The sequence below is a fragment of the Lotus japonicus genome, chromosome 6 (genome assembly GCF_012489685.1).
Source record: "Lotus japonicus ecotype B-129 chromosome 6, LjGifu_v1.2".
In the NCBI taxonomy this organism is placed as follows: domain Eukaryota; kingdom Viridiplantae; phylum Streptophyta; class Magnoliopsida; order Fabales; family Fabaceae; genus Lotus; species Lotus japonicus.
Genome location: NC_080046.1, coordinates 8,083,410 through 8,224,884, shown reverse-complemented (window position 1 = coordinate 8,224,884; position 141,475 = coordinate 8,083,410). Strand labels below are relative to the sequence as shown.

Below are 141,475 nucleotides of genomic sequence, written 5' to 3'. Positions count from 1 at the left end.
ACGTACCTAAGCAATGTAAAGATGGCATCTACATATTCCACTTCCTCAAAACCAGGCGCTCCATCTTTACAACCTTTACCAAAGTACCTTGTGTTAAACACCAGTTTCCTCATCACGTTACTGCAATAATGCCTTGCTGCGGTCCTCACATTCACATAGCCATGATCATCATGGTTCAAGTTTTTGCTTTTATTGAAGACATAAAACACAAGGTTATCAGCTTCTTCATTTCTTTTGTCTTGAAGCCATTGATGCTTGAGGGGGGAGAACAACTCATTGACGAAGATTTTCTTCATTTTCTTCCATTGTTCGCCAAAGGGAGTAACAGCTGTGGTCAAATAACCACTACTTATGGCTTCAGTAGCCATGGTTTTTGGTCTTGATGCAAAAGTAGCATCATGTTTTCTCAAGAACTCACGAGCAATGGCAGGGGAAGTAACAGGGATTACATGGACATTTCCAAGGCGGATACATGCTATTTCAGTGTTCATTTCTTCCATCATCTTATGTATCCACTGAGGTGCAGGCTTGTTTGCAAGCATTTCAGGGAGATTACCAACTATAGGCCATGGTTTGGGACCTGGGGGGAGGTTGTGTAATTTCGTGGGTATCTCAATAAATTGAGATCTTAAACAAGCTTTGATAATCGTAAAGATAAAAATTATAATAGATAAAGAAGATTGAAGGTATGAGCAGAAATAATCAGGAATGTAACCCATGGCTTCGAAAAGGATTAATTTCAAACTAAATCTACATGATAACAATGGGCAGATATTATGGTTTGATTTGATACTATGGTCGTATGTTACATGACTACTTATATTAGCAGATATTTTTCACTGAGACCCTCAAGTTTGGAGATTTTAGAAGATTAACAGCATGGAGTGCAAACGAATTTTTAAGAATTTTCTAATTAAAGTCAGGTTAGAAATAAGTGAATGGTTGCGTGTTACAAAAGGTCATGAATTACTAGCATTAAGGGGAATTTGTATTGTTTAAGGGTCATTATCAGAATTTTCTAATTAAAGGGAGGTTAGAAATAAGTGAATGGTTGCGTGTTACAAAAGGTCATGAATTATACTAGCATTAAGGGGAATTGGTATTGTTTAAGGGTCATTATGAGAAATTACTAGCATTAAGGGGAATTTGTATTGTTTAAGGGTCACGATGAGAATTTTCTAATTAAAGGGAGGTTAGAAATAAGTGAATGGTTGCGTACGTGTTACAAAAGGTCATGAATTACTAGCATTAAGGGGAATTTGTATTGTTTAAGGGTCATTATGTTTTGGCCTAAGGGATCCGGATCCTCTCCAGCAGCTTCGTCTCCAGCCTTCCTCCAGCAATTATATCAACCGTTGATTTCCATAAAGTAAATCCAACGGTCCAAATAATATCTCATCACTTATCCTTCAACTTTACAGCCATAGTCGACCCACCCGTTCATCCCCTTTTCCTCCTTCCTTCATCAACTTTAGCCATTGTTGAGCAATCAACCTCCAACAGGACTCACATGGTCTAGTTGCCGGTAACGACACCGACATCAGTTCCGTTGGGGCTTTTTGATTCTTCTCAACGGCTGAGCTTCGTCTCCTCCACCACACCATATAGTCTAAGGAATTTGATTAAGCCTCTTGGGTTTTGAAAAGTGTATAAACATAAGAAAAATCTATTCTTGCATATCATTGCACAACAAATATGGGTGGGAGGGGGGTAGCTCACTTGGTTGAGCTAAGGGTAGAAATAGGTGTTGGAGATGGAGGTTCAGGGTTCGAACCTTGAGGATGAACATTTGTAATTACTAACAACTAACCATTAACATTTGCCTATAAAAACAAACTGCACAACAAATATGATTAATAATCCAATTTCTAAAAAAAAATTCACAACCCATTTAGACTCTTTCTTCTGAGCATTTCCAGATGTGATTAAACAAGTTAAGAAAATCACTATTGGGACATTGTTGGTGGCTTGAGTGTTAATAACACATTGAGTTCAAATTTTTTGGGATATATGTTCTGTGTGGGTTGATTGTTGGTGGTGGAACGCCAGACTTTCCAATAGAAAATGTTGTTTAAATGAGGGAAGGATTTGAATTAATTCTGAAAAATTGATGAGTCGAAATTTGCAATGTCGGAGGAACAAATGGTGGCACCGCACCCTCAATTTGAACCAAGCATTAATCTATATCTATATACTATTAAAAAGAAAATAGTTATCCAAAACAATTTTACACATGACATTCTAAGAATCAATTTCATCTCACCCCCTCTCTGGCTGACAAGCGTCACAGCCAGAGAGACTCACACAAATTAATTATCCTAAGTGATTTCCCTATAATTTTGTTTATTTATCCTCCATTAAATGAAAAAATTATGAATAAAGTTAATAGCATTTATTTTGTGTTTCGAAATTAATTTTTAATTTCCTTCAACTTCCTTACATAAACAACTGAACTATATTAATTTGTAGTCAACTTATAAAAGATCTAATAAATGCTAAATTGGAATAAAAGTTGTATTCGTTTTCTATTAAAAACCTCATTTAAAACAATTAATTACATTTTAATGCATGAATTATTTCGTTTTTCCAGTCAATTATTGCTATAATCATTTTTTTTAAAACCTCATGTAAAATAATTAAGTAAATTTTAATGCATTGATTATTTATTTTAGGAAATTAATATTCGAAATTAATTCATTAATTCCTTCAATTTTCTTATATAAATTAATTAATGATGTGAATATGTGCAAATATGTTTTGAAATAATTTCCTTTTTTAAAATGAAAAAAAAACGTTTTAAAAATTAATTACTTATTAAATTCAAAAGCTATCTATTTAAGGAAATTACTATTCGAAATTAATTTTTAATTTCCTTACATAAACAACTTAACTATAATAATTTGTAGTTTTTTTTTTTGAGAACAAACAGTATAGTTATTATTGATAAAATATAAGCATATGGGAACATCCCTCCCATAGTAGGCGAAACAAACAAAAAGAGCTACCAAGCACCAGCAAAAAACCATAAGGACAGCCTCATCAAAACCTCTCAAGGGAAAACCCAGTGGGAAAAAACCCAAGAGAGGAAAAAGAGTACTAGACCAAGGGCCTGCTGCAAGAAGAAATCGTAGCCCATAAACAGTATAAATAGGTTTCACCACTCACAACCAGCGTAAATCACAATGCATAGGGTAATTAATACATGAAAGCTGGTAAAGAAAAGAAAAAACTCCTTACAAAATTAAAGGGATTCTCTAAAGTACAAAAGATCGGAAGAAAAATCAGCGCCTCTTTTGGCTAATCTGTCAGCTTCGGCATTAGCTTCTCTGAAAATATGATTTACTTTCAAACATTTCACTTCCACCAACCAGACATCAATTTGGTTTAGAACATTACTAAGTTTCCAAGGTCTGGTATTCCTATTGTTCACCCAACCTACAGCAAGAGAGGAGTCGCTTTCAATAATTAAAAATCTGATTTGTCTCACAGAACATAAATGGAGAACTTCATGGATAGCCCAAACTTCTGCTTCAAATGCAAAACCCTCCCCCAGATTTTTTGAAAAGAAACCCAGAATTTCATTCTCACTATTTCGCAAGATGCCCCCAATCCCACAACGACCCGGGGATCCTCTAGCTGATCCGTCCACATTAGCCTTAATTAGAAAAAAAAAATGAATAATGCGAAAAAAAATAATTACGAAAAAGGGGTGAAAAAAATGGAATTTACAGGAATGGTGAGTTTTTGGCCACCGTGGCAAGGAGGTGAGATCCGCTCCACCTAACGCGAATCACAAAGGTACCATTCGCCCCACGTGAAACGCATGCATGGCATTTCTTTCCGTCAGAGATTCCCTTCATTCCCAAGGAGGAATCTGAATCATGTCTGAATCATGACATGCGCGTCAGCCTAGGCGTTTGTTTGATGCGTTTGGGAACAAGCGAAGTCAATGCACATCAATCATGGCTGCCACGCGACAGGGGGACAGGGAGACAAGGACATGGAATCGCGTGGACCCAGGCGTATGCATCATACGCGTTGACTGAGGCGCATGCCTCATAACATTTCTGGCGGTTTAACCCCTTATAAAAGGACCGCCAGAAGTAAATTCGCCCCAACCCTTTCATTTCACTCTCCTTCTTCTCCAAACCTACCTTATTTCACTTCATTTTTTCTCCAAACCTTCATAAATTCACTTGACTTAGTTTCTGTAAAATTTCAATGGCAGAAGAATTGGCGATCAATCCTGGGCCCACAAATACTAGTTTGTTGTATCTTACTGAGAAAGGATCACACATTTCAGATAAAGTCTGGAATGGGCAAACAAATAAAATTCTCAAAGTTCGATGATCACGTGATTCACGAGTTGTGCAAGAGAGACTCATACGCAGCGTTCCCAACGCAATCAGAGGTCACCTTGAAGCTGCAGGTTTTTACCACTGTGCGCTAGTCTCAGATGTTTATCCAGACCCTCCCTTGATTTCAGCGTTCATTGAAAGGTGGCGTCTCGAGACGCACACTTTCCACCTCCCGTTCGGAGAATGCACCATAACTCTTCAAGATATTGCAATTCAGTTGGGCTTGAAGATTGATGGTGACGTTGTCACAGGTCCCACCTCTTGCAATTGGCCAGTCATTGTTGAAGAATGTTTAGGAAAGAGACCCCCAGCAGATGCTATTAGAGGAGGTGCGTTGAAAATGAAGTGGATAAATGAGAATTTTAACAATGTGGGAGACTTCATTGACAATCCTCAGGATTTGGCATGTTATGCACGTGCATACATCATGCGCATGCTTGGAGGTTTTCTCTTACCTGACCATAGCGGGTCGCATGTTCCTCTGAGATATCTTCCTCTTTTGAGGAATTTTCATGAAGCTGGAAAATATAATTGGGGTTCTGCAGTACTTGCCCATCTATATAAGGAAATGTGTAATGCAAGCAAAATCTCACGTGTGGAGAGCGGTGGTTGTGTACAACTCATCCAGTTCTAGGTCTGGACGAGATTTCCTGACGTTGGCCCCCTCAAAGAACTCCACGTTATCAAAGAAGGTTGCCCTCTTGGAGCCAGGTATGCAACTAATTGTTACTTCAAATTTGAATAGTTGATCATCCTACAGATTTCAAGCTTCTCTAACATATATCAACCGAACTTTTTTTTATTATATAGGTGGAAAGAAGATGCGGAATGGACAAAGTATCAGTTGCCGTATTGGAGGCATTACCTTGACACACTTAAAACTGAACAAGTGAGTACCTGCCATTAAAGATATATGACTGCGATATTATATTTGTCCAAGTCTAAACTCTTTCTTCTTGTGGATGTAGTTTGTGTGGATGCCTTATCCACATAGTGTTTTGCAGCAACTACCTCCAATATGTCGGGACAATATGCAATTGTGGAGATGTATAGCTCCCATGATATCATTTTTTATTGTTGAATGGCATCAGCCTGATCGGGTGATGCAACAATTTGGATCTCAGCAACATGTTCCTAACAAACCTCTCCAAGACAATAAGGTGCATGACATGTCACTGTCAGGGAAACATGATTGGGATTGGGTTGATAAGTTGACACCTTTTATTGTAGCTTGGGAAAACAAACAACAACAATTGGTTGAAGGCCCTAGATTAATACGGCTTGCAGAAGGCAGTGATCAATACATGAGGTGGTATTCACAACACTCTCGTCGCTGGCTTACACGTAAAGGAGCAGCATTGGGTCAATTGGTAATCTATTGAATTTATGCTAATCTATTTAATATAATTTATGCTTAATGCTTAAGCCCAACATTTTATTTTGTTCTAATTGTAGGCTGCGAATATCCATCACATCTGGTATGGGCTGCCGCTGATCGGACAAGGGAGGTACACAATTGATAACCTTCAGAAGCGGGCCATGCACTGTCTCGCGTTATGCGAGGAGATGGGGCGGATCACTATTCCCCCGCTAAAAGCGCCGCCAATGGAGCCTGTTCAGATCCCTGAGGTAGCACAAAATTTTCACCCAAAGCTCGGAAGGAAAGAAGGACAGGATTTCTCCCGGCGGGAAAAACATAAAGAAAAAGCTAAATCAATTGTAATTGATGTACCCCAACAGCTGCCTTCCGGGCAATTTTGGTTGGCTCCCACCCATACTGGTGATTCCTACACATCGTACCACTATAGTGGTGATGGGTCTTCGTACCAGGGACATGGTAATGCTTCAGGATTTCAGCAACAGGAGGCATCATTCGCATTTCAGCAACCTTACCAACATGAGCAACATTACAGTGGTAGTGGGTCCCGTGAGTTTGAACAGTATTACCAACCTGCGCCAGTTCCAGAGTCACAGCCTTACCACGGTTCAGCGCCGCAGGTTCAACAAGATGGATCCCAGCTTGACACATGGTTCACCCCAGATGGCCAGTCTATACCCTCCTCATGGGGAACCCCACCTAGCCCCCAGCGTGGATGGGGGGCATTACATGATTTGCTAGGTGCTTCACCGGAGATGCAGCATGCTCATCCACCGGATTCTGAGATTCGTGCTACACAGGCCGCCTTTGACTTCGATCTGAACCAGGCATCCCTCACAGGCTACCATGCGAGCGGTTATGATCCTTCCATGAACCCAGATCACAGTTGATGTGTGTTTTATTTTTATTTCCAATTAAGCTTAATGTTTATTTGACATGTTTGTAAAATGTTTGTTGTTTGAAGGTTGTATGGCATCATCGTTTAATTATGTTGTTTCCAATTAAAAAAATGTGTTCCCCTTTAAATCAATAACTCATAATGATGTTTCATTCTTAGACAACTTTATTATACATCATGGGTCCTACAGTCAAAGATAAGAAATCAACAACAACAACAGTGTAAAATAGTTCATCTCTGGAGTGAATTATTTCGCCGGCTTGGCTGTGACTCTGTCAGGTCCATCTCATTTCTGATGCGAGTTGACCGCGGACGACCTCTAGCACGCACCATGGTGGGGTCTGGAACAAGTCGAGGGCCATCACCTGCTGGAGGAATGTTCAATTCATTTCCAAGGGCCCACCACTAAGCTTTATAAGCATCCCTTACAGTCTCCAACTTATACACAGGGTCAACAAAATCATAATAGTTAATGGACTGTCGAGCGCATGCCGCGATCACGTGATCACATGGATACTTGAAGGCTTGGAAACGTCCATACTCGCATGTCCACTCGTCTAGCCGAACACTCCACCTATAACCATTACGATGCGTATGCTGGTTGAATCCTTCCTCGACCTCAAACCTTGTTCGCTCCACGTTATACGTGCGCACCATATGAGCACTTGCCTTTTCATGATTTTTGGCTAATGCGACCATGACCTTGTGGCAGTATACCTTGCGGGCCTGCAGTTGATCACTTGCAGCAATGCCTCTTTGAACAAAGTAATCTACAAGACGGGCATATGTGCATTTGACAAGTGCAGTGATCGGCATGTTCCTAGCGCCCTTGAACACTTTATTAACAGATTCTGCAAGGTTGGTTGTCATGTGGCCGAATCTACCACCATCGATGTCACAGGCGAGGCTCCATTTCTCCCTACTGATTCCATCAATCCATGCTTGGATAGCTGGGCTAGTCTGTCGAAACTTGGCCAACCTCCGTTCAAAAAGGTACAAACATGGCTCGTAACCTGCACAAGTGACAAATGTCAATATTTCTTTTTATAAAAAAAAAAACTCCTATAATTGGGTTCAAACAAATACCCATCATAACCAGCTCTTGTTTAAGCTTTGCGTTCTTAAACCTATGGTTGAAGTTGCTAGCAATGTGGCGGATGCAATACACATGATGCACATTTGGAGGCTGCCACCCATTTCTCGCATCCCTTACCGCGGCCTTGATGCCTGCATGTCTGTCTGATATCAAACATATACCTTGTTTCTGAGTAACATGTTGCCTTATCAGACGCAAAAACCAACCCCATGAACTCGTACTTTCACTCTCCACTATTGCAAAAGCTATCGGTAAAATGTTAGAGTTTCCGTCCTGAGTGGTGGCAATCAATAACGTTCCTTTATACTTTCCATACATAAAAGTGCCATCTATCTAGATCATCGGCTTACAATAGTTGAAAGCTTCACAACACTGTTTGAAAGTCCAGAACACTCGACGGAATTTGTGCACACTACCATCAACAAAACCATCCGCACCGATATAAGCATCTGTGTAAATATAGTAGTAGGATCCTGGGGAAAATGAACTCATATAACCAAGCAATCTTGGGAGCTCTGCGTAAGATTCTTCCCAATTGCCAAACACCTTCGCAAGTGCCCTTTGCTTCGCTAACCATGCTTTCATGTATGACACTTGATAGTTAAGTTCCCCGCTGATTCTCTCCTGTATGGCTGCAATGGGGACATATGGTCGACCACCTACCATGCCTGTAACATATTAACGATATTATAAGTTAATATTCCTTTTAAGAGTAAGGAAATCATATACATGACAACAATCATACCCAGTATGTAAGAGCATATGACATCGGAAGTCATCTTGGTGTGGTCCTGCGATCTCATCGGATTGACGCACGTATGAGGGCCGACCCACCTAGATATAACCCACTTATCGATATTTTTGTCCATGAGTGCTCTCATCCTCCAAAGGCATCCATCCAAATGATTGGGACAATTGGCAGTAAAATAAATTGGTTTGGATTCGAGTATCTTATAGGTTTGATGGCGTTTGAAACAATAATGCTTAAGGCCCATCTTGGCATCTTCCTTGCTCTCAAAACGTAAACCAACATACAAATCATCACCTAACTCCCACGATCCACCCTCATTGGTACCAGGAAAAAAATCTGTCTCCTAATCTGGATGATCCCAATTGATATATGAGTAGTGTGGAGCAGAATCCCAAAATGGTGTGGTGTTTGGGATAGCTGGACATAAAAAAAAATTTAGTACATGCACAATTAAATTATTCAGTAATTTATAGGATAAGTTGGTTGAACATACCTTGCACTTGAGAATTAACAGGGAGATCATGTGTCCTATGCTGTCCACCCTCTTGGTCTGAGTCCGATGAGTCTCCATCGGAATCTTGAAGCCTTCTTTCATCTTCGCTTCCCTCTGGTTCTAAATATATGATGTCAGGATTGTCAATTAGGTAATGGTGGAGATCATCATCATCATCCAAATTAACTGTGGGACCCAAATGAACATTCTCTGGTTCAGCTTCATGGATCTCCACTTGTGTGACGCCCTCGTCAGTTAATGTCGGATGAGTGGTTGTAGGATTTGTTGAAACAGGTATTGATGAACTTCCTGCCTCATCAATTTGAACATAAAGCTCCAACATGGTCACCACTGACCGGTGGCCACACTGCTGAGTAAATATATCCATCATGATCCCCACATCATCAGTATCCACTATCACGAGACCTGTATACTGAACTGGATCAGATGAGGACAAATACCTAAAGCCCACAGAGGAAATAACTTGGTTACATCCAAGCTTCAACTTCTCATGAATTAACTTTTTCAAGTTGTTGAATGTGATGTTGCGTTTCAAACGCATCATCTTCTTCGAGCCTTCAAATGTCATACCTTCACTGCCCTCATAATATCTACCATTGTAATACACACAAGCAATTACTTGGTTCATCTTTAGAAATTCAAAATGAGCTCAACAATATTTTTTTCGATTGTAACTTTGTTTTTTTTTAGTGTGAGCATAATGATTTCGCAGTGTGTAATATAGTGTATTTTTATTAAACAATTCGGTTGATTTGAGGCGATTTCATTTTTTAATAATTCGCCCCATATCACACGCATGCCATGCATCATTCCTGTTCCCCCGTGCCGGTCATGTCATTTTTGTCCCCCAAGCAGAGCATTCGCTCAATTTAAAGTGTTGGACAATAAATATGCGTCAGATCACGCGAATCCAATGCACGTGCCACCGCCTCGTCTGGCGCGTAACCGTTGACATGGCTGCTGCATGTCTCCGGTCAGCCATCATGTTTCACCTGACATGACTGTGCCTGCTTTAGGGCGTATGCAATAAATGCCAACAGATTCAGATTCCTCCTTGGGAATGAAGGGAATCTCTGACGGAAAGAAATGTCATGCATGCGTTTCATGTGGGGCGAATGGTACCTTTGTGATTCGCGTTAGGTGGAGCGGATCCCACCTCCTTGCCACGGTGGCCAAAAACACACCATTCCTGTAAATTCCATTTTTTTCACCCCTTTTTCGTAATTTTTTTTTCCGCCTTAATTATACCCACCTCATGAGGAGCCCAGCAAGCCACACGCATCCTTTGATGTTTGGGAGAGAATTTAATGTGAACAAAATTTCTAGCAAGTTGATCAATACTATATGCATTCTGATGTAACAAATCGTAACTCCACCAACCAATGCGCATTAAGTGAGAATCCCATACCTCTAAGCTGCTAAAAATTTTCAGATTGAAGCACGAATTATTTCTTTCGATCCAAATTGACCACAGAAGCGCAAATGGGGACAGCTTCCATAAGATTTCATCAGACATATGTGGGAGATTATCCCATTCCAGAAACAGTTCAGATAAAGAAGATGGCATGACCCAGAGAAAACCCTCACGAGAAATAATCTCACACCATAAGGACCATATTTGAGGGCAATGTAAAAACAAATGAGAGCAAGATTCACAAACCTGGTTGCATATAACACAAAAATTTGCACCATTGAAATCAATCCCTCTGCGCAAAAGGTTGGCCTTTGTTGGAGATTATCCCTATAATAATTTGTAGTTAACTTATAAAAGATCTAATAAATGCTAAATTGGAATAAAAGATGTATTCGTTTTCTTTTTTAAAACCCCATTTAAAACAATTAATTATATTTTAATGCAAAAATTATTTTGTTTTTCCAGTCAATTATTGCTATAGATAGCTTTTAAAAAAAGCACCATGTAAAATAATTAAGTAAATTTTAGTACATTGATTATTTATTTTAGGAAATTAATATTCAAAATTAATTCATTAATTCCTTCAATTTCCTTATATAAATTAACTAATGACGTGAATCTGTGCAAATATATTTTGAAATAATTTCCTTTTTAAAATGAAAAAACGTTTTAAATAATGAATTACTTATTAAATTAATTAGCTATCTATTTAAGGAAATTACTATTCAAAATTAACTATTTATTTCCTTCAAATTCCTTATATAATTTCCTTCAAATTGACGTTTTAAACAATTAATGCACGTGTATAATGTTTAGCATATATCACAAGTCATATGACTTTGGGTAAAATCAAACATCAAATATGACAAATCATATGTCTACAGATAATTTTTAGCCAATTTTCATGCGACTTTTAAATTATTGACATTTTACCAAAATCATAAGGTTGTATGTATCAAATTGTACGAACTATGTACATATACTAATTAATACACTTTGATTTTCACTCGTGCCAAATAGCACTGTTTTTGAATTAAAAATACATATTCTATTTGGGAATGGAATATTCTTTTCACCTTTAGTCAGAATTAACCCTAATTTCAACTATATATACCCCTTAGGTAACATATCTCCTCCATCATTCCATCAATTTTCCAGCACTTGATATATTTGAAATTAACATTTCTAATGATGGCTTCAAGAATAGAAGATCTCGCCAAAATCAATGCATCCAAAGAAACCTGGACAATTGTTGCGAAAGTCAATCGTTTATGGCTAAGTCCGAGCTTATATGGCTCAAAGCTACCCTTTTCAATGGACATGATTCTTATGGATGACAAGGTATAGCACTTTTTTTTATAATCACTCGGTTTTAATGTAATTTTTGGAATGCATTCATAAATCGCTTAGTTTATTTACTTTTTAAATTTCAGGGCTGTAAGATTCATGTTACAGTTAGGAAGACTTTGATCTATCGATTTAAGTCTTTGCTAATAGAAGGACGCGTATATCAGATTTCATTCTTTGGTGTTGGTGAAAGCGGTCGTGGTTTTCGTCCAACCTCGCATCCATTCAAGATCAACTTTGATATTCATACATCTGTACGATTGGTTCCTAACAAGGCTATCAACTTAACTCCGTACTCTTTCGTTCCACTTTGTGATATAATGTATAAGAACGTTGATACGTCATTCCTTATAGGTATAAACCCTTATGTAGCCTTTTGAGTTTTTGAAAAATAGCTATTAATTTTCCTTACATTTTTAATTGTCAAATCGTAATGCATTAAATGTTGGTATAAGGAAAAAATTTCATCTAATTTAAGTATATTTTCATAATTTTAAAAATACTTAGATTAAATATATATGAAGTTTTTGTCAAATTTTGCAAGTTGTGTGATACTCATTGTGATTGATTTTGTTTGGTTGAATGCTCATTTTTTTTTCATATTTTAATTCATTAATACGTGTCTAAATAATGAGATTCATATTCGCCCTGCAACGCACGGGGTAAAAACGCTAGTACTATAGAAAAGAACAACCTTATCATAAACAATCAGGTGAGGTGCCACTCCTAGGTTCACTCTCCTCTCACCCCATCACTAGCTGACAAGTGTCCTGCTCACACGCATTCTGAGAAATTTATTAAACGCAGTAATTTCTCCTTTAATTTGGTTTTGTGGCCCACCATTAATTATATATTACATTATCATTCCTTCCATATTTGAGAAACAATATATCTTGATTTGGAAAAAATATCATTAAATATTTCCATTAATTTATGAAACAGCACAATTATCATTAAGACCTTGAATACCTTGGTTGACCTTGCATAGCCTATATTTAAAATCCTATTAATTTTTCAATAAAATTTTCGGAGTAAAAATAAAAACACAAAAATTTCAAATTCCTTCCATATTTGAGAAGCAATATTTATTTGGAAAATAAGAAATCATGTAATTATCCCATAAATTTCGGAAACGTTTCTCACAAATAATCTGGATAAAAATAAATACATAGAAATTTCAAATTCCTTCCATATTCGAGAAAAAATCTTGATTTGGAAAATAAAAGTATCATTATATATTCCCATTATTTTATGAAACGGAACAATAATCATCAATACCTTGCATACCTATATATGTTGACCTTGCATAGCCTATATTTAAAATTCTATTAATTTTTCAATCAAATATTTTGTATTGAGTCCCCTCATTAATTGAATTTTTCATTGGCACTGGTTGATTAATCTTTGACTAATTTAGTTTTAATATATTGCATATGATTTGGACATTAATGGTTAATTCATTCGAGCGCATACTAAAAGCACCAATTTGGTTAATCAAATTTGGGATGTTTTAAAAAATTAGTAGTCTTAATTTCGTTGACTGCAATATACATTAATTTTTTTGCATACATTTAGCGAACTAATTTCGTTTTTTTACTCACAATTTAACATTAATTTCGTTGCCTAAATTTAATAATAATTTATGTTAGCACTAATTTATTGTCGTTTTTTTAAGGCTTAATCCTCAAATTAGTCCCTGTCTTTGTCTCGCCGTCTGATCTAAGTCTCTCACCGGAAAAATTTGTGCAAAAGGACCTCATCAATGCAAAACGTATGGAGCGAGTCCTCGCCAGAGCCCGGAGCTCCGGCGAGCTTGCTGAGTAGCAAATGAATGCTGATTTGGCTTTATTCACGTCATTTTTATTTAATTTTAAATGATACATATTGAACTAAATTAAAACTATTAATTAAAAAATCCTTAATTTCTAATTTCAGAATTATTAATCCTAAATAAACAAAACAAAAAAGATTCATGAGGATCATCAATATTCTTCCCTTCATGATCTCCAATCCAGAAAAAAATATTCCTCAACCAACACTCTCTTACCCAGTAACCTTTCTGAATCTCACCCCAAACCCAACTTCTTCATGTCTCCAAACCAAACTCCAGGAACAAACCCATAAACCCCATCCGTAGCCAATGAGCCAAAAGCAAGAACCTCAAATCATAATTTCTCTTGATGAAAAGAATCTTGAATTGAACCCTCATAAAAATGAATCAAAATTGAAATTAGATGTGAAACCAAATCTGAATACCAAAAGAACACATTTACAGAACCGAAATCAAAACCATAATTCATTCCAAAGCCAAATTTCATTTCAAAACCATATCTAAATACAAAAAAAAACTTTACAGAACTCAATCTGACCCAGAAATGGGAAAATGTGAAATGGAAACACAGTCACATCTAGGAGAAGAAGAAGAAGAAGGACATCCCATCTAAAAAAATCAATCTTTGCTTGGATATTTTGTGATGCCTCTGTTCTTCCTCACCCTCTTCTCCTTCTCCTTCTCCCATGAACTCGAACTCAGATCCGCACCCAGAATGACCTCTTGAACCCATGTCGACAACAAACAAGCCACAACAACCACCCGAGCCCAAACCGAAGCGAACCAAGTCGTACCAAAACCCAAAACCAGCCAGATCGAGCCAGATTGGTTGTAGATGGTGGTGGCGTTGGGGTTTCAGTTGCAGGTTTTCATGGGGTTTTGGTTGGGGGTGGGGGTTGCAGTTGTTGGTGGGGTTTTCATGGGTCCTTTGATCATGATGAAGAAGAAGAGTAAGAAGATGAAGGAGGAGGAGATGAATTTCTGGAATTGAGAAATTAGGTTTTGAGAAGAAGAAAGGAGGAGAACGGCTGGAGGAGGAAATGAACTTTCATGTTTTCCTTCTACCTAATTATTTGGGAAATTAGGTTAAATGATAATTTTGGGTTTTTAATTAATTTACTTTTCAAATGTGTAATTTTTTATTTTTTTTTAATTCCACGTAGGACTCATTAATACAGTCATCATGCCATTTCATCACTTGTCAGAGCTCCGGGCTCCGGCGAGGACTGGCTCCATACGTTTTGCATTGATGAGGACCTTTTGCACAAATTTTTCTAGTGAGGGACTTAGATCAGACGGCGAGACAAAGACAGGGACTAATTTGAGGATTAAGCCTTTTTTAATCTACCAAATACGGCTGTTTCAAAAGTCAAAAACAATAATCAGCTAAAGATTTGATATAATAGTCTTAATTTTCGTTGACTGATTATTACATGAATTTCGTTGCTTAAATTTGGTTTTAATTTTTGTTATGAATAAAATAGTGTCGTCTGCTTTTTTACAGGAACTTAATTTACCTTCCTTTTTTAATTAATTTACATAAAATATTCTTTTTTAATAGGATTTTGTGAATTTCGTTGACTGATTATTACAAATTTCAAAATTATGACTATAAATTAGCTCAACGTTCTGAATATAAATTAAAATAATCACAATTTCAAATTCCTTCCGTAATTTAAGAAACGAACTTGATTTGGAAAATTAAAAAAAATTAAATAACGTTACAAGAGTTAGGTACGGTAATTAGCTCAACTAAGGCTGTTACAATAATTCTGACTATAAATACAAATAATCACAATTTCAAATTCCTTTCATCTTTGAGAAACAATCTTGATTTAGAAAATAAATAATAATTATATTGGGCCTTACAAAAGATATAAAAGATAATTAGTTGTACGATTGGCTATTACAAAAGTGTAAAAAAATGATTGAATGATTATGTAGTCTCCTTACAAAATTAATTACATAATTAATTTACATCAAATATTTTTCTTCCTTTTTTAACCTGCAGTCATCATTAACCCTAATTTTGACTCATCTATAAATATTTCCTTATGTTATTCTTCACCTTTATCATTCCTTCCATTTACCAGCATCTAATAGCTTTGAAATAACTTTTGTTCTGATGGCAATCGACGATCTCGCAACCATTTTTTAATTTCTTTTTTTTTATGGTTGGTAAATCTCTTATCTTCTCCACTTTTTAAATTTCAGGGGTGTAAGATTCACGTTTCAGTTAGGAAGACTCTTATTTACCGATTCCAGTCTTTGTTAAGTAAAGGACGCATATATCAGATTTCATTCTTCGCATCCATTCAAGATCAACTTTGATAAACATACTTCTGTACGATTGGTTCCTAATAAGGCTATCAACTTAAGCCCTTACTCTTTCGTGCCCCTTTGTGACATAATGTTTAAGGACCTAGATACGTCTTTCCTTATAGGTATATTCCCTTTTGTAGCCTTTTGATTTTTAAAATATAATTCTTAATTTTTCTTAAATGTGTGTTTTTGTTTGAGCATATGTAATTGGAATTCTCACTAGAGCAAGTGGTGAACAAGAGTTTGAGAAAGATGGTAAGAAGCAGAAAATGATAACTATTGAACTTGACCAAGATGAGTACACTCAATGTTCTTTGCTTATTCAAATTTTTTTCCTATAATTTATGTATAAATTCATACATTCCCAATTTTGTGATTAGGGTTCGGGTTGAATGTATTTTTTTTGGAAAATATGTTGGTGAAGTTGTTGGTTATCTTGCATCTGTTTATGCAACCAATGTTGTCGTTGTTGTGCAATGTACCAAGATAAAGCCTTTTAAAGGTATTTAAAAATTTTACCTAGTGACGGGTAATTAAATTTTTTCATTATCCCTTTTTTTTACAGGTAAGACAAGCCTCCAAAATATTTATGGGGCTATAAGGGTTCTTTTTAATCCTCTCATACAAGAAGCTACCTCTCTCCGAGCTCGGTAAATTCTATTCTAATTTTATATCTCTTTCATTGTTTATATTTCTGGATCAAAGTATGAGGCATCTTCTTCTGGTGATCCAACAAATGTTGTCGTTGTTGTGCAATGTGCCAAGATAAAGTCTTTTAAAGGTATTTATAAATTTTACTGTATCAGCTAATTTATAATTTCTCAACAATGATTTCTTTGACACAGAATCTCTTTTTTATAAAAAACATATATACAGAATTAATTTATAATAATTAATACAGTTTCTATGACAAGTGTATACTCACTAAATATAAATAATAGAATAACCCCATAGATTGAAAAAATAATATTCAATTTAATGTAATGCATTTCCTTTTTAAAAATTAGTGAATAAAAAATTGAGATTTAAATTTGAAATGAGTACTAAATATTAATTATTTCACCCAAATTTTGAGGAAAATTTTAAAATCTTATTCGTATTTATGGAAAAAAAAGTATGTTTTAATGAATATCAGAGAATTAATATTCAAGCAGTTTTTAAAAACATTCCAAGTTTAAGTAATCGAATGGTTACATCTATTATGAACTCAAATCAACCAACTATAAATAATCTCCTTTTTTTATTATTTAAAGCTAAATTTTATAAGATCTGATCCACTTTTGATCAACCAATAGATAATGCTAACTTTAATTTTCTTTACAACAAATTCGGAAAAGTCATGTTTTTCCAATCCTATTTTTGGGTTAAAATCCACATTTTAATGGTAAATGAGAGAATGTGTATTCAAATATAATCTAAACACTTAATGTGAAAAGTTTTATTTTGTATAACTACTAAATATAATTCATATAATCACCCCTTGATTAAGAAAATAATATTCAATTTAATGCAATCTGTATCCTTTTTTAAAATTTGTGAATAAAAAATTGAGATTTGAATTTGAAATTTGAAATGAGTACTGAATATTAATTATTCCACCCACATTTTTAGGAAAATTTTAAAACCTTATTCATATATATGAAAAAAAAATTGAATGAATATCAGAGAAGAAATATTCAAACAGTTTTTTAAAACAATCTAAGTTTAAGTAATCAAATGGTTGCGTCTATTATGAGCTTAAATCAATCAACCATAAATAATCTTCCTTTTTTTTCACTAATTGAAGCTAAATTATGCAAGATCTGATCTACTTTTGATCAACCAATAGTAAATGTTAACTTTAATTTTCTTTACAACAAATTAGGAAAAGTCATGTTTTTTAAATCCTATTTTTTGGTTAAAATCCATGTTTTAATGGTAAATGAGGGAATGTATATTCGAATAAAATCTAACCAATTACTGTGAGAAGTTATACTTTGTATGAAAATAATTTGGAAGAACATAAATTTTGTAGATTAAGGAACCTAATTCATTTATTATTTTTAAAATTGTAAAAAATCATTTTGCAATTTGAGTTTGAAATTTAAAATGAGTACTGAATAATTGTAAATTGATCCAAATTTTCACTCAGATTTTAAATTATTTTGCTTAGACACATAATACGTTATTTTTCACCCTAAATCATTTGTCAATTCATTCATAATAATTAATTGAGTTTATTTTATTTTTTAAAATAATAAATATAATTTATAGAATCATCTGCATACATCACTGCACTTCCACTTGACACCCATCGTTAATGAAAAACGGTTGGGAACTACTGATTGGGTCCGTCTATAAAGATCGCATAGTTGGAAAAGTCTTGGGGTTAGAGTTTGAGGGAAGTGATTTTGAAGCTATTCGAGGGTTGGAGAAGGTTTATGAAGAACACTTCAAAACTTGATTTTTTGTTTGTGTCTCTCGGGTGTTGTTGGTTAGTCCTAGGGTGTCCTTGCTTTTGTCTTGGATGGGGGTTTTTCGGCTTTTTGGGGTTTTTGTATGCTTGTCGGGGTGCCTCGCTTTTTATTGGGCTTTTCCTTGCTCCATAAGGGTTTGTCCTTATGGGTGTTTTTTGTGGATAATAATATACAATCCTTTATTTTTCAAAAAAAATAAAGATCGCATAGTTTAATGAGTCAATATTTAATTTAAATTAATGCGTTTCTTTTTTAAAATTGTAAAAATAAATAAATTGTAATTTGAGTTTGAAATTTAAAATTAGTACTAAATAGTAGTAATTAGGGTAAAAAATTCAGTCAGATTTTAAAACATTTTTCTTAAATGAGTATTATATACTTATATTTAGATCACATAGTAAAAAACTTCCACGGGAAAAAAAAATTTACATAAAAAATAATTCATGTAACAATTTTTCATTTAAACTCTTCATTCCCCTTCAACCCTTATGTCTCATAGCTCTTACCACTTTTGCAACTCTCAGAAACAATTTTTCATCTAATTTAAGTATGTTTTTCACAATTTTAAAAATATTTATAATTAAATATATATGAAGTTTTTGTCAAATTTTGCAAGTTGTGTCATACTCATTGTGATTTTTCTTGGTTGAATGCTCATTTTTGGGAGATTGTCGACTCATTATTACATGCCTAAATAATGAGATCAATATTCGCCGTGCAACGCACTGGGTAAAAATGCTAGTGTTAATGATGACTGTATAAAAAGATGTCAAGCAGTTTATTGATCATTTGATTCGAAGGGTTATTGGCGTTGCTATATGGTTTGTTTAACATTTTCAAATTATATTAAGTTTATCTTTGTATTGGTTACTAATTATTACTCTTATATATTTATATATATATATATATATATATATATTCCTTTGTGGTTCTATTTCTCAAATATGTTTGCTTGACTACATGCGTTCATGTTGTTGTCATTGTTATGTTTATTTTATTTCGATTTCAATGTAATGCATTCCTTAAAAATTTGGTTCTTATTACTATTCAAATGTTGACACTGTGAGGTCTATACAACCTCATCAAATTAATATTTTTACTATGGTCTATTCTATTCATGTACATGTTTGAAACATATTTTTGGTTCCAAATCTGTTCTACTTATTAAAAAGAGTCTAAACCAAGTAAAAACATATTTCTACTGATATATCTATACAATAAATTAAATCGTTGTGCAACGCACGGGTAAAAAACACTAGTCCTTCTAGAACGGAATAGATGATGATGAAAGAAGGAAAGGCAAGGTGGGTCCATGATAAATATTATTTGGACCGTTGGATTTACTTTATGGAAATCAATGGATGATATAATTGTTGGAGGGAGGCGTGGCCGGTTCAAGAATCTTGTAGGTGGATCTTACATGACCATGGCGAATGGGTTCGCTTTTTAGATCGACATCGGTGGTCAGGAGGTGTAGCTAGGCGTGGTAGGTGTTGGTTACCGCCGGTGAAGGGGTGGTGAAGTTGAACAACGATGATGGATATCTCCATCATGCTTGTATAATGAGAGGGGAGGGCTGGTTAGAGATGATACAGGGAAGTGGTTATGTGGTTTTTGGTGGCGAGAGGAAGGGGAAACCTGCTGTTGGCAGAAGCTGGAGCGTTGAAAGAGGGTCTCGAGCTGGCCTGGAACAAAGGGTATCAAGTGGTGGTGTGTGAGGTGGATAACTTGAGTTTTCCGGAGGCACTGAAAGTTGATGAAATGTGCAGATTTTGCCCTCTTCTCCAAGATGTCAGATATTGGTGCCAAAGAGAGTGGAAGGTTGAGCTGTCGTGGATCCCCAAGGAATGCAATGTAGCGACATATTGCCTTGCAAAGATGAATGCGAATTATGGTTTATCTGGGATAAATCATCTTGACACTCCAACTCCGGAGGTGGAGGTTTTCTTGATGAAGGACTCATTTGCCGTTAGCTAGTTATTTCTTGTCTGTCTTTTCCTTTGAAGGAAAACAAGGATTAATAATAATGAATTTGGTGAATAATTTTTTTTTTGAAAGTAATGTGGTGAATAATTACTACTGTATACATAACATTACTCTTATTTTATGTCATTAAAATTAATTTGTAATATAATAATAATTATTATTATTATCCTATATTACTAATTAAAGTCTAACTAAGGTAGTATCAATATCAAATATATTAAAGGGAAAAACTTAGATGCAGTACCAACTCTCTAATCAAAATACAACACGTGGCTTTATTTCAATTAATAAAATAAATTCTAAAATTCCACAGTTATCATTCAATGACCCGTAGAGATAGAGGAAATTGATACACTGCATCCAGCGACATTCTGCTATGGAGACGCAAGCAGAAACTTCGTGAGTGGAAATCGTGTAGAAACACCCAACAGTAGTGTCGTGGGTGGAAATTGTGTAGAAATCGTTGTTGCATGTTATGTTCTTTAGCAGTAATTCAGGAAATTGCATCATGGAAAAACGATGGTCATGGTGGAAAGCTTGATTCAGTATCTTGACGATGGTAAAAGTAACTATTTCGCTTTACCGTAGTGGTTCATGGTCGTGGGTGTTGGGAAAAACTATGTTGGAGGTGCAAGATTTGGTAGACATGGATAGAAACTTGAAGGGCAGAGAGGAACCAAGGGTATTACGGAAGATGGTTCCTTATTATGTTGGTGCCCCATGTTTTTTTTACTTAATCAAGCTTTTCACTTTGACCACCGTCTATTTCCCATAAGAATTGCAGAAATTGGGGTTCTTCCTATGCCATAGTTCAACTCACAATCCACATGTTATATTTTAAGAAGAGAACAGTACCAACAACATAGATGCTACTGTATCTAAGTTTTTCCAGCAATGATTACCATATTTATTCTCTTCTCTGGTGCATTCTCACAGTGAGTGAATTTCCTAGGTGGCTCACTCTCCTTGCTTCCCTCCTTTTCCTGATTATGTGTCACCTTCTCCTTCATTCTCATTCTCCGGTCAGATTTCACGGGGCACTCATCCACCAATCACGTTGCCTACTTCGCTGACATGGAAATCTCTTATTTCTCCCTTCCACGATAAGCTTCCCAAAGAGTGCATTTTCCAATTCCTTTTTTTAAATGCTTCACACATACCACAGAAACATGCAAGCTTCCATAATTATTTTTCCCATTCCAATTAATCTCTTCCATCAATGGCCAATCAAATTTCTTCACTTCTACTTCCCTTCTGCAGATTTTGTGTTCCAAGGAAACCTCTGCACAGCTCCCTGAACATGTAAATTTCAAAATCAAAATTTGGTGGCTCTCTAATCTGCCCAACCACTTTATCCAGCTTATTCACATCTACTTTCCTCCTATGAATTATTATCAAAATTTCTTCTTCAACTAGCTTTCTAGGCCTCATCTCCTCCACGACCTCTTCCCTCGCCCAGCTTCCCCCACGCTAATAACTCACCTTCCCCTTTCTTCGACCTCCTTCCTCACCCAGCCCTACCACTCCGAGGAATTCGCGTCTTCCTTCTCTAACCTCCTATGCTCTGAGGAATTCGCGTCTGTTTATAGACGCATTATACCCCAGGTGAGCTCATTTATTTGTCGAGAAATCTGCTTTCTTTCCTATAGATAGGTTCTAATGCCATTGGGTGCTTTTATTGTTCTTTTCTGAGCAACCCATTTGCTGCATTATTCTGCTGTTTAATGTGATAGTTTGATTTTTCAAATAGTTTTGACTGTTACCTCTCGGAACTTTTTGATTCTGCATTTTTTTGGTGTCTTTTGCAAGAATAGAATCCTTATGTATGTGTGTTTACAAATGAATTTTGCTTACTCCATTCCAAGTTTGAAAAAGGTTTGGTTTTCTACTTGGTGTTTCATTGTATAAATACACTCTGCTGAAAGTTGCTTAAGTGCTTCCAATAGGTGCTTTCAAATAAATGTGGCACTGGTAAATGTTCTTTCTTTGGCTGCAATATCTCATGTTACAAATGTTTCTTTCAGTTTTAAATTAATTTTCAGAGTTTGTTACAAGTTTTATATAGGTTCATCAGTATGATAAGCAAGTTAACAATGTGCTATACTGATTGCAAGGTTGGAGAAAAATCTAACTGACGCTGAGTTGGTGTGGATGAGAAGGGAGAGACTATTTGAGGTTCATAGGAAAATGGACCAATTAGAATTTGAACATGACTTGGGTGGCTTGGATGTAAGTAGTTGTTGGTCTCCATCAAAATGCTACAATTACATTTAAATGTGTTTTTCCCCTCATGTGCACTTAAAGTAAAACTTTTTGGACTTACCATGTAATACCCAGCTAGGTAACCAGCCCAATTTAATAAATGTTGTGGCTTTTGATTCAGTTTCGTTTTGAGAGTGAATGTCACAATTTGAGTTTTCTATGTAGTTTTCATCATGCCATTTTGATTACTTTTTGAAGGCCATTTGAGCAGCACATAGGAAATGCTTTTGGAAACTCTAATGGGTGTCATAAATCGGAAAGGACCATTATTTTGTTTTAAAATCTAATTATGGTACCAAAATTCAAGCTTATGGTTCTAGAAGAGTATTTGGTAAAACTGACCAAAATTTATATTTATTAATGGTTCTGGAAGATTTATGGTAAAACTGACAAAGATCTAATAATAGTTTTGGAAGATTTATGGTAAGATTGGAAGATTATGGTCCTTTGTGATGTTAAACAGAAAGGATTAGCATGAGGTTATATGCATACTGGTGTGATAAGGCTAAATGCTTGCTGCTCAAGCAGCTGTAAGTCACATGTTAAGATGTAACATAAGGGTAAATTACTTAGCTACTACTAGGTTAGTTGGGGATTATTACAGTATTTAGTTAGTACTTAGTACTAGGAGGGGATTAGCTATAAATAGAGGGAAATAACATTAGAGGAATGCATTTTGTATCAATGTAATAAACATTAGTTAGTTGACTTCACTACATTCCATTTTGACTAATAAATGACGATGAAAGCCGCTAATGAATTTCTCAGCTCATCTTTCATATATTATCTAGCTCTTTTTTATTTATTTATCTTGAATCACTATTCATGTAACTCATTTTTATCCAGACTTGAATACACCTTCCTCTTGCATAGACATGTTACAGATTGGATTTCAAATAATGGATCAAACATATGAGGAAAATGTTGAAAGCAGAGTTTATGGCAAAAAATTGGACATGTTACTGTTTGGATTGGTAACTGATCAAGGTAATGAGATTTGGATGCTACAGTTCTTTAACTGGAGCAGTTAGCGGTAACAAAATGGGGAAGGTGCAGTGCAATAAGAAGTGATTCTTAGTTTGGAATAGGTTGTTTCCACATAACCTTCAAGTGATTCTTTCGTTACTCTTTTTACTCTTATTTATTTATAACCTTTAGTTTGTTTGATTCAGGTAGAGATTACAGATGAAGGTTTCAAAGCCTGAAATCATCCAGTACTTAAGAGGGAAGAGGTGGTATAAGAAGCCACAACTAATCGGTCTCTTGAAGCTGAACCGTTTGACTAGGTGAAAAATCTATAGAGGTTTGTTTCAGTTGCAAGCGCAAAAGGCCAGAATATGGCATAGAGCATCAAGACATAAATATTGGTATTGAAGTTATATACGTTGCACCAAACATAACATGATTTTAAGAAGAGTTGGTAATGGGGAGTCGGACGATTGACATTATTTAAGAATATGTTAGTTGCATTATTTGAATTATTAGAAGAAAATTTCACTCTTAACATGATTTCAAAGATTTATGTAATTTCGCAAAAAATTTGTTTGATGTAATTAATTTAAAATTTTGATTATTATATTGTTTTTTTTATTCAATTAAAAGAAATATTTTTATCCTAATAAACTTTTATGTACCTTTTTGTGACTCTTGCTCCTTTAAATTATGTCGTATGTGGAATAGAAAATATTAACATAATACATACTATACTTATTTATGTTTTTATTAAGGTTGCCAAAATCCCATGAGTATATGAAAATACTTTCATTTTAAAACTAATAAACAAATGCTTTAAGTATAATTATAATTTGAAGATATAAGGAAAAAAAACTCTCATGAGGAATATTTTAAATGAAAATACTTTCATGCTAAAACTTATAGGAAAATAATTTTTAAAATAATTGCAATACCTTTCTTATAATTTTTAATTAATTTTAGATTAAATTATGAAAAGTTGATAGTGTAATTTTGTTGTATGAGGATTTCAAAATATATAATTTCAGTATTTTTCGTAATTTTTAAACTAATTTTAGGAATAAAACTTTTCAGTGAAATATCTCATACGAGGATTAGAGAAATATACTATATACACAAAAGAATTAAAATTTTATATGGTAGAATTATATATGTCATTCGAGAATAATAATATATTTTTTTAGAGAATGAAATTAGAAAATATAGACTATATTTATTTGTTTTTAAGTTAAGGGTAAAAATCTCATTTGAGATGAACAATTTACATGATAATACTTAAAATTAATAAAATTTATTATAATTTCAGTACATTTTTCATAATTTTTTAATGAGTAAATATATAAATAATTAAAAATTAATAGTGAAAGTATGTTACACGGGAGGAGAAAATCAATCAATACATATATTAAAAGATCACACGGAAAGAAATATTTTACGTAAAAATATTTTCTTGTAAAGATTAATAAGAAAAAATTCAATATAATTTTAGAATTTGTATAGTATCATAATCCAAAAAAGTTAAAAGCGTACAAATATATAAAATTATAAAAATTAGATAGTGAAAATATGTAGTACATTAAAATTTTAAAATGTTTGCTCTAATTATCTAATAAATTTTATTTTAGTTTTTTTTTAATTATGATAGATATTTTCACAACAAATATGTTGCCTGGTCCGGAAAAAACAAATAAAACTATTAGTTTTGTTTCATTTTGTAAGTCGACAACATAAATAGATTCTAATATATGTATTTTTATCTTGGTAAACAAAATTCTTTTGTACTTCACATGTGCATAAATAAGATTTTTACCAATTGATTCATTAATATTTTTAAGGCTTAATTGCACTTTTGCTCCCTGATCTTTCACCTTTGTGCGATTTACCTCCCTCATCTTTAAAATGAGCGAATTCCCTCTCTCTTCTATTAATATGTGCGATTTAGGCCCTTCCGTTAGTTAGTCGTCCAATTACTAACGACGGTTGCTATTTTCACCCTCCCTTTTACAAACCACACCCCCATATCAGAAATAAAAATAAAAATAAAATAAAAAAATGGAGGTAAATCGCACAAAGGTGAAAGATCAGGGGGCAAAAGTGCAATTAAACAAAAAAATAAAAAAATAAATGAAATAAATTAAATACAATTAATAGAAAATAAAAAAAACTGAAAAAAAAAAGAAAAAATAATAAAATAAATGAAATAAGTTAAATACAAATAATAGAAAATGAAAAAACTGAAAAAAATATTTTTATAAAATCAAAGAAAAAACTGAATTTTTTTTATAAAAATCAAAGAAAATAAAATATTTTTTTAATTGAAGATAGAAATTTAAAAATAAAATAAAAGAATAATTATTTTTAATTTAGTGTAGGTGGTGCAAATAGAAACAAATTCTTCTTTTATTTTATTTTTAAATTTCTATCTTCAATTAAAAAAAATATGTTATTTTCTTTGATTTTATAAAAACATTTTTTTCTTTGATTTTTATAAAAAAAAATTCAGTTTTTTCTTTGATTTTATAAAAATATTTTTTCATTGTAACACCCCGATTTCGGTGGCGTCACTTTAGTAACCAACAATAAACTTAATGCGGAAAAACGTGAATATTTTTTTTTTTCGATAATAACTAAGACAAGATTGAATTAAATAAAACCCAAGTGCGAAAAGTAATAAAACTAATGTACAATATATAAACAGCCCCCGTTGTAAGTAGCAACCTCGTCACGAGTAAACCTCCAGTGACGGGTAATAGAAGAGTAGCGCCCGTAGGCAATATGTACAAACCGAATGAAAGGGTGAAGTGTCCGCAACACCATCCCTCAAAACTGAGAATAAGTTGACCCAATGGTCTGAAAATAAGACCTCCTAAGTCCAACCAACTCTCTGTGATTCCCGTAAGGAAACCACACAAAAAGCTATAGGCGGAACTACCCTGTCCCCTAAGTAACAAATGACGCTCAGAGCTACGACTCTACTCCTACACTAATCCTAACTCGAGGAGCTCACACCAGCACTAAACCTACGTGCTAGCATGATCGTCGTCTGAATCAGATTCCAGAACGACTAAGTCTACCAACCCTATCCGTCCTCCCCTCACAACCGAAATGCGCTCCGATGCTGGACTCACAGGCTTAGGGCCCGAACCCTGATCATCAATGATCGCAACGGAGGGTGCACTAGACTCCGCCGAAGGCACTCCCACTGGCTCCTCCTCTGAGAGATCCTCCTCGTCTGAAGACAACGGTGGTGGTGGTGGTCCTCCAAGTCCTGGTCCACAGTGGACGCCCGGTGGCAAGTTGAAGCTGACAGAGCATCTCCTCAACACTCCTGACCTCAGGAGTCCTCCACTATCTACGTGGTCCTCCATGATACGCCCCGAATACGTCGCTCGATGGCTCGCGAGGTCAACCACCCACGACCCGGGGTCGTCCTGATCGATCATCTCGTACCTAATCCTCCCCGAAGGGTGGACCATTGTGAACCAATCCGCAATGGACATCTGACAAAGGCGTTGTCCGCCAAAACACACACAGAAGACGCGAGGGTCAACTCTAAAGAACTATGTAGATAATAAACCCAATAGGTACAAGTAATAGATAGCCACTTAGGCTTATAACTAGAGATAGCATCCTAGGGTTTCATGTTCCATAATGAACGTAAATGACAACAATAACAAATAGCATGTTCCAAATAGGATTAACAATTAACAATCACACTCGACAACTAAATTAGTATGCATGTTGCATGATATGCAATGCAGGTTAACCCAGTCAACCAATATGCATTCCGGAACGGATGGACATCATCGGATCAGTCCTAGCACCAGCCACGGTGGGACCATTTCGGCCCGTGTGCCTCTTACTCCAACAACAACATGTAGTCAGATCAGCATAAAACCCGAAGGCCTGCCATTTCGGTCTGCTACTAAGAGTCACCTAGCAGCGCTCTTACGCGGAAATCCTGGTCTTATAACCAATTTTGGAATCCGCCGTGGTCCGGTATCTCGCCGTGTTTAAACCACTTAATGAGTGCATGCAATGCAGTGATTAGCCAAACAACGTCTCCGACCTCACTCGACACGTCGCCACGTGTTCTAGCTAGATTAATGTCTCTAAAAGCTTACCCTAAGGTAAAGTCGATTCTGCGACAAAAGACACTTCTTCACATCAACATAGTAACTCATGATGATCTCCAAATCATCCGACTCATCTCAATCCGATGGTCACAACTGCTCAACGAGCACAGAGTATCACACTCTCGGAAACTAACGGTTTCCCGGACTTATCCCCAGGATAGCCCAACAACACATAGCTGCTCCAACAGCACAAGAGCATCAACATACTCAACACAGCTGCTCCAACAGCACAAGAACATCGACATACTCAACCCTCCTCAACTTCCTCAACACTTGGATCCGACGACACTTCTCGTTTTCCAAAAACTAAGATTTGCATCCGAAGCTTCCTTCCGAGTTTATCATCATTAATTGAAGATTTAGAGGTTGTTTAATGTCTTATGAGTTTTCTTTTCAAAATAATATCCTTTTAGTCTTATCGCAAAATCTTATAAGTTCTCGGGATCTACTAATCCCCAAATGACTCCAGAGAATGTCTCGATCCGTCAAAACCATAACAAGGCCCGAACTCATTCGTCCTATCAACTTTCTCAAAAACTCTCAAAATAAAATCGGCATGACCTACCCGCTATTCTCACTACTCAGAATCTCAGATCTCATTGCATAAGTATAAATAACTCAGCACAACCAATCAACATGTCATATATCAATATATTAAGCAATAACCACATAGCACTTAGCATATAAGGCATGCACCACACATCCTAAATTACCCAATTAGCACTTAGCATGAAGATTCAATCTCAAAAGCATTCAGTAGATTCATCATCTACATTGTCAGCCGAAGCCTCAGAAAACATTTTCCAATCACACACAATCCAGTGCATAAACAGTAAACAATGTCGAAAGCATCGACCCTAAGTATTAACTAGAGATTCAGTGAGAAGCCCTCACCTGCAGATTCTCCAGGATGAACTTCCAACTCTTCCTCACAATCAAAGTGTTGTTCCTCAGGAAATTCCTCAAAAGTTCCTTTAAAACAAAATCACAGAAATACTATCAGAATCTATCGAAAACTAAGCTATCGATACTTACTAAGGTTACTCGAAATAATCTATACTCTAAGGTACGATAATCTAGCGCGAAAGACAAGTTTTCGGAAAAGGAAATTTTCCTCCTCCCCCTTAATAGGTTCGGCCACTTTTCACAATTAGGAGACTCGATTTTTCTTCGATCAAACTTGGTTCCTATGCTATCATTAGCCGTAACTAAGGGTATTCTGAACTCGGAAAAATTATCGGATCAAAAACTGTCGCAGGGGTATTTTGGTCATGATTTTTAACTTAGGATTTTCAAAACTGAAATCCCAAAAACCAAATTTTGCAGGGACGTCACCAACGACGTTTATGACAACTAATCCTACTAGCACTAAGCTAAGGCGATAGTTTTCAGCCTAAAGGTTGAGGCTTTACTCCAAAAACTCCAAAAATGGGTATTTTAGGCTAAAATTGATTCCGGCGGAATTCCGGCGACATAACGGAAAATCTAACCCGGCAGAAGTGATCTTGGGCACATAAGGAAGAGGTTTAGAATCAGAAATGAAAGATTCGGGATAGTTTTGCAAAAACCCATAAACTATCAGCTCAGAAAAGTCTACAGAAAAGCTATGGAAAAAGCGATCAGAGGTAAGGATTAGCGACTATACCTCGAAACCTTGAAGCAGCAACTAACGGATCAACGATCAAGCAAGTAATGAAGAAAATTCTTCTTCCTTCTTCCTTGGTGAAGCTCGCGGCCTTGAGGAGAGAAAATGGAGGAGTTTTGTGTTTTTTTCTCACTTGTTTGCTATATATAGAAGATGGAAATTCGCGGGAAAATGAAAGTTTCGCGAATCTGATTTTTCCGGCGTCATTCTCCGTGAATTAATAGATATGTTTTGGAAAAAGAATTCCAAAACTATAAAGAGGTCTCCTTGTATTTTTGGCAACTAATGCATAGTCGGTATAAAACTATTTTACCCGATAAGTTGCTTTTTGCGTCGAATGTCGGAATGGAAAACTTCCTTCTGAAGAAAGATTGAGATCATCAAGAGAAATGGGTGTACGCGTGTGGAATATTCATTTGAAGCTCTGAATAGAAAAAGTCCCCATAGTCGGGTGATTTTAGGGTTTTGAAATACCAGGGATTCGGTTTCGGCACACTTCCGATGATTGGAATCGGACGTTCGTAGATCCTAGAGTTTCGCCTCGAAACGATTTTGATATATGGAAAAAGAGAAGTTCTAACATTTCTCTGAAGATTTTTGGAATTAACTTCCATCGTGCCTAAAAGTGAAAATTAGCTACATACTAGGGTTTCTGACCTAGGTTTAAGCGTATAACGATCGTGCTATAACTTTTATCGATTCTAATACAATCCTTAAACTTTTCCTGAACTTTCTCCTTCATAAATTTATTTCATTTAATAAACTTTTGTTCAGGTTTCCCTTCGCATTACATCAACCCTAATCGTGAATAAGAAGTTTATTCACTTAGCATAAGTTTAAAAACTTGGGCCTTACATTCATTTTCTATTAATTGTATTTAACTTATTTCATTTATTTTATTATTTTTCCTTTGATTTTTATAAAAATATTTTTTCAGTTTTTTTTAATTTATAATTTTTTTATTTTCTATTAATTTTATTTAATTTATTTCGTTTATTTTTTATTTTTTTATTTTTATTTCTGATAAGGGGGTGTGGTTAGTAAAAGGGGGGGTGAAAATAGCAACCACCGTTAGCAATTGGACGGCTAACTAACGGAAGGGCCTAAATCACACATATTAATAGAAGAGGGAGGGAATTCGCTCATTTTAAAGATGAGGGAGGTAAATCGCACAAAGGTGAAAGATCAGGGAGCAAAAGTGCAATTAAGCCTATTTTTAAATCTTTATATTATTTAAATTGGTATATGATTAGAAAACACTATGTTTGAGTTTCACAATTTATATTTTTAAAATATCTTGATTCTTATTATAATTGTTTTCATTTTTAGTATTATACCTTTTTCATAAGCAAAGTACTGATTGATGTCTCAAATACAATAACAAATTTCGCCGCACAATAAAAAAAAACTAGTTTTATAATAATATAATCATAATAACAGGGAAGTTCTTACTTCTTAGTTGTTACACTGATTTTCTTTCTTTCCCGTTTTCCTTCTTATTTTGTTCAAAAACTGAAGCTTATCACTGACACAGAGCTTACCAATGACAATGGTTGATAGGATTAGCAAGTTGCCAGATGAAGTTCTCTGTCACATTCTCTCATTTCTTCCCACTGAAGAAGCTGTCACCACCATTCTTCTCTCAAAGAGATGGAGGCCACTCTGGCCTTCACTGTCTACCCTAGACTTCGATGACTTTCGATTTTTCCGCCGTCGTCGAGATCTCCAAGGCAAGGAGAAGCAAAACTCAGACCCTTCCTTTATCAACTTCGTGTATGCTGCTATTCTCTCACGAGATTTGCATCAACCCATCAAAAACTTCAGGCTCATATGGGGTGAAAGTGAAAGTCTAGGTTCCCATGTCAAGGTGTGGTTAAACGCCGCAATACAACAACGCCAAGTTCAGAATATCAAAATCCGCAGTTGCGTCTCCCAAGTGCCTTGCTCTATTCTGAAATGCACAACCCTTGTTGTTCTCAAGTTGAGTTCTGTAGTTTTTGATGATTTTTCAACTGTGGATCTTCCCTCACTCAAAACACTGCATTTGAAGAGTGTTTTGATTGAGAAGCTTCAATCTTTTGTGGAGCTTCTTTATGGGTGTCCAATTCTGGAAAATTTGAAAGCAAGGGATGTATCTTTTTATGACTATGAACTTGAGGGGAGGGTTAAAAGTTTGCCCAAGTTGGTTAGAGCTGAGGTTTTGGTTTTTTTTCAAGGATATTATATTCCTGTCAAAGCTTTTTCAAATGTGCAGTTTCTGCTCTTAGACGAGGTTTGTATATGGAGAAGGAGAGTGTTTTAGTATTTGCTTAGAAAATGTTTCTAATACTTATGATAATTTATCTTTATATCTCGTGCAGTGCGATGCGGATATTCCTGTGTTTCCCAATTTAATTTATTTGGAGCTCTTATTTGGAGGCTCTATTAAATTCAGTTTGGCGCTTGATATGCTCAATCGTTGCTCTAAGCTTCAAACTGTTGTTTTTAACCTTGATGGTCGTGATGATGTTTGGCCATACCCATGTTCTGTTCCTGAATGCTTTTCATCACATCTCACAAAGTGCATTCTTGAAAATTTTGATGCAGTGGAATGTCATATGAGATTTGCAAGGTATGTTATGCAAAACTCAACATCGCTACGTACTCTGACAATTTGCAGTAAGAAGTATCTTAATTATCAGGAAAAGCTTCAAATGATAACAGAATTAGCATCATACCCAAGGAGCTCTGCAATTTGTGAACTTTTATTTGAGTAATTGATGTCCTTGTCACTAGTGCATTTGTTCCTAGCTCTACATTCAATGTATCTGCTGGTTTTGGTGCTTTGGATGGATACAGACTTTATGTATCGTTGTACTCTTCTTGTTATTGTTTTCAAAATTGTCGATCTCATGCACTACAGCTACATCTACTTCTGTAAATGTGACAGAAACTGAAATGAAATAGCTTTTCAAATTTGCGGTGTGGATGTGTATCTGTTAGAACTGGTAATCCTATACTACTGAATTAGGAAGAAAATCACAGAACAATGGAGAGAATCTCCATGAAAACTGAGATGAATTGCATAGAATGGAAGAAAGAGACGATACAGAGGGAGAGAGAAACAAGTTTCTCTCAACAATCTAACTGAATACCAGTATTCAGTTACAAATCCCCAACTAACCAAAAACTAACTCCTAACATGACAGCTTAGCTATTTATAGCTAAGACTTCCTGAAAATACAACTAGTCCTTAGAGACTTTATTATTCCACTTTAGTCCCCAGACTTACTTATTCTGCCTTCTCTGATATACCTGTGTTACAATAGGCTTTCCCCTAATCCTATCAGTATCTTAGCCCATTTATCCTTCATAGAAATCATCTTAGCCCATTTATCCTTCATATAGGAGAAGGACATGAGTTTTTATTCAATATGCATTTAAAGTACTACTTTGAAGTAATTAAAAGCACTTGAGGAACTGAGTTATTTTAGCTTGAAAATTACTGATTGCTTCAGTAAGACTACCCTTTGGTGTATGTGTTTGAAAGCTCTAACTTAATGCATAGGAAGGGGGTAAAGTTGATGTTGATATATGATGAGGCATGTGGTTAAATTTTGCTGAAGATTGTTAGATTTTGTAACCTTGTGACATTTGAAATTTTTTCAAGAATGTGCACACACAGAGGTCCAAATTCAAATTCAAATCTAAATGATAATGAGAGTTTTTAAAAAATCACCTAGGGAAGTAGTCTATTTGGAGATAACATGACGTTGCCCTTCAATATCTTAGGCCAGATGATTTGTCATTGGATTTAATTACTAAACTTATAACCTGGACAGAAATATAATTTCTTGATAACCTCGACAGTAACATAATTTATTGTGTCATTGGACCTGCATCTACCTCCATTTGTTGATAAAACAAGGAGTTGGCTAATATGTACAATGCCAGATGATTCCTATGTCATTTGTAGTTTCCTTCCTCCAATCTCCCTTTCTAACTGATTTCAGATTTCGAAAAAAGAATAGAAGAAAAAGTGTGTTTATATTTAAAATATTGGAAACCCTTACTATAAATAGAGTTATGAATGGTACAAGTATGAATCTAATAATTCCCGTTTTCAAGTCTTCTAAGTGCTGATAGTTCGTTAATTATGTACAAACATGTATTGATCTTTTCTCCTTTTTAAAATTTCATTATGCTTCTTAAAGAATCCCAAATGTACAATAACATAAAAAAAAACATATATATAAAACCTGCTACTGATTTCCTATATGATATATGACATTTAAGTTTGTTTGATATACTGTGGTGTATGGATCCACCCTGAAGGTAAAGCTGCATGCTTCTACAGCAAGTATTCTTAGGAATATAACAATAAGTCAGTATCATGCTAGAAAAAAGCTAACTGCTCACTGATAGGTACACGGGATTAGCTAGTTAGTATTAGATTTTATTATTAGTATCTTTTATCCAGTCAGCATTAGGTTTTATATTTTATTATTATATTTTATTAGGTTTAGCATAATTAGAGAGTGAGTCTATAAATAAGTAAGTTAGAGAGACAATTGGGTATCTTTGTTTTCACTTTGGAATTAGGGTTTAGAGAGCGTTGGGTCTCTCTGGTTCTTGGGAGGGTGTTTGGGATCCTTGTATCTTTCCCCCAATTCCTATTTGGCAATTAGGGTTTTACCATTTAATAATATTAGATTTGGCTGGTTTCTATCATTGGTATCAGAGCACCGATTCAGGTGCCCTGGCCAAGAAAACCCTACAGTAACAACGTATGAAGCAGATGGGTGGTAAAAAGAAAGAGGATTTCAGAGGGAGTTCATTGGCACCGCAGGATAAGGAGGAAATATGCGCACTTTTGAGAGATTGGATGATTGAGAACGCCGAGTTCAGAAAGCAAGAAGAGTTGATTGAAGAACGGTGGACAGAACTCGATGAACGAAGAAAGAAGAAGGAACAAGAAAGAAGTTGATGAAACCCTGATATTTATTCAACAGAAAAATGTACAAGAAACAGATGAGTATTCGAGAGACTCATCACTCTCCTAATTCCCAATTCCCAAATGATCCCAAAGATACCTAAACCCTCTTCACACTCCCTTATTTATAGGCTAAGCCGTAACTAACTAACTAACTCTAAATGCTAACCCTTAACTAACTAACTAACTCCAAGTACTCATCAATACTCCCCCCTAAACATCCACCTTGTCCTCAAGGTGGGGTAAAACACAAGCTTCTTTAAACAAACAAAAAACAAATACTCCAACAGTTGGGCCTGGCCCATTAGAGTAAGGGAATGAACTGGTCTGTAGATGATTGAGAAAGAAAAGTTCCTCTTGGGCCCGTTCCTTCTGTTTAGCATTATGGGCTTTGGCCTTGTGGTCAAACTTTGACCCAATTCTGAAAAATCTAGCTGAGCCAGCCTTGCTCTGCTTCGTGTGAACGCGTGTGCGTGTGAAGACAACGGAAAGACCACACCCAACCAGCGACGACGGAAACGAGCGTCCCCCGCCATAACTGCAAAGTCCGGTGGCTTCGCCGGCGGCCGTGAAACGGTTACCGACTTGCGAATGAGCGAGCGCCCTTTACTCTCCTCCGTGCGAACTAACTCGAGGCCACAGTATCCCACCACCGCTGTCTCAGCCAAATCCGGTGGCTTAGCTGGAGGACGGTTGGCCACCAAGTCCGATCTGCAAGAATCGCCAAGGATGAAGTGTGAGCTGCCACCACTGCGGTCTGGTGGCTTAGTCTCCAGTTGAATGGCAACCATCGAAGAGCAAAGAACAGAGGTCTGAATGAAGACCTCCGTCCAGCAAAAGAACGTGTCCGGCAGTCGATTGGCGGTTACCGCCGTGCAGAGACATGAATCCGGCGGTTTCCGTGGCGGCCGTCTCTCCCAATCGAACCCTAAATCACTGATTTGGGGCAAAACGATTGGTTGCACCTTCTTCCTCCCATGAATGCTGCAAATCTGCCATTTCTCCATTGAAGAACCTTCCTGTAACCGCTTGATTTTGATTTCCCCTTCGGCGTCGATCTTCTCCCCTTTCGCCGTCAACGTGCAATCGATGTAATCAACCACGGTGTCCGGTTGACACCGTGACACCTCCGCTGTTTGCTCCGCCGCCATTGCAAACTCCGAGTCTTTCCGCGACGCTTCCATCTCAGAATTCTCCGGCGAATATGGCTTGATCTCTGATTTCGCCAACAGCACTGAATTGGCCTCAGGTTTGGCTTCCACCACAACAGTTCTTCGTTCTGCCTCCAAGACTTCTTGCTTCCCAGGGATTTCTTCCTCCTCTGAATCTTGGACTGGTTCTGGCATGTACGGTTCCAATTCTGGTTCGAATTTCCTCAACAGAGCCTCCACAAATTCCCACCATGTTGCCTTCTGATTGCGTCTTCTCCAGCAAAACCACCACATGAAAGCTTCACCAGTCAAAGCCTTCTCTGCCCCTGAGAATTTCTCCTCTTCGGATACTCCCTTGGCCTCACAGTGTTGCTCCACCATAATGAGCCATCCGTAGGCCTCTCTTCCATCAAATTCTGGAAACATCTTCACGAATTGATGGCAATCACAGCACCTAGATCGGTGCTCTGATACCAATTGATGAAACCCTGATATTTATTCAACAGAAAAATGTACAAGAAACAGATGAGTATTCGAGAGACTCATCACTCTCCTAATTCCCAATTCCCAAATGATCCCAAAGATACCTAAACCCTCTTCACACTCCCTTATTTATAGGCTAAGCCATAACTAACTAACTAACTCTAAATGCTAACCCTTAACTAACTAACTAACTCCAAGTACTCATCAGAAGTGAATCGGAGGCACCAACCGTGGCAGAGCAAACAGCGGCAGAGGCGTTGCTGGAAGGAACGGGGACCGCAGCGGAAGAAGAAAGAGACGCTATGGTGGCTGAGCAAGCATCTGTAGCAGAGGAAGTCTTGACGTTTGAGGAGAGGCGAAAACCCAATCTTGAAGCCGCGGATGAAGAACAAGTAGCAACAGAGGTGTTGCGAAAAGAATCTGAACCCGATTCAGTTAAGGAATCAGAAGCAATGGATGAAAGAAGAGGTCAGCAACTGAAGGCGATGGAGAAACGCAAGCATCAACCGCCACTGGTGCTGAGTAGAGGAACGCTGAATAGAGGAACGACCAAGGTGCCATCAGCGGCGCACTTCGCACGCGCAGAGATGAAGTTGTTGGGCGAGAGAAATATGGGAGCGCTGCTTGCATCTTGTCTTCCTCTCTCACCTTCTTCAACAGAAAGAAATGCTCCAAACTGTGTACCCAATCATACGCATCATCACCCCCAAAAATTGGAATTTTCCTCACCAATTCCTCTGAAATTCTTGCCATGCTCCTTGCTTCTTCCATAGCGCAGCAAAGAATTGGTGGTTCAGGCACCAGATCGGTGCTCTGATACCAATGTTAGAACCAGATGTTTTATTGATGATAAACCCTAATTCCCAAACTGAGAATCAGGGCAGAGTAAAAGAGAAAGAGTCCACACTCAATCTCAAGAGAGTCCACACCCTCTTCCTAGGCCCCAAAACCCAAAATGAACTAAAAGATACCCCTAGCTCTCTAATGTCTGTTATTTATAGGCTACATGCCTCAATAACATTCTAACTAACTCACTATGTCTAACTAACTAACTAACCCCTAACCTTGAGTTCCTATCACTCACTCTCTTCTATCACCTCCACAAACAAAGTTACATGCTTAGATTAAAGACTAAAGTAGAGCTTTGGTGATTTCTTAAATTATATCTACTTTAGACTTGAAGGTGCAGTTAGTTTGGGTCTCTTTATATAGCAGGGGCTTGAGAAGGTATATCTTCCAATAAGATAACAAACCTCCAATAAACAACTAGGGAATATGCATCTGATGGAAACAATTTTTGTTAATATTTTAGCTCTTTTTGCTCTGCTAAACCAAATTAATAGCCATTCATTGAGCAGAAAGACATGAACCATTGGTTGTGTGAAAGCAGCCGTGTAATCTACTTCATCGCTTTCACCAATCGTATTAAATATTAACTACTGTCTGCCTCTGGTCTAATTGGGAATGGTAAGTTTGTGTTTGTTTTGTAGAATTAGGAGAATTCTAAGTTTTGAGCCTTAAGAGGCTATGAGTTATCTGAAGAAAATAGTATTTGGCGTGTTCGGATTTCATAACATTTACAATTAGCTTCAAGGTTTATTTGCTATTAAGGTTGGAGGGCTGCATACAAATTGCAAGTAATTCGTGTTACGCATTGTGATTGAGAACTGTTGCATGTTTGTTGGATTTCTTTTCTCATCTTGGCTGCTTTTATTGTTGTCACTATCCTGGCTCTATTATTAAAAGTTCATTTTTTTTATTGCATAAGATGTCTTGTTCTATGCTTTTGTGCTCTGGGCTTAAGCAGTCGCGCCATCTACTACTTCTTGGAGGAACCTACAAGAAGACACATTACTTTTTCATAGACTCTAGCAGTAGCATCAATGTGATAAATGCAGATGTTATGAAGCAGCAAAGAAGCTTTCGCTCAACTCTTTGTTTATGCATTGCTGTTCTAACAACACCCCTGTCCCTTCAATGATCTAGCCCTATTTAAGTCTTCTATCTATCTTCCCTAAAATACTTTGTCTGTTATTTATATTATAACTAGTAAATGAAGAATACATAAGAAGATGATAGAACTTAAATGTATCTCTGAGAACCATGACAAAACAATTATTTGACACATCTTGATATTTCTAATGCAACAATTGTGAAATTAATTTGCAATACATGCAGTCAAATAAGTCCCAAACGTTACTATCATCATTAACAGTCCGTCCTTTTCTTTATTTGGTAGTTCTTCTGTGTAATATTGCACATTATTCAAACTTCACCTATATAGTTATTGCCTAGGTAAATTTTAACTTAATTTATAGGTGGTACAATTTTGTGGCTAATCTTGGCTTTGCTATTGCCAAAAGTGGTTCAGCAAGAAACATTTCACTTTTGCACTCATTAAGATTGATGCTAGACACATTGGACGGTGCACTCCAATTAAAGGCATGGAGTAACCGAGCAAGTAGCACCATAGTCATTGTTGTTCCAAGATTCACCCCAGGACAACCACGCCTTCCTGTACTAAAGGAAATGAACTTCAATTCTGGCTCAGACAAAACTACATCAGACCCATCACTTTTTAGATGACGTTCAGGTTTGAACTTGTGGGGCTCACTCCAAACGTTTGGGTTTCTTCCAAGACCACTTCTGCTTAAAATCACATGACTACCCTTTGGGATGAAGTAATTTCCAACCATTGTGTCTTTCATAGAGACATAAGGGACATTGAAAGGTGCTATGGGATGCATGCGAAAAGATTCTCTTGCACAAGCCTTCAGAAATTTGAGTTTAGGGATGTCTGATTCTTGGACCATTCTCTCTTTTCCAACCACATTGTCTAATTCTTCAGTGGCTCTTTGAAGCAACTCAGGTTGGTTTATCATTTCTGCTAGTGCCCATTCAACAGCATTTGATGGATTGTCCACCACTGCCATCATCAATTCCTAAAAATAAAACCAACATTTTCCATATAAATGGCATAGCTAAGAGAATAACAGTAGGAGCTAACTTTTGCACATTGTTTATAATATAAACGGCGCAATGCATTTCTGACGACACCCATGGTTTGTGTTGGTTAAAGTGTTGGTTTCTAACTTCCACAAATTGTAGTTTTTTTTTTCAATATAAATTTGACAGTATATAATGGTCCGCAACCGTCACAAGTTACTTTTTTTTTTTTTTGAAATTACAAGTTACTTAAATTTAAGCCCATTAAACATATATGCTTACGGGCTTGGAGGGCTATGTTCCCCCCTGAGTCATCACCAGACCCATGCCTTGAAGACGAGTAAGAGTGTGACTCAGAGAAAGGAATGTTGTAGGACCAAGGTCCTCACAACAGTTAAGAGGCATCATAACTGTCATGGCACCGGGATCCAAGGACAATAAATAATGTTCATTACCACCATTAAATGCGCTATAACACACATAATGATAGACAAGGAAAGAGCATGTAAGAGGAACTAAGAAGCTAGAATAATGGCATCTTCACTCCGATACTATTCCTAGCCCTAAGCTTGGACTCACACCTCTGAGTTTGGGACCCCCAAAAATTAGGAAGAACAAAGGGTATCCACACTCTTTCATTTTAAATGGATTTCAGAGCAACACTCATATAATAAAGTAAGAGGATTTATCATTATTTTTCTTTTAAAGGTACATTACATGTTAATGTTTAGAAAACCTTTTTGTTGCGCTGGTGTGATGCTCTCTCTCATATTCACTAGTTTAATTCATTAATGTGATGTCACAACAGATACTAATGAATTTTGAAATTAAAATTTTAGTAAAGGTTGTCAAAATCACCACCTTGGGTATTTATTCATCCTAGTTTAGGTTATTTAATAATATTTTAACACGTGTTTTAGAAAAGTCTAACCCATGAGACATGTTAAAATATTATTAAGCCATCTAAGACTGATAATTTCACCCAATACTTAATTTTGGTGATTACACAACCCCATGGATAGCGCAACCCTCCAAATTAGAGAGTGCAAGTGAGAAACTACCCTAATGTTAATTATATGAAGATTAATAAAGATCTTGAAAAAAATTGCAGAACTATGTATAGTCCTGATGCATGCCCAATAGAAATAAAAGGAAAGAAGATATTACTATAATTTGCGCCTTGATTTCCTTCAATGTCAATAATTGGTCACCATTGACATCTTTGAGTGTGATCAGAACATCCAGCATGTCCTCTTTAACAATCTTGGTTCCTTCATTCCACTTTTTGATCCTCTCTTCAATGATGAAATCATGATACTTCTCCATAATCCTCATTGCTTTCTTCACCTTGCTCTTATGGCCATCTAAGCCAAGTCCATTTAGCCATGGTACATAATCAGAAACAGAGAACGCATAAATGTACTTGAGCAACACGAAAGCAGCATCCACATGTTCTGTTTCCTCAAATCCAGGCCCTCCATCTTCCCTACCCATCCCAAAGTACCTTGTGTTAAAAACCATTTTCCTGAACACATTAGCACAATAATGTTGTGAAGCAATTCTAACATTCACAAGGCCATGATCATGATCATGATCATTGTAATTGCTTTTGTTGAAGACATAGAACACAAGGTTAGCAGCTTCTTCATTCCTTTTGTCCTGAAGCCATTGATGCTTCAGGGGAGAAAGCAACTCGTTGGCCAAGATTTTCTTCATTTTCTTCCATTGTTCGCCAAAGGGAGTAACAGCTGTGGTCAAATAACCACTACTTATGGCTTCAGTAGCCATGGTTTTTGGTCTTGATGCAAAAGTAGCATCATGTTTTCTCAAGAACTCACGAGCAATGGCAGGGGAAGTAACAGGGATTACATGGACATTTCCAAGGCGGATACATGCTATTTCAGTGTTCATTTCTTCCATCATCTTATGTATCCACTGAGGTGCAGGCTTGTTTGCAAGCATTTCAGGGAGATTACCAACTATAGGCCATGGTTTGGGACCTGGGGGGAGGTTGTGTTTTGTGGGCTTCTCAATAAAGGGAGATGTTAAGGCTTTGATAATCATGAAGAGAAAAATCATAACAAATAAAGAAGACCAAAGGGATTGAAGGTATGACCAGAAATAATCAGGGGTGTGACACATGGCTTAATTGGAAAAGGATAAGTTTTCAAATTAAAGACAACAAATGTATGAAGTGGTAATGGCTAGTGCTGCTATCAACTATGAAGTTGGAGTACTATTTATAGTTGCTAAATAGGAACGTGCAAGAGCTGATTTGCATGCTAAATATCCTTCACATCTCACTTTAAATGTAGCTTAGATGCTATTATTATGTGAACCTCTAGACATCATTTTTCTTTATAAAAGATAGAAAAAGTTTAATACTCGCTGAATAAGGTTAAAATTGGATTTCTATACTATTTGATGTCGACGTATAATAAGTGTTGCTTTATCATTTATGATGCAAAAATAGACCACTAACTATATCTAGATTATTCAAACACTTAATTTTTCTCTTTACCTCTCACTTTTTTTACAAAAACTGAAGTAATATTTTTGAATAAAAACCTGATGGGAACAACCTTTCCCTCCTAAGAGACAACGTTCAATGAGACTCTTAGCTAAGAGAACCAGAACAAAACAACTAAACAAACCAAATAACAACTACACCATAACAAGAAAACACAAATGTCCAGTGTTCTGCCATATATTTTCCTATAAGATTGGATGCATATTATAAACGTTGTACTTTCAGTGGTTTGCTGCTGAGTTATGGATATTCATAATTGAAGCAATTCATTGGCGGATTTATTTTAATATTATGATTAAGAATAAAGTTTTATTGACACTCTAAATACACTCATACATTCATAGAAATATAGGAAGAGAAAAAGTTTGACTCATTTAAAGTGAGACATGCACTCATTTTGAGACATTTACGTTAGAGAGTAAACTAAATCATCACAATTATTAATAGTGATTACATGTTTTGTAAAGTCAATAAAGAAACTTATCAATGGAAATTGAGAGCATAGTGTAGTCAGACGTTTCCCGCTTAGTGCGAGCACCCGCCACAAGTTATTCCTATTGGCGGTGGATACCTTGCCTCTCACCTAAAAAAATCATCTTTTTAATCAAAAAATTATTTTAAGAGTGTTTTGGATGATTGGCTAAAAAAAAATTAAAAATTGTTATATCAAAACAATTTTTAATATTATAATCAGAAATTATCTTTAAAGGAGAATAATTTTTGTGCACTGTGTAAAGTTTTTTTGCACAGTCAACCAATCAAATGTCTAATATGTGAAAAAATAGTAGTTTTAATTTAATTACTTGATGTGACACATTCTTAAAATCTGATTGGTTGATTATGTAAAAATATTTTTTATTGTCGATACATCATTATTTTTCTCATCTTTAAAATTGTGAAATACAAATTAGTTTATTTTTAAAAAAATCTGGAAGAAAAAAAAAGAGAGTTTTCAGGTAAGTGTTTTTTTCTTGGTCAAATAGGTAAGTGTATTTTGTGGTCGAAAGTTATTTTGGGCCTAGCTATCGACATGATTGGGCTCTCATTAACTGTTCCTGTGATGAAAAATAATCTAGGCCTCATATTTTTTTCTTTTAATTTCTTTAGTAAATTTCAATGTCATTTTTATTTTATAATTTTGGAGAAAAAATCAGTCATTCAATTCATGTTTGTTCTCGTACAATCACCTGGACCACTACTTTGAGCCGTGTGCCACATGATCATCATCGTGCTCTTGCTTTAAACCGATTCCTCTATCATTTATTTTCACGTTTGGTACATATTTTTCTCGTTTTCAATATATTTTTGCAATTGCAGTTTTTTTAAGACAAGTGTTCTCTTTTCGAAGCAATAATGCTCGAGCCGAAAACATCTATATCATGGTGAAATTAACTCTCTCAGCAAAGTCTTTTCCATCCACAAGACTCGAACCTGAGACCTTGCTTAAGAAAAATCAAACATGTACCACTTGAACCAACCACCCGTTGGTTTTTGCAATTGTAGTTTAGTTTGTTACCAAATAAATTTTTTTTATAGGAAAATGTTAGTTGTTAGTAAATTAGTACAAATTATCTTTCCTCAGGGTTCGAACCCTGACCCTTCACCTGCATTACCCTTAGCTCAACCATGTGAGCTACGCACCTCAATCGAATCAAATGTGTGTTTGGGGTAGGAGTAAATAAATTCTTGGGTTTCATTCTCACTCTTCAAGGCATGGAGGTCAACCCTAACAAGTTCCAAGAATTGATGCGCATGAGGATCCCACAACATGTCAAGGATGTTTAGCAGTTTTGCAAAGCTGGCGTAGAATGTTTCCCCACACTAGTAATTGTTGCGACTGCAGAGTCGCAATGAGTGTCATTTTGCGGTGGTTTAACCGTTGTAATTTATGTTTTCTCTTGTAGTGATTAGCGTCAGATTTACATTGGATTCGGGACCAACTTGAATTTGTCCGAAGCTCAATAATTAGTGTTGTTCAATAGTCATCGCAAAGTTGACGTCAGTCAAAAGTCGATGCTAGTACGATGCAACACAATTTCCATTCAAGGGCGACATTAAACAAACAAAGATTGTCACAACTTAGCGTTAGGGAAGCTGATGCTAACTGCTGCGTTGGCCAGACCGACACAAAAGTATCACGTATATAGTGTCGGGTCGGTCGTCTCAAATGATACTTTATTTGACAATGGTAATTCAAACAATGAGTTAGATTCCTTTCGTCATTACTTGAGAGTCTATGAGTTTGTGGCCATGGGGATTTTAGAGAAGTACCTCCCACATCATGTTGCCATGCAATTTGGGATGTATACTAGACGAGCGCGGTTGTTCGTAGTTCACTTTCTTCTTCCAAGCCTTATATGCAGTGCACTGAGTTACTTATATCCATAGTTAAGGCTATTCTGAAATGTCCATTCATGTATCTTTTTGGACAGCCTCTAGTTTTAGATATGTCGGTACAGTAGGGAGACCTTTATACTTGGAATGTCTTAATTCATCCCAAATTGCATGACTTGGGAGGTACTATTGTACTAGCCCAGACTCTCAAGTAATGACCATAGAAGTCTTACTCATCATCTATAGTAGGACTGCCAAATAAACCTAATTGTGGCAAGAATACTTCTAAAAATACAAAACATACAACTTCCCAATCCAAATAAACCAGTCACAGAATAGAAAAAGTTATAGTTTGAACACCTATCATAGGACAAAACACACAACTTTCCTGCATGGACAACATAAGGGTAATGATAATGTTTCATTTATTCAGATGAAACGAGAGGCAAATGTTTAGAATTGCAATAAGGAGAAAAGAAAAATTGCAAGAGCTATGAGCTCAAGTTTTCATCATTGTAACAATATAGCAGAAAGAAGAATCACATCTGGTAGATAAGCAGAGAACAACTTCCCAGTTCCCACCCCATTTTCACTCCACTCCTCATTTTCCAATTCCATTAACTATGCAAGCATACTTGAAACCATTAACTATTACTAGAACACACCTTAGACAGATCAATACATAAGTAACCATAAGATCAATTCAACAGCTGTCTAAGTGAAAAACAGTTTAGGGGGAGAGCCACAAAGCGAATATTGTTTCAAACAAAATTACTCAAAGAACATGCCTTTACCATTGAATGTAGACCATTCAAAACTTTAGAAAAGCATGTAGTCCCAGTATGGAAGTGATAATATTATTAAAGTGGATACACCCTAGTGGAATTGCTGAAAGAGGGAAATGGAGACTGCAATTATCTCAGACTTTTAATATTAAGTAGTCTAAACAACAAATGTTTGTTTCAAGTGATGCATGTCTAATTTCTAGTTCATACATGATTACTTCCCGTGGAAGATGTCTGTGGTTAGACCAAAAATATCAATTAGTCTTTTAAAAAGATACATCAATCTGGTCATCAAAATGCTCCAAGGGTTACATAAATCAAGTGACCCAATCTTTCCAACACCAAAGAGACCCTAAAAAATCTTTCCCAATAACCAATACATAAATCAAGTGACCAATGCCAATATTCATACCAATTTATATCTTCTTAATTCCCAACCGGCCTTGTAATCTTTGGCCACATGTGGCCGTCTTTATTTCCAATGGACCAAACAAAAATCTAACCTTGACCAAAAAATAATAATCTAACCTTTTTTCACCTTAAATATTTCTATCATATAGGCTCATAGCTAATACATAATCTCATCATTGATCCTCAATCAGAACTCAGTGGGTGATAATCAAATGAAGAAGACTCAGCAGGTAAAACCAAGACTAGAAGAATTGTACCAAGGAGTCCCAGATGAGTCTGTTAACCTCACCTTTCAAGACCTTGCCAATGTGAATTCATCACACAAGACAATTGAACCCCTTTCAGAAGATAGTATTATTAGTAACCCCACAACTGTGCCATCACCTTCTCTTTCCCCTTTGTCCTTAACACCTAGTCATGACTTCAAAAAAGGCTTGCAGGTATCCAATCTCAGCCATCATCATCATCATGGTCTTAACCGCCGCGTTGTAGGCCATGGAGGACACGAATATCAGGTTAGGCATGCTGGTAAGGGTGCGCATAGTCCTCAAAGCAGGGCCAGTGAGTATAGCATGGGCTATGATGCCATGAGTGGTGAAAGTTTGGCTTCGGGAAAAGGTGGTGCTGGTCGACGAAGGCGATCGGGGATTCCTCATTCTAAGATGTGCTCTATTTGCTGTAGTTATGTTTATTTTTTCAGGACTAGATGCCTGGTATGTCTTTGCAGCAAGAAAATGATCATTTTTTTTTTCTTTTCTTATGCATTCATATTGACAAGGGTAATGCTATGAGTACATTGCATTATTTCAATCTTTTTATGTAATGTATATAAGAGGGTAATTTAATGAATTAAGTAAAATTTAACTAAGATATAGTTAACAATTCTGTACTTTAGTTAACATTGTTGTGTTTCCATGCAGGTATGTGGCAGGGTTTATTGCAAGCAGTGTGTGGAAAGAGGCATGGGAGAGATGACAGAAGGAAGAAAGTGTATTGAGTGCCTTGGATTGAGATTCAGCCAAAGGTGATAATGATTTCCTAATTCGATGTTTTAGTTGAAAAAGAAGTGACACTATATATATTCCTCATAGGATGTTTAGTTTCATGGTTGAACATTTCAAAATCACTTCTTGTCTCATAAAAACTACCGGAAATAAGTTCTACAAAATCACTTCTCATCTCAACCTGAAAATATACCGTGTATTCATACATGCACTTGAATCAAATATTTGTTTTATAAAGACAAGAATATGTATTTTAATTTGCCTTAACTCATAACCAATTAAAAAGATTATCAACATATATGATGTGATAGTTTATGAAAGGATAAAATTTAGGTACATTTTTTTAGTGTTGTTTTGCGTTGTTAACCAATAAAAAAAAGTAGTTTTCCACTAACTTGATATTTTATTATTTCTGAACTACCATTTTTCAATCCGCGTGTCATATTTTAACTAGTAAACAGTAAAAACTGTAAACATGAAACAACCCCTAAGTTTTCTCCATTATGAAAGTCTCATTAGTGAAATTTGATTATTAACACAGGTACATAGAAAGAGCAGGGATCGTGTGGTGTTGCAGTTGGAGGTATCCAATTACATTGAAGCAAGTTGAGCTCAAGTGGGCTGAGAAAGGACCAAGGAGGAGCGGTGACAGAGGCTATGGTCACCACCATGGGATGGCATCATCAAGACCAAGCACACCTACAACTCCAAGGACTCCTCTTTCTTTTGCTAGCAATGATCCTTCCTTTATCATGTCTGGAACCTATTCTGCTTTCTCTCCTCATCGTCACCTCCCTCTTTGAAAGCAACAATAACTAGCATGTTTGGATCATCTTCTCTTTTACCAGAATCAAGTCTAAAACACAGAAGCTACTCATAAAAGCTTTTTTCCTCAAAATGATTCTGCCTTCAGAATCAATTGCAAAAGGGTTGCCAAACATGCACTTAGTATAACTTCAAATACTAATATATATATCAATGTATCTCATACTAGAGTGTTTTATTAGATACTATTCACAGTTTGTTTTAATTGATTTGATTTTATGTTGCTTCATTCAATTAGTAATAACTTCATTAAGGTATATCATTTCCTCTTCATATCTATGTACCAAAAAAGATTCCTCTTTATATCTGTCACATTTCTAGCCAATGGTATCAACTACAAAGACTGGCATCAAAATAATCGAACTGTCTTGTTTTCATGCATCTCTGATGACTTCTTGTTTTTTCAAAACGACAATTACAAGCTTGTCCAAATTGTATATAGTATATACTTCAAGTTGATATCAATATATGTTAAATATTGAAAGCAGGCTAATCCTGCCGGCCAGTGCCTTCAGCAATAAACAAATGACAATGCTGCTATGCTTTTTCGCTCAAATGACAATGCTGCTATGCAATAAACAATTAGAGCATGTTTCATTTATGTTTGTAAGTGTTAGAATTGATTCTTTGTAGCATCCAGATCTGATGATTTTTCCTACTATAACAACACCGGTCTTTGTGCTTTGTTTTTACGCTCTTCTTGAAAAAACTTCTCAAGTGGTCACTCATCTCATATTGCTCTCAAGCAAGCACGCTTAACTTTGAAGTTTATATGAATTGAGCACCAACAAAGAAAATGCATCTTGTTGTTATGAGTAATACCTATCAAATCTTATAGACTTCCGTTAATTGGTATAACTCAATCTAAACTTAGAATATGAATCTCTTCCTGTTTCTCGTATCCTTCATTCTTCTCTTCTCTCACCATTTAAGCAAAAAATGAAAGAGATTGTGCTTAGTTTAATATTTTTGTGCTCAATGTCATCCCTATATAGCCCCAAAGTGAAATGGATTCATACATAATCTTAACATATGCCTGTATAAGGACAAATAGTAGAGTATCAACAATATTACAAACACCAATGTACATAGGGCAGGACAAAGATTAAGACAAATTACATTTGGGTTTGATCTTAATTGGGAGACCCATGGATGGATATGGCATTGGTTGACGAGTAATGGTTTCCTCAGGGTTTACTTGAGACCATTCACACATCTTTACAAAGTTGTGAATGGTAGTCAATGTCTCAACCCTGGCAAACTCATTTCCTAAGCAATAATGAAGCCCTCCACCAAATGGAAGGTATGAAAAACTTGGGATTGGCTTGGGTGGATTGTCAAACCGAGATGGATCAAATTTGTTTGGATTCTTGAATATTTCATTGTTCATGTGTGTTCCACATGCTGCCCAATATACCTGAACAATAAAACAAATTGATATTCAAGTTAGGCCAAAAAATATGTCACCATTAGTGAATGTTTGGAAATCCTTCTGCAATTGATTTTAAAGTCAGAATCAATTATGGGGAGAAACTTATGTGAGTAGCTTCTGCGTATCAAAATTGATTTCTAAGGAAAAATAAACAAATTCAAACATACTTTTAGTGAAATTTTCTAAGATGGAAAAGTCACCTGCCACCCTTTTGGTATGTCATATCCTTGGAAGCTAGTATCTTTAAGTGCTTGCCTAAAGGTGCCAAACAAAGGAGGGATCATCCTCATCAATTCTTGAGCAACTCTCCAAGTGTATTTCATCTTTTGTATCTCTGCCCATGTTAGCCTGTCTTCTGTTCCTTCCCTTTGCTTTATGATTTCCATTTGTTCTGCATAAAGAAACTTAGCAAAACAGTCATAGAAAGGTCTAATAGCATGTTTGAAAAAAATTCTGCAATTGATTCTAAAGCCAAAATTAATTCTGGTAAGAAGCTTTTATGAGTAACTTATGGGTGTGAGAATTGATTCTAAGAAAAAATGAACTGATCCAAACATACTATAAATCCCTTACTATTCGGGAAATGGGAAACGGCACACAATGTCAGAATCTAAACATTTAGTGTTACCTTCTAAGACTTTTTTGTAAACCTCGGGATCTCTAGATAACTTCCATATCATCAAGCTCATAAGAGTAGCAGAAGTGTCATGGCTTGCAACAAATAAAAGAATGAAATTGTCAGTGATTATGTCATCAGCTAGAGGTTGGTGATTTTCATCCCTTAATGCAAGCAGGCCAGAAAGCATATCATTGGTAGAGCTTAGAGTTCCTTTTGCAAGTTCCTCCCTTCTAATGTTCATAATTTGAAGTGTCCTATCAACAATTCTTGCCCTTGCTCTTTGGCCTCTCCAAAATGAGGTACCTGGCAAATTGATGGGAAGAGAGTGCATTGCTTTAAATGCTATGATAAAATCTTTAAACAAAACCTCCCTAGTTTGCTCATCCTTGATGTCAAACAATATATTGCATGCAATTTCATAGGCCAGCTTTTTCATGAACCTCACAACTCCAGTTGTGGTTTCATTCTCTTTCAATTCTCTCAATAATGCTGTCTTCACCAATTCATCCATCTTTTTGACATAATTCTGGAGGCATTCAGTTTTCATGAATTTCACCAATTCCCCTTTGACTAACCTAAACCTGCATTAAAAAAAAAAAAAACATGGCCTCAAATCAGATGATCTAATCATTCCCTTAATCAACAGAACTTACAAAGGCAACAAATTGATCCATCCAAACACCACCACCTCTACAATTACAATCATTCCAAAATCACTTTTTCAATTGTCCATCCAAAAATGAAACACTAAAATGATTTTGGATAGAACTGAGTTTTAAAGTTTTTTTTTTATAGGCAAATGTTAGTGGTTACTGGTTAGTTGTTAGTAATTACAAATGCTCCTCCTCAGAATTCGAACTCTGGACCTCCATCTCCAACACCTATTTCTACCCTGATATGATTAATGTATGGATAAGTTTACTAAAGTGATTTTTATAGGATGACTTGTGAGAAGAGCTAAAAGCACTTTCATGTTCTTTCAAAAACTTGATCTTTTAACTTTGGCCTCAAGCCCTCAACATGATTTTGTCAGTCTGAAGTGCTTCTAAGAATTTCACTCAAACATGTTCTAATGATGAAAAACCACGTTAGAGAATATTAGAAGTGCTTATGTGGATGAGTAACCTCAAAGTATCAAACCAAAGCAAACATGTACTTAGTCAAGATCAACTATCAAGATTAATTTGACAACTCATCCCAAATACTAGAAGGAAAATAAGAACCACAATTTAAGCTGCATCAGTAATTTACAGTTGAAGGTTATGTACCTTGATCCTGTGAGTTCAACTATGCTTTCCTTTCCAAGTATCTTTTGAATGGTGAAGGGTTTCTTAGCAGACAGAACATCCTCTGGAGAACCAAGGACAAACTTGTTTCCTGCTTGTCCAATGACAAACACTGTAGGGCAACCCATTATGGATGTTTTGAAGACATTGCCATATTTTGATACCCGTTCTTCCAACCAGTCAGAGCCCTTGTCTTGCCTCTGTGCTTTAAGAAAACTAAGTGTCTCACCGATGAGAAGGTACCCTAGAGACCCTTTTGGAACATTTTTGGTTTGACCTTTTGAGAGAAGTTTTGAGAGGAGAAAAGCTAAACTCAAGGTGAATACACATAATAAGACAATGAAAGGTGTTCCCACCGCCACAACCATTTGCTCTTCTCTTTAGTGAATGTTGAGGTTTGACAAATGAGATGAGAGATTTTAGATCATTCAAGGTAGTAGCAAACTCAGGTGACAGAAAGATTCAGATGACAGAAATCATACTTATGGGGACTTAGAGCATCTCCAATGGAGTCCTTATTTTGGGACCTTAAAATAAGATCCGGATCTTATTAGATCCCACCATTGGAGCTATCCTACATGGCATGAGATCTTAGCAATCCGTGCCTTAGCTCAGGTACTCTCAAATGTGGGATCTTAAATAAAATAATATTTTTTTCTCTCTCCTTCAATACCATAATCAAAGTGAAAATTAGGGATGAAAATAAATAATATAAATATATTGAGTACTGTGGGTCCAGACAAAAGTAAAATAAGATCTCAACCACTAGAGTGAAATGTGTATGAAGACCTTATGAGTGTCTTAAATCCTATGTGGCAATTTGGGCCCACAAGAATTGAGTTAAGTCCCAAAATAAGTTCCTACCATTGGAGATGCTCTTAGGAGTTAGGACTTTCTGTGGACGGAGTCTTCGGTGGGACAGTCTGAAAGGGAACCATGGTGGGACGAAAAGACTTTGAAACATGTTATTTTATAATTGGTACGATTAATTCATTTAATAATTTGATTGATCGAGAGATGGGTATTAAAAATAGAGTAAAATAAATTCACCCCTCCCAAGGTTTGTGAGAATAACACTTAACTTAACTCAATTCTTATCTAAAATATACACTTCACCCAATAATAATCTTATAATTACACTTAGCTCAATTCTTCTCTAAAATCTTCACTCCACCCCACCCCATTTAACACCATCCAAAAGATGCTAACGGAATATTCCTTTAACTCAAATTAATTAATTTAAATATAAATGATAAATAAATTACATTATCCTCTAACCAAATAATAATTATACTATAATTTTGTAAATATTCTAAATATTTATAAAATATTTTAAATACCTCCAAATAAAAAATAATAATTAAACTTGGTGTTTATTATGGTCAAAATATTTCTCTCTCTAATATAACTCAAATTTAAATAAGGGGTATTTCAGTCAAAATGTTTATCAAATAATGAGTTCTTAATACATGTGTATAACCTTAAACAACTTATATTTTAGAACTTAAAATGTCATGTGCTTAAGTGCTCATACAACCTAATAACTAAGGTAATCACATATCGTCATAACACAATTATATTTTGAAAGTTTAGTAAACTTATTGACAATTTTTTTTAGTAAACTTAGTGGTAAAGTTTTTGAGTTTTGATGGTTCTGAGCATGAGTTAAGTTTTGCTAAATTTGTGATGGAAAATGATGTTGCCTTGAAGAGGATGAGTTTCAAACTTAGCTTGAAGCTACGTAACTCAGATCCGGAAGAAGTAAAACAGAATTTGTTCTCGTTTAAGAAATGTTCTAGTTCTATGATTTTGGAATTTCCCCAAGAAGGCCAAAAATACAACATGTTTTATTGTAAATCATTTGTGCTGCCCTCCAAATAACAAGGATTTGTTTACTTGAATGAGCAATGATTATCTCGTGCTACTTTTTTTAAAAAAAATATATTTATTATTTTGTTAGAGGATAATGTAATTTATTTTTATTTATATTTAAATTAATTAATTTTGAGTTAAAAGAATATTCCGTTAGCATCTTTTTGATGGTGTTAAAGGGGGTGGGGTGGAGTGTAGAATTTAGAGAAGAATTGAGTTAAGTGTAATTGTGAGATTATTATTGGGGTGAAGTGCACATTTTGGATAAGTATGGAGTTAAGTGTTATTCTCACAAACCTTGAGGGGGGTGAGTGTATTTTACTCTTAAAAATAAGAGCTCCGCTATTTGGTACGAGCTATTTAGTGCACGAGAGCGACGACAGCAAGCATAATCTCTAAATTGCCTTGTAATTCCAAAAATATCCCTATCATTATTTTATTATTTCAGAAATAGCCCACAGTCCCCCACCTATCATCTCCTCCCACCTCCACACAGAGGCGTGACACCTCCATCACCAACCTGTCTAACCCACTACAGTGAGCTAAGGGAATGAAGGGATTTGCAGGGTGAAGGGCCAGAGTTCGAATCCTGGCGAAGGAACTAATTTACTAACAATTAACAACTAACATTGGCCTATCAAAAAAAAAATCAACCTGTCTGCAGGCATGTTAGCCACGTTGTGGGCTGGTTTCAGACTGCCTCACCGCCACCATGAAGTTATCCTTGTCATATTTCGGTTCTTCTTCTTCTCCAAAACATCCTCTACATCACTCTCCTCTCAACTTTCACACTGCAAACCGGCCACCACTGCCGGAAATCACCGCCGCTGCGTCGTATACACCATTTTTTCAGATCTGTGCACATCTGGAGGCATCTCACCGTATACTGGGAAAGTCTTGCGCCGCCTCCCCAAACTACCATGCTTGTGCCGCATACAGTGACATCGCCAGATTTAGTTCTATTAGATGGAGAACAACTGCCGGAAAACTCCGCCGCTGCGCTGCACACACCGTCTTTTCACATCCGTGCAGATGTGCTTCTTGAAGTGTTTTGGGTGAGGGAAAAGCAAATGGAAGAAGATTTAGGGTGGGGGTGAGGGTCTGAATCCTTGCATGTTAATTTTCAGAGCACTAGAGGATGATTTGTGACAGTGAGGGACAAATCGGCAGTGGGATGTTGCCGCAGATTGAAATTTCTATCATTCCTCTATTTGGGACATTCCGGTGTTTTATTTATTTTTTTTAAATGTGATTTTTAATTTCTAAAAAAATACACTCGCGCCTGCTCGTGCATCAAAATCTCGTGCACTTTAGAATTTTTCTAAAAATAAAGGTATTGATTGATGTATCAAATATTTTTCTCTCAAAAAAAAATATGTATCAAATACAATAGACATATTGTTGTATGGGTAAAAAAACACTAGTATCAAATTATTTCATGTGTTTGTGTTAGTAGGGTTGTTTAATTTTAGTCCTTCGTCTCAAAATAATTTGGTTCTTGTCCTAATGATTGTTGACTTTTTTACTTTCATTCTCGCCTTATGGCAGAGCTCCGATAATGATGCTGAGTGGCAGCCAGTTTAGATTGAATTGGACATTTAAATGGCTTAATCTAAATTAACTCGGTTTAATTGCACCCATGCTGCAAAGTATACAAAAGTTTCTTTTACCGGATATATAGTTTTTTTTTTTCGAAAGTAGAACTATATTAATTAATGAACAAATGATAATGATGTACAACCCTCCTCGATAGGGATCAAAAAGCAGCGGAACCAACCAGCAAAAACCCAACCTGCCCTAGGCACCAACCAAACCAAAAGACCCTAAAGCCAAAAGCCCAACACCCAAAAAATCTAAGGACCACCCAAAAGCCTCCAAAGGCCCCCAAAAACACTAACCGAGCTCCTAAAACACAACCTGAACTAACTTAGGAAGACCCGCGCGCAATGATATGTGCTGCAATCTGATACTGGGCAACATCGTCAGTACAATCATACGTCATGCCTAGGTGTTTACCCATCAAGATAGTGCTTCGCGCCTGAGTCAGGAAGCCATAAGTCTCTAACAGCTCTGTTAGCAGCACCATCAACTCCCTCCCTATTGGCTCAGCGACATCATCTGATTCTGCAATCCCTTTGAGGCTCTCAACAGGTCCCTTCTTCTTCTTTCCTTATTTCTCAGCTTTCTTGGGTCTTCCCCTTGCCTTAGGGGTTTTCAATTGATCTCGGGTTGAAGATCCAAGATCAAGGGAAACCCCTAGACCAGAAGAAACATCATATAGAAGACATGTTTGGCTTGTGGCTCTCCGTTCTTCACAGATTGGACCATCACAGAGCAGCGACAACCTCTCTTCAAGCTTTTGATCGTCATCATACCTGGAAGAAAAGATTTAAGGGAACAACACATAGGGATGGAGATCAGATGACTTAGAGTCATCTCTAGGTAGTCCAGAAATCATTTTGTCTTCATCCACAAAGAAGGACAAGGCTTGCCACTCCTTTGCGTCCCCAATAATCGTAGAAAAACCATTCAGCTTCGCCGCTCCTTGGACCCTCTTCACCTCCTCACCCAAACCTGCGCCATCAACCCGCGGATATCTAGCCAAAGCCACCGACTAAAGACGTACCACAAAGACGAAAACCATTTAGAAGGCTAATTGCCTGAGTCGCTGATAAGTGCCAATTTTACCTATTTTGATGAGAAATTTAGGCATTTATCCTTGTCAATTCATGATAAATCTTGACCAAATCTACTTCTTTTGATTAGAACTTATTGATAGATGAACTTTAGAATAGAATGTGCTTAAGTTTGATTTTCATCTTGATTTGTGTTGAAGGATTGAAGATTCAAAGAAGATGACAAGCTTTGGCAAGAAAAAAAGGAGTTTGAAGATATGTTGGGCGCCCAGCGGGTTGCAGAGGCCGCCCAGCGCCCATGGCGGTTCCAGAAACCTTCCCCTGAAGTAATCTGGCCGCTCAGCGCCCATAACAGGCCGCCCAGCGCTCTGTACTGCTATTTTTCAATATAAAAAGCTTCTTTTAAGAATCTGGTGAAAAGGAGGGGATTAGAAGAGAACTTGGTTTTTGGAGAGAGAATTCACAAGAGAAACACAAAGGGGAAGGCTTAGGAGGCTAGAGAAGAAGCTCCGAAGGTCGGATTCGGCGGCGAGACATCGCGACGGTTTCGGTTCTTCTCATTCTTCTTCTCTATTTGTAAAGTTATCTATGAAAATGGATAACTAATCTCTCTTTTGTTGGGGTTTGATGTAATTGATTGATACTTATGTTTTCTATTTGATTCTCCTTGATATAAATCATGTTCTTTGTTTATGAGTTAGTGATTCTCTCTTGATCTTCATGTTATGTTTTAGTTTGTGCACCTAGAACATATATGCTTGATTCGGCGTGAGAGCGAGAGCTATATCGCCTAGAGTCCGAACTAGAGTTAATCACCTAATAATCCTAATTGCTAGACATAGAGTTAGGTTTGTTAGTCACTTAAACACCAAAGCTTCATGATAACTATCTTTCTTAATCATGTGAGACATCAATGTTTAGGACTATGAGAGTTATTGTTATCCACTCATGCGAGACATCGATGATGTAGGGTTGAACTAGTGTAGATGAGTCATAAGCATAGACTTGGTTGTATTTGAATCACTAGAAGGCACAGAGGTCATTCAATGAAATCTCATCCCAACAATTCCTCATACCTGTTGTTTCTCCGTTAGTTTACTTGTTTTCATTTACTTTTATGTTTTTAAACAAAAATCAAACTATTGTGCAACCATCATTTAAGCTTGATAACTATTGAACGGCATAAGTATTACACCTCCCTGTGGATACGACAAAACCATTTACTATACTACAATTGAGTCTTGAGAGATTCAAACGTAGAGTGTTAAAAAATATTTCAACAGTCGCAACCTCCATCGAGGCAAACCTCACAAACCCAAACCTGTAAAACCTCCAAAATTTCCTTTGCCTCTGGATGAAGACGTTGAACACCCTTCCAAATTGAGCAAAGATCCCTCGGATTTTGTGATAATCTACACAATCCGAGATTCCATCCACAAAGAGGTGAAGATGCGAAAAAAAAACCCTTCTTCCTGCCTCTAAGGCGAACCGCCATCGTTGGTTGCTGTTCACCATCTCGGGCATCCACGACTCCTAGAGCAGCACCACCACGTTTGAACCCAGACGCACATTCATCACCATGTCTTGCAAGGGGAAGTGACCCACCTTCAACTGAAGCAGCACCCATAACAGCACCACACGCGCCAACGCTAGAACGTACACCCGCCACCCCATATCCAGATGAAACGAGTCCTGCGTTGCACGCTAGAGCAACATCGTTGATTTGAATTTTCTCATCCTCAGGCTCCCCTCCTTCGCCATCATGAGATCTTGTTCCATCGCCAGTGGTCGTGCCGCCAGCTGTGAAAGCACCAGTCGCTGCCTCTGTGTCTGCTAGGGAAAATGGAACCCTGGCAAAGCTCTTGAACATATTGTGTTTTTATAGTCAACCAATGTTCAAGCACATATAGACTATATAAAATTTAACACAAACCCCTCTGAAGGTTGTGTGTTTCACTCACAATGTCTTTGTGATCAGAGACGGATCAAGAAATTTTATGTAGTGGGGGCAATATATACATATAAATTCGTAATAAAAAAAAATTAACATATATTATTAGAAGTGATGACATTTTTTACCATAGGGGAGACACAAGTGAAGACATTTTTTATCAAATGTGTCATCAAAAACCACATACTTTTGATACTCAAATGAGCGCATTTAGCAATGTGAGACATAAGTGAGAGAATTTTTTATCAAATGAGTCATAAAAAACCACATACTTTTACTACTCAAATTTTTTTCTTATGTATTTTTCCAAATTCAAGTGAGGGCACTTGCCCTTATACTCTTGCATCCGTCTCTGCGTGTCAGGGCTATGTTGGTGGACGATTTGTAAGTACCTCTGTAAGTATTTTATGGTTCCGAATACATACTTGGACTCGTGATGTTGATCGGAGTCAAACTCATCCAAACTTTTTATTATAAAAAAAACATAAAATAGGAAAAAAAAAGTATAAAATAATAAAAAATGAATTGTTAATATTTTGTTGCAACGTGAGGAAGAAGAAAGGTGAGAGAAGGAGGGAGGGAGAGAGAGATTGTGCGTGTTTTCGTGAGAGACAATCGTCACACAGAAGAGAGGAGAATGGCCACAAAGATCCAAGATCCACATTCAAACCCCAATGCCACGACGGCGAACCCCTCCTCCACCTTATTCATCCGCGGCGGCGCCGGCGACTCGCATTCCCACCACCGCCGGTCCCACTCGGAGGTCAATTACAGGCTTCCGGACGACATGATGGGCCTCTCTCCGCCGGATCCGTTGAACGGCGGATCCTCAACGGCGAGCCTAGAGGAGATCGGATCCGAGGACGACCTGTTCTCCACCTACATTGACGTCGAGAAGCTTGGAGGAGCCACGGACGGGTCGGGTCGAGGCGGAAATGGATCGGATCAGAGCGGTTACTGCAACGGCGTTGCCGGTACGAGCGGTCACAACGACGGAGAGAAGAGTCCGAGCGCCGCCGTGCAGAGGCCGAGGCATAGGCATAGTAGCTCCGTTGACTGTTCCACGTCGACGAGCATGTTTGGGGAGATCATGGAGGCGAAGAAGGCCATGCCTCCTGATAAGCTCGCCGAGCTATGGGCCATTGATCCAAAACGTGCCAAGAGGTTCTCGATTCTCGCTTTCAGTTTTTCTCAATTTATCTTCATTGAAAATGCCTTGAGCTCTTTCGATTTTCATCTTTGCGTTCTGATACAGAACGCAATGGATCAACGTTGATGTTACGTAGAATCATCAATACATTGCCTTGAAGTTACCCTGTTAAAATTGAAAATTGAAGCTTAGCTTGTAAATGTGATTGGTTGATTTTCGAATGTTTCAGTTGACCTGATTTGATCCCAAATTATTGCTATTTGTAGAATCTTGATATGAGAATCTTAGGTTTGGCATTGGCATTTGAGAATCTTCCTTTTTGTTTCGCAATTGTGTTCAATCTAATGGCATTATAATTATAATGGTTATACAAAGTGATGACTCAAAATTTCTGAAGAAACAGAGACCACTAAGAATGTTCCTTGGTCTAAATTGTTTTAAATCTAATGTGGGGGCTACTTTCTAATGAAGAATTCATTTACATCTACTGTGGAATGTGGATCTGTAATTTCTATGAGCTATATATGCTTGTTGAATGTTTGAACATTTGAAATGGGGATGGGATGCAGCAAAAATTGAGGGAGGGTGTGGTTTATGTCAGCGGCATTTCCCCTTAGTTTCATTTGATTTTCAGTAACTGTATTTATAGATACTATGGATTTGTTTCAAATATTGGTCTCATGCAAGTATTGTTGTTATCTCCAGAATACTTGCCAATCGGCAATCTGCTGCACGTTCCAAAGAGAGAAAGGCCCGCTATATGCAAGAACTTGAGCGCAAAGTTCAGACCCTTCAGACTGAAGCCACAACTCTTTCTGCTCAATTGACACTGTACCAGGTTTGTGTTGATCTATGCAGAAAAGCACATGGGATTTTTTTGTGGTCCAAAAAGTATTTGTGTGTAGCCTATCTTTGAGGCTACAATCCTGGAAATCCTTTGTAAAGTAGCTCATTTTGTTTATTGTAGCTGTGTTTTTTTGTGGATTCATGTTTATGTCAAAACTTCTAAGAAAGTTAGTGCATGTCTGAGAATGTGATGTATAATTATAAATGATGTTTGAAGCCAAAATCAACTATGAGAGAAGCTTATATAAGTAGCTTCTGTGTGCTAGAATTGATTATGAGAAAAGAATAACTGATCCAAATATGCTTGTGAACTAGATTTTAATATGCTATTGATCTTTTATGAAACTTAACTATTAGCATTCTTCAGTTGTGAACAACTTGGGGCAAACAGGAATATGATTCCCCACTTCTTTGATTTCTTACAGAGGGACACATCTGGTCTGAGTACTGAAAATACCGAGCTTAAGCTCCGGCTGCAGGCGATGGAGCAACAGGCACAGCTTCGTGACGGTAACTTTTATTAATTCATTCACTTCCTTATGAGATAATAACATGCATATTACTCTACAATATTTTAAAGAACATTTTTTTAAAATTATTTTATCGTAGTTAATTAATCTAATTGGAATTTGTTTCTGTCTGGTGCAGCTCTTAATGACGCCTTGATGAAGGAAGTTGAGAGGCTTAAGGTTGCTACAGGGGAGGCGATGAACCCCTCTGAGTTGAATCTGGGAATGCACCAGATGCAATTTGCAGGGTCAAATTTCTTTTCAATGCCGCCACATTCAGGTCCTTCTGGTCATCATCAGAACTTACAGTTTCCTCCATTTGGTCACTCCCCGTCTAGTGCGCCAACCCATCAGATGCAACAAACAAATTCTCATCAAATCTCAGACATGTTGCAAAATGACCAGCTTGGTCGTTTTCAGGGACTTGACATTAGTAGCAAAGGATCAACGCTGGTGAAGTCTGAAGGCCCCTCAATATCTGCAAGTGAGAGTAGCACAACATTTTGAAATTGACCTAAACTCCTTGACCTGCTGACTTATTTATGGCATTCCCTTCTCTTCAATTGTCTATATTGTTGACATCTAGTCATCTCAAGAAGGTGCTCTTTCATTATAAATTCCATTTAGATTAAGAATTAATTCTAAATTGTTTATTTTTAGGGATGCTCCCCAGAAAAGGGAAGCACCCTTGAGGGTTTTGTCACAAAAGTTCATGCAATCAATCATCTTGAAGCATGGCATTTTGTGTTTGTGGGTTTTAGAATATTGGGAATGAAAGGTCATTCTCATTGTATCATTTACTATATATATGTACAACAGTGATTGGTTGTTATGTACTTGTGTTCCATTTCAAGGATATGTAAGATGAATTATCACCCAAGTTCATTTTGTAATGTTGTATTTTAATTTAGGTTTATTCGTAGTAGTTGTACAATAAGGTTTATTATTAGATCAAATATTTCTGATTGGTTAGCTTGTCTCAACCAAATTGCATCTAATTTTATAACTCTGTAATATAGGACTGCATGAGTCATCAATTTGGAGATAAGGTTCCAAAAGTCCTCGTCCATGTATTTCGATTTTGTCTTTGCTAACAGCAGTGGTCTTAGTGTTGGAGAAAAGGACCACCCTCTCCCCCCTGGATCACTTCTGTCTTTGCCCTGCTTTTTAAGTGTTTACTCCCTTGTCTACTCTACTTTTTTCCCACCTTGAGGGTCCAACATCAATAAATGCTAAGGCAGATTTGTGTCTTCAGCTGCTGTCTTATCTTAACGGAAATGTTTTGTTTGGGGTCTTACACTCAAAATAGGAAGACTAAAAACATCATGAGTGAGAAAAGAAAACAATATAGAAATGATAAATGTGAGGGAGGGAGAGAAACACTGTTGTAGCCATGATTTTGGAAAAGAAGAATTGTCGTTCTTGATCCGGACAACCCACCATAGTTGAGTCATTAAGGCTTCTTATGTATCTCATACTCACTTTCACATATCTAAATGGGACAATTTATGGAGTCGTCTTACGTTTCCAGATCTGAAGCTTTCAAAACCCAGTGTCCATCTCTGCAGTGCTCTGGTTTCTAAAGGTGGTAGCTTTCCATCTCTGCAGTGCTCTGGTCTCGAAAGGTGGTAGCTTTGGTTGCTATGACTTGGAAAGGCAGTGGGGGTTGAGTCGATTGTGGTTCTATCTGTGTTGATTCCCCATGCTGCCTATCATTTTGCCTTAGCTCAGGGTCTTCGCACTCATCATTAGCCCTGTTGCATCTGCACTGTGTCTGCTTCCCCTTTCCCCCCTTAGCTTTATGCTGCCGCATGTTTGAATCTACAAAAGTCTTTGTTTCCTTTCTCAGAGCTACTGGTTTGTCCCCCGTTGGTGCTTCTGAAGTCAAGAGTTGGACTTCCTGAATATCGCACAGCTAGCAACTCCGACAGAGTCGATGAGTTGTTCTAAGGGGAGTGCTGCTTAAAGTTGAGATTACAAGTTTTTACACTCTTAAGACAATTAGTATCTGTTGATTTGGGGGTTTAGAGGCTTTTGTACGGGTTTTAGGGTTTTACATCATGGTTTCAGCTGGTTGTTTCAGCTCTGTTTGAGTGTACATACTTGTTCTTAATTTGTTTATGCGTGTGTTACGCTCACATGTTGTAAGTGACGTTTGTTAACCCTTGGGTTTTTATTCAAAACATCTTTGACAAAGAAAAAAGAGACTTAACCATAATATGTATATAACCCTAGTTTGTACAAATCATGGGAAAATATAAATTTACTACCGCTCATATTAGATAGTTGGCTTAATTCCAGTTTGGGCCCCTGATGTTTCACAAATGTGCGATCTACACCCCCTGTGTTTAAAACGTGCGGTCAAGGTCCCTCATCTATCTAAAACGTGATAACGATGCCCTTCTGTTAACTTCCGCTAGGTTCCGTCAGTTGACCAAACGGAACTGCTGACGTGTCACTTATTTAATTAATAAAATATAGGCTACTAATTGGTGACGGAAATAATCCGTCACAAAACTCTTCAGCCAACACACTCTCTCAACAAACCCTATCCCTTCAAATCGTGCTCTTTCTTCCTAAAATTCAACAGAGGAATTTCATTGCAAAAGAACTATATGCACAACAAATCAGTATAAAGCAATGCAAAGTCAGATGAATCAGTAATCAACATGTTTCCATCAAATAGAAAACTCAGATTACTAAACTAAACCAAAATATTCCAAAATCAATACAAACTAAGAAAAAAGAAAGCAAGATAGTACAGGGAAATACAAACAGAGGAGACAGGGAAAAAACTACACAACTTCTCTGCATCAGGGAACAAAAACCAGAATCTGTCATCCACTCCATCACCCCTTGAGAACAGAATCAGATCAAGCAAGAAATCACCCAAAACGCAAACTCCCTCAAAACATAATCCCACGCCTCCACTCAATTACAAGCACCAACATAAAACAAAAATACAGCTAGCCACAATAGCCATTACAAGCATTCCAGGCAGATACGTGGATTAGTAATCCAATCATTAGTAGAGAATTTGAAGGTTTTATTTCTTACCTGCAACCAGTTCCATGCCCTTAATTGGGAAAGTTCCAAAAATTTCTCTGGTTCCATGTGGCCATTCTTAAAGATGACGTTATTACGGTGTAACCACAGCGATCGTGTGACTGCGAACAATGCTCGCCGGTGGCGGCGCCGGTGGCGGCGCCGGCGGCGGTCGCCGGAGTGACGGCGACCGATCATCAAATTGGTTAAGGGGTTTTGAAGCTGGCTTCAAGGGGAGTCAAATCGTGGTGTTGATTTTGCCATTGGAGGTCGAACGGCGCCGGAATCGGGACGAGAAGGTGGCGGCGGCTAGGGTTTCATCTCCTCTGTTTTGTGTCGATTTTCTTTGAATCGGGAGGTGGTGTTGGAGCGCCGGTGTTCGCTGGGACAGGGGGAGGAGCACACGATTGACAGGTGGTGGTCGCGACTCCGGTGGTGGTCGTTGGACCATTTGCAGGGGGCAAAGCTTCATGGTTGTGGCCAACTGTGGTTGTTGCGTGCGTGGAGGTGGTGGTTCAGCCAAGGAAGGAAGGAGAAGTAGTATGATAAGGGTGATGAATAGAGGAGAAGGGTGCTGCCATGGTGTGTTGGGTTGCAGGGGAAAGGGTAAAGAAAAATGAAGAAGATGATGTTGTGAGGGAGAGGAGAAAAACACGAGAGTGAGAGGGAGAGATGTGAGTGAACGGGTGAGAGAGTGTGTTGGCTGAAGGGTTTTGTGACGGATTATTTTCGTCACTAATTAGTAGCTTATTTTTGATGAATTAAATAAGTGACACGTCAGCATTTTCGTTTGGTCAACTGACGGAACCTAGCGGAAGTTAACAGAAGGGCATCATTATCACGTTTTAGATAGATGAGGGACCTTGACCGCACGTTTTAAACACAGGGGGTGTAGACCGCACATTTGTGAAACATCAGGGGCCCAAACTAGAATTAAGCCTAGATAGTTCTTATTTGGAAAAATATTTGTTTAAAAATTACTCTAAAGTTAATGTTTAATTGTTATTTTAAAAAATGTAGACACAATTCAAGGAACCACATGATTGTTGGTGCGATATATGAGTGGGTAAATAGCCAAGTTCGTCCCTGAATGTGTCCACCGACTTCACATTCGTCCCTGAATGAATTTTATTCATCTCGCGGTCCCCCAAAGTGACAAATGTCTGTCACTTTAGTCCTTGACGTTAAAAAACACTAACAGACATTAACAAATTCATTTTTTATATTTTTTTACCCATGTGAAAATCATTAATTTAAATTTAAAAAAACAAATTAACTAAAAAATTGATTAATTAAAAATTTAAAACACAAAATCCTAATCTCCTTCTCATCTTCTTCAGCTTACTCCTTTTTTCTTCATCTTTGCATCATAACCCAATTTTTCATCTAGAAAAATCACCATCTGCATCTGCTTCTTCATCTTTTCTTCATAACCCACCCAGTTTTTTTACTGAAACACAACAACCCCAATCTCCACAATCTCGTAACCCCCATATCCCCAACCTCTTCTTCCTCCTCCACCAAAACTAAAAATCCAGGTCAGAATCCAATTTCACAGCAAAACCAGATCAAGGGAACAGGAAGCTTAATGATAAATCATCACCAGGCCCGTATGTGTTTCATCATTCTCAGACCCACAATGAACCCTAGCTCTCCCTTTCATGATAAATCTGGCACCGCCCCTCCAAGAACCAGAGGGGGATCAAGAACAAGAGAGATGAAGGATCGAACCTGGACGCTGAACGTGAACCTCACGCCTCCAAACACTTCGACCTCGGGTTCAGATATGGTGGCGGTGATAGTGTTGGGGCGGCGAAGAACCCTAAGCGGCCGCGTGAAGGAAGGAGAGGGGAAGAGAAGAAGGTTGGGCTTGGGGAAGACGGACCATCTTCCATGCAGTCAGCGATTGAGCCGCCAGATCCAGATCGGGGTTTTCTTTCTCTCTCTCAACCACTCTTTCTCCTTGCTTCGTTTGCTCCAGCTCCCAAACATGTTGTGTGATGGGGTTTCTATTTTGTGATTGTTGGGTTTTTTTTTTATTTGTGTGAAAAGTGGGATGGATCTGTGGCAATTTCCACTTTCTTATGTTCAATTTCGTGCTTGATTTGTTGCTGTTGTGGGATTTTGTTGGGGGAGGGGGGGTTCGGGTTCTGGTTGGGAACATGTTCTGATCCAAGCTGACATTGGATCTGAATTCAGGAATGCATTATTATTATTTTTTCCAGGAATGCATTATTTTAATGATGTTGGAAGGTTTGTGGTGGGGAATTGGGTTGTGGTGGAAGGATTTGTGAAGATGATGAAGAAGATGATGAGAAGAAGGAGATGAAGACCAGTGGTTCACATTAAGAATTTTTTTTTCTGTTTTAATTAATTAGATTTTAGTTCAATTGTTATTCTAATTTACTTAAATGATTTTTCAGTTTTAAAAAAATGAATTTGGTAACGTCTGTTAGTGTTTTTTAACGTCAAGGACTAAAGTGACGGACGTTTGCCACTTTAGGAGACCGCGAGATGAATAAAATTCATTCAATGACGAATGTGAAGTCGGTGGACACATTCAAGGACGAACTTAGCTATTTACCCATATATGAGTATAACTCCATCGAACGAAAGTCAAGTAATATCAAATCATGATGACTATTATATGCTTCATTGATATAAAATATTCCATGGTTACGCCTATCACTAATTTTGTCAACTAGTCATCAATGTGAATTGTGGCAAGAAAATAGCATGCAGTGCAATCCAACACCCAAGCTTCCATTTTATTTTTCAACCCTAACAATTTCTCTCAAATGCCTTAAATTAGATATATTGCATGGTTTTGTAAACTATGATGCCTAAACTCCAATACCACGTCGATCACCGACATAGTGCTACTCACGATATTGAGGTCAAATTACAACTATGCCTCGAATTCCAATATGTCTCGAACTTCATTGCTAGCCTACAAAATGTATTTTCAATCTTACTATTAAACTACAAAACATTCTTCACAGAACTGGTTAGCATGCACCTGCTTCACACCAAGTACGGAAAAAGAAAAAAATAGAATCAACAAAATATCTTAATATCAAGTATTTAAAATTAGTCCTCTAGCAAAAGTGCCAAAAAAGTTATTGTGTTTCAAATGTACACATGCAAAGAGAGTGCACTATATACGCAAAAGTAATATAAGAGTTACTTTGAGAGGAAGCCAGATTGATCTCCTCCGCTTGGGACAAGCTCCACTATTATTACTGGAGGCCACTACGTCTGGTTAATGTGCCTTGATTTCTAAGGAGCTTGGTCTCTTAGTATTGTTGTAAGAGCTTTCAACTTAAGTGGATTCTTAGTTGTATTCAAGGACTTGTTTGTCTCCTTGACTTTGTACGGTCCCTTACCCATGCTCTGCTTTGTAAAATCCGCCACTTTTGTTTGGCTCTTAATGGAATTTAACACTTTGACCAAAAAAAAAATAGAGTTAAGTTTCAGTCATCGTACCCATGGACTGAGGCATGAATGCTTAATTTCAAGAGTTGTATACCTTGTTTCGGCAATTCAATATTTGGTTTGGTTGATTGTGAGCATGCAAGAATATAGAGAAAATGAATAGTAAAGAAGGAAATACGATATATTAGAGGCCTCACGGTTATGACAATAATTGATTCAAATCCCCCAATTGTAAATTCTAGTTAATGATTCCTGTGATTTCTAATTTTACTTGTCAATTTTCTAACTGAATGGGAGACATTTATCCACTTAATATTCATATCCAAAGATCAATTATCTAGTAAATATTTATAGATATGTAAGAGTTGAATAGACATGAAGCGTCGAGAAGTTGTTTAGTAACTCATCATGCTATCCTAAACTAATTGGAAATATAGAAAAACCTAATCTCGGCAGGAGTATGCTAAGAGTGACACTCCTAATACCTGATTATCTCTCGATTCCATAGTGACACCCCATCAAGAGTATGTTGTTATATCGTGATGCATTATATGTATACCAAATTTTAGTTTAATAAAAAATTCATATGTTTGTAATCTCATAGTTGATATTTACTTATATTTTAAAATGTATATAATTCATTAAATTGAAGTTCTCTTGATGAAGTATTCAATAATTTTAAAATTTCATGAAAATTTGTACACTTGTGATTTATTTATTTAAATCTTTTAATTCAATATTTGAAATTGTGAAATTCACATTCTATTAAAAGTTCTAAGTCAAGTAACTTTGATAAGAATTACTCCCAACTTTTTGGTTTACAGTGAATTACTCCTTGAGTAACTGTTATCGTGCTCTTGGAAAGAAAATAATAATTAAATAGAGGGATCGATATTTTTATTGATGATATGTATAGTTGTTCAAGAAATAGATTGGATCGTCGTCACACACGATCCGTACACTTTATTTCCTAACAAGGCTATAATATTTCTTTAGTAGAATGATCTTTCCTTAGTCCAGATCTAGTGGCATCTATTGTACCCTTTGCTGCTTATTTCACCCTGCACAATCACATCAAAATCATAAAAATTAGTGTAAAACGTCAAATATTCATAGTGAGACATTTCAAAAACCACTAGGAATGTTTCGGATAGATAGTTTAATTAAGAAATTATGCATTTATTACATAAACTCATTGAAATAAATTTAAAAAGTCATACATAAGTTGTTAATAAGCTAATCAAAAAATCTTAAAAGAGTTTATAGGTATTGACTAGGGGTGTAAGCGGGTCTGGTCCGATCCGCGAATCCGATCAAACCGATCCGGACCGAACACATTATGGTGGGTTGGATTGGATCATTGGTTCGGTTCAGATTTTTTTTATTGAATCCGATCACCATCGGTTCGGGTATCGGATTTGAGGATTGAAAAACCGATCAATCCGAACCAACCCAATGAATTGAGAATTTTCTTAACATTCAGCCCAAACACTTCCGCCCATTACATTGCATATGTATATTTGTATTAGAGATGTTAGTTTTATTTTGATTATATGAATTATGTCATTATCGAATGTTCTGTTCTTTGAAAATGTTGGATTTTTCTATATTTTTGATAATTTTCACGGTTTTAGAATAATTTTTATGCAGATTTCTAAATAATATTTTTTTATTTCAAATCCGACCATCCGAACCGAACCAACCCGTTTGAGATCGGGTTGGTTTGGTTTGGGTTTAGAAGTAAAAATCATGAAATCCGAACCAATCCAAACCGAACATGTTTGATTGGTTCGGACATTTAAACACCTTAAATCTGAACCAATCCGATCCGATTACACCCCTAGGTATTGTGATATGATTTATCTCCTCTAAAGAAAAACGTTTAAATTCCAAAGTAATTAAATTATTATCACCCTTAATTAGTTAGAAGATTTGATTTCTAAATCTATCAAACGTTGTGAGTACTTAATCTATCTTCTAAATTAAGCTCCTATAGTCATTTTAAAGGAGCAAAATTTATTTTCCTAACCTTAACTAAACACTATATTAAACATATATATACCGTGTAAGATAAATTTAAATAAATTGGTTGACTCTAAATCACTCCATGTAAATATGAAGAAAAATTATGATAGTCTTGAGCGGTTCAATAATATTTTGACATGTGTTATGAGCTGAAATTTCTTAAGACACATGTTACGTGTCAACTAATTAAGACTTTAACTTCATATTTACTTATATATGATGATTTAGACAAGTCTAATAACCGTTGCAAAATTACCCTAAATAAAACGAAAGAAAGAAATGGACATGGAAGCTAGAAGACTTACTTAGAACAATCAGTGGAGGGGTAAACTTTAAAGGGGCAATTAGAGCCACACTTGTGACCAATTTGGTTAACACGGTCATAGTCAATCCCAAGGATGTAAGCTGCCCTATCCTTAACGCACTGGCATGCAGTTCTTCGATCATCTCCATTCTTATAGGCTGCGTTAAGAGAGTGGACACCTTGGCAGCACAAGGATGAAACATTCCCTCCAAGCACTGCGTAGCTTATGCATGGAGTCAGCCAAACTGTGACCTGCTCACATGTTAGGGTTGCTTCACCGTGAGAGCTTGCTATCAGCATGCAAGCCATCACTGCAGCAACCAATGCTACCTTAGTCACTGCCATTCTTTCAATCAAGTGTGGTTTAGTGTGTTGGAGATAATGAGTATGATGAATGGGTTTATATAGATGGAGATCGAAGGGTGGAACTTGGATTGTCTGTTGTTGGCAATTCTTTAAATTCACGCGGTCAATGAAACTGAACCGTCTGATCAGATTGTAAGATATTATTATACGGTCTGATTTTGGTGAAAAATATATGAGCAGTCTAATCTTAGTATTATGACCCAATTTTATTAAATGTGTAAGTGTAGGAGATTAATGGTACTGCAGGGAACCAAAATTCAAAAGGTTGGCGCCTTGGAAAATTTTGGCAGCGACTACAAGGGTCTACTCTATGGGTTGCGAGAAATTTAAAGATGAAGACATATTTTTCTTGTTTGCATATGATAATTGATGGAAGAAAATTCAAAAGAAGTCTCAGCAACTCACTTGGTGGTTATTTCATATCACATGTGCTTATTTTTTTTAATAAGATTTTGAATTCGAGTTTTATATATTAAAAAAAAAACTAACAGTTAATCCTACTAAAATATATTAGATGTTTTACAATTTAAATATAATTGTTTATTTTTAAAAAAAAATTAAAATAGATAGAGGTAGTTATACAATAAAATAGATATATCTAGTTCGAACATGACCAGAGTCTAGAAAGGACGTTTGAAACTTCAAAGAGTGAACTGTAGAAGTTGCGTGCATAAATTAAGAAACTATAGCAAATGGATAATATTCTATGTTGCATATATAACAGCCAAATTATATTTACTATTTAGACGTGTGCTATTGTTGTTATAATTAGTAGGGCTTTTATTCCACAGCCGCCTTGATAATTGTAAACATTAACCAATGAGAAATTTTTTATTCTTGAACATCCCTGATTCTTCTTGACTAGTAAAGTCTCATCAGCACAATTGACCAATTACTAGATATTTTGGGGGGAAATGCTGAATCTTATCACATGAAATTAAAAATGAGTGGTTCTAACTTCTAAGATTTGTGGTGTCATTGTTTTTGCTAATTTTTATATTTTGTTTAATTTGTTGTTTTTTAAAGAGTTGTGTATGCATGTGTATATGCTAGGCCAATGAGTTGGTATGCTTAATCTGCAATTCGTGCATGTTTTTTTTTTTTTTCAAAGGTGAGCAATTCATTGATAATATGGGTCAGGTCCATAACCCAAAAGGGTAGTACAACTGATCGGGCAAAGCCCGCATAATACAAAGAAACATATGCCAAAACATATAGCCTAATAAGTCAGTTTCTTACACTTGAGCTCATGACTCCTTAGTATACCAAAACAAAGTTAGAACTAAAGAGATTAAAAAAAACTACTTGCAAGAACAACCAAGCAACCCAAGCCCATAACACTGAGCCCATGACAACACCCTAGTCTGTCTCCAAACCCTAGCCCAACATAAGAGAAAAGATGTGGAACGGTCGATGGTGGCGGAGATGGAAACGACAGTGCTCCAAAGCTCAACCTAAACCTGGTTTGCTTCAAACAAAGTGAAAATTTGATATTAAATGAATAAGATGTCGCTTCTCTTAACCTGCTTCTCTTAACCTTGTCGGCTCTTTCGTCTGCACTTTTCTTCTTTCCGTAATTCGTGCATGTTACAATCAAGTAAAACGTATGCTCATTTATAAATTGAGCTTTTCTAGACTTGCCCATTCAACCGCAAGCCTAAACGGGTTGGCTCTTAATGGTTGGGTTGGTCGTTATCATTCTTGCTTTAAGCACGTGAGCGCTAATATATGGCCAAGACTCGCAAGTTGGCTTGCATAACCAAGTAAAATGTAGGCACATATGTGAAACAAGGCTTTTTGGCTTGGTTCGGTTAATCGTGGGCCTAAACAAGCCGATCTTAAACTAGTGGGTTTGGCCCGTTACCCAACTCTGCACAAGCATTCAGTATGTTCCTATTTGACCAATTAATTTTTCTAAGTGCCACACAAGTTTTTCTTTGCTAGGGTTTGAAGAGAGCACAATAGCCACTCCCCTTTGGAGGATTCATGCTCCTCTTTGGAAATTTTCTCTCCTTCTAGGTAGGTGTTTTCTCCTACAATAGTTGGGTTATCTTCCACACTAGGTGAATTTGCTACCCAATAAGTGTGGTTTTCTCTTTTTTAGTTTGTTTTTTCTTCTTTTTATGTGACCATCCTTCACCCGACCCCCATGGGTTTTCTCTTTTTTTAGTTTGTTTTTTCTTCTTTTTATGTGACCATCCTTCACCCGACCCCCATTGCCGTCCCCGAAGGATAGCTCAAGTGGTAATAGCTAGGGACATAAGGGTTGGGTGGGATGAAGGGTGAAGGGTCCCGGGTTCGAACCCGGAGGAGGGATTAATTTACTAACATTTCTAACAACTAACATTTGCCTATCAAAAAAAAAACCCGACCCTCATTGCCTCCATTCCAACTAGGGGTGCACATGGGTTGGATTTGATGGATTTTGGTCAAAATAAAATCCGAACCGATCAAAATTGTCTGGGTTGGGTTGGGTTGGATTTCACAAATTTCTTCTTCAGATCCGATCTAAACCAACCTGACGAAGTTCGAATTGGGTTGGATGGATTGATTGGGTCACTATATTAAAATAATAATATATCTGAAATATTAAAAAATCTTGTAAATATTATTATAAATTCAGAAAAAGTTATAAAAAATACTAAATATGTTATAATACTAAATAGCATGAAAATGACACAAAAAATTATACCAAATAGCATGAAATAATACCACATAAATGACATATAGCCAAATATCATGAAAATATAAAACTTCATTACCAAATGACATGAAACAATCTAACATAAATAGTACCTAAAAAGTGAAAAGCAACACTAAATGTCATGTCATGACACTTAGAACTTAAATGTTTCCAAAATGCCAAATAATATATAAAGCAGGGGCGGATCCAGACATTATATATTGGTGAGGCTAAATATAAAATAAATTATAGACTAAAATATAAAGTAGAAATTATATTAGTTAGCAAGCAAGAAGTAGCTATAATCTCACATGAAAAACACAAAATTTTATTCAACCAAGAAAAGTTAAGACCAATTTGTGCAGTAAAAAGAACAAATTTTGCTTTTTTTTTTTGAGAAAACATTACAATGTTGCTAATTTAACATTCCAAAATTTAGAGACAAGAATCAACAATCAAAACAGGAAAACTCATCAGCAAAAACAAACGGAGGTAGCTCCAAACCCCACATGGTTCCATCAAAGAACTCAGATCTGCTGAGTTCACAAGCAAAAATTCTCACCCAAAAAATCAATCCAACTCAACGCGTGCAACAAGTTCGTAAACCAAAAAAAATCTTTGAAAATTAAAAATTAAAAAAAATAGAAATAGGAAAAGATCATCCAACATGAATTGTATGTAGCGTAGTAAGGTGGATTACGAAGTTGATTTACTTGAGAGACAATGAATCAATTGAATTTCTTCTTGAATTGTGGTTGATTGATGCAGTGATCAGGGTTCTCCATACGATGAGAAATTTAGGAATGTGAAGATTGATGGGTTTTCAATTTTTGGGGAAAATGATTTTAAGTTGATGTATGCCAAAAAGCAACAATGGAAGAAAGAAAGAAAGAAAAACCGCGTTCTAATTTGATGTTAAGCGTGAACTTTGATTTTTTACTTATTAAGCTATGGCGGCGCTTTCAACCGTCGCCATACATTAACACAATACTTTTAGCAGCAATTCCAGAACCGCTGCTATAAATGATATTAACAAAAAAAAATTAAAAAATCTGGTAGCCACACCTAGCCTACACGTGGGTCCGCCCCGTGGGTCCGCCCCTATATGAAGACATGTAGTAAATAACTAAGAACAAATACTCTAAGTTCAAATATGACAAATAACTACAAATACTTAAGTCTCAAAGTTTCAAAAAGTCATCACTCCGACACTAGCACTCCAAGTATAAGTAAAATTATAAAAAAAATTACTATTATATGTATGGATTCTGGGTTGGGTTGGATGGATTTGAACTGAATCCGAAATCCGATCTGAACTTGATTGAGTTATAATAAAATCCATCTGATTAACCCGATTACCCGATCCAACCCGCAATTTTCCTATTGGATCGGATTGGGTTGGACGAGTTTATTGGATCTACCCGGCCCATGTTCACCCCTAATTCCAACTGTCTTCACCAACAACATTGTGCCATCATCATTGTGTTATTTTTTTGTGTCTTCATCAATGTGTTGTCGCTGCATCCATCATCGCCACCTCGGCCACAACTATTGTTACACTACCACCACCATCCTCTTCTTCTCCCCTCTATTATTTATTATTGTTGGGTAAGGTTTTGTTCATAATAACTAGCATTAGTATATTTTTCATCATAACTAGCATTTGTATATTTTTCAAATACAAAACGTTAAAAAAGAACATAAGCAATTTTTGTGAAATAAAGAAGAACATAAAGAATTTAGTAAGGTCTTTTGTTTAAATTTAAAATAACATTAATTTGTAATTCAATTCATTGTGAACAACTGAACATCATTGTTCTCTTGGCAAAAAAAAAGAACATCATTGTTCAATTATTATATATTTTAATTTAAAAGTTTACCAAAAACTCTAGCTTCATTCAAATATAAATGGAATTGTAAGATGACAGGGGGAACATGTTACCTACTCTTAACAGTCACAGCAAACCCTTTCATTCCGAATGTACCAAAAATATTTTAAATTAGATGAATTTTCAAATTAAATTTCAAATTGGAACCAATCCCTTTCAATAAACAAAAAAATTGAATTTTCAATTTATTTAGTTAACAGATTTGTTTGATCAACTTTTTTCATTTTTATTAGATTGGATGGATTCATCATCACACCAAGCTTAGTGTTTCACCCAACTTAACCGCTTTTATGACCCTATCATGTGATACATTGAAGGAAATCAAATTGAAGAGACCCACCACATGACAACATGTTCAAAGACAAAGTGGCAAAAATAAGAAAGTCAAGCATAATTGAAACAGACCCAAAAAAACTAGATTAAGCATTTTACATGACTACATAGCCCTATCATGGAATCTCTGCCTATACAGATGAACCAAAAAGCAGTATCTATCATATTTATAACATTCTTTGTAATATAGTACAATCTCAAAGTTAGCATGATTTCTTTTGATCTCGAGCTTCTCATTTGTAATGGTACACGGATAAACCTGAAATTTAGACCCAAGTTAATAAACCTTTTCTAGTAAAATGCAGAATTTCCTCAATCATAAGTCAAATGCTATGCAATTTGTTAGCAGCTGATACCAGTTTCTATTTGGTCATCTATATATTATGAAGCAATAATTTGTATGACAAAATTTTACACATGGTAGCTCCTAAAATGAATGCAAGTAAAACTATTAACATGGACCTAAACTTGCCACGACAATTTCAGGCACACATCATGACAAAAAAATCTTATTGTTTACTGAATTAAGATCAGCTAGTTCAAGAAGAAGAAGAAGAAGAAGAATTATTTAAGAGCCATAAAACTTTGGGTAAATGTATGCTAGCTATATACATCTTAGGAAGAACATGCACTAAAAGTCTAACCTTCAGATGAGCCCCTGAAGCCAAAATGCAGAGATGAAGGAGAAGTGTTTAAGTTGGGCCATGCAAAAACTTCGAGTACCAGTTGGTCCTCACTCCTTGGTAACTTGATTACATTGATGGAACCTGCTATCAAAACTAGTTTGTCATTACCTGAATATGATAAATTTTTGCAGATCCGAATAAACTGTAATGCTGTTTATCCTAAAGGCCAACTTGAGCCTTCAGACAACCATATGCCAAATTCGACCAAAACACCATCAATGGTTTGTGACACCACAGCTTGGTGATGGCAGTGCCATGGAAGCTGTTATGGGAGCAAATTTTCGGTACTCGGTAGTACGAAAGACTATACTACTCATTCTTTACACTTAATTTTTTCCCCCCATTTTAAATTTAAGATTGAAAAATAGGAAAATCTAACCATGCAAGGGACATGTATCATTGTTTGAGTAGGGGAGTACATACCATATGAGTACAATAGATTTTTCCCTGTTATGGCCATGGCAGTAATGCATCATGCCGGCACCAACTTGAAATTTTTTATTTTTATTTTTGATAGGCAAATGTTAGTAAATTAGTCCCTCCTCAAGGTTCGAACCCTGAACCCATGTCCCCTAGCTCTTAGCACTTGAGCTAACCCTCGGGGACGCACCAACTTGAAATGATAGATGGTTACTTAAGTTTTGGAGTTCTTGTCTTAAGAAGTTTAAAAGAAAGGCCCAAACCAGGTCCTGTCTCTATCTGTGGCGTTTCTATCTTCTACAGTGACTATACAAAATATCTCATTCTTCACTGACATTTCTCAGCCTCAGTCCTTTAGGTGTCAGCTTCACATCTTACCCTCTCTCTGGCTTAGCTTACACATGTCTCAGTTCCTCACCACGCCTCTGTCCTCATATGAACCCATCACCCTATCACCCACTTCAGCCAACACCAAGAAGCCACAAGGTCCCAAGCAGATGGCTTTCATAAAAATCTTGAATAGCCAACTAAATCCACCATATACCACAAGACTCCAGACTATCCGCAACCTAAATCACCACTGAATCCTGAGCTTTGGTAGGCACAACACAACCCATTTCTTTCTTTCAGGTATATATCTCTATTATTAATTTTGTAACTGACCTAGCCTTAACTCACCCACCCAAGCCTTGAGTTCAAACCCAATGACCCAGCATGTCCAACCCCTGCAGCAGAAAGTGAGGCACCTAACATGGTACAGGTGGGATCATGGTAGTCAGAAGCGCGCTTTGAAGCGCTAAAGCGCGCTTGAGGTGGTGCTGCGCTTCAAAGCGCGACTAAGGCGGAATTCGGCGGAAGCATGGCAAAAGCCCAGAAGCGTGGCAGAAGCGCGATTTTGAAGCTTCTGCCGCTTCTGCCAGATTCCTTGTTTCCGGGTTTTTTGACCCGTTTTGTTAAAATTAGGAATTTTAAACCTAATTTTCAATTGTTCCTCTTCTATCTTTGAATATATGCAGATTCGACCCTCTCTCTCTGTTGTTCCTCTTCGACCCTCTCTCTCTCTGTCTCTCTGTTCGAAAATTTGGAAGCACCTCCTCTGTTCTCTCTTCCTTCGACTGTATCTCTCTGAACCCCAATTTGCAATGGTTTTGTCACTTTATAAAATGGCTATAATAGCTATAATATATATATATATATATATTACTCTGTTCTCTCACTGTTCGAATGGGTTCTGTTAATGGGTATATTAATATATAGGTTATTTTATGACTTATGTATGAATGATCAATTATGAGTTATGGTATTTTATGTTTTAGGTATGATATTCTTAAGACTTTTTGTCAATTATACCATTTATATGCATATAAATATTTATAAGTGTAAAAATATATAATATATATATAACTGGCAAAAGCGGCTAAAGCCTACGCTTTAGCTAGCGCTTCACGCTTTTGGACCCTCCACGCTTTATTGCTGAATCCCGCTTCTGACTACCTTGGGTGGGATATGATTCAAATCCTTGTTCTCATTACAAAGGATTTTAGCAACTGAGCCACCTAACACCTTCAAGCCTTTTACTGCTATATTTACTATTCAATTGATCACATATTTAAAAACAGTTTTTAAAACCATTAATAATCAGTTCAAATTTTATCAAGCTTTATAGATCAATTTCCAAGGCACAAACATGAGCATATCTTTAATGTGAACAATAAAACTAAACTAAACTAAAATACAGGCAAAATCCAATTGAACAAAAAACCAACCAAAACAGAAAAAGAACAGAATGACACAAGAACACATGCACCCAATTCCATAATGATGAATACAGTCATAATCTTAAAACAGAAAAAATCAAGCAAAAAACGTTCATACAAGTATATATCATCAATAGTAATACAATTTTAAAGGACAAATGCAACGAAAGATACCCCTTAATATATACATATGAATGTTGAAATAACTCATTTGTGTCAGCGTAGCATGTTTCGCCACTTGTCCTTGAGATCAACCTGAAAAAATAACAAATCTGAATTACATTAGAGGCATGAGTTCAGAATGTAACAAGACAAAGTAATTTAGTGAACAGATTCCATACTGCGCTTCTATTTTCAAATATGTTACTGTAAAAATCTCGGATTGCTTTCCAGTTTCCTCCTCCAAACCTGTATAAGAAATATGGCAAATGAGATAAAATTAAATAAAGTATGAAACTGTTAATTGATTAACTTTCAATTTCAAGCGTAACTTGTATCCATGACAGTTCACTAGGAATTTATAGTTTAACCAGCTTAGAAAAAGCACATACATTTTAACACCAGCCCTCAGTGTCTCCTCTTCCAATGAAGTCCATTTCAATTTCCGTCTTCTTGGCTGTATTACTTGTGGCAAATTATCAATCGAATCATTCCACTGCAAAAAGGAAATAATTAATACATCTGGCAAATTATATATTATAGAGTAAACCCTTGAATTAGACCCAACATTTACCACCGATTTTATTAATCCCTAAACTAAAGAAACACAGTACACATCTATTTAAATGTTGATCACATCATTCCCCACAGGGACCAAAATGAACGACATCATAAGGACTGCTATGGTCAGCATTTGAATAGTTCAAGGACTTCAAATGATAATTCTTTACTCCGGCGACTTAGCTGAAGTACATTGTATCATTAATTTGGGGGTTCTCTCCATTATTATAAATTGAGTACCCACAACATCAGTAAAGAGAACCCATCAAAACAAGACACCATTAACCATCTCATTGATAAATAAAAAAAACAGTCGGTCCTTCAACATCTTCCCCCAAGACACAGCTACTGTTTTCCATAAAAAAAGGCATATATTGAACAAGATCCCAAGACCAAAACCTGGTCCCTCCCTAAGAGATAAATATTAAAAATAATCTGCTTCTGACTAAGCAAGTAATTACAAACATAATTACCTCATATGTTTGAGCATTACTTCTCCGCTCCATTAAGTTGGGCCTATCAACGTTACTGCAATGTACAGAAGACTCCTTCCTAAGATCGGCATTATTAGGCAGAAAAGGTACAATACTCCTGCAAGCATCTGGATCTGGTAGATATGCATCTCCACTTTGGTTTTCAATAATATGTGGCTCATGCTTTGTATCTTTCATTGACAATTGAGATCTTACAACTTCAGAAGCATGAAGTGCATCAGGAAGAGGATCCGTGACCACTGCTTGTAGCTCCAAAGAACTTGATCTAAGGGATTCTCGAACTTTTTTAACTTCAGCACTAGGCAAGGGGTCACAGTTGCTACGCGATTTTTTTGGTACCACTTCCTCAGCACCAGAGATTTGAACTCCCCTATGGCATTTTTGAAGTACAAACTGCTTGCGTTTGAGCTGAATGTTTTCTTTCTGAACTGCTTTTGGGGACAGAATATAGTAAAGAGAATGTAAACAACAATAAAGTAAGTGTAGACATAGCAATTCTTGAACAGTGTTGTAAGAACTTGTATCATTGAAGCTTGTTTCAGAAAATGAATGAACAGTTCATTTCAACACAGTAAACATTTGTCTGTCACAAGAGCCCTATAGTGGGTGGGGAATCAGGAATAGCAGACAACTACTTGGCTATATTTACATTACAGAGACAGCAAAATGAGAAAATACTTTTGTGCTAATTTCCGGTTAATACTTAATAAGCCAAGCAATCAAAATCCTTCCACGGAGGGTGTGTGCGTGTGACTAAATTATAATTCATTGGCTACTAGATCAAACATTTGTATATACTTAATTCGATAATGTATAATCAAACAAATAGTACATATATTCCAAAAATGCTTGCAAGCAAAAAAAAACAAGAGACACTCAAAGAATGCAGCATAAAAAGCCACAGTCAGTTGCATATACAAATAAAGCAATACTGCTACCCCCACTTTTGCTGTTACACCATTGTTTGCAGTGCCCAAAACCAAACATATTTGTTAGCACCAAATAAAACTCTAAGCAAAAGAACCTTGCCATCGAAATTTACAAAGCAACACGCAGTTTTTACTCAAACTAAAAAAGAACAAAGAAAATCTTGAACTAAAGGAACTGAAACAGAAAATAAGGGCGTAGGGAGATGAAAAAAGGGACCTTGATTTCCCTTTGCAGGAACATCAACTGTGTCTTCAAATTGCTCCTTGCCCTGGTTTTCCTCTGTCACGGTCACACCCTCCATGCGGCATGCACCATCATCAGTGCCATTGTCATCATTACCATCGACTTCATTCCTATCAGCACGCTTCGCCGAACACTCTAACCCTCCATCACCATGCTTCCTCACAGAATCATTTTCACAAACACCTTCAAGGCACAAACCCTCATTATCATCGAATTCACTCCTATCAGCCCGCTTCGCCGAACATTCTAACCCACCACCACCACCACACTTCCTCACAGAATCATTTTCACAAACACCTTCAAGGTGCAAACCCTCATTATCATCAAATTCATTCATATCAGCCCGCTTCCCCGAACACTCTAACCCTCCATCACCATGCTTCCTCACAGAATCATTTTCACAAGCACCTTCAAGGCGCAAACCCTCATTATCATCGACTTCATTCCTATCAGCACACTTCGCAGAACATTCTAACCCACCACCACCACGCTTCCTCACAGAATCATTTTCACAAACACCATCAAGGCACAAACCATCATTATCATCGATTTCATTCCTATTAGCACGCTTCGCGGAACACTCTATCCCTCCATCACCACACTTCCTCACAGAATCATTTTCACAAACACCTTCAAGGCTATCAGCACGCTTCGCCGAACACTCTAACCCACCATCACCACGCTTTCTCACAGAATCATTTTCACAAACACCTCCAAGGCACAAACCCTTCCCCTTCGACCCCGTCGCCATCAAGTCGAGAAACGAAGCACCCATGATCTCCCATGCTTCCTTCAGGTACCCCCTGACCTCAACCATCGCGACCCACCTCGTGTTCAGCCCCGCAATCCTCTCAGAAACCCTAGGATCCCACAGCGCGGCCTCGACATCATCCCTCCACCGCTCCAAATCATCGGAGACCAGCCCGCTAGCGCGACCTGCCTCCGACAATGCAGCAACACGGCCGCGCCAGATCCGGCGGACGGCGGAGAAGTACTCGCCGGAGGGGTCATCGGGGGAGGCGGCGAGGTACTTAACGGTGCACTCAACGGCGACGGCGCAGTAGGCGCGGCGCAAGGAGTCCGGGACGGGTACGGCGTCGTTGAGGTGGAGTTGTTCGAGGAGTTCGAGAATCTCGAGGGCGGTTTCGGAGAGGGAAGCGTTGATGAGGTGGGAATGGAGGGTGCGGAGGAGGAGGGTTTTCTTGAGGCGGGGATCGGCGCCGGAGAGTGGGAGGGCGGCGAGGGTTTTCTGGATGGTGGAATCGGGTACGGAGCTCCGGAGGAGAAACTCAATGACCCACCCGGACATGTCACTGTCCATTTTTTTCTTCGTTCTGCGATTTTCCCAATTTTCCTATTCTCTTTATATATATATCTATTTCTTTCGCACTTTAGGGGCATAGGGTATGGTTTTTGAGTTTAATAGATATGCACTGACAGTATAAAATAGTTTTACACAGACATCCAATTGAATTCCGTCAAATCATAAAATATATTATTCTTTTAATTAAAATTAAAGTCAAATGTAATTATATCTCCTATATGGCATGCTTTGATTGGATGACTGTGTAAAACTATTTTACACTGTTAGTGCATATCCATTAAACTTATGGTTTTTACTTTTCATGAAGTTCTATGAGGGTGATCGAGCAGAAATTGTAAAATTGTTGATGATAAATGTGAATGGAAAGTGATGTAATTTATATTTGAATATTAAGTGAATTTTGTAGAGTAATGATGTAAAATTTAGCTGTAAAATTGTCAATAATGTTTATATTTAACTAGAGTAAGGAGACGTCTCGTCACTTCAGTACTCCACGCAAGCTTCTAACATTAAAAACTTACGGAAGTTGGACGGAAGACTCGTTCTGCAACAGAGGCCATAAGTGAGAGATTGAGAAATCTAATAAATTCCCGAAGTGACCACTTTTGCCAAATCGTGAAACGTTAGGGATAAAAAAACTATTTAGCCTTTTGTTTTAAATTAAAAAAAAAAACGCATGAATCCTCCCCTAATTAAAAAGTCACTAAGGACCTCCATGAGTAACAATGTTTTCCATACAAAATATTTAACATAGTCGCATTCACATGGATTCAAATTCAATACATCTTCTAAGTTTGAACAATCACGTGACACTTAATCTACGTGTTTGGTTGTTAGAAATAACACTCAAAGTTTTCGTTTAATTGACGCGTTTTCAAATAATTTTTCTTTGCTGTTAAGAATTGTGTGATTCGTAAACTTTGGTAAGCTATAAATATTGGATTAAAAAATAGTCAATAGATTTAAATAATTTGCAAAAGGTCATATGTTCACAGGTTTATGCCTTCATTATATTAAAATGAGTGTCACTATATGATACGACAAGAACAAGGCACGAGAAGCACGATATGTAGAAATAACATATTTGAATGATGTAAAATACAGGAGAGAGAAAACATAAAATTAATTACACAATTAAAAAGCATTGGTCGTGGCTTTCGTGGATGATTTTGCTTGTGTCATATATTATTTCCCTATTAAAATAGAAAAAGTTTGTAATTTTTTCACACTCAACAATTAAAGTAGTTTTAGTAATCTACTATAATTATATGATACCAATCAATTTTGAATAAAAAATATGATAGTCTTTTAAAACAATTAAATTCTATTAAATATATTTTCACACAATTGCATTGTGGATAAGATCTTTATGCATAGTTACCGTTATTTACCGGCTGACTCTGAAATAATTATTGGTTCTTGATTAATATAATTAATGACTATGCCTAGTCTAAATAAAAATAGCTTATTAAATTATAAAAATTAAGACAATTTATTGGTGTAGAGGAAAAGAAGAATTTTAATTCTTATATTACTTAGATATAACATAATCTTTACAGTTAATGACACATGATTATCTATATCTTTTATGAATAGAATGATATACGTAGTGATATTTTACTACACCAAGCTAGTTGGCGCTTTTAGTGAATATCATCACAAGTCAAACAAGACATGACAACTTGGCCTCTATATATACATGGTCGTTTATGATGAAAAAATCACAACAAATAATTTTTTTTTTCAATTTTCCTCTTTGTCATTTTTTCTGGTCAGCACCATGACCAGGAGAAAGGTGAAACTTGCATTCATAGTCAATGACTCCGCAAGGAAGGCAACATACAAGAAAAGGAAGAAGGGTTTGATGAAGAAGGTGGATGAACTAACCACCCTTTGTGGAATTGAAGCATGTGCTATAATTTATAGCCCATTCGATCCTCAACCTGAGGTTTGGCCTTCCCAGTGGGGGGTTCAAAATGTGTTGGAAAGGTTGAAGACAATGCCTGAATTGGAGCAGAGCAAAAAGATGATGAACCAAGAGACTTTCCTAAAACAAATGATCTTGAAGGCAAAAGACCAAATGGCAAAACAGAAGAAGGAAAACAGGGAGAAAGAGATGAATTTGCACATGTTTCGGTGCATCAATGCGGGGAAGGTCCTGCCCAACATGACCACGAATGATTTGAATGATCTTGCGTGGGTGATTGATCATAACCTGAAGGAGGTCGACCGAATGTTGGAAAAAATGAACAACACTGTGATTCACCAGGGTCGTTCTTCAATCTTAGCCGCTCCAAGTCCAATCCAACCCCAAATGGCACCAGCACTTACAGTAGCCAAGACCGAAGAAATGACTCTAGTGGATGATGTCCATGGGCTTGCCATGAATAATGCTGACGCCATTCAGAGACAGTGGTATGTGGATTTGATCAATGGTAATTATGGGAATGAGACAATGACATTTGGAGATGCTAATCCCCAAAATGGATCATTTTGGCCCAACCCATAACTTTGGAAAAAGTAATGATGTACTTCTTAGCAATGCTCTTAGGGGCATGCATGATCTCTCCCAATTTAGTTTTATGATTTATGTTTTTAGTGCTTTTGCGGTGTGAATGTGAAGACACAATATTAAGTCATTATGGTCTAGTAGTCTTCACATCTTTGTTTCATACATGCAAATAATTCATCATGTGCAGCTTAGGCTCACATGATTATTTCCTAGCTACTTCCAAAATCTTGTCTCTTTAGTTTCAAAGTGTACTGATTTTGGTTGTATAAATAAAGTTTCAGTTTGTGTGGTTTTTTAATGGTTTATGCATCCATGATTAATCAACAATATTTAGTTATTTACCTCATGTGTTGCAAAGAAATGATTTTTTTTTTTCAATTTGGATTTCATAAGCTCTCAAGAGCCTTAACCTATTGGATAATAACTTCAGGATACATTTTTGTTATTGTGTCATTGTTTATGCAACCAATCGCATAGTGTGTTTGCTGACACATATCTACATTATCAACGAAACATAAATTATAACTAAACTCCAATTCTAAGGCATCCATTTAAAACCAAAACGACACCTACTTTTTTCTTTTCTACAAGGAGAATAGTTTTTGTTTGTGAGTGTTATCCTTTGCTACAAGTTCTAAGGACCTCTCAAATTCGGAATTTACCTTTATTTTTTGTTGTGCGTTTTACTCATATATCATATTTATATACAAAGAACAAAATGAAATGCATGGAATAATGATTATGGATCCATAGTAAATTAGAAAAATATACCAAAAAAATAGTAAATAAAGTTATTGCATAGGTACCCCTATTGAGGGGGATGAAACCGTGTACATAAAAAACTGTGTGACACTTTGCATGTGAGATTAATTTTTTTCTCAATATAATAATATTTAAATAGTATATTTACATGTTTTATAGGTTTGGTCCCCAAGGCCATTGGTTTGTGATTCTTACTTTATTTTTAATCTCATTTATAAACATTTATAAATATATTTGGTAAATCTGTAGTGTTTCATGAAATGTTTTTAGATTTAATTTAATTTAAAAATTAAGAAAATAGAAAAATAGATAAGAATGAACAAAAGTTGGGAAGTTATGTCCAAAATAAATTTTTCTCCCATAAGAATATAAGATTTTCAACCTATTTGATTGGATTGAAGTGAAAGCAAAGTGGGCAATTATTTCATTCTTTATAATAATTGATACTTTGATGCACACGAATATGATTTTGTTTTACCTTGTAATAAATGTGAGAGTATCATTCGCAGTTTCAATACTCTCGAAGATTTCATAACCTTAAACAAACACCTCCTTAGTACTTTTTTTTGGTAACAAGAGCTTAAACAGGAAACAAAGAAAAGCAAAAAAAAAACCTCCTACTCCCTACAATGCCAAGTGCCCATGCAATCCGCACGCAGAAGAGGAGCAACCCCTGGTGGCGGATCCTCAAACACCACCAAATCATCCTGCATGCCTACTCCCAGCTTCGCCATGAAGTCCGCTACAGCATTCCCTTCCCGCAACAGATGACTACAACGCACCTCCCAAGCCTGCTGCAGCATCTGTTTCACGCAGCCAATTATCGCCCCATACCTATGGTATATAGAGTGCTCCCCGGTTACCAATTTCAGGGCCACCATAGAGTCCGTGAACACCTCAACCCGGCGGAAGCCCCTCTGCCAGCACACATGAAGACCATGAAACAGAGCCAAGAGCTCCGCATGAAGACAATCTGTTACGCCAATGTACCCAGCAAATCCTACCCTCCACACACCGCTGCTAGTGCGCACAACCCCACCAAACCCAGACGCACCTGGGTTACCCAACGAGCTGCCGTCAGTGTTTAAGGCCACAAAACCATCCTGAGGAGGCTGCCACCGCACCAGGCGAAGCTGAGGAGTCGACGCAGACGGAGGGTAGACGCGAGCAATCACTTCCCACAATGCGTGAACCTCGCGCACCACCCGATGGCCAATCTGCAATTCTCCATTAAAGCAAAACCGACATCTCTGCTTCCAAATAACCCAAGTTGTAGCCAACATGACAGTCAACCCAAAACCTTGGAAACTCTCAACCCACTCTTCCACAGTTGCGTGTGAGAAGAATCCCACCGGAAGCACGAAGCCAATCGCAAACCAAATCTTCTTCGCCAGCGGACAATCCCTAAGACAATGCAGAAGAGTTTCTGGCGCAGACTTACATCGCTGACACAAGCTAGACGTCACGAGATTCCTATGCGCGAGCTCAACCATGGTGGGTACAGCGTTATGGAGAGCTTGCCACACAAAAAACCGAATATTCTCAGGAACTGGGAGCTGCCACACCTTGCGCCACGGCTGCATGATGGAAACTGGGTTATCCTCCCGGTCCAACAACCACTGATATCCTGCTTTCACGGTATAGTCACCATCCACATTCTGCTCCCAAATTAAGCAATCCCTTTCCTCCTCATCACACACCACATTCTTGCACTGTCCCAGAAACTCCTTTACTTCAGCAGGGAGCGCGGTATACAAATAATCAGCATTGAACGACCCCGAGGAAAAAACATCTCCCAACGAAACCTCTAAATCATGCACATCAACAAAAGGGACGTAATCACACAAGCGTCCAAAGGGAGACCACTCCGCATACCAAAACGAGGAGCGTCCGCTGCCAATTCGGAGAGAAAACCCATCGCGCAAGATGGTTCTGATTCGCAACATCGCCTTCCAGAACGCAGACCCCGCCAGGACACCAGTTGAGAAAATACCAGGTCCAGCAGAGTACCGAGCAGCCACCGTTCTGACCCAAAACTTATCTGTTCGCTGAACTAGGTTCCACAACTGTTTTCCAAGCAGTGCAACATTACTCATGCGAGCCGAGCGAATCCCCAACCCTCCTCTCCTACGCGGTTGTGTAAGCTTCCTCCAAGCCACCATGCTAACCCCGTTACCATGAGCATTACCCCAAACAAACCTTCGAACCACCGCATCCAAACTATTACAGACCGATTGAGGGAGCCAATTTAGTTGCATCACATATACTGGAATTGCCGTCAAAACTGATCTTGCCAAAGTGACACGAGCAGGTTTATTCAGTAAATTAACCTTCCATGTTGCTAGCCGGGAAGCAACACGATCCACCACAAACTGAAAATCCTCCTTCCTTGCCCGGCCAGTGTAAATTGGAAACCCCAAGTACTTTCCAAAATGTTCTGTGAAAGGGATAGAGGTAAGAGCTACCATCCTATTTTTCAGCGCCGTATCCACACACCAAGACGCCATGGCTCTAGATTTACCAACATTGATTTTTAAACCTGAAGCTCCACAAAACCGCTCCAACACTTGGTGAACTACCCGAACTTGCTCAACTTCCGCTTTCGCAAACAACAGAACATCATCCGCAAAGAACAAATGAGAGATCCCCGGACCTCCCCTAGAGATAGTCACTGGTTTCCAGCGATTCCCCTCGACCTCATGCTGAATCATATGAGCCAACCTCTCCATACAAAGCACAAAAAGGTAAGGGGAAAGAGGATCACCTTGACGAAGACCTCGACTAGCCCGGAAGGAAGGTAAACGCGCCCCATTCCAAATAAGTGACAGCGATGAGGAAGAGACACTAAACATGATGAGAGCAACGGTCAACGGTGGGAAACCAAACTCGTTCAAAGTCTCCTCCAAAAACTTCCAATCTACTCTATCATAAGCTTTTTCAAGATCAAGCTTAAAAATTACATTCTTGCTCCGTTTCGATTTCATCCGCATGAAATTCACCACCTCCTGTAGAATAATGGCATTATCCGTTGTGCCACGGCCCGGGATAAAACTACTTTGAAGAGGCCCCACAATCTCTTGAAGACACGGTCGTAAGCGAAGAACAAGCACTTTAGTAATTATTTTGTAAAGCACATTACACAAACTAATAGGGCGAAGCTCCCGGAAAGACTTAGGCACATCCACCTTAGGAATTAGAGCAACTAGAGTCTCAGACATCACTGGATCAAAACTGCCCGAAGTAAAAGCATTACGGACCAACTGCCAAACATCGTCTCCCAAAATATGCCAGTAAGTTTTGAAAAAAACCGCTTGAAACCCATCGGGACCGGGAGCTTTATACGGACCCATAGTAGAGACCGCCTCCCACACCTCCTCTTTAGTAACCTCCGCTACAAGTCTTGCCGCATGAACCTGCCCCAACTTAGGACACATGAACGCCGACGTGTCAAGCTGCGTTACAGCTTCAGTGGAGCAAAAAAGGTCCTTGAAGAAACGAATGGCTTCCCGCTGCAAAGTCTGGTCCTCAGAGCACACCTCCCCAGACGGGAGCATCAGACTATGAATTTTATTTTTCCGCCTACGGATCAAAGCTTGAGCATGAAAATATTTTGTGTTCCTTCCTCCAAAGAGTGCATGTTGCTCTCTGGATTTCTGAAACCACAGCAGCTCTTCCTGGGATAGGACCTCATCTAGTTCTCGTTGGAGTTTGTTATGGAGAATAGACAAAGAAGCGGAGTCAACCGTCTCCAATCTACACTGAATGCCTTTTATACGTGCCTCCAAAATCCTCTTTCGCTTGGTAATATGGCCAAAGACATTCTGGTTGAAATCCACCGATTGTTGCTGGACCTGTTGTAACTTCAAATGCATAGACCCCCCGCACCACGCCCTCTCCACCACGCTTGTATACTCAGGATGAGTAGTCCAAGCAGCTTCAAAACGGAACGGGCGCTCCCCTGGGCTCACCGGAAAACCTCCACAACGCACTAGGACTGGCGAATGATCCGAGTGAAACCTGGGTAAATTCTCTGCAACTGCCTCAGTGAAGCGGACACTCCAATCGTGGTCCCCCAAACACCAATCGAGCTTTTTGCTCATGGCAACCCTACCCCTCACCCGCCGCACCCAGGTGTACCGTAGACCTACTGTGTGAAGAGGGATCATTGCACAATTCTGAATAAACTCATGAAACCGGTCAGCTCTTGCTTGTGTAAAAGTCCCTCCACGCTGATCTGAGCTCAGTAAAGCTTCATTGAAATCGCCTACCATCATCCAAGGCCGCACAATCTGACGGCGGAGATTCTGAAGATGATTCCAGCAACCACCCCTCGAAGAAGGGATAGGGCTAGCATAAACCCCAGAACAAACCCAACTACCTACAGCCCCCTCCACCACCACCGTGATTGCTTGGTCACAAAAATCAATTACTGTAAAAGTGTAAGGACTATGCACTGGACTAAGGCACCAAATACCGCCTGCATGGCCTCGCGCTTCCACAATGTGTACTGGTTTGTAGTCTACATTCTCCCAAAACTTCCGTACTGTACAGAATTGAGTGTGTGTCTCCAAAATAAACACAAGAGAGGGTCTATGCCGTGAAAGCAGCCCCCTCAAGTGTCGTTTCACCCCTACACTTGCCGCACCTCTGATGTTCCAGGACACCACATTAAAATCTCTGAACACAGTCATTGGACACGATTGGTGCATGTAAGTGAGGGTAGCATCCCTCTTCACATGGTTGTGGTATCTGGAGGTTCACCCCCCTAGCTACCCTCCATCACGACTTCCCCTTCTTCATGAAGCTCTCCTGTACCAAATTGCAGCTCCCGCTGGATAGTACACGGAGCAGTACCCTGAGTTTTCCTCCCATCCGCTGCAGCGAACACAAACCCTTGTGGCAACTTGTTATCCTTGTTTTTCTCACGGTTGAAGGAGCGTGCCCCTTGCCTCGCCTTACTAGAAGGAGTATTAGTTCCTATTCTTGCTTGGGGACCTCCAGCCGTTACAACCGCGACACCACCAGGCCCTCGGCGCCGTTTCAGAGGCGTAAGCGGTGGAGGACTCGGTGACTTGTGGCCCACGCTTGCATTAGCTTTCTCACTTGCCGCGTCAGCTTGTGCGTTCTTAACAGCACCTGAGTTATTGCTCTTTATAGAATTCAATGGCAGATCCCTGGGGCCCGCAAATCTCTCCTTGATATGCTTCTTATTTTTTGAATTTTTCCTTTTAACTGGTATCCAATCATTGCGTGAATCCTGCATGATTGGAAGAGAGTTACGTTCCAGCGGCGTAACTGTCGCCCCCTCAACCTGTGCAAGATTAGGTTTAGCTGCAGCGCCGCCATCGTTCAGGGTCCTCAGGTTCCCCTTCGCCGGATCCAAACAGTTGCGCCCTAGATGGCCAAAACATCCACAATGTTCGCATATCACGTGCATTCCTTCGTACTGCACCTCAATCAGTTGTTCTCTAAACCAGATCTTTGTTGTGGCTGGCTTACTAAGCTCGATTTCCACACACACTCGTGCATACCTCCCCCTGTGCATATCCAAGGTGGCACCATCGATCTTGACGGGCTTCCCTATCACCGCCGCTAAAGCCAAGAGGAAGCTCTCCTCATAGAACGCTGGATTCAGGCCCGGGAACCTCAACCAGACCATTGACTTAAGAGTAGCCGTTGTTGACGGCACAAACTCGGGGCTCCACTGTGCTACAGCGACACAGTGGTCAAAAATCATCCACGGACCACCGTGAAGGACCTTCTCGCGATCCTCCTCCTTATCAAATTTCACCATATAAAACCCATGGTCTATCATCATGATGTCAAACCCGCCAGACGGTTTCCATAAGCTGTGCAGCTTGCTCTTCATTAAGCTGTAGCCTAGGTTCTTCCCGATGAGTTTCACCACCAAGGCTTGCTTCCAAGGCTTGCTCAGGTTCTCTATGACTGAATCCGCCGCAAACACCTTGGGTGGCTGCCTTGCATCTTCACTCAGTTCAATGCGAACCAACTTGTGGGCAATCAGATCCACTTTTGATGCCCTGTCCTCTGAAGCCCTCGGGCCAAGTACCATGTCTCGAAACGATCTTCTCTCACCATTCCGGCCTCCCGCCGGAGCCTTCCCCGGAGCTTGGACCGGAGACTCAACCATTCAGTCAGTGTGATGCTTTTGTAGTACTTTAAAATAATTTACCTGAGTAAAATGTCATTTATTATGAAGAAATGTTTTAGGTATGAGGAATATAATTAATGGAGATCAATGGTCTTTATAGAATTACTATAAATATATTTTTATACTTATATTAATACCAGAAATATCATGAAGCTCATAAAATAATTTATAGCTCTATAATTTGAAAGTTTCAAATTTTATTGAAGAATAATTCTTAGCACAAAATGACATATAGGTAGCGTTTGGTAGACAGGTGAGAAAGGAACAGAACGGGACATACTGGTTCTGTTTCGTGTTTGTCATGTTTTTTAGAGGAAATAAAACAGGACAAAATGTTCCAGGAACGAGACACTTTGATTCTTTTAAAAAGGGTGAAAGGAAGAGAACATAACAGAACACTATACTAAAATACAAAATTACCCCTAGTTTTTTTCTTTCATCTGTCCTTTTTTCCTACACTTCTCTCAAATCCGTCTCTCCCAATTTCTTTTCTTCAACTGTATTTCAATTTTTCTGCACAAAGTATTTGCTCCATTTTTTAATTCGATTCAATTTTCTTCTTGCAACATATATTATCGACTTCTTACTGATCGCTAATGCAATATTACACTAGTTTAGTTTAGGTTTGCGTGAATAACTTGTAAATATGATAGGGGTATATATGTAATTAATCATATGATCTTGTTTTGTATGTGTTGTGTTCGCCAAACACAATGTATAGAACATTATTATCATGTTATGTTCTGTTTTATTCTATTATGTTCCGTTTCGTTCTGTTCAGTTTCCAAACGCTACCATAGTATAATTGGAATTAGTCACAAAATATTATATTATGAATATAATTTATGTGTTTACTTGATATTTACAACAATCTATATCTATCTATCTATCTATCTATCTATCTATACTATATATAAAAGGAGAGTTTCTTCAACCTTGGGGTAAATCAGTCGTTCATCAAATAAATCCAAAAGCTATGAAAGTTGGGCATGGGTAATTTTGTAAAAAATCAATTTATTTCATTTAGATTGATTCGGAACCGTTGATTCACAGGATTTGAGTTTTAAATTGCAGCAGTTTTTCTTTAAAAATAAATAAATTCATGAGTTTCACTCTTCCCATTCCATTCCATTCCATTCCATCTGAAACGTTTCACCTTACCTTTCTGACGTTCATTTTCCGTTTCTTTTCATCTTCTTTGAGCAGTTTCTGTTCATCTGAAACGCATTTGGGTTTCGAAATTGAAAGCTATTAAAAACCATTCAGCCTTCCTCAAAGAATTTCATGTCTTCATTCGCATTAGGGCTCTGCTGCAATCAGGATTGACAAGGGAAATCTCCATGTCCGCTTGGCAGTCAGGATTCGCACAAAGAAATCAAGGCTTCCGCAGTGATTAGGATTTGCTCCGTGTCTGTAATCCGGGCTTTCGGTGAGTATGAAGAAGGTTTAGAATATGTATTTTTGGTTTCGTTTCACGGTTATAGCTCTTTTTCGTTTTCCTTTTCCTGGCATTGTGATTTTTGGTTTTCCTTGCCATTTTCGTAGAAGCACCTCTCCTAACGGCACCGCTTTTTCATTCAGTGTCATCGCCGATAACATCTCTTGGTTGTGCTGTCTTTCTGTTGGGGCATTGATTTCCCTTCTTTGGGTGAGAATGATGAAGGCTTAAAATATGTATTTTTTCTGTTTAGTTTCACCTTTTAAAATTATTTTGTTTGGTGAGGATTTTTTTGCTGTGTACTTGCTTTCTAAAATGATAGAATTGCCATAGTCAGTACTACATTTAGGTACTGTTGGAAACTAAATGATTCACTTCACTCATATAATGTTCTTGCAGATTCTGGCCCCCAAAAGACGTGAGATTGTTGGACAGATTGGTGATGCCTTAAGGGCCAAATTGGATGATAGAATGATCATAGTCAATTCTACATTTAGATAATTTGGAGATTGTTCACTGAGTAACTGGGTTCCTGAAAGGTTGCTTTATTTTCTGTTTTTTTGGCATGTATTTTGTGTTAGGGCTCCGTCACGGCTCTCTTGGAGAAATTAATCTAGAATACACTGTGATTACTAAAGAGGCAAGGAATCAGTTATAAAGCTTCCCGTCTGACTTTTAGGTGAGTTAAAGGGGGGGTTTTTGACAACACTTCACTTTTTTCATATAGCTTATGAGTCAAACAAACTAAATTTTGAAGTAATAAAAATTTTGTGTTTGCTTGACTTATTTTCATCAGTTGGCCCTGAAACCTTTGCCATGGACCACGAGAAAAATGTACTTCACTATTGGTGGCCCAAGCTTTGTGCACTACTGCACTAGGATGAACCTCCATGGAATCTGTGGGTCTTTCTTTATTGTTTCAAGAAAAAGCTGCAGGAAATGGCAAAGTTGAAAATGGTTCAGGCCCTAATAGAGGAGAGGAGAGGAGAGTTTTGAATGCACTACGATTATTTATTGTAATCTCTATCCTATGATGTGGTGATATCTTTTATTAAAATGAACTTATTTTTCTGTTGAGTATAATCTAATAAAGTTGTCTATTCTTTTACATCCTCACTTTAATTTTGTGTTGAGTTGGTTTTGGAAAAGGTGAGACACCTTTATTGTCATCCATTGCATTTGCAACCTGGGGGACCTTCATTTCAATTTGCATGTGCAGTAACAATTGTGGCCATAAGCTTTTCTGGAAAGAGGAATGGATAGGAAGTGGAATGCTGAAATCTACTTTCCATAAGCTTTTTCATCTTTCAATTCAGAAAAATGCAACAGTAGAGAGCTTTTTGGCTTTTCACTGAGCGAGAGGAAAACTAATATGGTAGGAGAACTTCAGAACCTCATCAATGAATTTCAATTGCGGGGAGGGGTTCTTGACTCTTGGATATGGCAACCAGAACCAGGAAGGATGTGTTCTGTGCAATCAGCTTATAAACTGATTAAGAGACCCCTAACCGAAGGTGCTGATCCGATCTTTAAACTGATATGTGGACATGGCATTCCTTCAAGCATCAGTATTTTTGTTTGGAGGATGATGCTGGATCGCTTGCCAACAAAAGAAAATCTGCTGAAAAGAAGGATTCTCAAAGATGAACCTGCTGCTACATGCTTGTTATGTTCACAGACTACTGAGATGACAAACCATCTCTTCACTAGATGCATTGTTGCTGTCAACCTTTGGGCAAAATGTTCACGATGGCTTGGAGCACTATCAACGATGGCTTGGAGCACCACCTGTAAGCCGCAGGGATCATTTTCTACAGCATGTATGGCCTGGCCTCAAGTCCAAACAAAATGACAGATTTAGACTGATTTAGTTTGCAATGGCTTGGGCTTTGTGGGAACATAGGAATTGGATTGTTTTCAATGGAGGGTTGCTGCAAGAGGACTCAATCTTTGATAAAGCACAGCTTAAGGTTTGTCAATGGTTATCTGCAAAGGGAAAGGACTTCCACTTTTCAATGTATGAATGGCTTTCGCAACCTATCCTATGCCTCCAATCGGTTTGATACATACCTGTACTATTGTGATATTGGGATTGAATTGGCTTTATGTGCAAGGGCCTGATTATGATTGGGGACATTCGGTGCTGAAAATTTTAGAGCAAAGGCAGAACAACTTGACAGCAAGTATCTAATTTGAAGGGATGCTTTAGGGGGCTTTAGTTTTAAAGCTGATCCCATTTAGTTTTCCCCTGTTTCCTCTGTTTTTGTAACACTCATCTGTTTATGGCTTTTGTTTGTACTTTCTCCTTTCTCTTTTCTCTTTTCTTTCTTTGTACCTTGGGTGGCACCCCTTGTGCCTTTACTAATATATCAATATGGCTTATCCAAAAAAAAAAACATGCTTATCAAAAAAAGAAAAATTCTAAGTCATTTCATGTTCTGTGAAACAAGAGATGTTGATGAAGATGATGCTAATGCTAATGCTATCGTCTCCTAAATAAATGAACTTCAGCTTGAGAGTTTGTAATTATCCGATTAGTCTTCATTTATAAAAGTTTTAGGTGCAGCAATTTATTTCATGGCGTGGTAGATGAGTGCACATGACTAGAGTTTTATATCAATCATCTACTGTTTTTTTTGGTTTAACTGCAATATCTATTCTATGCAAGTGGGGGGTGGTAATGTATTTGCACTATCAATCATTTAACATAGAAATTAAATACAATTTAGTGGTTAGTTATTAGGCATTCGGGGGAAGGCTGAGCTAAGAGAAATGAAGAGATTCGTAGGGTGAAGGGCTAGGGTTCAAATCCTGGCGAAGGAACTAATTTACTAACAAAACAACTAACATTTGCCTGTAAAAAAAAGTTATTAGGCATTCATTTCAGTTAAATGTTTTCAATTGTAGTTATTTAACAGTTACTTTTAATTAAAGAGGAAAATTAAATTAACTTTAACCAAGTTTATGACAGAATTTGAATTACAGATATTATTATGACTTTGATTACCATATTAAAACCTTCCATAACTGTTAGTCTGTTACAATTATAATTTTTTTTTTTACATTAGAAAGATAAATTGCACCCGCCATAAATCGTTTTTTAGGCCACCCTTACCCAACCTATATGTCTCCAGCTCCTACCACTTGAGCTATCCTATGGAGACTACAATTATAATTCTCATTAAACCTAATAATAGTGTGAGGCTATTACTTTCAAAAAAATTAGTGTGAGGCTATTATTAAACATTAATAATAAATGAGTTATACGAGCATGATATTAGTGGAGAATTATTGTGTTTGTTTAAATACTCTTTAGTTATTAGGAATTGATATCAGTTTCAAAATTTAAGGACACATTATACTAGCCATGAAATTTGAGAATAACTGAAATTTAAAAGAATTTAAAACTCATCATCATTATTATTATATTAAGGGAATTTGATACCCAAATTTCAGTTTGTTCTTTAGCAATGAAACAATATTTTTTGCTTAATCTTATTTTTAATATAGAAAAGAAAATGGTTCTATATTTCATTTTATATTTTCTAAAACTATAAAAAAAATGAAACGTCAATATAAATAACGCTAATTATAGCACATGATTTGTGATTTTAGCATTAGGCAAAACTGATTATTTTTTTGTAACACTTAGAAATTTGGCAGAACTGATTTACAACCTATAATAGATTACTAAACATAATATTAATAATAATAATAATAATATAGATACATGATTTTAATAAGATTTATTACCTAAACATAATAATAAAATCAAAATATATCTTTGTACCCATATAATTATATTTTTTTTACTTTGAACTACTTTGAAAAATCAACTTCCATAATTTACAGTTTAAAATAAGAACACAAAATAATCATTATTTAAAAATAGACTTTAGATCACATCACACTACTAAATTGTCACTGTTAGCAATTACACTAGCAAAAGCATAAAATTAGAATTAGAATACACACGTCCTTATATGTAGAGAGAGCTATGCACACAGATACACAGTCAATAGAGTAAAATTTTATCTCAACTTTTAAAATCTCAAATCATATTTTCTTTGATTTTCTCTCATGGATGTCTCCAAAGGTTCCATCACTTTTGTGATTTTGCACGTCCTAACAAAAGTAATGATCCACTTCACTTCTCTATTCTTTTAATTTGCACTCAATTTTCTTTGATCTCATCTTTTTTTTTTGGTAAGCAAAAATTGTATTGAGGACACTTTTGGGGGAACCTCAACCCATGGTAAGTACAAGGGAAAAGAAAAAGAAAAACTTCTTAGTTTTAATCTAGATCTTATTTGCTTGATGTAGAACCATGGTGAGCTTGACAAATCTGCAATCAAGCACTTACATCTTCTAACATGAGGTAATTGGTTCTTGACTGATCCTTTAGCCCTTTAGGCGTAACTAAAAAAATTATGTTTGAGAAATCATAACTTTAAGCTATTAATTTTAGATATAAAAGTGTTTTCATTCTGCACTTTGTATAGTTCTTACGATTTAAAATTGCAGAATTCATCGTTTAATTTGGAAACCCTGCACGTACATGTGAGTGAAGATGCTCCATGTAAGATACTAAGCACAAAGAAGAATGATGTCAAAATAGGATCAGGATGAATATTTTTTGGTGCAAACGCATGGAGTTTGTAAAGGAGATTTGATGTGATGCCTCAAGTATATGTTGTTTTATGTTTAATTATGGGATTATTATTGTGTTTATTTTCTATCTGTTGAACTTTTATGAAGAAGTTGAAATCAATAACATGAAATTTCTCTTTTAGATCAATAAGGCTATTTCAACTTTGTCTTATAATAATTTTTTTTTTAAAGGGCGGGCAATGCATGTTAAACTAAACCAATAATTGATAATCCTTACTTCCATTTTATAGAAGGCTAATAGTTTTTTGATTGATTAAGAATCCTTAATTGAGCAATTTATGATGTGACAACCATATATCTATGTTGTCCCCACATAAGAAAATATCACGACTAAAAGAAGAAAATGAAATACTAAATAAATACACTTTTTGGGTGATTCATAAAATACTTCTGGAAGATTTCATTGAGGGGAAAGTGAAGAGTTCACTGAGGGAAGAGTCACAAACCTAAGATTTGAATTCGCACGCTAAGAAAGTATGAGAAAATAAATCAGTCAGGAGTGAAAAATAATAAGAATTAACTTATATTTTAGATCAGAGGGGGTATGAAAAAATAAATCAGTCCAGAGAGTGAAAAATAATAAGAATTTACCCAATGTTTTTTATTAGCTCATATATTACTTCAAATCTTTGTAATAAATTGTTATGTTAAAAATCAAAGTAAATAATGCAATTAATATTTAAATAAGTAAAAAAACACAAATAAATATAATTATTACGCATCTACAAAATAAATCACACACATTTAATAAAAAAAATTATATCTAAATTTTATTTTACTTTTTAAGGTTTAAGAACACTTTTGGTCCATCACTTATCATGATTTGGCAGTTTTAGTCTCTCATGAAATTTATTAGCCTACAACATCCCTCATGTTTACTAATTGTTGTAATTTGGTTTTCCGTCAACTTCAGTCCAATTTTTTACGGTTTTTGATTAAAACATCAATTAAAAAAAAGTAGAAACCATAAAATTGTTATTAGAAAACATAAAATTGTTTTTCAAACCTTATTTTTAATTATTTCTTAATTAAAAACCCTTAAAAATATTGGATGAAAGTTGACAAAAAATCAAAACTACAACAGTTAGTAAACGTGAGGGACATTGTAAGCTAATATATTCCTTGAGGGACCAGAACTGTCAAACCGTGATAAATGAGAGACCAAAAATACTATTAAGACTTTTTTTTAATTCATAATACTTTTCTTAAAAACGTAACAAAAATCGTAGATTTTAATAAATTACACGCTATAAACAAAGATTAGAGTATCCCCGTGCATCGCACGGGTAAAAGTACTAGTTAAGTATAACACACATAATAAGTACAATTAAGAAAATTAAGGGCAAAAGGGATGTTACATTGCTTCATCCTTAAAGAACTTCTATCCCCAAATTTTTCTAACATGAAGAAATGGCCAAGATGAGACTTTTTCTGATGTTGCCCTCCAGGTCCAATACGACTTCTTTGTTATTAGCTCTTTCGCAAGCTATCTATGTTCACAAGATGCACTTCTCTTCCTGTCAATTTGGATAAACCCCTATCTTGAATTCTAATCGAAGGCACCCTAAATGTTAAATTACCATTCAATTATATTGCGTAAGGCTCAATTATATGTGTGGAATCACAAATATACTTTTTTTATAAGCTGAATCACAAATATAGTTATGAACTTGAGACACGAGAAACGTTACATAAATTTGAAAGAAAAGTGGGGCAAGACTAGTTGATAGGTTGAAATGCACAAAGATAACATGTGAAGGAGGTTGAATTGTGTTTATAAAAACCTCTTTGATTTAAAGTTTGAAAACTTTGTTTACTAACACACTAAGTATGTGCTACCGTGAGGCAATGAAATTGGAGGAAATGAAGTTAGGAATTTGAATTGGGTCAATGTTCTGCGGCTATGGTGTTATTGATGCGGGTTTGTGGAGAGGAAGGGGAGGTAAGTTGGGGAGGGGGAAGAAGCATTTGTCTTTCTCAGCTCCTTACAACAAGATGAGAAAGCATATGATGGTGGGTGGGAGGAGGAAGATGAAGATGCTGAAGGGGGGAGATGAAAGGAGAACATTGAATAAAAACCACGTTCGGTAAAAAATAATGATGACTAGGATAAGTAAAATGATATGTGGGAGGGTGACTAAGCAAAATTGATGATAATTTTTTTTTGCTGCATCGGAAAATTACAAGACAAAATAAAAAAGACTACGGAATAGAAAGAGAGTCCTTCAACAGAATGTACTCAACATCATGGTCTGGACTGTCAAGAATCCAAACCCCAGAAGTACTAGCGACAACACCTCTCCTAGCTAACAGATCCGCCACGGCATTGCTATCACGGTGCACACTATTAATCCTCACATGCCAGTCTCGTGCCAAAAGCTGGATAATAGGAAAAAGAACCTGAAATTCAGAGTGAAGTTGAATTGCTCCAGCATCCTCCAGAATTTTCACTAAATTGTCACAGTCAACATCACAAATTAGTCTGCGCAATCCTCTGTTCCAAGCCAGTTCGAGTACCTCCACCAGCGCCTTGGCCTCTGCTCTAAACGCATTCCCTGCCACTGTACCTGAGTAGCAACCCGCTACCCAACGACTCAGGTGGTCACGAATAACACCACATCCCCCCATGCGCTGCTCCTCCTCCCGATAACTACCGTCGGAGTTGCATTTAACAGAATTCGGAGGAGGCGGAGTCCACGCGTGGCACAACAGAAGGTCAGTAGACGAGGCGCACCGAGCCCAATCAATGAGATCGATTTAAAATTATATTTTTCAAGGGACCCCAATGCATCCATTGAAAAGTCAATGGATCTAAGACTATAAAATCATTCATCAATCTTCATATCGTGTCATAAGTCAATTTTTTTTTTTTCATTTTGCACATGATGAAAAATATATGATAATGAATATAATTACACAAAATAATGGACTTTAATTTTGAAGGGGTTTGAAAATTGAGTTTAGGCTTGGGGCCTGGTGCCCTTATTGCTTCTTTCAAAAGCCGCACACTGCACACTCCACTCTGCGAGTTCAGAGTTGATAGCACTCTGAATCAAACAAGAGAAACAAATCCCTTTGTTGCTGCTGCTACTGCTAGCTAGTGTCGCTGCAATGAAGAGTGCACCCATCATCACTTTCTCCTCCGACGACGTTGTTGTCAAGTCACCGAACGACCTTCGTCTTTACCGCCTCATCGAACTCCATAACGGCCTTCAAGCTTTGCTCGTTCATGATCCTGAGATTTACCCAGATGGCCCTCCCAAGCCTGTTCAAACCGACAATGAAGAAGAAGAAGATGATGATGAAGAGGAAGATGATGAAGATGAAGATGAAGATGATGATGATGATGATGATGATGATGATGATGATGATGATGGGGAGGAAGAAGAAGATGATGATGATGATGAGGAAGAAGAGGGAAGTGAAGAAGTAGAAGTTGAAGGAAAAGAAGGGGCCAAGGGTGCTGCTGCTCAGACCAAAAAGGTTATTTTTTTTATGTCATTTTCTGCGTGTTCTGCCAATTTGATGGATACCCATTTCGATTTTTGCTTCGTTTTTCAAAGCTTTGATCAGGTGGCTTCGTGGGTCTTTTGTTTTGATGTTGATGGGAAATAGTGGGAACAGTGTTAGGGAGATGTAGTCTGGATTCTGTGTGTAAATGTAGTGATGTTTATGGAGATTGGAGAACAATTATATTATGTGTGATTTGGTTTGTTGCTTTGATTATTGATGCATTCGCGTGTTTTGTTGTTTGCACTTTGCAGGCTGCAGCGGCTATGTGGGTAGGAATTGGCAGCTTCTCTGACCCGAATGAAGCACAAGGACTAGCACATTTTTTAGGTTTCGATATTTATCTTTATTGATCTTATATTTATATATCATGAATTCTAATAGTTGGTTGGTTTGCAGAACACATGCTCTTCATGGGGAGTGATGAATTTCCAGATGAAAATGAGGTCTGTTTGGCTATGTCATCATTGTCTTGTATTGCGCAGTTATTTATGTCCCTTTGAAGATGGTCAAACCCTCAAATATATTAGTTTTGGTTTAGAGGTGTGATCTACCAGAGATAAAGCCTGAAATCGAAGATTGGCTGTTATGACATAATAGTTTCTTTCAGATAAGATCACTTTCAATGCTACTTTAGCATGAGTAGACATCTTATTCCCTTCCCTCTTTATTCAAATTCATTTCTGTCCATTTCGGCTAGCAGCTGACCTAAAAATGTTGTAGCGGTATAGCGCATATCGATATAATTGCTCATGGTATTTTTATACAATTTATATAAAGTACTATATGTCAAACAACCAATTAACCCAAAAGCTTAAGCTGTTGGGTAAGGGCCACTTTAATGGTTTTATATTATATTCTAACACGCCCCCTCACGCAAGAGCCCTTTTGGGCTTGAAGCGTAGATAAATGCACAGGCCCACCTACCATGTGCTTAATTAAATTCCACTTTTTAATTAGAAAGTGAGGGGAGCAAGGATCGTACTCTAGACCTCTCGATCATAAAGGCTCTGATACCATGTCAAACAACCAATTAACCCAAAAGCTTAAGCGGTTGGGTAAGGGCCACTTTAATGGTTTTATATTATATTCTAACACTATACATATCTAAATACTCAAAAAATGATAAAAAATACTTCATGACATTCTTAATGAACAATAAAAATTCGTAGGTGTCTTGAAGAAAACATACATCTAAGTACCAACCATAGTTAAGGTAACCAAGAACTTTAAGCTTCTCAGGCTTAAGTAAACTGTCTAAAAACAATTAGATTACCAGACCCTTTAACGGTTAGCTCGGACAGAGAAAGGATGAAAGGCAGGAAAGAGTAAGGATTTTCTCAAACAAGACCTTTTTTTGATATGTTTCTGAAGAATTTACTGCAAAATGCCCCCAAAAATTGCCTTCATGTCAACTATTCAGAGGCATTTTTAGGTTTTCACCAGTCTCACTTACTAGTGGCAAGATAGCGCTGCGACGACTCCTATTTCCACTGCATTTGTAGCTTTGACGGCCACAGGCTGCTATAGGAGCATGTTATTTGAAAACCCTGTTCATATTTATTACATGTTTCGTGTCATGTAGGATTTTGGGTGCATTTGGAAGATCTTATTTGTGTTTATCTTATGGTATAAGCACTTAAACATGTGTTTGGTCAAGTTTATAAAAGTAGCTATGGTCTACCTATAACCTCTTTTGAGCTTATTTCTATAAACTTCTCAAATAAGCTTATGAATAAGCACTACATAAGTGCTTATTCACTAACCGATTATTTAAGCTGGTCACCCAAATGCACCCTTTATAGCTTTTAGCAATCATGGGATTCCATCTGCGATTAAATTTCCACATTGTCTCAAGGATCTTTCTGAAGTTTGAACTTCCTATAGTTACTGATATAATACATGATATATTTATTTGATGTCCTTGCAATATTGCTATTAGCACTGTTATTGTAATTTAAGTGGTCCGTCTATTCCTTCTACCAATCAGATGTCTCCTTTTGTTGTTTGCCAAAGTAAGCTAACTCTTAACATCGAGCTGATTCTCCCATATTTCTTTATTTGTATGGCATGAAATCTCATGTTTTGTGTGGTTAATTAATTTTGCTCCTAATATATGTGAAAGGAACATAATGTACTGTTAATTGGCCTTGCAACCTGACACTCACTCTGAATCTTTTTATTGGTAGTACGATAGCTATTTGTCCAAGCATGGTGGCTCATCAAATGCGTATACAGAAACTGAATATACTTGCTACCATTTTGAAGTGAAGCGAGAGTTTCTAAAGGGTGCCTTGGGAAGGTAAACTCTACTGTGCATTGTCTAATCAGACATTTCCTGTCTATTACATGGTTTTACACATTACTTTTTGAAGAAGTTTCTTTCCAATTATTTCCTTTGAATTTTCATTTAAGTTCGCTAGTTGCTAAAAACCACCTGTAAATCTGTATAGTATGTGATGCTGATCTTTGACATGCTTTTTGTTTCGTGTGAAGAATTTAGCTTCTGCAGTTTTTTAGAAGTAAAAAAGATAATTCTGCTTAATACTTGCATACTTGCTGTACAGCATAAAAAGCATAAAACAGATTGAGTTTGAACACAAGACTTTCAGGTCATTAATCTACTAAATTTGATCCTACATCTCTGTTAGGCTTAGTCTGTTATTTTGTTCGTCTCATTGTTTGGTGACCTGTAGAATTTAGACCATCATTCATTGACCTTGATTCTACCTATTGACTCATTTTAGTAATCTCCTTGTATTCGGTTAATTATTTATTAATGGCTGGGTTAGTAATATTTTAACATTTTGATTATAAATATTTTTTTGTTGGTTACATTTTGCATAGAATCTAGCTGTCATGAATTTTTTTTATTCAGTTTTATAATGTGTAATTTAAGACTTGAGAACATAGGGCGTTTCAGTCCACCTTGATGTGCAAGATTTCTGTTTTAACTATTTTTTATCTATTTATTTTCTTATCAGATTTTCTCAGTTCTTTATTTCACCCCTTGTAAAAATGGAGGCCATGGAGCGAGAAGTACTTGCAGTAGATTCAGGTATTTTCATTCCAATGTAATGCCACAGATTTCTACTTTACCTTTTATTTTAGAGTAAGCAAATTTAGAAAGAGCTTCAACTTGCTTATTTGTTAATTTGCTGATGAAGTGCGTTTTTGGTTTATAATTGTATACCATAATGGTGTGCAAAACTGAATGTAGAATTTAACCAGGTTTTACAAAGTGATGCTTGCCGTCTTCAACAACTTCAGTGTCATACATCCGCACTTAATCATCCTTTAAATAAATTCTTTTGGGGTATGCTGGATTTTTATTCATCCATTTGTTGGTCAATCACTTATTTAACTTATCCTGGATTATTGAAATACTATTTATATCTTTTTCTTGAACATGAAGGGAATAAAAAGAGCCTGGTTGATGCAATGGAGAAAGGTATTAATTTGCGGGAGAAAATATTGAAATTATACGAGGATTATTACCATGGTGGATTAATGAAGCTTGTTGTTATTGGTGGAGGTGATGTTCTATTTCATTATCTTTTTTATGGTTGTTATTCAAGTTTGTTTCAGACATTTTTTTTTTCTCCAAGCAATAAGTTGCTTTATGTTTCCCCTACAAGATAAACATGGTATACTGGTTTACAGCCACTCTTCTTGATTTATTAGCTGTGGAGAAATTAGTATACAAGTCTTAAGAGTTCAGATAGATGTATTTATCAAAGTTTATTTTGTGTTATAATCTGATTCAGAAAAAAGCTTGTTTCTAAAAGCCAGATTGTTAAAAGGGGAGAGGCTCAACAGTTTTGTGTCTCATGCTCATTTAATTGGCAAGAGGAAGGAATTAACAAAAAATTATATGTAGACTGATTGGAGTTGACTTCTGACTGCTGAGGGATTGTTCTTGTGTAGCAAATGCTATTCTACAATCAACAAATTTAGAGTATTTTCTCCTTGCGACCAAAGTTTTAACATTTTGTGGTTATGTGGTTAAATGCAGCACAATAAAACAAAACCTAAGTAACCTGAAAATCTTTCCTTAAAAAGATTAGGATCCTTAAGAACTTCGATTTATAATATGTAGAAAAACCAGTAAAGAAGCAACCATTTTATGCATATATTGCTGGTCTAGAACCATCTTTTACTTTGTTTAGTTGTTCATAGAGGTAAAATGGTGAATATACTTCATGCGTGCAATCCTAGGTTTTTATGCGAGAAGCCCCAATATCATATATGATTTCTTTGCTATTTGTTGTGGTATTTGCATAATTAATTTTTTCTAGACGAGACTTGATGCAAAATTGTTGCTGAAAGTTAAGAGCTTGCTAATGTAAAAGGAATTGAATTCCAGTTTAAAACGATTGAGGTACATTTAAGAATTTTTCTAATTAAAAGAATGAGATAATGGCTATGATCGAATTCCTGCTAATGTTGATATCTATTTTTCTTCTTTGAAATTGAAAATTGCACTCGCACTTGTAAAATGGTTAGCATCATGCGTATATTAGGATGATGTTTTGAAAATATTCTGGTCAATGCAAATATGGTTGGATGGTTTTATGAATATGGTTATAAATAATACAGAGTCTCTGGATGTGCTTGAGAGCTGGGTTGTGGAACTGTTTAGTGCTGTCAAGAAGGGTCCTCAGGTAAACCCAGAGTTCACTGTGGAAGGTCCTATCTGGAAATCTGGTAAAGTTTATCGGCTAGAAGCCGTCAAAGATGTTCATATCCTTGACTTAGCATGGACCCTGCCCTGTTTACACAAAGAGTATCTAAAGAAACCACAAGATTATTTAGCTCATCTCCTTGGGCATGGTAAGATATCTCATTATTGGTGAAGCTTAGAAGGTTAAGAATATATATATTTTATGCATCTATTATCAGACAGTTTTATGCATCTTATTGCTTATCTCTGTGGTCAGACTGAAGTAATACAATTGTATAACAATTGAGATAGAAGAGCTTCTCTTGTTTTTTCAGGAGTTTCTTTCCCTTTTTTTTTCTTGTGATATTTCATAGTTGGTCAACAAGTTTCCTGTGAAGCAAGTGCCAGTCGTCATCTATTTGGTTAATAATTATAGCAAGCAGAGACAGGTCTTTATTTTACACGTACACACACATTCTCAAATTTTGATTTTAAATGAATTATTCCCACCTTAAAGTCTTGATAAGCTTCTGGAGTATTTTTTCTGAATTAATTCTCATTACTTTTCAAGTTATTGTGTTTCAGAGCTTAACAATTCAATTTGTAATGAAAAGCAGTTCTGGTTAATGATATTGTATGTTGTTGACTTACAATAAGTGTGCATCATTCTTCTAATTTCAATGAAAATAGCCATTCTAGTGTGTGTGCATGTGCGTGATGCTATTCTATATTTTAAATCTAAAATTCCAAAATTTAACGTGTTATGGTGTGATTTTCTTTAACAAACAAGAATTTTCATTAACCTTTCAGAGGGCAGGGGAAGCTTGCATTTCTTTCTCAAAGCTAGAGGGTGGGCTACATCTCTATCTGCTGGTGTTGGGGATGAAGGCATTTATTGTTCAACTATAGCCTATGTGTTTGTCATGTCCATGCACCTAACTGACTCTGGTATAGAAAAGGTATCCTCATTTTCTTAAGTTGTACTATAATAAGCCCTAAACCCTTCAGATAAAAGAGTAAGTAGTGTGTTTTTAACAATCTATCGCTTGTCAAGAACTCAATGTATATTCCTTTTCATCTTGTGAGATCATTTTCAATTTTTGACTCAGTTTCATTACTTTTTGTGAATATTAACGATTTAAAAATTTTCTTTAATAATTATAAATGTCAGGTTGGTGGAAGCATGACTGACTATTCGGTGGCTAAAATGATATCTTTTTTTTAATCTATATTACTCTTTAATATGGCTTAATTTTTTTTCACCACCTCGCAGATCTATGATATTATTGGCTTTGTCTATCAATACCTTAAGTTGTTGCGTCAAGTTTCTCCACAAGAATGGATATTTAAGGAACTTCAGAATATTGGAAACATGGAATTCAAATTTGCAGAAGAGCAGCCTCAAGATGATTATGCTGCTGAGCTTGCAGGTATCTTATTTCCTTGAAGTTGTTTTCTTGCCAATATAGATTCCAACCTTTTGCTTTTAGAGACTAGAGTTGAAGTTTTTTCTTAAAACATAGAGAGAAGCTTTCTGAAGTTGGTGTCTTTTGAAAGTCCTCTGTTTAAAATAATGCACTTTTGGCAGACAAACAAATCCACATCACGATGTATATTTGGTGGGATTTATGGCATTAATTCATGCAGAACCAATGCTGTAAAAGGATAGAAAGCTACATTCTTAAGTTATGACATTGGCTAACCATTTTAGCTATTGTGAGATTCTGCCATTCCCAATTTAGCTTCTTAGATGAGAGCATCTCAAAGGACCATTTAGAGCAACTAGTTCTTCTGATAACTAAGATTTGAAGTGCTTTTGTGCTTGTTATCTGATTTTTTGTACCTTTTTTTATCATCTATTATTATGGTGAGCATTGCTCCCTTTAAATTTACTCCAGAACAAAGGTATCCCATGGTTACTGAAGTGTGTATTACTAAAATAGGGCATTGGGATTTTAACCACCTAGCCTATGTAACAAGAGATGTGGGTAGCAAATGGGAATTGGTTTGGGGCAAGAATAAAGGGAAAGATGGATCTCGGAAGAGCTATCCAGTCATTTAGTGAGGATTGTGGGGCCTTTGGGTAGGGGAAAAGCAGACCTCTCAAAGAGTGCAGTTTATCTATCATATTCATCTTTTCTGTTCTTCATTTCTTTTCTTGTTTGACTTAATTTTGTGGAATTACAGATGTTGTTCTCTGCTGTAAGGAGTTAAACTCCATAGTTTCTTAGCTAATTCCTAGTTCGTATCACATTGTTATTTTGTGACATAACCATAAAGACCACTAATCATGATGACAAGTTTGTGAACTGTGTTAAATTTCCTTTCCAAACATCTAGGTTCTAATGTTATCTAGCTCACATATTTCTTTGCATAAGCTTCTTGGAACAGCTTCATCCTATAATGAGCAGCTTGTTTCGTATTCCTTAGCCTAAGCTTTAATATGGAATCAATAAAATAAGAACAAGTACCTTTTCCGACTATGGGAAATTGGCTACACTGATCAATCAAACCACACTATTCGATTTCTTTTAAAAAGCCAGGTCTCTTGTCAAATAAACTCTTTTTATTAGGTCTTCTTCTCACATAGCCAAACCATACTGGAAATGATTTTACCAACTTTTACTTAATAGGTGCTGCTCCTCCTTTCTCTCTATTACATTACATTCATACCAAATCTGATTCTTATAGTCTGCTTTTCCATCAAAACATTCTCATATTTGAAATACTTAGTTTATGCTATTGTTCTCAGTTGATCACCTGACATTAAGTAAAGCATTGTTGATATTATGGTTGTGGTAAAAAATTTCTTGAGCTTGAGCGGTAGCTCTCAATTATAGATAGCACATGAACGGTTCTTCCATTTGATCTACCAAGCTTGGATCTAATGATATCCAAGATACCTAAATTGTGCAATTTGTGTTATGGTATGATCTCCAATTTCATCTACAAGCCATTGTTAGTGCGTCATGCTGAACTTACATTCCATAGACCTTTTTTTGTAATTCTAATTTCTAATAAAACAATAACCATGAGATTCCAAGGCTTCTCTCTGCAACTCTACCATTTATTCTATCTTTTGATTCTCCCACTAGGACTATATCATCTACAAAAAGTATGTATTGAAGCTATGGCTCTAGGATATCAAAAAGCTTAAGTTGTTAGGTGAAGATAAAAATAATTTTGTACTGCTTCTCTTACATCTCTAACACATTGTCAGCACAAGAGCTCTTTGGGTTTGAAATGTGGACAATACACGTCCTGCCTATTTTATGCAAAATTCCACTTCTTATCTAGGAGAATGGGATTGCAAGGATTGTACTCTAGACCACCTGATCATAGAGGCTCTGATATGTGATGAACCAGCTCTCCCAAAGAATTTGAGCGTTGTGTAGGATCTGTGGTTTATGAACATAGTAGTTCATGTGAAGCACTCAACTAGTCTATAATATTTGTTTATAGTACTTGGAAAGTTGAAATGATGGCAAAGAAAGCAAACGTACACTAAAGATGAAATAAACCTCATTCTAATCTAAGGATATAGCAACTTCAGATCTATTTGTTATGCTCTAACCCAATTATATGATAGTGCATGAAAATAGACTGCTGGCCCTTTCTTATTTGTTGTTGTTTCGTTTGGCAAATATTGCTTTTAGAAAATCTTGTATGAATTTGTACAGACTGTTATCTTCGTTGACATATTCTTATTTTTTTAATATGCAGAAAATTTGAACTTCTATCCACCAGAGCATGTCATTTATGGTGACTATCTGTACAAGACATGGGATGGGCAGTTGCTCGAACAAGTTCTTGGTTTCTTCATTCCTGAAAATATGAGGGTTGGCGTTGTGTCAAAGGTTCTTAAGTCAGAAGGTGCATTCTTTTTTCTCCATTGTCTAATTGGCAATTGCATATTGGACCTTTTCTCTGCCTATATTTGAATGAATGGCAAAGGTCTAAGATAGTGGCTATCATCATGTGCTTTAATAATCCTTATCCAATAATCATATTTGTAATAGTAGCTTTTTTCCTTTTTGTCTATTCCATGTCCATGATTTATTTGTTGCCACTGTATGTGCCTGTTATGTTGAAAAATGATAACTGAAATTACACTGTTCGGAAACTAGTTCCGGAAGTTATATTTTCTTAAAAATGATTGAACTACTTGTTTTGCGTTTCAGATTTCAAATATGAAACTTGGTTTGGTTCACGTTATATTGTGGAAGATATTGCTCAAAATTTGATGGAGTTATGGAGAAATCCTCCAGAAATTGATGCCTCACTCCATCTTCCGTCCAAGAATGAGTTTATTCCAAGTGACTTTTCTATACGTGCTGGTGACACGTCTGATGATGATTCTGCAAATTTGACTTCTCCTAAATGTATAGCTGATGAAGCATTGATAAAATTCTGGTACAAGCTGGACAGTACTTTCAAAGTTCCTCGTGCCAATACATATTTTCGAATTAACTTGAAGGGTGGATATGATAACGTGAAGAGTTGTGTATTGTCTGAATTGTTCATTCACCTTCTTAAAGATGAGTTGAATGAAGTCATATATCAGGTTAATCATCTATCTTGTTTATAAGACACAGAATAGAAAGAAATAAACAAAGCATGGGAACAAAAGAAAACTTGTGTCCTGGTACAGTTTTTTCTGTGAAAGATTTACAATACAGAAAATAACCAAAGCTTGAAAAAGGTCTCTCTTAAGAGATTCTGCACCATAAAGAAAATCCATTTCTATTGTTTCTGGAGCTCTTCTCAAACTAAACATAAAACCAAGTTATGGTCAGTTCACCAACTACCAATGATACAAATGCTCATTCAGTATATTTTTAGAAAAGTAAGCCCAGAAGAGCAGAGTATCTATATATAGTTTGCTAGACCTCACTTTCCCCCCCTCTTCTAATTAAACATAAATTGCTTGTTTTGGTTTTTTCGTATATTCCCCCAGAAACGGGCCTCTTATTGCATTTGTAGAAAATAGTGTCAGCCTGTCAGGCAAGTTGAACTCATGTAATTTCTTTAATGCTAATGCCTGACTTTTGAAAGTGCTTTAATCCTTATACTGTTTCACTGCAGTTGTGTTTCTCTTTATTATTATAATGTTAACAAAGGAAGTAATAAAGTTCCCATAAAAGATTTTAAGTTAAAACACTGCTTTAATGTTCATTAATCAATGTAGACACCATAAAGAACAGTATCATTACGTGTGGTGCCACTTGCACTCCCAAGTGCCTATGGAATCTCCCAACTAACTACTTCTAATTGCCTTTTTCTTAATTACCCTCTCCTATATTATAAATTTCCTTTTTCTATATGTTAAGGTTTTCCTTTTAAGGCCTAAGGGCGACTTAAGAAATTGGAATAAAAAATAGTCAGTGAATATTGTGAATTGGCAAATGGGAGTGTTAATGGTCCCATCCTATAATGAGATATCTTAGTATGAGCTTGTGTCTGTCTATGCAGGCTAGTGTTGCCAAGTTAGAAACTTCTGTCTCTTATTTTGGTGACATGCTTGAGCTGAAGGTCTATGGTTTCAATGAGAAGCTTCCTGTTCTCCTATCTAAAATTTTGTCAGTGGCTAGATCTTTTATGCCAACTGAAGATCGATATAAAGTGAGTGTGATTTTTGTTCAGATTTTTTTCTGTTTAAATTGTTAAGAGTAACCGTTCCTTTCTCCCCTCTTCAAATTTTCTGTTTTCATTATCTGTTGTCCTTGTCATGGACCTATGCTTGTTTGAACAGGTAATAAAAGAAGACGTGGAGAGAACTTTAAAGAATACCAACATGAAGCCTCTAAGCCATTCATCATATTTAAGATTACAAATTTTGTGCGAGAGCTTTTATGATGCTGATGACAAGTTGCATTGTCTAAATGATCTGTTTCTTGACGATCTGAAGGCATTTATCCCTGAGCTTCGCTCACAGGTTGAAATGAAATATCTAATATATGTATTCACTATTGCATTATTTCCAGTCTTCATTAATATAGGTGATGTTATCTATACTGTTAGTGAGCAGCAGGCTCTGGAACGTGTGCTGTGCCAATTCCCAATTGTACACATGAACGAACATTTGTTATTGTGCTTGAAGCTTGTGACTCTTTGATGAGTACCCCACCTTGAGGACAAGGTGGATGTTTAGGGGGGAGTATTGATGAGTACTTGGAGTCAGTTAGTTAGTTAAGGGTTAGCCTATAGAGTTAGTTAGTTAGTTAAGGGTTAGCCTATAAATAAGGGAGTGTGAAGAGGGTTGAGGTATCTTTTGGATCATTTGGGAATTGGGATTTAGGAGAGTGATGAGTCTCTCGAATACTCATATGTTTCTTGTCTCTGTTGAATGATATCAGGGTTTCATCACTCTTCTTTGTGCTGTCCATATAGTTCCTTATTTTGACGCACTACTGTTGTGCATATGAAATCCTATTCCTTGGCTTGATAATGCTTACAACTGGAAGAAAATAGCAACTTCTTGATAACTTGTTCTATATTTATTGTTTTTCTATTTTCCATTAGTTGATTTATAAACATAAGTTTCTTGATGAACAAGGATCAGTCAACAGAGGTCATTGTTATAACATTGTTGGAGATTTATTCTTTTATATCTTTGTACAGTTATACATTGAGGGCTTGTGTCATGGAAACCTGTCAGAAGATGAAGCAATTAACATATCCAATATCTTTAAGATGAACTTTCCAGTAAATCCACTCCCCATTAAGTTGAGGCATGCTGAACGTGTAATTTGCCTCCCTTCCAATGCCAATTTAGTTAGAGATGTTGGTGTGAAGAACAAGTTGGACAAAAACTCTGTGGTTGAGGTAATTTCAGTTAGATTGGTTTTTATTTGTATCTCTTCAATGTGTTACGTAGATAATTCGTTTTCAATAATCTCTGACAAATTTCCGCTTCTTCTTGCTTTGGTTTTGCTATTTATGCAGCTCTATTTTCAAATTGAACAAGATTTTGGTATGGGGTCAATGAAGTTGAAAGCTTTGATTGATCTTGTTGATGAAATTGTGGAGGAGCCACTTTATAATCAGCTGAGGTGACAACCTAATGCTAGAAGTATCTTATATTTTCCGCATGGTTGTAGCTGGAATCCTTGATTGTAGCTCTTTGCTCATAAAATTGTCTTATAAAATGTGAATGCTTGTTACTTCTTGTTTTCTTAGTGTTAACAACAGGAAAAATATACTTGTACTCACATTTTTGTGATCGGATTATCTGTTCTGCACTAATTGCTTGCTGCATTAGTGCCTTTTTTCTAAATTCATTGTAAAGTTCAGAGCATATATTGATGATAGCTTGGTTGTGAAGTAGTCTTGGTTGGGCATAAAATTATGTAGATAAATGCTAGCAGGGCACTCTTTTAAACACACTTTCTATGATTGGTTTATTTTTTAAGAAGTCAATACATCTGCCTCACAAATTGCTCAGATTTTAAAGGATGTGTTGGTTTCAATAAAAAAGACCAACCTTAGTTTGTGTGATAAGATTGTTGGGAGAACCGTATCAAAAAAGCTTACCGTTGTAGTTGGAGAACCCAAGACCTTGTTAACCCAATACTAGAATCCCATACTTCCAATGACTCAAGTCCCTTGCAATTAGATTCTAACATCCCGTGCACTAGCCCCTGGGCGAACATTGCAATGCTGGTGTAACCACCTGCGCCGCTCGTTTGCAGCTGAGAGACATGGTGAAAGACTCTTATACCAATTTATAAGAACCTTGAGAGAACCATACCACAACAGCTAGCCATTATAGCTTCCAATGTGGGACTCAAGTCCGAGATCTTGCAATTAGATCCTAACATCGTGTGAGAGTGTTGCTAGCAATTCTTTATTTTGTCTTCTTTTTAAGACCTTAATTTCACTGAAAGCATTTCTTTCAATTAGGTTGGATTTACTGTTTCTTCATTCCTACATGTTTGTTTGATGGTTGAAATTCTTAATATGTATATGGATGCAGAACGAAGGAGCAGCTTGGTTATGTTGTTGAATGCAGTCCGCGAGTAACATACCGTGTTTTTGGATTTTGTTTCTGCATTCAGTCATCTGAGTACAACCCAGTTTACTTACAAGGTAGAGTTGATAACTTCATAAATGGCCTGGAAGAATTGTTGGTAAGTGTTCCTCATTCCTTAACCTCCTTGTCTTGCCTAATTACTTCCCTATGAACTTCGTCGAAGTTGACATGACTTAGGTGCTTAACAAATTATCATGGCCACCTTCATATTTTTTAGGAAGAAGGAAAGGAATGCAAATGGAATTTGTAGTCTGCTGAGTATAATATCTTCTTTCCTCCTCGCATGATGGCATTTACATTATTGTAGCCTATATTTGAAAGTAGACCTACATAGTCATTATTGGATCATCAAGGATACCCTACCTCCTTGTTCCTACTTCGCTTTTGGATTCCCACGTGTCTAAAATATTCATTAAAATGTATATTTGCTTGATGAAGACTTTGTTTTGAAGAAATATATTTGGATTGTAGGATGGCCTTGATGACGATTCCTTTGAGAATTACAAAAGTGGGTTAACGGCAAAGCTGCTGGAGAAAGATCCTTCACTCACATATGAAAGCAACAGATTGTGGAATCAGATTGTTGATAAAAGGTGTTTTAATTTTTTTTATTGTAGATGGTAGATTTTACTTAAATTTGTCAGTTATTATTGATAAAGTTTTGTAAATGGCAGCAATTTATTCCTGCATGCCCAACTGCTAGGTATCTTTTATGTAGACATTTTCTTATTTCTGGTGACTGATGTATCTGTCATGTTAGTCTGGAGCTATTTATGCTAAAAGTCCTGTTAGTAGTTTAGGTACAACAAAGAGGCCTTGAAGGAAATGTGAAATACAATTTTGTCATGAACTGACTCATAAGCTTATTGAGAAGTCTCACATTGACTAGAGATAGAGATATGGCCATAGTTGTTGTAAAGGGTAGAAGTAGAATAACCCTCACCTCCCAGCTAACTTTTGGGGTAGTGTTTAAGCCTAACCCAAATTCTAAGATGACATCTGAGCTTATCCCAGATCTGTTTATTGGAAACTACTCATATATGGCCCACTCATAAATGTTCATTCATGTAAATTCCACGCTCTAGATGTCCAGTCCTAGGCGTGAGGGGTTGTGTGGAGACATTGACTAAATGGTAGAACAACCATCACCTAAGCGCTTTTCAGGTAGAATTAGGCCTAACCCAAATTCTAAGAAAGTAGGTGAGGACACATGTCATGATCCCAAAAGCTTAAGCTATTGGGGAAGACAATGAATGATTTATATATTAGTATATTTCTAGCACAATTTATTGATGCAACAGTGGTTTAAATTTTGTTTCGGTTTTCAGGTACATTTTTGACGTTTCAGAGAAGGAAGCAGAAGAATTGAGGAACATAAGCAAGAATGATGTTGTAGAGTGGTACAAGACGTATTTGAAACCATCATCTCCGAAATGTAGGAGGCTACTTGTTCGTGTATGGGGTTGCAACACAGACTTGAAAGATGCTGAAGCACTTTCCAAATCTGAGCAGGTCATCACTGATCCAGCAGCTTTCAAGAAGGAATCTGAGTTTTATCCAAGTTTTTGTTAAATTTGAAGATGCAATATGTTGAACTATTGAAGTAAGGCTTCTTCTAGAGCCAGAGAGAGGCTTCATTTTTTCACTTAATGGCTCTAGGGGTGAAGGGATACAATCAACATTTTTGAATGCAAACAACTGGAGGGAAAAAATTATACACAATGTGTTTGCTAGAGTAATTACATTTATTCGTTGGAAAAAGTCCATCTCTTGTTCTGTTGGCTTTTATGCCTCGTAATTTGTGCGAATGTACACTGAGGGTGATCTAAATAGAAAAATGCACAGTGCTCGTACCGGTGTAATGATATTTATCTGAGAATTAGTCATTCATTTTTTTTATCAATAAGTTATTGTGGTCCATTGCCTAAGAGGGTAAGCTCTTGAGAATGAATTCAACACAATCAAATGAAGAACATGGACACTTAAAGTGATTCAAGCAAAAAATCAAAGATGAAAAATGAATAAAACCGTATCTAGTAGAGATGTAAACACGAATGTTGTGGCCACCGGAGAGCAAGAAGTTGAAGACTGGAAGTCCCATTTATTCATCTCTACCACTAATTCAAAGTATATTATAAAAAGAAGTATATTATGCTCAATATTACCCTTATTTAATTGAAATTTTTATCTCCCTCATTTTTTTTAGCGAAACAACAAAATAACGCAAACGAAAATGTTGTAGCCTGTAGATAAATCAAGGGGTGGCAAATAGATGGATTGAATGGATGTGGATATGGATTGTAATGAATGTATCCAAAACAATCCATTAAGGATTCACTAAAATTGTTTAAAAAAATCCATCCAATTTATTCATTAGTGAATAAAATCCATCAATTAGTGAATTTTTAATTGATGGATATCCAATCCGTCCAATAATTTAGTTTTTCTTTGCCAATTATTTACATTTTTGTACTTTGTCAAAAAAAAGTTTATAAGAAACAATAAAATCAACCCTAAGCCTAAAAATCGGTCTCAAACCCTAAAGTTAGTCCTTTAACTCTAAAATCGACCCAAACCTTAAATCAGCCACAAATCATAAAATTAGCCTCAAACTCTAAAATTAACCTTAAACTCTAAAATTGACCCAAAACTCCGATATCGTCCCTCAATACTAACGAAAACGAAGGTGAGGGAAGAGAGAGGACAACACGGAGGGATATTTTAGTCCTTTTTGAAAAGTGTGTCTGGTATTGTTAGCTGTGGGATGGTGTTGTTAATCCATTAGAATTTGGTCGCAAAACAAGGCAGGGTGTGATCTGAGACTGAGAGTGATAATCAATCATAGTCATAGCTGTCTGTAGCTCAGAATTCCATTCTGAATCGCATCACATTCGATAGTCTTCTCTTCTCAGGTGTGCTCTTTGCAAATTTGCTATCATCTCTCTCTCTCGGAATAGGGTAGATTTTCTTGCTCATCATGAGTTTTATTCTGGGCAGTCATTGATTTGATTCCTACCTGATTTTGCTCAATTGCTTCATTGGTTGGTTGGTTGTTACTTGTTAATGGTAAGTTTAAGGGTTTAGTTTTGAAAATTTTCAGATTCTGGAATGGCAGCAGTTTACAGTCTTTACATCATCAATAAGTCTGGTGGATTGATATACTATAAGGTATGGTATGGTATGATTGTTCTGAGTTCTCTTTCTGTTTGCTTACTCATGCCAACTTCAAATTATTTGCTGTTTAGTTCCTGGGAATTTTTATTATATTCCGCCAAAATTGGTAGCGGCAAGCGGCAAGCATTGTTGTTGTTGCCTCATTTTGTGGTTGATGAGCTAAAGATATTGCATTGTTAATTTAGTCATGTATGTTCACCTTTTATACCGCGCTTTAGCTAACAAATGGCGAAGGGTGCTTTGTATTTCATCCCACTTGTTTCTTAGTTTATATGTTTGTAGTTTTTGAACTTAGTGCATGTTTGGTTTGGTCTCAGAGCCAACGCCAATGTGATTTCAAGTATCTCAATTCACCAATGGTGAAGCTAGAATTTGCCACGTTGAGTTTAACGTGGATCGGAGAAGCAAAATTCTGACATGTTAGCTTCAACGAGAATCCAACGCACACTTAATTGTATCTTAGAACTGTCAGTATGTTTGAGAAATATGTTGAATCTTATGATAATTAAGATATGGATCGGTCGGGCAGATGGATAGCAATGATAGCATAGCTTTATTTCCTAGATTTTGTTGAAAAGAAGAAATCAATTCCAGTATTTTAGTTATGGTTGCAGTGAAGTTATTCTTTTAACATGGAATCTATTATGTTAATTCTTTTCACATTCAGGATTATGGGTCTTCTGGAAGAATGGATACCAATGACACCTTGAGGGTGGCCAGTTTGTGGCACTCGATGCATGCTATCTCTCAGCAGTTATCGCCTGTTTCAGGTTGCTTTGGAATTGAACTTCTCCAAGCGGACACGTTTGATCTTCATTGCTTTCAATCACTGACAGGTAATTTTTAATTAACTCATTGTTATTTTAACTTTCTATTGTACTTGGTGAATAAAATGAAGAGGAATGTTTAATATCCTTTACATTCTACATATAGTTAATTGGAATATCTAGTACTAGCTTTTAGTTTCCATGCACATCTGAGGCCTTGCAGGTAGCTGTAATATTGCCAGGTTTAGTTAAAGAAGGTTTAAGTAATTTTGTATATCAGAAGCTCTAGATTTTTTTTGATAAGCATTAGAAGCTCTAGGTAATTATTGATAATAGAAGTATTGCTTATTTAAGGTGCTTGTTCAAAACATTAACTTGACACTTTGGAATTTCACTTATAGAATCATTAGGCCATCTTATTAGTTATATATTTCAATAGGCTAAATGGCTAAAACCTCACAAGTGTGTGAAGCCCAGCCAATATTCTAACAAAGTTGTATAGATCACAAATTTAGAAATAGTTGTTTTCAAGGATGCCTGATCATGACTTTGAATTTAGAGTTAGAGATCAGAATCATTAATTGGAATGCAGACTGGGGTTTGCCAAGTATCCTGCCATCATTATTTGTCAAATATGGCGGGTTTTTGGCTCTCCACCATATTCCGCCATCCGCCATTAACAACACTGGATTGTTATTATTATTACTACTACATATTGTTGGTTACTCTGCAGTAGTAATTTTTTATACACAGTATTATTTCCAGATAATAAGCATGTTTCAGTGATCACTTTTGGTCTTTATACACCATACCAAATTTTCCATGCCTCTAGGTCACATGCATCTTCTGATTTGGATAAATGAACTCTTGAGAGTTGAAAATTCTCTAGATGCTTAGCTGCTATTTGTGTTTCCTTGCATTGATATTGCAGTTTAACTAGTCATTGTAATGGGCCTATCTTTTCATTGTTGAGCTGATCCATATCCAGTTTAATGCCTCCGACCCTCTTTTTCATTTTGCTTCTTCTTCTTTTGTAATGTTGTTGATATTATGGAAATGATATTCTCCTCCCATACAGGGACTAAGTTCTTTGTGGTCTCTGAGCCTGGAGCACAATACATGGAAAGTTTATTGAAATTTATCTATGAATTGTACACGGACTATGTCTTGAAGAATCCTTTCTATGAGATGGAGATGCCTATACGTTGTGAGCTATTTGATATTAACCTGACACAGGCAGTGCAAAAGGATCGTGTTGCGTTATTGGGACGATAAACTTATCTGACCAAATCTTGTTGTGCAAAACTTGTCACTAATGCCTAGCATCTGTAATTGCTTTTTTACAGACAAATTAAGATTGACCCAAATGTCTGAGAAAAGACATGTTCCTAATGATCTCCAAAATTCGATGGATTCCTCATTTTCGAGCCATGATTTTCATACTCTAGTTGGGAAACAATTCCTCACGAATCATTTGCAAGAAAAAGAAATCTGTTGCAGTAAATTTAAGTTTCAAGTGAGCAAATGACTTTTAAGTTTTAAGAAAGAAAGAAACTAGAGTATTCCCTCTGCTTCTTCTTGGCAGCATTGAAACTTTGTTCCCACAATCGCCATCATACCAAAGTGTACCCGTGATAGATTCCTCATTTTCAAGCAATTATTTTCCTACAGTAGTAGTTCGTACGTACTTCGTAAAGAATCTTGATGAATGATTCGGTAAGAAGAAAAACAGTTGAGTTAAATTTGTCTTTAACGTGAGCAAATGAGGGTGTGTACATAAATTTTACTTGACAACTATTAAAATGTAATTTAAATAAGATAAATAGTAAATGTTATTTGATGTGCACACCAGATAAGTTGACCAAATCATCACACATCATAGTTGAATGGTAATTGCTAACATTTATCAACAACCACTTCATTTCATCACACCATTGAAAAACGTTTGCAGATTACTTGGAGGTACCAACCTACACCAAACTTCTTTGTGCCGATGGACAATCTTGCAAAATATGAATCGCATTTTCCGGGGCATGATGATAACTGGAAAAAGATGATCTGAAGTCAAAATTCTCTTGAAGTTAGTAAAGTGGTAAGCTAGGTTAGTGTAAATTCATTTATGTACTTATTCTGAGGACAGGTAGCTAACTTAGTTATGTGGACATGGCTGATGCAGAGATTAAGTTTTGTTTTCCTCAACAGTGGCACAAACGGAGTATTGTATAACGATAAAAACCATGGTTGGAAGAGATAGCCTCATCATGCAATTGATATTATTGAGAAGTCTCACATTGACTACAGATATAACTAAAATACTCTCAAATTTTAAGAAATACTCTCAACTTGCATAATATTGGGGTACATAAACTCTTGAACTCTATGGCCCACAATATTATTGTTACTACATTTTGTTATCTGATCTACAATCTCTGAGGTTGAAAAGGATAGTCATATTTAGAGTTTGCCCAGTAGGTGAGAGGAGCCCTACCCTTGAGAGGCTCTCAAATTGGTGCCATGTGTGTGTCCCATAAGTCATCTGTCCTAGACCAAAAATCTACACCCAATCTCATCCACAATATTGTCCTTTGCCTTAACAATTGAACCGAATTTGGGACAATCCCTTGTGAGGGGAACTTTCTTTGGTCCCTAAACCAACAGAAAAAACCAACCAAATCTGGTATGTCTTATTGAGTTCCTGTTTTTATTAAACAAGAGCCTTTGCTATGTTCTCCCCTTGTTATGTTCCTAGCCTACTTCTTCACTATTTATTTTTTTGTGTTTTCTCATGCTTTTCAAAATTTGGATATGATTTATCACAAGGTGTAATGTGGTGGTAGTTGCACACCCACAGGGGCGGACCCACAGCCAGCCCAGGGGGTTCAGTTGAACCCCTTGAAAAGAAAACAATTCTCACTTACCCCCTTATAATAGTTTTTTTTGAACCCCCTGAGAATTTAGATTTGCACCCTGACCCCAACTCCTCTCTCTCTCTCTCTCTCACGCCCTTCACTCTCATGCTCTGATTTCTCTCACACGATACACCACAAGCACTCTCACCTAGGTCTGGCCGTCATCAACGCGCACCGCACCACCAGACCAGTCCAGTCATCCCACTCCCTCTGGCTCTGCGGTTCTACATACTAAAGGTATGACTGATTTCCCTAACCCTAAATGGCAAAATTGATTTCCTTTCTCTTCTCTTTTCTCAAGCTTGATTTCCCTAATTGATTTCCTTTCTTTCTCTTCTCCTTTCTCAAGCTTGATTTCCCTAAATTGATTTCCTTTCTCTTCTCCTATCCCTAAACTTATTCAATTATTCTCTTCCATGTTTCTACAAAGTTTATCATTAGGCTGGTAATAATTTTGTAGTAACCCTCGACATTGAGTGTGATGCACAGTGGGAGTCTACAACTACAAATGCTTAATTGACATTTTTATTGGAAATATTCAAGTCTTTATATCACAAAAAGAAGGAAATTATAGGTTCTTCTCCATTGCTAGCTTTTAACAAGGAACAATTAACTCTGCTTAAGCTCTTCTGTGATTTCTTTGAAGCTACTGCACTATGCCTATTTGAATCATGTCTGTTCTGTAAAGTTTCTAAATTAATGTGTGCATTGTGGTGGCTCTATCAGTAGGGGAATGCTGCTGCCAACATCCTGCTTTTTGTGACTATTACTTTTCCTATGCTTTTGTTGTTCGTAGTACACACCTGGTACTATGTGGTGGGTGTATTGAAGGAGGGTTTTTATTAATTTGTGTTGCTGTTGTGGGGATAGTGGATTGGCTTGGGATTTTTCGCTGAGGCACAATCAATTAGAATTTTTATGGGTTTCTTCTAAAGTGCCATTTAAAATCTGCAACCAGCATTGAAGTTGCAAGTGTAGCAAAGCAGAGCAAATGTGTCTGTGTCATATTATAGGATCTGGATTGAATTGAATTGATGATATCATCTATTGTGGTGGTAAATCTGCACCTGTATTCATTTTTAACATAATTTTTGGCTTTCAATGATTTCCTCATACATGAATTCTTTGGTTGCACTCATAATTACTACAGGTGAAGAGTTCCTGAGTTGGTGAAGATTAAAATGAACTCTCTTAGTCTAGTTTGTCGTGATGTCTGTGATTTAAAATGCTTCCAAAGTTAAACCTGTTGAACCAGCATGCTTTAGTTTGCTTAATGTTTTTTTATGTGGTGTTATTATACAATAATTGAGGCAAAAGTGGCTTAGCTACCATGTACCTACATATCTCTCAACTCTCATGAAATGGTGGTAATCGCAGTGAGACTGCAGTTTGAACACCCCCACCTCACCCTCCCTTTGAGACTGCAGTTTGATCATTTGATATTGTGAAATCCATTTGTTATGACATACTTTGTAGTTTGTAGCTCAAGATTGTGATTTTGAAGACTAAGTGGAATTCAATATTGTGATTTTTACCGATGTGTTTATTTAAAAATTTTGAACCTCCTGACCCTGGGGTCCTGGATCCGCCACTGCACACCCAATCTCCTAACCATGAGATTGTGAATTTGAGTTTTACTCATTTGAATGTAACACATTTTGTGACCAACTATTTACGGTTTAGTATATGTACCTGAAGCTGAAATAAGTTGTTGCTGACGTAAATACCTGATTTAAAAAAATTGGATACGGATACATATGTCCCAGAGAAGATCCGAACCTGCCAAAGGGAGCACATTTCTTCTAGGAAGGGACAAAAATTGGATTTTTTGAGAAGAAAATAAAATATTACAAAAGGTCGCAAAATTAAGGAGATTCTTTTTCAAGTTCATGCACATACTAGTTAACAGTATGCGGAAAATAAGTGTATCGTATATGATTGATTTTGTGAAAAAAAAAAAAATGATTGATCGGTTCATAATACATCTTATAAAGAAGAAAAAGGGGAAAGTGACATGGATTAAGATTTAAGAGAAAGCCTAACTACTGAAATTTTGCATGTGCCTCTAACATGGTAGGGGCCAGTATAATTTTATCAGCTTCTGTGGACTTACTCTCTTTTTTTCAAGTTGGGAATGAGATATGACCAATATGTTAGGATGGCTTCTCTTTAATCCATTTTAAGGTACACTTTAATAATAGATCATGCTAGTAAAACTTTTTTTAATGTTTTCTTTTCAAAACTTTTAATTATCGATTGAAATTCATGTGGAGTCCACTAAAAAATGAGATTCAGTCTCTCATTTATGGTTACTGGTTAAAGTTCTAATTTGTTCATATTCATTCAAAATCTTGGCTAAATGATACTCTTGATCTTCTGTGGTGGTGCACGGTCCTAAATTAAGGATCTTCTAGTACGACGATGTAACATTGATACGGCGGGGGGGGGATTACCTACAAATGCACTCTAATATACTCAATTCATATGAGAGTGTTGAGAAAAACTTAGAATCATAAAATAATAATGAGTTAGCAAAATGAGCATTGCTTATCTAAATGAATGATTATTAATTAGATTTGTGTTTATAGGCATGATGAGACATATACCTGAGACGATGTGGCTTTGTGAAATCTTCAAGTATGATTTTTGAGATAATGACTGCTCGTAGACAATCTTACAATTATTTTATAAGTGTGTCGACTTAAATCTCTTCAATTGACTAGTGAGCGAGATAAAAACTTGTTCTTAATTGTTCTGGTTGATCAACTTAGTGTTTACTTAATTGTGGAACATTCAGATTATCGCGGATAATCATACATGCTCGCGTGAATGGAAGGCATTATGTTTTGTTTCACTTATTCAGGAGTTCATTAATTGAAATAAAAGAAAACACGAGAGGAATAGATTTTTGCAGTTTTGCTGCTTGCTCATGAGTGTTAAGTATGCATGTGAGGTCAATTCACTTCTCTATTATGCTGATCATAGAAAGTGGTCACCATTAAAAGATTATGAAAATAAATTGACTATGAGGAGTTGTGATCACACAAGCCGGTGAGAAGCTATTTTCTCTTTTATTTGTTTTGAATGGAAATGCGACACTTATTGAAGCATCATGTTTTGCAATAGTTGCTTGTACAGTGTACATTATCTAAATCAATGTCATTTAGAGTACGAAAATGTTATTCAGACATTTAATTTTTATTAACATTCGACCAACACATGCTTTAATTGGGTTTTTAACCGACACAAATGTTTACGTCGAATTTATGTTGAAACATATGACAATTGAACGACAACCAAATGCCCACATATAATTACTCTTCATAGCAATAGTAAGAAGAACTATATGCGCTTGAGCTGTATTTCAAAATATGTTATCACCTTAGAGATGGCTTGCAGTCAGGAGAATTTTGAGTTTTATGCGGTTTGATGTGAACGACTATGATTTTTGAGGAGCTTGATGTCCGGTGTGGCTGAAGCACTTGCTACATAATTCTCCTCTAGTCGTGTGTGCTACATTGTGGTGGGCCTAACACGCTAGAAACTATATGCGCATGGAGAACTTGAGTTTTAGTGACTAGAGTTTAACAGTTAACATCACAGTCATGACTTTTGATATTGTGCGAGATTTTCCTTCTGTGAGCGTCGCGATTCAGAGGCAACTAGGTTGGTGCAGTGGTGTGTTTCATTTTGTGATTGTGTGGTGTTGAATGTTGATGGGAGTGTGCTTGGTATTTCGTGAAGAGGGGCTTTGGTGGTTATTTGCATAACACTGATGGTGGTTTGCTGGTGGGTTTCTTTGGCTATCTTGATGACCAGGACATCCTCCATCTTGAGCTTTTAGCTATCTTTCATGGGTATAACGAAGCATGGGGGCTTGATTTGCGAGTAGTTGAATGCCAGATTTACTCCATGGAAGCTTTTTCTTTGGTGTGATGTGTGCCATCTTAATGTCACTATTATGCTTCGCTTATTTGGAATATCATTGATCTCTTGGAGCGGTTTGGGAGGGTGGAGGTAAAGCACACAGTGCACGAAGGTAACATGTGTGTTGGTTTTTTGGCCAAGCATGTTACTTGTGAGGGAGATTCATTAGTTTCTATTTCGACCCCCTCTTGACTTGATGGATGACCCTCTTGCTGCTTGCAGATCCTATGCGAACCTCATCTTGTGAGGTGTTAGCTGGGGTCTCGCCCGTCTTTTCTTTGTTTTTCGCTTTTCTATTTTCTTTATCTTTTACTAGTAAAAAAATGTTTCGTGTTTCTAGCTTTTATTTTATTTTATTATTTATCATCATATTAACTTTTAAACGTGCTGGCAGAGTTGAATTACACGTACATCAAATTAGAGTTTGCATGATTTTGAAAAAAATTAGAGAGACCAAAATACTCCAACGCTAATTCATAATGATTTGAGGACATACGGTTTGCGCAGCATGCAAGGGACATATGTAGAGTGTGGTGAATTTTGACCGCCACAGTCTATAGAGTATAAAAAAATAGATTTGGTAGTTTTGAAATGCTACAATAACCATTAGAAAATTGCACGTTTTAGTTTGGTTATAATCTTTTTTTTTGGTACATGGGAAAAAGAAACAACGACAAAACGAAACAAAACAACAAAGAAAACTAGCCACACCCCACAAGAGGGGTAATCTCAGCAGGAGGAGTAGTCCAAGAAGAGTAATCAACTCTAAGTCTATACCCCATCTTCGCTAATGCGTCCGCGGGCACATTCCTTTCACGGGGAACAGGATGAAGGGACACTTCCCACTCCTGGTTGAGTAAGCTCCTTGTCTCGGCTAAGTATGCTGCATAAGAGTATAAGTTCAGGGATCTAGTACCCGATAGAGCCTGCACTACTTCCAAGCAATTAGAGTGCACCATGAGCTTACGAACGCCTCGCGTCCATGCCAAATTCAGACCCCTAATGATGGCAAGAAGTTCCGCCAAAAAAACCTCCCCAACACCTTCACAACTGGCAAAACCATCAATCCATTTACCGGTATGATCACTGAGGAAACCACCACAACTCATAACCGATGAGGGACGATGAAAGCTTCCATCTACATGCAGTGCTATATAACCTGAAGGTGGCACATCAAAACCAGGAGATGTGCGCGGCACCACGTCGACATCGGTCCAATAAGCAGGGTCCGGTATAGTGCTCGTAATCTGACGCTGAACTTGGTGCATAGTCCAAACTTCATCACTTAGAACCATATTATTTCTTCTACGCCAAACCCACCATAAAATATGGACTAATTTTTCAGCGTCCGAATAGTTCACCATATCCTCTAGCCACTTCCAAAAGTCTGTTTCAAAGAAAGAGTATAGAAAGCGCACCCTGACCTTAACCAGATCTCCTTAGAATGGGGACAATCTCGGAGGCAATGTAAGCCATCCTCCAACGGATGAGAGCAACGGGTGCACGCTGGGCTCGATGCTAACTGACAAGTAAACCTGCGAGCATTATGAAGACAAAGCCACAAAAAGAATTTATACTTTTCCGGGATCTGCAGTTTCCAGATTCTAGACCAAACCCGCTGATCAGAGCCTTCATGTGACTGGTCCCTAAGCCAGGAGTAGCAAGATGCCACTGTGTAAAGGCCATCAGGACGGTGCTGCCACCTCCAAGCATCAGGGAACGGTACTCCTGTGGGCCCTGCAATTTGATTCAAGTGATCCAAAATTTTCTGCGGGATAATTGTCCATAGCTTGTTCCATTGCCAACCAGTATTCCAAATGTCTTTCAACTTCAACTCCACATCACTTATATGGACATATGGTACATAATGGCAAAGAGCACCAATGCCAGCCCAATCATTATACCAAAGAGAGGAATCCCCATGCTGCAGGAGGAAGGAAAACCCGTGTTTTAAAACATCACGAGCACGAATAATACTACGCCAAGCGAAAGAGACATTACCCTTAATCTTATAATCAAAGAAATTCGTCTCCTTCAAGTAGATGCTCTTGAACTGCTGAACCCATAGACAGGAAGGCTCATGTAACATCTTCCAAACCAGTTTGCCAAGTAGCGCAATGTTTCCCATCCTAGCCTCCCGAACCCCTAACCCACCTTGACTCTTCACGTTCGTCACCGTACCCCACTTCACCAGATGCCAGCCTTTCTTAGAGGGGTTGGAACTCCAGATAAATTTTCTGTTTATTTGGTCCATTCGATCACACACAGAGGTAGGCAACCAAGCCACCTGCATGTCATAAACAGGAAGAGAACTTAAAACAGATTTCACTAAACATACTTTTCCAGCTTTATTTAGCATCTTCATCTTCCATGAAGAGAGACGACGGTCTATCCTTTCAAGCACATACTGGAAGTGGCTCCGACTACTACGTTCCATCTTCAATTTCACACCTAAATACTTTCCCAAGTTTGAAGTGCCACGGATGGAGGAGATGGCGGTAAAGGCTTGACGCCTTACACTCGTTACCTTTGAGGAGCAATACATTCTGGATTTATCACGGTTAACTCGTAACCCAGAAGCTAGGGCAAAGTCCTTAAGAGCCTAGGATATGACCTGAACCTGGGTTGAAGAGGCGTGCGCAAAGAGAACAATGTCATATGCGAAGAGAAGGTGTGACAACCTCGTGCTGTTTCTAGCAAGGTGAATAGGCTTCCAAAGTCCTTGCTGAACAAGCTCATGAATATGCAAAGACAAGATCTCCATACATAGCAAGAAAAGATAAGGGGACATCGGATCTCCTTGGCGAAGTCCTCGAGATGGCGCAAAACTATCCAAGCGAGTCCCATTCCAAAGGATGCTAAGCTTTGAATTTGTAGCAATCCACATGATAAGCTTCACCGTGGCACTTGAGAAACCAAACTGCTCCAGGGTACGCTTAAGGAACTCCCAACTAATGTTGTCATATGCCTTCTCCAAATCACTTTTCATAGCTAGTGCGCCCTTCTTAAGTTTGGTCTTCTTCATGTAGTGGATCGCCTCTTGTGCTAGAAGAATATTATCAGCGGAGCTCCTTCCCGGAATAAAACTACCCTGCAGGGGGCCAATTAAATCACCAAGATAGGGCCTAATACGACCCACCAACACCTTTGTGATGATTTTGTAAATCACCGTACACAAGCTGATCGGTCGGAACTCCTTTAGGTGCTTGGGAAAATCCACCTTAGGAATTAACACCACCAGCGAGTCCAGTATTCCTTGATCTGAATAACCATTCACGAAAGCATCCGCTACAAACCTCTAAACATCATCCCCTATAAGGGACCAGTAGTGCTTGAAGAAAAACGGCTGAAAGCCATCCGACCCAGGGGCTTTGAACGATTTCATACCAAACGCGGCAAGGCGCACTTCCTCCTTGGTTACCGGCTCCAAAAGTGCTTCTACCCCTTCCATCCTTAACCTAGGGAGACTTTGGAGATTGATAGCTTCTGGGTCCGAAATTGCTGGAGACGCAAACTGACCCTGGAAAAAACTCTGTGCTGCATCCACAAGCTTTACCTGCTCCGTCGACCATGTCCCATCCGGCAGTACCAGGCCATGTATTTTATTTCTTTTCCTTCTAATCACAGTTTGAGCGTGGAAAAAACGTGTATTCCGGTCACCAAAACGAACCCATTGCTCCCGAGATTTTTGGTACCATAGCAACTCCTCCTGGTAGAGAATGGTCCCATACTCTTGTTGTAGGTCTTTCTCCAAACGCAAGAGGCTGCTTGTCTCCCCTTCCTCAATGGCACGTTGGACCCCTTTGAGCCTATTCTCACAGGTGCGCTTGCGTTGGAAGATATTCCCAAAAATGTTTTTGTTAAAATCTGTGGCCCTTTGCTGAACATGCTCCAGTCGGGACAAAATCCTACCGTCACCCTGATTCCAGCCATTTTCAATAACTTCCTGAAATAGGGGGTGTGAGGCCCATGCTGCGAGAAAACGAAACGGCCTCTTGCCTCTGGTATCATCGAAGCCACCACAACGGAGAAGAAGTGGGCAGTGGTCCGAGTGTATGCGTGGGAGATTCTCTATCACAGCTTCGGGAAACAGGTGTCGCCACTCAACATCATCTAAAGCCCTGTCAAGCCTTTTGGAAGTGGATTGGCCCAAATCTGTTCGACGAAACCAAGTATATTTACTTCCAATAGCGCCAAGATCCAGCAATTCACACCTTTCCACCATAGCCAGAAACCTTTGTGAACATTGTAGACAGAATTGTCCTCCCTTAACCTCTGAGGGGTACATGATTTCATTGAAATCTCCAATTAGCAACCAAGGAAGCATAATAGTTTGACGAAGTTGCACTGCACACCCAAGAGGATTCCAAGCCCACAATCTGAACAGTAACAACTTGACTATGAACATCCAGAACTGATATAGTAAAATTTCGCCCTTTAGCACCCATGATCCAAATGCCTCCGGCAAAACCTGTTGCTTCTGCTAATCCACACTCCTCATAGCTCAATTGGTCCCAAAACGCAGCTGCCTTAGAAAACGGACAGTGAGTCTCTACCACTATAAATATTTCTGGTCGAAACTTATCTACTAAGTCTCGTACCACACGCCTCCCACGGACGTTTACCGCCCCACGCACATTCCAACAAACTAATTTAGTTTCTAGGAAATCCATAAACAACATATTTAATGAGGGGGCGGTACGCCACATAAATCACGTTGGTGCTGTGATATTCTGCTGCTGCACATCCTCTGCAAGTTCCTTAAGAGGCTCAGTGTACTCCATATCCTGTTCCACGTCAGTATCCACAAACCTATAGTGATTCCCTGCGATATGGTCAACGTTCATCATTATTGGTCTTTCCTGCTCCAGGGTTTCCTTCTGTTTTACAGGTTCCATTGCAGAAGAAGTGTTTGCTGGGATGGAGGAGCTTCCTACTGTTATATTGGGTGCCCTAGGGGGTTCCTTCTCTTTGAAATTGACTTGGGGTGAGGCTCTCAACCTTTTCTTCCCCTGTGATTCATTCATATAACTGTCGGCAGTGGATTTCCCCTGGCTCGAGTACTTATGTGCCAGCCTGTTATCTCTCTCTTTGATCTTTCTCGCTGCGAGGGCTCCACCAAGGATGGGGTCTTTACTTATCCCTCGAATTTTGGAATTTGTTCTATCTGGTACTTTTGTGGGCCCCTGTGTTTTCGAGGGTTGCGATTTAGGGCGAGCTTTTCTCCGTGTCACTGTTAACCACGTGCCATGCATATCAGGAGTATCTTCCACAGAATCCCCCATAATGGAACCTCTTTTAAGATCCCCATGATTTGCAATTGTTTCCTTAACTGGAGTAGCAGTTATCGCCTCAGAATTCACCGCCACATGAGGCGGAGTTAATGCATTGTTCGACACCTCACCCTGGCTTTGTGCCACGCCAGCCCTACCCACTATTGCCTCTGATTGCTGCATATCTTCTGTCGCCGCCGCTTCACTCCCCACAGGCGCCGCCGTGTTCTCGGTTGAAATAGCTCCCTGCAAGGGTGTGGGAGCTTTAGTGCATTGCCGTAACAGATGGCCATAACAACCACACTTGGAGCACAGAAGGTGTAATCCTTCATATTCAACCTTATACCAATGACCCCGGAACCAGACACAACCAACCACCGGTAGGTTCAGATCAATCTCGACACATACCCTGGCAAACTTCCCTCTGGAGATATTCAACGTTGTGAGGTCCACCTTAATAGGTTTCCCTACAGCAGCCGCCAGCGCCTTGAGGATACGCTTGTCATACAATGCTACACTCAAACTTGGGAACCTGATCCAGACACATGTTGTTTCCTCTTTTGCTTCAGATGCTATGAACTCTGGTGTCCATGGCTGCATACACAAATAATGATCAAACATGAGCCAGGGTCCTCCCTCCACTGCCTGCTGTCTATCTGCTTCAATATCAAAATTGACCATGAAGTATCCATGTCCAATATCTAGCACATCCATACCCCCACGAGGGCGCCACAGTGCTTTTAGTCGATCCCTCATGGCCATGTACCCCACTGTCTTACCGAGCAACTTGACCACAATGGTGTCTTTCCATGGTGCACAGACACTCTGGAACACATCCTCATTGATATAGCAGCGGGGAAGGAGACGGTTCCCCCCATCATGCACTATCGTGAACAAACCTTCATCGCGCAAGTCAACATCCGCTCCGACGACACCAACTGCCTTTGTACCCACAAGTTTGTCCCTAAACGAGACTGATTGGATACCTCCTCTTTGATCTTTATCCGGTGGCTCTTTTGTGCCGCCGCCGCTTCCTTGAGAGAACACGAACGCTGCCGCCGCTGGTTCCATATATCCACTTTAATTATCAGTCTGTTTGGTTATAGTTTTTAAAAATTATATTTGTCTTTAAATACTTAAAATTTTAAAAATCTCTTTGTTTTCAAAACCTGTTTTCAATTTCAGTTTTAAAATCTAAAATACCAGAACAACTAAAAAACGTTTTATTTTTCAATTTTTAGTTTTCAACTTACAAATTTTTTAAATATTGGAAAATATTTAATTCAAACTGTTTATTTTTCTTGAAACATATTTCAAATACAGAAACAGTTTTTAAATACAGTTTTCAAAAAATTAATAAAAAATTCTCTAACTCTTCTATTTAGTTATACTTCACTTATATCTAGTTTATATTGCTTAAATGAAAAATCCAAACAAATGAACTCAAGCTCAAATAGTTAAAAGTTATTTTGTGTTAAAAAAAATGAATTAACATAAAGCTCAAAACATTTTTTTATTTTGTTCTTACACATGGAAATGATTTGTTTTTACTATGAACAATGCTAACATCTTATCGACACAGTAAGGTTTCTAACAGCAAAAAATTTACGGAGTTATGCAAATAATATTTCTGGTAGTTTGAGATTGCATGTGATACCTCCAAAAATGTATTTTTATGTTTTTTCTTATAATTCCGCAAGCCATTGAAGTAAAAAATCGTCATCTATCTATATACTTTAGAAAAGATGAAGGCTGTGAGCCCCACCTCCATGACTTGGCACTTCAAGATTTACTCTCCAACACCCCCCCTCTTTACATGACAAGTGTCACCTTCTGATTGTTTTGGACCAAATTAATAGAGGCCCAATTTAATTTCAGTTTTTAAATGGAGGCCCAATAATCAAATCTTAATGATTTTGTTTTTATGGTTTATGACTCACAATTTATTGCATTCACACGATAAACTTAACGAGGAGGGGTTTACATCATCAACAATTTATTATTTCCATTAATCAGCAAATAATTCCAGCTCTGTGTAAGCATGGAAAATTCGAATTATTTGACTTCTTTTGCAACCAATAAAAACTGAATAATTTTCCTAATATGTTTTAAATGAAATTGAATGCAAAATGTGTAAATGCATTGACCAAATCATTATTACAATAAAATTAAGTAGTTTACGCATAACATTGAATTAAAAAATTGAAGGCATATTGTGTAAAGAGAATAATTTAATTGACCAAAACGCCGAGATGCTAATCATATTTAAATCATTCCTTATTTAAAATGATGAAATTAATGATAATTACATGGTAAATTTGAATTCTGTCAAATATACACCACAATAAAATTAAGTGGTGTACGCATAACATTGAATAAAAAAATGAAGGCATATTGTGTAAAGACTTTAATTTCATTGACCAAAATGCCGAGATGCTATTCATATTTAAATCATTTCTTATTTAAAATGGTGGAATTAATGATAATTATATGGAAAATTTGAATTCTGTCAAATATACACCAAATGCTATGTGTTTAATCGTGACAAGCAAAAGTCAAGAATGAATATGAACCTTCAATTCCGCATATAATTATTTTTTCGTTACAAACTAATCTCTTCGTTACTTTTTTTTTCCTTTTTTAAGATGATTATACCAGTAACCCTAATTCTCAAATTCCTATATAAATCACCTCATGGTATTATTCAATTTCATAATTTTTTCCCACCAACTATTAGTTTTGAGATATACTTTGTTCGAATGGTAATCGACGATCTCGCCACCATCGATGTGGCTTAGTCCGAGCTTATATGGATCCAAGCTTCCATTTTTCATGGACATGATTCTTATGGATGACAAGGTAAATCACTTTTCACATAAACATCATGTTTTACGTCCTTTTTTGCTTAATCTATAAATCTCTTATGTTCTCATTTTAATGAATTTCAGGGTTGTAAGATTTATGCGACCGTTAGGAAGACTCTGATATACCGATTCCAATCTTTACTAAGAAATCTTCAATTTGGAAAGTCAACATGACAATTGAAAATAAAAAAGTTGGGTACCTGCAACTTAAAGATGAAATCATTGAGTGTTTACTCCTATGGTTTAAAAATTAATTTGAAGTAAATTTCCCATAAGTTATGGCCACAGATATGTAATAGAATTAGTTTATTGTGTAGAGATTTCGGATCCCTCACAATATATGACCATAGTTATAGGTCAGAATTCACTCCATTTATGTAACGGTTTTTTACTTTTTAATTAGGGAATCAATTAGAAATTTGATATCAAAAAATATATAAAATCCACGGTGGTAGGCGGCATTGTGCATTCACCTACACCACAAAACGTTAAGAAGGTAGGTTCTGTTGAGGTCAGGGAAAAGAGAAAAGCAATATTATCAAATAGAAGAAATTGTGGTACCTCATCAAGTTCATACACCTCCTTCAATTTCAAGAAAATTTTTCTCAAGTACTGCAAAGATCTCTTCAAAACACCACTTCCAACAAGTCAATAGCAGTGCAAAAAAACCAAGGGCTAAAGCATGTCAACCCCTTTCAAAAGATGAATATTCTAAATGGGGGTAAGAAAAACTTTGTTGAGGCAGTAAGATATTTAGTTGAGGAAGTTGACATTAATGAAAAAAATTAGGGTAAAGTCATTCTACTGAATCCCCATATTCTGGTCCAGCGCATTGACATTTCATGGAATACTCGATATATGTTTCTTAGCAAAGAGTTGGGTGCACCCAGAGATAGTGTTGTGAAAATGGTCAAAAAAACACCCTCAGCTTCTACATTACAGCATAGATGATGGATTATTCCCTAGAATAAATTTCCTAAGGAGCATAGGAATGAAAAATCCAGATATCTTGAAAGTCTTGACTAGCCTTACACTGTATTATTCATGTAATTGGAGTCCTAACAAAAAAAAATCAATATTTCTCATTTAATTTTATTTTCTAATATAATTTATTTGCCTTATTTCATTTAATTTCCTTCAGATCTTCGTATAGAGGATGAAGAATTACAGAACTTATGTTTGATTGAGATTGAAAAAATATTGCAAGGCAATGAAAGGTCACTCAAGGAATTTCCATGTTTACCATACCCTAAATTTTCAGAAATTCATAATTTTGAAAATAGATTCGTTGCAGATGAGTTGAATTATAATAGGGATGAAATGGTAAAGATTCATGATGAATTGGTCAGTTCTCTTACTTCAGAGCAAAAGATTGTTTATAAGAATGTTTTGGATGTTGTTTTGTCTGATAACAGCGGATTCTTTTTCTATATGGTTTTGGAGGAACGGGAAAAACATTTGTTTGGAATACATTATCTGCTGCTTTGCGTTCAAGGGGCCTTATCGTCTTAAATGTCGCATCTAGCGGAATTGCATCGCTATTGTTACCTGGAGGTGGAACTGCTTATTCAAGGTTTTCTATTCTTATTTCAATAAATGAGATATCAACCTGTAATCTTTGTCACGGTTCCCCAAAAGCTGAGTTATTGAAAAAAGTAAGTCTTATTATTTGGGATGAGGCACCTATGTTAAACAAACATTGCTTTGAAGCTTTAGACAGATCTCTTAATGACATTATGAAGACTCAGTTTACCCATGGTTATGACATTCCATTCGGAGGTAAAGTTGTGGTACTAGGAGGCGACTTTAGACAAATACTTCCAGTTATTTCCAAAGGAAGTCGTTCAGAAATTGTCGGTTCAGCTATCAATTCTTCATATTTGTGGAAGCATTGCAAGGTAATGAAGCTGACTATTAATATGAGATTGCAAAATGCTACATCAACTTCTTCAGCAGCAAAAATAAAAGAGTTTGCAGATTGGTTGCTTCAAGTGGGAGATGGTACAGTTAAAACGATTGATGAGGAAGAAACACTTATTGAGATTCCTCCAGATCTTCTTATTGAACAGTGTAAGGAACCGTTGCTTGAATTAGTTAATTTTGCATATCCAAAACTTGCAAATAATTTGCAAAAAAATTCATTCTTTCAAGAAAGAGCGATCATTGCACCAACACTTGAATGTGTAGAGGAAATCAACAACTTTATGTTAGCAATGATTCCTGGTGATGAAACAGAATATTTGAGTTGTGATACTCCGTGCAAGTCAGACGAAGATTCGGGTGTCAATGCAGAATGGTTTACATCTGAATTCCTAAATGATTTCAAATGCTCTGGAATTCCAAACCATGCAATTAAACTGAAAGCCGGTGTCCCTATCATGCTCATTTGAAACATAGACCAAACTGCAAGGTTGTGTAATGGCACTCGAATGATAGTCAATGTTTTGACTAAATATATAATTGTTACTACTGTTTTGAATGGAAACAATATGGGTGAAACAACATTTATTTCAAGGATGAGCTTAACTCCATCTAATTCTGACATCCCATTCAAATTCCAGCGCAAACAATTCCCTGTTGCTCTATGTTTTGCAATGACTATAAATAAAAGTCATGAGGAATCTTTATCTCATGTTGGACTGTATTTGTCAAGACCTGTCTTTACTCACGGGCAGTTATATGTTGCACTTTCTAGAGTTAAATCTAGAAAAGGGTTGAAGATGCTCATCATAGATGACGAAGGAGTTGTAACTAACTACACGCAACGTAGTGTATCAAGAAGTCTTCGATAATATTTGACATGTAAGTGTTTATTTATCTTACATTTAAATTCAATTTCAATGGTAGAAATATAAAAACTGATATAGTTAATCTCTTTATTGTTTTACAGCATAAAAAGATATCAAGCAAGTTATTGATCATCTAATTTGAAGGTGTATAGACGTTTCTATAAGGTTAGCTTACACTTTCAAATTATACACAGTTTATATTTGTATTAGTTACTGATTATTACACTAATAATTTTCCCTTCCTTTCTATGTTATATAGCACAAATATGCTTGATTGACAACAAGCTCGGTTATGAAGTCTTTATCATTAACCATGGACTACAATTTCGAATAAGGGTTCATGTTGCTGTCATTGTTATTTTTATCTTATTTCAATTTCCATGTAATGCATTACTTAAAATGTGTTTTTTATTTCTATTCAAGTGTAGTCCATGTGAGGTATCTACAACCTCATTGAATAAATATATTTACTATGGTAAATTCATTTACATGTTTGTAACATATGTTCTGTTCCATATCTTTTATATATACTTACTGAAAAGAGACTAAACTAAGTTAAAAACACATTACTACTGATTTATCTTTACAATAAAATTAAACAGCATCGCTTGATTCTGGTACAAACGGGGACCGATTAACAAAACTAATTCTCAAACAATTTTATTTTGCCTTCCGTGCACATTGTGTGGGTTTATGTCTAGTTCAATACCTAGTTTTAGGCCATTGCACTGCACGTGACCTAACACCCAACAAAGCCCTCAGCAAAGCTTTCAATAATGTCTGCCTCATCCCATGTGTATGTAACACCCATTTGATTCATCATTTCAGAATGAAAAATTATATGAAAAACAATAAATCAATAAATATACACAAGGAAACAACGAGCTGGAAGATAAAGAAGAATTGAGATCTTCACATATCGGCTCACATATCCTCCCCTTCAGATTCCTATTTTAGTTTAGTTTTCTTTCATACTGAAACATGATACTTGTCAAACATCTAATAGACAGAAATCAAGAATTTCGGGTCTCAAATATATTTATAAATTTCAAGAGACTAAATTTAATTTAACCATCTATAACAGCCAATGTTTTTAAGACAAATTGTCAGACCCTATGCAATGGTTTGGCCACATGGTTTTTGTGTGTCAAACAGAGAACCAATTAGTGGGTGTATTAATATATGCAACAACTAATTTGGAAATGATCTTCCACCCAATAAATAGCTCTCACAAATAATCTAATAAAAAAATTCTGAGTTGGCTGGACAGGGTAAAGTTGTTAGCATTCTTTATTTCACACACGAGGGTTACTTTTGTGTGTGTTACGTGTACGTGTATGAATCCCTTCTACTATGCACAGTTTGTCCAACCGTGTAGCAAGGCTGTTTCTATTAAATTATCCACCAACACTTCAATTATATTCAACAACTGAAAAAATTAATGACCATACTCTTGTAATCTTACCTACGTGGCACATTGTCAAACACATAGAAGATACAACTAACCTATAGTTTTTTCCTAGTGATATATGTTTGAGTTCTGTAAAAAAAAATAATGATTGAGTTTGAGTCATGTGTAATACAAATTTACTTGAGAATTGATCTTATTTGGATGTGAATGTTAAGATCTCAAATATGATCTCCTATTGTAGAGAATATATATGTTAGATTAAAAAAACAAATAAAAGATATTATACTTCTTATTATAGGCTTTGACATAACACGACATTCAATTGACATATATGTTTAACGACAGTTATCAATAGCGACTAAATATGAAATGTAAAAAAAAACATATCATCAGGGTTTTGATTTCTTTGTAATAAAACATGCAAAATTTTGTGGCAATTGATATAGGATTCCAAAATTGCCAGGATCATTTTGTTTTATAATACTATAAGCTACAATCTGCATATATTTGAAGATACTATATCCGCTGACACAATCTGAAAAGGGGAGCTGCATCATACAAATCTCCTTAGGACTAACTATTACAATTTTGCTCAAATAGAAAGAAAGATACTCCTCCATGTGCTAAGATACTGCATATAATCTCCTTAAGACCCTACCCATTTCAATTGAAAGTGCAATTTAGCTTTTCACTCTTTCATCACTGGGACACTTAACATCAAGCATTAGCTAATGGCACCCAAGCTCTTATCCAGTTATCCATTAGAAAGAAGGGAAAAATGATAAAAAATAAAACTAATGGCCATCAAATAATGTTGATATTGGAGTATTGGTCTATAAAGTTGGGAAGAAAAATAGTTGGGCATGCATGTGAAAGGACATGGCCCACAAGATTAGAGGTTGGGAACCATTACTAGAACAAAAGCATGTGCAATTGATTTGTCACTTGTTATGTGTCTTCAAGGGAGAAAAAAAAGCACGCTTATGTGCATGTTAGCAATGAAATGTTGCTTATAAATAGAGCCCCCCCCCCCTTGAAGCATAGGATCACAGAACAGAGCAAAGTGCACTTTCCCCTGTTTTTTCTACCCTGTTTTCATAGAGAGCAGAACTCAAGCTTCAAATGGCACTCCAAGAATTCTCCATTGTTCTTACAACTCTCATTGTTTTATTTATTGGCATGAACATGCAAGGTGCTGCAGCGGACTATGGCGGTTGGGAGAGTGCTCACGCCACTTTCTATGGTGGGGGTGATGCTTCTGGCACAATGGGTGAGTAATGACTAATGAGTTTAGCCTTTCAATTTGCTTTTCATTTTTTTTTACATTAGAGATGCATGCACTTTTAAGTAGGACATAGAATATGTGGATTGATGAAAATAAAAGTTCCCTTTTTCTGTCCCATTCTATTTCCCACTTACATGAGGATAACTTGATAAAGAATTGTAAAATGAATATAAAAGGGTTTTGTGCTTGAGATTTTACTAGTCTGGACTGTGATCATATACTTGCATATATATAACACACGTTTGGTGAGTTTAGCCTTTCAATTTCTTTTTAATTTTTTTTATTAGAGATACAGTACTTAAAGTAGGAGATGGAATATAATGGAGTCCTTTATATTGGCAAGTTGCAACACATTCAAAATTATATGTTTCAATAAACACACATATTTGAACGGATGAGTGCTAGCCGCAGTGATTAAAAGTAAATGTTTGAACCCTATAGGTTGATAGTTCAATTGATATGACCTGAATTTTTTAGGAGATATTTAACCTTCACCATAATCTAATCGGAATTGCGAGAGAAATTTAAAGAAAAAAAAATACACATTGGAATTTTTGTGTGCTCTAAATGATAAATATATGGTCATGTATAAAAGGTGTCAATTAGCAATGTTATTAGAGTAATTGTAGGAAATTGAGATAATGGGGTTGATTCTTTTGTTTTATATATGCAGGGGGTGCATGTGGATATGGAAATTTGTATAGCCAGGGCTATGGAACAGACACAGCAGCTCTAAGCACAGCTTTATTCAACAATGGCTTAAGCTGCGGGTCTTGCTATGAAATGAGATGTGACGATGACCCAAGATGGTGCAAGCCTGGCTCTATTATTGTTACTGCTACAAACTTCTGTCCACCAAACCCATCTTTGGCCAATAACAATGGTGGTTGGTGCAACCCTCCTCTGCAACACTTTGACATGGCTGAACCGGCCTTCCTGCAAATTGCACAATATAGGGCTGGAATTGTGCCTGTGGCCTTTAGAAGGTTAGTTAAACTATAAATTTGGCAAAGCTCTCAAGCAAGGGAATTATGGTTGCGGTTGCATATTTGAATCAGCTTAACTTTTCTCATAATTAATTATGACACCCGAAAACTACTCATAGAAACTTCTATCTAAATTTAATTTTGACTTGAAAAGCAATTGCAAAAGAATACAAACCTGTTTTCAAGCTTAAAGGTCCAATTAATTTCCATAAAGATATACAACTATGCTACCTAATTAACAAACTATTAAGTGAAGAGATACCTAAAAAAAGATCAAGTACTCCTTCTCTTTGTAGCACATGCTCTATTCATGACCATGACAAAATTGGTGGAGCTACTAGCTTCTACCAAACCTCAACTTCCAGCCTTGATATAAGATTTTCCTTGAGTTAAAGGATTTAAATAGCACACTTACTTTGTATTTATAAATTAGTTTGTGGGTAGGTCTCTTATGCGCTCAATAATTTAGACAGTAGTTCTGCCCGCATTTTATTGTTAATCACTAAAATGTTAATTTCCAAACTCACTACCATCTATCATGACATGTTAGTTATTACATTAAGTAATCACTTATTAGTTAATTATAAGAGAGTACGACAATCAGAGAGTCTGAAAAAGTTTTCTTTATTATCTATTCACTTTTCATTGATCTAACTACTTCTGAACAGAGTTTAATTTACTTTTATTTGGTGATGCTGGCAGGGTGCCTTGTGCAAAGAAGGGAGGAATAAGATTCACCATCAATGGCCACTCTTACTTTAACCTAGTTTTGATCACCAACGTTGGTGGTGCTGGGGATGTCCATTCAGCTTCCATCAAAGGATCAAGAAGTGGGTGGCAACCTATGTCAAGAAATTGGGGACAAAACTGGCAGAGCAACTCTTACCTCAATGGACAAGCCCTCTCATTCCAAGTCACAACCAGTGATGGTAGAACCGTGACAAGCATCAATGTGGCACCGGCCAATTGGCAATTTGGTCAAACCTTCCAAGGTGGTCAATTTTAATTAGATACTACAATGTGTGGGGTAGGTTGTAGTGAAGAAGTTTATATACTTCCCTCAATTTTATCAAAAAGAAGTTTATATACTTGTTAAGTTTGTCCATGGAAGACGCATATATGAAGGTTTCATAATAGGGATTGATTCTTGTAACTGTGATTCTGAAAGACCAGTGTTTTATTTTATTGGTCTGCATATAGTAGCTGAGGTGGTAGTATGGCACCCGCTGGTCACTTCACATGTGGAGGGTTTTATGTTATAATTTTGTGTATTGTGCTACTTTTCTTCAATTAGTATATTGACATTGATGAGAGAAATGTCATTTGAACAAATTTTGTTATTTCACATACCTCGTGAATAATGAGTGGTTAAGGGATTGATGATGTGATGTTATTTTATTGATTGCTAATGAATCAAGAATTAACTTTTCCTCATTCTTTTTCCCTCATTTTTTTTTTCTAATCTTATACTAATATACTATATATATTATTTTAGAAACCAAAAGTGATAACTCCGACGAGTGTTACCCCTTTACGATATTATTAATAGGTAGATGATGTCATATTTGTATTCTTTGATTTTTCAGTAATTTAAATATTCAACAATTCCATATTTTTAAAAATAACTAAGGTATGAATTTGATAATTAATAGTTATTAATGATATTAGAATAATTAACAAATTATTAAATATATATTTATTGTTTGAGTTTAAATATAGAAAATACAATTTTTTTATAGCTATGAATATTTGATAAATTAAAGTTTAATTAAATATAGGTTTAATTTTTTAGAATAATTATAAAAATTAATATGATGTAATTGAACCATTCATTTAACTAGTAATACAATGTCATTTATCTCTATAATTTAATAAATGAAATTAAGATCATGATCTATATTTTAGAATAATCATAAAATTAGTAATATGATGTCATATATCCCTTTTATTATATATTTTCGAATTAAAGGTAATTAAAAATAAATAAATAAAATTAATGAATCCTTAAAGCTACTTCATCTACAAAGGCTCAAGAAAAATAAGCAAGATCAAAGTTGATGCAAACCTATGGAGCACTTGAAGATTGAAGGAAAAGAACAAGAAGTTCAAAGCACATTAGAATTTTCTATTTTTCTTTTAATTTTCCTATGTATTTTTGGGGATTGATTTTCTGGTGACTTATTTATATGTCTCCCCAAGTTGATTTTAGTATCTTTTATGAGTTGTTAAGTCATCATGATGATTGGTGGTTTTTAATTAAAGTCTCAAGGATAGTGCTGATCATTGTAGCCTTGTAGGTAATGGAACCATTTAGTTTTTAGTGTGAATAGTTCTTAGCGGAATAATTAGTAGACCACTAATTAAGTATATTTTTAGGGACCAATGAAACTTTTACATAGAAGATTTTAGAGATTAATAAAATTGAAAATTCGTTTCCATATGAGAGTAAATTATCTCTTAGGTTCTTCCATGAACTGTTTACCGATATTATCAAGAAATCATTTTCATGTGGTGATCCACCTTTGGCTCATCAATCTTTGATTGTGGCGCCTTCCCTCATCCTTTGTACTTCCATCCTTTTAATTTTAATTCTATCCAGTTTTGAGTCAGTTTTCAATGGTAGCAGAAAAATGAGAGAGAAGAAGATGGAGATGGAGGTTGAGTTTAGAGATAGGTATGATGGGATAGAATATGGGGTATGCAAATGGGGTTTGAAGATAAGTGATGTTGGCGAGGGAAAAAAGAGGAGATGGGATGTGAGGATGGGGTGGGGTGGTGGAAACAAGAGAGTTGTGTTTTTTTTATTAAATGCATTTTAGTATATTCACACTTTCAGAGATGATATAGTTAGATGTCGGAGTGGTGAAAATAACAACTACGTTATTTATTTCTTCGAGCTCTCTCTTTTTTCTCTCTCCTAATTCTGGAAAGAATCATTTCATAGAGATGATAAGGGTTTCTGTACAATCTTTTGTAGAGTAAAACAATTTATGGGCCTCTATTTTGCAAGTGGGCTTGTTAGTTCGTTTGGCTCCAGCAAAAAGACTTCACAATAAGTAGAGTTAATAGTTTTTTTTCCGTTAAAATGGTAGTTTTTCCCCCTACCCTGTTCTGAATGTATGAAAAGCCCAATCTGTTGTATCCTTTAGCCCCTTTTGTGGGCCGTTTTAATGAAGAGCATCCCACCTTTGACAAAAAAATGTACGATATATTAAGTATTGTCTAAAAAAGTGGTTGTTTGAACTCCTAGGTCGAGAACTCGATTACTAGGAGCTTCACTGTTAGAGATACCTTTGACATTCACTATACTGGGGTCAAAATTGTGAGAGCAATTTAACACTGCCAAAAAAAGTTATATCAAGCGATTTAAACAAGTTGAACAAAGTAATATAATAAAAATAAATATAATTATGTTATATATATATATATTTTAACAACATTTGAGTATTTATTATTAATTATATTATTTCAACAGCATATATATGAGTTTATATTTTTTACTACTTAATATGTTTTATTTTATGAAAATATTATTTAATTGGTACCGACTCATAACTGTTCAACTGTTTGAATAATCAAACCATAAACTATGCCTCAACTGGTTTGATGACTGATCTGATTTTTAAAACACTCTTAATACAAATGGGTTGCGGGATGCGATATGTAAGAACAAAAAATAACGCATTTATGCTTTGTTTGATAGAAGGAGATTTGGATAGAAAGATGGGAAAGAGAGAGTTAGAGGAGGGAGGAGGAAGTATGTGTGTTTGGTCATTGGTGAGTAGGAGGAGGGAGATAGAGGTGAGAAAAGTGGTGGGACTCACCACTTTTTTTGTTTTTCCAAATTGGAGGAGATGGATTGGTCCCTATTTTTTAACTTTTTTCTTTTGATTTTTCGTAATTTATTAACCATTTGGGACCTCAATAATTCCATCAAACCGCCATAAAGTGTTTTACATTACAAATATTTATTTTCAAACTCAAAAATCAATATTTTCTCCTTTCTATCTTTTTAATTTATCATAACCAACATCTAAATTTACTCTATTTTTCATATCTTAATTTCCTACTGACCTTTTCTTTTTTCTACAAACTAAGCTTAATAATCACACTGAGAAGCTTATGTGGAAAGTGAACAAGTGAATGCCAAAAAGTGAACAACAGGGCCAAAGTCATAGATAAAGGAGAAAGACGACGGTGTTTGGCATACTATTATGAGTTTTGATAGTGATTACTTTAACAGCTCAAATTATTATACTCACTTGTGCTGCTTCAGACACATATAATGATATATTATGCCATACTAAGTCAAATGAATTTGATAAATATACTAGTAAATAATCACAACGTGTTGTGTTGTGTTGGTTAGCTAACTTCGTCTATTAACTATAAATTTGAGGTTCAATCCTAACTTATGGAAGTTAAGTGATTTCATTTTTTTTTTTGAAAATGAAAGATATATTAATAATAAAATAGCCTGAGCCAAAGAAGCAAAACAGGCAAAGTACAAGTTACATGAGGCTGAGAAAACATAAACCCATCACCAACCCGCAAAATGGCACAAACGT

At 36.7% G+C, this 141,475-nt stretch overlaps 17 protein-coding genes and 2 long non-coding RNA genes across 23 annotated transcripts in view; 9 read left to right on the top strand and 10 right to left on the bottom strand.

The window, feature by feature from the left end:
- The window catches only part of LOC130721958 (isoleucine N-monooxygenase 2-like), a 4,019-nt gene extending 3,252 nt beyond the window's left edge, over positions 1–767 (bottom strand). Inside the window, exon 1 of one of the 2 annotated variants that reach the window (XM_057572544.1) lies at positions 1–767. This exon is cut by the window's left edge and continues 114 nt beyond it. In XM_057572544.1, coding sequence (XP_057428527.1) covers positions 1–719 — 719 coding nt within the window. In that variant the 5' untranslated portion in view covers positions 720–767. The other variant, XM_057572543.1, reaches the window with a different exon arrangement.
- Positions 768–6,787: 6,020 nt separating this feature from the next.
- On the bottom strand, positions 6,788–10,705 carry LOC130724179 (uncharacterized). The gene is made up of 4 exons (XM_057575353.1): positions 8,975–10,705; positions 8,476–8,898; positions 7,721–8,398; positions 6,788–7,647 (listed from the first exon to the last, which is right to left on the bottom strand). The coding sequence occupies exons 3-4, from the start codon at positions 8,046–8,048 to the stop codon at positions 7,040–7,042; spliced, it is 936 nt and encodes a 311-aa protein (XP_057431336.1). The 5' UTR covers positions 8,049–8,398; positions 8,476–8,898; positions 8,975–10,705; the 3' UTR covers positions 6,788–7,039.
- A 10,653-nt stretch (positions 10,706–21,358) lies between these two features.
- On the top strand, positions 21,359–24,110 carry LOC130725859 (uncharacterized). The gene is made up of 3 exons (XR_009014627.1): positions 21,359–21,956; positions 22,466–22,580; positions 23,460–24,110. It is a non-coding gene; the product is annotated as an uncharacterized LOC130725859 (long non-coding RNA).
- A 6,727-nt stretch (positions 24,111–30,837) lies between these two features.
- LOC130723084 (FBD-associated F-box protein At4g10400-like) lies at positions 30,838–38,134 on the top strand. Of its 2 annotated transcripts, XM_057574010.1 has the most exons (3): positions 30,838–31,638; positions 31,727–31,977; positions 37,741–38,134. In XM_057574010.1, the coding sequence occupies exons 1-3, from the start codon at positions 30,910–30,912 to the stop codon at positions 37,835–37,837; spliced, it is 1,077 nt and encodes a 358-aa protein (XP_057429993.1). In that variant the 5' UTR covers positions 30,838–30,909; the 3' UTR covers positions 37,838–38,134. The 2 variants fall into 2 exon arrangements, with proteins under 2 accessions (XP_057429993.1, XP_057429992.1); XM_057574009.1 differs by lacking the exon at positions 37,741–38,134 and having other exon boundaries at positions 30,839–31,638; positions 31,727–32,334.
- Positions 38,135–38,174: 40 nt separating this feature from the next.
- LOC130723083 (isoleucine N-monooxygenase 2-like) lies at positions 38,175–41,149 on the bottom strand. The gene is made up of 2 exons (XM_057574008.1): positions 40,086–41,149; positions 38,175–38,914 (listed from the first exon to the last, which is right to left on the bottom strand). Exons 1-2 carry the CDS (start codon positions 41,058–41,060, stop codon positions 38,285–38,287), a joined length of 1,605 nt encoding a protein of 534 aa, XP_057429991.1. The 5' UTR covers positions 41,061–41,149; the 3' UTR covers positions 38,175–38,284.
- Positions 41,150–45,003: 3,854 nt separating this feature from the next.
- LOC130723623 (uncharacterized) lies at positions 45,004–47,036 on the top strand. The gene is made up of 3 exons (XM_057574731.1): positions 45,004–45,691; positions 45,899–46,002; positions 46,524–47,036. Exons 1-3 carry the CDS (start codon positions 45,191–45,193, stop codon positions 46,783–46,785), a joined length of 867 nt encoding a protein of 288 aa, XP_057430714.1. The 5' UTR covers positions 45,004–45,190; the 3' UTR covers positions 46,786–47,036.
- Positions 47,037–47,827: 791 nt separating this feature from the next.
- On the bottom strand, positions 47,828–50,609 carry LOC130726019 (taxadiene 5-alpha hydroxylase-like). The gene is made up of 4 exons (XM_057577224.1): positions 50,127–50,609; positions 48,868–49,439; positions 48,440–48,630; positions 47,828–48,224 (listed from the first exon to the last, which is right to left on the bottom strand). Exons 1-4 carry the CDS (start codon positions 50,510–50,512, stop codon positions 47,913–47,915), a joined length of 1,461 nt encoding a protein of 486 aa, XP_057433207.1. The 5' UTR covers positions 50,513–50,609; the 3' UTR covers positions 47,828–47,912.
- Positions 50,610–57,144: 6,535 nt separating this feature from the next.
- LOC130724307 (transcription factor RF2b-like) lies at positions 57,145–59,988 on the top strand. Its single transcript, XM_057575510.1, has 4 exons — positions 57,145–57,767; positions 58,459–58,591; positions 59,025–59,109; positions 59,248–59,988. Exons 1-4 carry the CDS (start codon positions 57,241–57,243, stop codon positions 59,613–59,615), a joined length of 1,113 nt encoding a protein of 370 aa, XP_057431493.1. The 5' UTR covers positions 57,145–57,240; the 3' UTR covers positions 59,616–59,988.
- Positions 59,989–66,457: 6,469 nt separating this feature from the next.
- Positions 66,458–68,305, bottom strand: LOC130721931 (non-specific lipid-transfer protein 1-like). The gene is made up of 2 exons (XM_057572518.1): positions 67,919–68,305; positions 66,458–66,649 (listed from the first exon to the last, which is right to left on the bottom strand). The coding sequence occupies exons 1-2, from the start codon at positions 68,260–68,262 to the stop codon at positions 66,640–66,642; spliced, it is 354 nt and encodes a 117-aa protein (XP_057428501.1). The 5' UTR covers positions 68,263–68,305; the 3' UTR covers positions 66,458–66,639.
- A 4,941-nt stretch (positions 68,306–73,246) lies between these two features.
- Positions 73,247–79,797, bottom strand: LOC130722323 (uncharacterized). Its single transcript, XM_057573015.1, has 7 exons — positions 78,412–79,797; positions 77,245–77,693; positions 76,603–76,706; positions 76,393–76,459; positions 76,226–76,306; positions 73,833–73,955; positions 73,247–73,447 (listed from the first exon to the last, which is right to left on the bottom strand). Exons 1-5 carry the CDS (start codon positions 79,757–79,759, stop codon positions 76,268–76,270), a joined length of 2,007 nt encoding a protein of 668 aa, XP_057428998.1. The 5' UTR covers positions 79,760–79,797; the 3' UTR covers positions 73,247–73,447; positions 73,833–73,955; positions 76,226–76,267.
- A 1,720-nt stretch (positions 79,798–81,517) lies between these two features.
- On the top strand, positions 81,518–82,536 carry LOC130726597 (agamous-like MADS-box protein AGL80). Its single transcript, XM_057577899.1, has one exon. The coding sequence runs from the start codon at positions 81,543–81,545 to the stop codon at positions 82,269–82,271; it is 729 nt and encodes a 242-aa protein (XP_057433882.1). The 5' UTR covers positions 81,518–81,542; the 3' UTR covers positions 82,272–82,536.
- A 5,265-nt stretch (positions 82,537–87,801) lies between these two features.
- LOC130724831 (uncharacterized) lies at positions 87,802–89,109 on the bottom strand. Its single transcript, XM_057576103.1, has one exon. It carries the CDS (start codon positions 89,107–89,109, stop codon positions 87,802–87,804), a length of 1,308 nt encoding a protein of 435 aa, XP_057432086.1.
- A 1,207-nt stretch (positions 89,110–90,316) lies between these two features.
- Positions 90,317–91,754, top strand: LOC130725871 (uncharacterized). 2 transcript variants are annotated; one of them, XR_009014632.1, is made up of 4 exons: positions 90,317–90,637; positions 90,754–90,856; positions 91,046–91,325; positions 91,443–91,754. It is a non-coding gene; the product is annotated as an uncharacterized LOC130725871 (long non-coding RNA). The 2 variants fall into 2 exon arrangements; XR_009014631.1 differs by having other exon boundaries at positions 90,318–90,637; positions 90,790–90,856.
- Positions 91,755–97,519: 5,765 nt separating this feature from the next.
- Positions 97,520–97,945, bottom strand: LOC130724830 (uncharacterized). The gene has a single exon (XM_057576102.1). It carries the CDS (start codon positions 97,943–97,945, stop codon positions 97,520–97,522), a length of 426 nt encoding a protein of 141 aa, XP_057432085.1.
- A 325-nt stretch (positions 97,946–98,270) lies between these two features.
- Positions 98,271–113,440, top strand: LOC130722459 (nardilysin-like). The gene is made up of 19 exons (XM_057573188.1): positions 98,271–98,800; positions 99,082–99,157; positions 99,227–99,273; positions 101,017–101,129; positions 101,812–101,885; positions 102,048–102,143; positions 102,243–102,362; positions 103,427–103,660; positions 104,301–104,449; positions 104,764–104,920; positions 107,214–107,363; positions 107,672–108,054; positions 108,963–109,112; positions 109,243–109,425; positions 110,112–110,315; positions 110,436–110,542; positions 111,466–111,619; positions 111,994–112,115; positions 112,851–113,440. The coding sequence occupies exons 1-19, from the start codon at positions 98,429–98,431 to the stop codon at positions 113,092–113,094; spliced, it is 3,135 nt and encodes a 1,044-aa protein (XP_057429171.1). The 5' UTR covers positions 98,271–98,428; the 3' UTR covers positions 113,095–113,440.
- Positions 113,441–114,206: 766 nt separating this feature from the next.
- LOC130725867 (uncharacterized) lies at positions 114,207–116,883 on the top strand. Of its 2 annotated transcripts, none has more exons than XM_057577056.1 (4): positions 114,207–114,480; positions 114,623–114,690; positions 115,364–115,532; positions 116,542–116,883. In XM_057577056.1, exons 2-4 carry the CDS (start codon positions 114,631–114,633, stop codon positions 116,736–116,738), a joined length of 426 nt encoding a protein of 141 aa, XP_057433039.1. In that variant the 5' UTR covers positions 114,207–114,480; positions 114,623–114,630; the 3' UTR covers positions 116,739–116,883. The 2 variants fall into 2 exon arrangements, with proteins under 2 accessions (XP_057433039.1, XP_057433038.1); XM_057577055.1 differs by having other exon boundaries at positions 114,210–114,434.
- Positions 116,884–123,668: 6,785 nt separating this feature from the next.
- Positions 123,669–126,524, bottom strand: LOC130724829 (uncharacterized). Its single transcript, XM_057576100.1, has 3 exons — positions 125,687–126,524; positions 124,914–125,560; positions 123,669–124,586 (listed from the first exon to the last, which is right to left on the bottom strand). The coding sequence occupies exons 1-3, from the start codon at positions 126,522–126,524 to the stop codon at positions 123,669–123,671; spliced, it is 2,403 nt and encodes an 800-aa protein (XP_057432083.1).
- A 487-nt stretch (positions 126,525–127,011) lies between these two features.
- Positions 127,012–128,643, bottom strand: LOC130724828 (uncharacterized). Its single transcript, XM_057576099.1, has one exon. The coding sequence runs from the start codon at positions 128,641–128,643 to the stop codon at positions 127,012–127,014; it is 1,632 nt and encodes a 543-aa protein (XP_057432082.1).
- Positions 128,644–135,666: 7,023 nt separating this feature from the next.
- LOC130723302 (expansin-A10-like) lies at positions 135,667–138,252 on the top strand. The gene is made up of 3 exons (XM_057574297.1): positions 135,667–135,906; positions 136,595–136,907; positions 137,610–138,252. The coding sequence occupies exons 1-3, from the start codon at positions 135,759–135,761 to the stop codon at positions 137,911–137,913; spliced, it is 765 nt and encodes a 254-aa protein (XP_057430280.1). The 5' UTR covers positions 135,667–135,758; the 3' UTR covers positions 137,914–138,252.
- The last annotated feature ends 3,223 nt before the right edge of the window (positions 138,253–141,475 follow it).

Excerpts from the sequence above, each read along its gene's own strand:
- LOC130724179 (XM_057575353.1), bottom strand. The coding sequence starts at position 8,048 with ATGTATGGAAAGTATAAAGGAACGTTATTGATTGCCACCACTCAGGAC. Across the intron at positions 7,648-7,720 it reads ACAAGAGCTGGTTATGATGG|GTTACGAGCCATGTTTGTAC; the intron begins GTATTTGTTTGA and ends TCACTTGTGCAG.
- LOC130723084 (XM_057574009.1), top strand. The coding sequence starts at position 30,910 with ATGACAATGGTTGATAGGATTAGCAAGTTGCCAGATGAAGTTCTCTGT. Across the intron at positions 31,639-31,726 it reads AGTTTCTGCTCTTAGACGAG|TGCGATGCGGATATTCCTGT; the intron begins GTTTGTATATGG and ends TATCTCGTGCAG.
- LOC130723083 (XM_057574008.1), bottom strand. The coding sequence starts at position 41,060 with ATGTGTCACACCCCTGATTATTTCTGGTCATACCTTCAATCCCTTTGG. Across the intron at positions 38,915-40,085 it reads AAATCAAGGCGCAAATTATA|GAATTGATGATGGCAGTGGT; the intron begins GTAATATCTTCT and ends TTTTATTTTTAG.
- LOC130723623 (XM_057574731.1), top strand. The coding sequence starts at position 45,191 with ATGAAGAAGACTCAGCAGGTAAAACCAAGACTAGAAGAATTGTACCAA. Across the intron at positions 45,692-45,898 it reads TTTTCAGGACTAGATGCCTG|GTATGTGGCAGGGTTTATTG; the intron begins GTATGTCTTTGC and ends GTTTCCATGCAG. Across the intron at positions 46,003-46,523 it reads GGATTGAGATTCAGCCAAAG|GTACATAGAAAGAGCAGGGA; the intron begins GTGATAATGATT and ends TTATTAACACAG.
- LOC130726019 (XM_057577224.1), bottom strand. The coding sequence starts at position 50,512 with ATGGTTGTGGCGGTGGGAACACCTTTCATTGTCTTATTATGTGTATTC. Across the intron at positions 49,440-50,126 it reads GTTGAACTCACAGGATCAAG|GTTTAGGTTAGTCAAAGGGG; the intron begins GTACATAACCTT and ends TTTTTAATGCAG. Across the intron at positions 48,225-48,439 it reads ACATACCAAAAGGGTGGCAG|GTATATTGGGCAGCATGTGG; the intron begins GTGACTTTTCCA and ends TTTATTGTTCAG.
- LOC130724307 (XM_057575510.1), top strand. The coding sequence starts at position 57,241 with ATGGCCACAAAGATCCAAGATCCACATTCAAACCCCAATGCCACGACG. Across the intron at positions 57,768-58,458 it reads GATCCAAAACGTGCCAAGAG|AATACTTGCCAATCGGCAAT; the intron begins GTTCTCGATTCT and ends TGTTATCTCCAG. Across the intron at positions 59,110-59,247 it reads ACAGGCACAGCTTCGTGACG|CTCTTAATGACGCCTTGATG; the intron begins GTAACTTTTATT and ends TGTCTGGTGCAG.
- LOC130721931 (XM_057572518.1), bottom strand. The coding sequence starts at position 68,262 with ATGGCAGTGACTAAGGTAGCATTGGTTGCTGCAGTGATGGCTTGCATG.
- LOC130722323 (XM_057573015.1), bottom strand. The coding sequence starts at position 79,759 with ATGGACAGTGACATGTCCGGGTGGGTCATTGAGTTTCTCCTCCGGAGC. Across the intron at positions 76,707-77,244 it reads GTAATGCTCAAACATATGAG|TGGAATGATTCGATTGATAA; the intron begins GTAATTATGTTT and ends TCCTTTTTGCAG. Across the intron at positions 76,460-76,602 it reads CTGAGGGCTGGTGTTAAAAT|GTTTGGAGGAGGAAACTGGA; the intron begins GTATGTGCTTTT and ends TTTCTTATACAG.
- LOC130726597 (XM_057577899.1), top strand. The coding sequence starts at position 81,543 with ATGACCAGGAGAAAGGTGAAACTTGCATTCATAGTCAATGACTCCGCA.
- LOC130724831 (XM_057576103.1), bottom strand. The coding sequence starts at position 89,109 with ATGGTACTTGGCCCGAGGGCTTCAGAGGACAGGGCATCAAAAGTGGAT.
- LOC130724830 (XM_057576102.1), bottom strand. The coding sequence starts at position 97,945 with ATGGGGGGATGTGGTGTTATTCGTGACCACCTGAGTCGTTGGGTAGCG.
- LOC130722459 (XM_057573188.1), top strand. The coding sequence starts at position 98,429 with ATGAAGAGTGCACCCATCATCACTTTCTCCTCCGACGACGTTGTTGTC. Across the intron at positions 104,450-104,763 it reads CTGACTCTGGTATAGAAAAG|ATCTATGATATTATTGGCTT; the intron begins GTATCCTCATTT and ends ACCACCTCGCAG. Across the intron at positions 109,113-109,242 it reads CAACTGAAGATCGATATAAA|GTAATAAAAGAAGACGTGGA; the intron begins GTGAGTGTGATT and ends TTGTTTGAACAG.
- LOC130725867 (XM_057577056.1), top strand. The coding sequence starts at position 114,631 with ATGGCAGCAGTTTACAGTCTTTACATCATCAATAAGTCTGGTGGATTG. Across the intron at positions 114,691-115,363 it reads GTGGATTGATATACTATAAG|GATTATGGGTCTTCTGGAAG; the intron begins GTATGGTATGGT and ends TTTCACATTCAG. Across the intron at positions 115,533-116,541 it reads TTGCTTTCAATCACTGACAG|GGACTAAGTTCTTTGTGGTC; the intron begins GTAATTTTTAAT and ends CCTCCCATACAG.
- LOC130724829 (XM_057576100.1), bottom strand. The coding sequence starts at position 126,524 with ATGGTGGAAAGGTGTGAATTGCTGGATCTTGGCGCTATTGGAAGTAAA. Across the intron at positions 125,561-125,686 it reads AGTGCGCCTTGCCGCGTTTG|ATCAAGGAATACTGGACTCG; the intron begins GTATGAAATCGT and ends ATGGTTATTCAG. Across the intron at positions 124,587-124,913 it reads CCTCTTCAACCCAGGTTCAG|GTGGCTTGGTTGCCTACCTC; the intron begins GTCATATCCTAG and ends TATGACATGCAG.
- LOC130724828 (XM_057576099.1), bottom strand. The coding sequence starts at position 128,643 with ATGGAACCAGCGGCGGCAGCGTTCGTGTTCTCTCAAGGAAGCGGCGGC.
- LOC130723302 (XM_057574297.1), top strand. The coding sequence starts at position 135,759 with ATGGCACTCCAAGAATTCTCCATTGTTCTTACAACTCTCATTGTTTTA. Across the intron at positions 135,907-136,594 it reads TGATGCTTCTGGCACAATGG|GGGGTGCATGTGGATATGGA; the intron begins GTGAGTAATGAC and ends TTATATATGCAG. Across the intron at positions 136,908-137,609 it reads GTGCCTGTGGCCTTTAGAAG|GGTGCCTTGTGCAAAGAAGG; the intron begins GTTAGTTAAACT and ends TGATGCTGGCAG.